Consider the following 144179-nt stretch of genomic DNA (forward strand, 5'->3'; position numbering starts at 1 on the left):
AGTACTCAACTAAATTATGATTACATCACATTTACCGGATTTTACAGGGAAAATGTTCCTTAAACTATGCACTCCCAAGTTTGCACCACGACCAAAGTATGATTGTTTAGAATGACTACTTTAACGTACTCTTTTATAACATATTTAAAGCAGTTAAAGTCAGCTGTTTACAAGTGAATGAAAACAAATAGTCATGGACTTGATTACAGCATATACAGTATATTCTCCTTACTGATATTCTCACCAATTTAAAGAGTTTGTGAGCTATCTTTTGATTTCTCCTGCACTGCTCTCTACTGCCTACTCTCTCTAACTACATGCAGGATTATGGATGGTATGCTCTTGAAGTATTGCAAAAATACTCCTACCTCTACCAGTATGTGAAAAAGAGGTGCAGCAAAACTGTGTTTAAATATAAGCCAAAGTTGTTAATATTTGGTTAATGCTATTCATGCACATTTTCAAAATATACAGTTAGCTATGCACATGAGTAAAACATGAAAGGGAATTTACACTGCATAAGATATAAAAAGTATAAAGTTTTCTTCAGCTATAAATCCCATTTCAGAACAGCTGCTCAAAAGCTCTTTGATGACAAGTATGCTTCCTCCACTTTTAAAAAGTGAAAGAACTGCAGCAGATTTAGATTTTCACAGCATGAAAAACAAAACTGAGGACTTTAAGCTTCTAATGAAGAGTGCAATGGCTGATTGAACAAGAAGGAGAAGGACAAAGAGTGTTTTGCTCTCACACAGGTGCTCAGCACAGCATCAGGCACACTGGGTATATACTCTTTTGCACATACTTCTCTTTGCTGATCATATTTTAAGCAACTGCAAAAACGAAAGACGGCAAACATTTCATTAAATATATGAAGATATGTGATAAGATTCATGAAATAGCAGACTATAATGTTCATAAGGCTGAACATGATTGAGCAAAATGTTACTGATGCAACAGTGAAGATAACTCTGAGGAAAAATGAAAATCAAATCATAAAGCCACCTCTGGTGATAAATTAAAGCAGTGTAACAGCGGTCATCATGCTCATCACACGTGCCAGAATTTGCACCTCAGCAGGTGTAATACTTTAACCTGGAGAAAGGAGAAAGCAAAGTGTTCACAAAGACCAAAACATTTTTATTTTGGGATTCATTTCTGTGCATATTGCTCCTCTACTGCACTTACCTGTTGGCAGCATCGAGCAGATGAAAGGCAAAGGTGAACACAGTCTCATTTTGAGTCTCTGATGAAATGGGGGTGCAGAGAGTTTAGCACTGGACCACTTGACCTATGATGTCAAATTGAACCGAATCCACCTCCATGGACATTTTATAATCTCAAAAAGCATCACCCCATTGTCTTAACTCTTTATTAGGTTTGGAAAGTTCACATTTAGAGAGTGTCCACCAGCTATACTTAATGTTGACCATTTATTTTATATGTTGATGGTTCTCTACAGTTCCATCAATTTGTCCCATATTTGTGGGAACCAGGAGACTTGTAACTAACCAGTCTTTCAACAGTTTTAAAACTCTGCAGAGACCTTGGCAGAATATTCATATGATAGCTGTAAAACATCTCCCAGGCTTCCTAGAAATGCCACATGTACATTACGCTGATGATACAATTTGCAGAAACTCCAATTTTAGCATCAATTAAATAAATCCTGTCCTCATTCAAATTGTGATAATTGCAGCATTAATTCTTTACCAACACAGCTATATACACACACAGTTTCTAAGCTCTTTAGTATAGCTCTCTAATAGCATTAATAGATCTACGTCATTAATCTGCTTCCAGAAAAGGAAGAGCAACTCAGAAACACTCTCTGAGCGGCAGGATTGAAAATAACCATTCACCCAAATAATTACAACATGGCAGTATGTCTTTATTTATAAAGTATAATCCTTCCTTCTTCTCCTCTGAGCATGTAAATAAGATGAAACAGGCAATGTATGGTATTACCCAGCCACCTCTGTTTAGCCTGTCTGCTCTATCTGTCTGCCAGTAATGAGCTTGGCCTTTTACCCCTGGATTAAAGGGCTTGTGTGGGCGGCAGGTGAGTTCTGAATGCAAGGTTAACCACCAGCTGCAGAGGAGAAATCCATCATTTGGGCACTTTTATTTTATTTTTTATAAATCCCCTTTTTTTTTTTTATTCCAGATTGTATTTTTTTCTTATCCAGAATTATGAGACAAAGACAAGAACCTGATCATCAGAAGAATATTAACTTTGTTGCTGCAGTAAACGTGGTTAAAGTCTTTTTAAGTCGGTGCAGGACAAGCAGGGGTTCAGCACTTAATTATAGAGTTGTAAAGGTCGTGACATTATTGTCAAATATAGCTCCATCTTATTAAGTCTGGCAGTCGGCCATGGCCTGATAACAACCTTTATGTCTGAGGAAGAGAGGGAACTAGCAGAGCACTGGGAGGTCATGTGTGTCTTTACTCTTCAGTCTTTTCTACCGTCTTTTCTGTTTGACCTACATGTAGCTCTGTATTATTGTCTTGTTTTACATTTGTTTAATGGCATTATGATTTTATGAGCTAGGAATTTCTAATCTCATCTAACCTTTTCTTGTCTCATTCTCATGTGCTTTTGAGGTGAATAAATATGACTGGTGGATTAGATTGACAGGCAGTGGTGGAAGAAGTATCCTCTGTTGAAGTGAATTTGAAACCTCAAATTTAATATGGAGTAGAAGTGTAAAGAAACATACTAAAACAAGTCAATAATACAACTGTAATAAAATAAAGTACAAACACCTCAGAATTACACTAAATTACTGCACTTGAGTAAATGCACTTCCACAGAGGCTGTTACAACACCGAAATAGTAAAACACCTGCCAATAACACAACTCACTTCATCGTGAGACTTTATTGTGATTAGAATTCATGTACATGTTATGTATTTATTGCGCATGCAAATTAGTAGAGTGCTATACATGCCATGAACATTGTGTAAGACCAACAGGATAATGACCAGCGGGTGGAACATGAGCTCTGTTCCAGGACTCCTAGTAGGGGTGATGTTCACTTCCTGAACTGGGGGAGAGGGGAGGGGATCTTGATGTCCTGACCCTTTTCCAGCCTCTTCTCACATTCAATTAGGTAGTTCACACCATCGACCACTAATTGTACCAGCTCGACCTGTGGATGCAGCATGGACAGAGTTATTACAGGCTTCAACATTGAGACAAATATCTATATGTGACTCTGATGCTCGACTTCTGTTAATTATCTAACACTGTGGTTCACCATCATGAAGAATCAGCAGGATTTTATTTTATTTAGTAAGAGCTCCAGCTGATTTCAGTGATTAGTTCTTCTCACTTATTTAATCTAAATGACAAACGGCAAATGCCACTTTTTTCGATGACCTTTAAAGTTAAGTAGTTTTTTTTTTTTACAGTGTTATACTTCTTGAAATAACTTTACTTATTCATGCACTTCTGAGCTTTAACTCATGTATTCAGGTAATGCAACACTTCCAAACCCAGCAGGCATCTGATCAGCTGTGATTACAGTATATATACATATAATGGCTCCTCCTGGCAAGAGGCACTGGCAAATTGAATTTACAACAGTGGATTTTTGCCTTCCAAGATTAGTCTTTCAGACCTGGCTTCCTCCGAGGCTAGACACAAATCCTGCCGCCTTTGGCGTGACTGGTACAAACTGTAGCCACAACCTTACACATCAATAACCTTTCACAGCATTTGACTGGTGTGTTTGTACACAGCCTAGGAACGTTCTGCTTGACAGGTTCAGCTCAGGAAACAGCAATCTATTAACCTCCACTGGCACATCCCTGGTTGGATTACAGATTAAAGAACAGCAGGGGTTTATTCACAGCCACACCTGTTGTGGTGGGATTTAAGGCCGGTGATGGGGGGTGGGTCAGACTGGGTTGTCTGTGTCCGATTATTTGAACTCTTTGCCAGTTGATTCGATGAAGGAGCCTACGCCATTCCAGGAAAAAACATGCGTAGAACAACTCAGGCTTGTGACATTGCGGACTGTGACAGTAACTTCAGTCGTCGCTACATACTGTGCCATGTTCACTGTAATAAAATCAAGTGTGTGATGGCACAAAACTGCAAGGATAGTCTTAGAAGTATTAGACAGACGTGAGGACTGCTACAGCAAAAGGCTTTTTGATGCTTTTTGATAACCTGTGCTTCAACATATTTCTGTATCATGATGAATATAATTTAAGAAATTTAGAAAGTAATTGTATTACAATGAGTTGTGGGTGATTAAATCAGAAAATGTCTACAACCTAAGTGGACCTCTTGCTCTGCTAAGCTTCAGAAAGTCAGCTCGAGGCCCCTTATGGACTGGATGAATTGTGTGTTAGGACAGGCCTCAGCACACACCAACTTTCCACTTACAAGTCTGCAAGAGCGGTGAAGTCTGGACACTGGCTTTAGTCTGCACAGTCACGTCACACATAATTGGAGTTCAGAATTTTGGTGGGAAAAATTAGTTCACAGTGGAGCCACTTCAAGCTAATAGCATTTAAGTCTGCTGTAACATTTGCAACCTCCATTTGCACCTGTGAGAACTCATTCTCAGTTTTGAAAAACATCTTTATGTATAATTGTAGTGTGCAGTGCTTATGTAGTGGTACTGTTGTTGATATTTTGCAGTTGCCGTGGTGGTTTTGTGTGCTCCTTCGCAACAATCAAATGCTCGTCCTATTGATTTACTCTTGCGCCGGAGTGGTGTGGATGTCTGCTCTCCTTTGACTCTGTCTCTCTTTTCCTGCTGTTCATTTGGACCTTGGCTGTTGTCCTCATTCTCTATGTATTTACCTCTGACTTGCCCAGACGGTCCAGGTTAGAGACGTCAACGGTGTCTCCGGTAGCAGCCGTGTCCACACCTCCTGTGCCTCTCTTCTGTAGTCTCAGATTATCCAGGATCTTTTTGAAGCGAGGGTCCTGGATTATGAACAAAGCACAAGTCTCTAAATATTTTCAGAACTGACAACAATAATAAATGTGAGAATGTGTGTTTCAGTGTGTGGGTGTGTGAGTATAATTCCTGCATTACCCTGCTGAGTAGGGGCAGACGAATGTGCACCCCGGCCCTGAGCCCAGTGCCGAGGTTAGAGGGGCAGGTGAGGATGTAGCCCAGACGCTCATTCCACATGAACTCCCATCCTCTCTCCTGAATTAGATGTTCCACCTAGAAATTACAAGAAAGACTGTTATTTATTTTACTTTTTGAAATCCAAACATATTGGAACAAAAGCTAAATGTTTAGCATAAAAGACATAGTTTCATGATTTATGTCAGTTCTTTTGTTTTTATGGACCTGTTTTAATACAAACTCTTTAGCAATAATTTTGTAAAGTTTAAAGCTTGAATAAACATTTGAATTACATTTGAAGACATGGAGGCATACGTACCTGTTTAAGACCTCTGCAGAACCTTTCAAACACTCTCTTCATGTTTCCTCCTTTCTCCATGGATATGACCCTTGTGTGGTCCTCCTCATTGATCCAGATTAGGAAGTTCTTCTCATTGTTGTGCCTGAGTTAATCAGGAATTAAACCCCAGTTCAAAGCAGTTTTGGTATCCATGTCAACGCATTAGGTCAGTGGGCAGCAGGAGCTAAACTACTTTATCAAAAAGGAAATGATAGTGAAGTTATGGAGGTAAAAGATAAAGAAAGGTGTTAGAGAAGACATGTGAAAACCGTGAAAAGTAATCAATTAGTTTGGACATGGAGGAGCTGTGAGTAAAAGTTTGAAAATACTTTATGTTTATGTTAATACGTTTTAAGAGCAAAATGAATAGGAATAAAAACATTTTTTTAAAACACTGAATTCTTGTGAGTGCGTCTGAATCGGCTTTTGTGTGTTTTGATGATTTTAAGTCTAGCAGCAATGGGAACACAGTGCTTTCTACATAATCCATTCTTACATAATTTTACAGAAAAACTGTAATCTAAGTTGCCTGTATCACTTATTTCTCTCTCTATTTGTCTGTTTGGTGGTGATGCTTTATGGTGTCAAACAGTATTTTCAAATCCTTCCCCCAGACTGATAAATGTCATCAAATAAAACGCTGCTCATTTATACAAAGACTTTATGATGGTCACAAATTAGCAGGTGTCTTATTTGTGTTTGTAATATTGTCTTTCTTAACTAAAAATCAGATTGCCCTCAATAAAAAAAGCACAAGCGGATGTCTCAGGCATGTATAACAAGGTTTCTAGGGAAGTTATGCAGTGACTACAGACTATTTTGAAAGATCACTAAGCTACAAAAGCAACAGTATTTCTTCTAGACTGAGTTTCTCCTGTAGTTTTACCAGATCCCACGAGCATCAGGCCAATCTCTGGCCATCCCAGCTGACGTGAGCAGAGGTGACACAGGTTTATCAAACAGGAAGTGCTCCTGATTGGCCGGTGAAGGGACAGAGGAATCATGGGGGCATTAGACGGCGAAAGTAATCCGAAAAAAAAAAATTAACAAACCTTGTTTCTGGATGTGTGTGATTATGCACTCACATCAATAAGCTGTTGTTGATCTCTGTCAGTCATTTCGCCCAGGCTGTAGTATCGACCAACCAGGTCTCCCTTCAGGCCAGACAGAGCAGTCACAACCACACGCTCCACTTCACGGCGCTCAGAACGCGTGCACGCAGGGGGAAGACTCAGTCCACGGATGCTGCGACCAGTACGGACACGAGACGACAACACATAGCGCTCATCAAACATCCCTGAGGTGATCTGAGGAGGATAAATCACTGGGTTACTGTATGTAGAAGTGGAGACAGACTGTGTGAGAGCAAAGAAGTACAGCTGTAACCTTGGAGGCATCCAGGTCAGTGGGGTGCTTCATTGTGCGGGGGTCATAGCCGTTGTGTCTGTCCTTGATAACAGGGTCAAAGAGATCAGCAAACACCTGATGGGAAAAAAAATGAAGCTCTTACTTTTCAAAATGTTTTGGACTAAAGACACAAGAACTCAGCATGTATAATAACTCCAACCTCGTAGGTCTCTTCATCTCCAGCTACCATTCCCACAGTCTTGATGAAGGGGTGTCCAGGATTGTCCACCCCAGTCTGGATGCACTGGTCCAGGGTCCAGTTGTTGGATGTTGTCTTGTCCCTCAGGCGTGCATAAATGGTCGGGGTCAGGGCTACTGCCATGCAGTTGTTGTGCTTCCTCAGGTCAGGGAAATCAGCACTGAGGAAAGTTATGAAGAATTTAGTGTTTGGACAAATAAATCTTAATCTAGTCTGTAAACCTACCAAATATTTCTTTAAAAAAAAAAAAGAAGTTTAGTTTGGTTGAGAGGGGCTTGAGTAGTTTGGGGAGAAGCAAAAAAGTTGCAGTTTTCCAAATAATTATTGTACTTTTTTGTTTTAACCATTTAATTATTCAGTCTTTCACAACAATAGTTGCTATAACTCAAAGGTTTTGCCAAGACATAATGGAGCGACAGATGTAGGCCTTTCCGATGACAGAGACAGTCTAGTTGAAGTTCACTTGTGAAAACAACACACAAATATCTCTCACTTCACTTTGCAGGGCTCACAAACAACCCTCGTCTGTACTCTTACATGCATGTACCTGGGTGGATAGAGCCTCTTCTTGTCAGCAGCAGCAGTGCTGTCGCTGATGAGGTATCCAGATGCCAGAGTGCCAGCTCCTATGGCCAACATCACTGCAGTGTTACGGCCAGAAATCATGCGGGTGAAAGAGTTTGCCATGGTTACGTGGTCTGGATTATTATCTGGAAAAAGGGTAGAGGGGAAAGGTTACACTCCAAGAAATTCCAGCATGCAATTTATTTAACCAAAGAAGTAAAATTCCAGTCTGTCAGTGGCAAAACATAAAGATAACCTATGGAAATGTGATGCAATTTAAGTGTTAATATCCATACTGGTTGAAATATTAGTTGCTTATAGTCTCATTTGGGTGTTTGAAATGTCAGGCTGTGTCTTTGTGGCACCACTTTGTAGCACACTGAGCTGCTGGTTTTACCAAGTCTGAACTTTACAAGCATAAAGGTCACAACAAATGGCATTCTGTGTATATTGGCTGTATTTGTTGCTCTGCAACCAAGGGAAACACATTAACAAAAGAATTAAGTCTTGTATTTGAACATTTGTGCGGATACAGACTGATGCTAGGAATATTTTTCCCACCTTTTGTAACGCAGTTCAACAATCGTCTTAAATTGACACAAAAATTAAGACGTATTAACACACATTTTCACTGGCACACTCAGACAAAATTATGTAATTGGACTAAACTATGCCTAAGTAACAGATATGCCTGCATATATCATCTGTGTGATGAGATTATTCTTGGAGCAGTCAGAAGTTTACTGATTGGTCACCCTGAGAGATTCTGATCCTGATTGGATGCTGATAGATTTACTGCCATATTAATATAATGTGTGTATATGTAATCAAATATCAGTAATGACAATTAAATCAAGGAAATAAGGACAGTTTATATCAATTCTATTATGTCTGTTATTTTAGGATTAAAATATATGCTGCTGCAAATTCTGATTGCGCGCGCACACACACATACACACACACACACACACACACACACACACACACACACACACACACACACACACACACACACACACACACACACACACACACACACACACACACACACACAGTTTGGGTGGAGTTTCAGCTTATAGTTGGCACCAGCTCAGCACATCACATGATCCTTTCGAACATCCTGAAAATGAGTTTACACCACAAAAGTTGGAAGAGAACAAATGCTGTGAGCAGGTGGGAGGTAAGGATGAGCTAAACAAATCCTGGGAAGGATGAGAGAGAGAAGTAAGCTAAGTGAGGGAAATTCGTTTTGTTTTCCCTTGTTAGGATCATATTAAGGTCAGAGGAAGGAGATGAAGGGTAAAAGGACACTTCAAAGGGAGTGGAAAATGTAGGATTAGGGTTTCCGATCAGAGACTAGAAGACTAAATTAAGAAAACAAAGTAGAAACGGGAGGCACCTGTACCCCTTGACCCTTCTTGAAATGCAGAAAGACATGTAGTGTGTTTTGTTGTTTTCAATGAAGTTATTTGTAGGGATTTTCAAATTGAATGATGCCAATGTGGAACGGCCAGACGACCACATTATGAGACACTGCTGAAGGTTTGATAAAGAGTAACAGCACTGACAGATGGTTGGTACCTGTGAATAGCAGGCAGCTTACTGTAAGAGGCCCTAATGCAAACGGCTGCTGTGTAGGCTATAAAGTGTGCTGTAAATATTCCTGTAAGGACAAAGCAAAAGACTCAGACAACTGTGAAGAAGATTGGAGTCTTGTTTTGTCTATACAAGGCTGTGAAAAAAAAAAGCTTAGATTATTCGAAAGTATAAAACATATTTGAATCCTAATTAGCTCTTTATGCATACTCACGGCAATATAAGCTAATTATATGTTTATTTTTAAAGAGGAAACCTGATGCCCGTACTTGGAACAAAAACATTTAAGGGGCAATATTTGAAAGAAGTCAGTATACACGTGTTGTAACAGCTGCTGAACTTCTCTAATGGAAGCATGCACGCATAAGCAGGCAGGAAACAGAGATGAGGAAAAAAGATGCAAAAGCGAAGGATGGGAAGTTGAGAGGGAGAGTCCATCACTCACCGTTGGATAGCTGAAGAGTGGAGGCAGCGGAGGGCCGGAGCGTTTCCTTGCAGCTCAGTCCAGAGAGGCTCAATCTGCAAAGTGAGAGCAGACTGAAGAACAAGGATTGGATCAGAGAGAGCGACAAGGCTACTGGCCCAGGATTAGCCTCTCACTGAACAGACAGAAAATCCTCTTTCTTCTGTCAGTCATCATGTCTGCCTACCTCTTCACACATGCACGCACGCTCATGGGTGCTTTCACACGCACAAACATACAAACTATTAGCTTTTGTCATTTTACTTTGTGTACTCTTTACAACAGAACAGAAGGAATTCATAATTTGGATACAAACCGATGCAAAAAAAAAAGCAATGTCAGTCATGACCACATGGTGGCAGCATGGCCACAGTGCCGGTCTTGGTAGACAACAGAGTGGAAACCTTTTTGTCAGAACTCCTCTGTAGTGAGTAATGAAACATGGCTGATGATGGGTGGGAAATCAGGAGGATAAAACAAAGTCTTTTTGAGTGTTCCAAATGGCGTACTTCTGCACAAGCACTCACTATTATAAGTGCATAAGTGCTTTCACACTGTCAAGTGCAGAAACATGCAGTGGACTGCAAACCTGGATGATGCATTCAAAACGGTCCAAAAAAGAAGTGAGAGATACTGGACACTTTCCAACCTAAACGGTTGCCATCTTGGCTACGTAGAGAAAAGGTGGGACCACTGACATAACCCATTTTTAAAGTAAGGTGTCAGATAAAGGTAGCAGCTATTGCATAACACCACTCAAAATGGTTTATTTTTCACTACTGCTGCTGGACAGAAGCCACCAGTGTGTTTATTGTGTCACGAAAACATGTTAATTCCTGGGTAAAATAATGAATTGTCAATATTTTGGCGGGTAATGTATTCACATGCTGAACTCATTTGAAATATCACTACCCTGTTAAAATTCAAGTACTACACAAGTAATAGTCCTAACATGTAAAAGCACTATTTGTTAGTATACTGAGGGAAGTATTTCATTTTGAAAACAGCAAATGTGTTTAATAAATCTTTTTGGTGTGTAGCATATTATAAAATGAACATCTTTATATTCTTGGCTTTGGGCTCCTGATTTGACCATCTCTCTTGATGCTCTTGGGAACAAACACAAACTACCTCCATGTGCACTTGAAGGTGGCATCGTCACTGGTTGAACAACTGTTAAATGAGTGAAACAATCTGTGTTGTCTTTACAGAGCAAAGTAAACATTGTAAATAACTACATGTTTTGTTTACAGCTCAGGATGCCTTTGCTCAAAAGTTAATTTTGCGGTTTGATTTTGTATTTTTTTCCTTTGAGTTCCAGTTTTCGGTCCGCTTTTATTTTGACGCTCTTATTTTGAAAAGCACTAACTTGTTTTCCTGTCACGGGAAACGGAAGGAAGGAGAATGTGTGTTTAGCAGTAAATTGGCGGCAGAAATAGTATGTCGTCCAAAATGTCATGAAAATGTAATAATATGGTCTCCTATTGACCATCCTCACCAGGATGAACTTTGTATTCTTTATTTTCTTCACTTGGGAAACCTCGAAACCTAAAGGATCATTGATAAATATCACTGATAGATAGCAATATGTTTATATTATGGATGTTAGGCTACATACCTATAATCCCCCCCCCCCCACCCCCCAAAAGAAGTCTGTGGTTACATCCATACCTAATTTCATTAGTAATAAGATGAAATACTCTTAAACAGCAGCAGCCATGCAGCCTGAAGAATAGCCTTAATATATGTAAGAATTAAAAACTGTTATTTCAGTTGCTTTGTACTTTGCAATATAAGAAAAGAGTATTAACCTGTACATATATAGAATCAACATCAAATTTAAGGTCCATACAATGCAAATATTCTAAGTTGTTTTCAGAGGTAACAAAGCTGACAGTGAGAGCAGGAATGAGTCACCTGCTATAAAATGTGGGTCAAATGTAAATCAACAAATTCTAAATTACTTATTTATTCATCACTTTAGGACCAGAGAGATGTTTAAAATGCATAAATTAAAATCTTGTTTCAATGTCCAGCTTGCGTATGTGTGTACATGTCAATGATATATGTTCAAGGGGAGTTCTAGATTGAATTAAGTTGCACTTGGATGATACTCTTGTAAACATATGCACAGTTTTACTGCTTATGTGTGGCCTGATGTGGGTTGTTTCTTTTGGCTTGATAACCAAAACACGCTGTGGTAAGTCTTTGTTTGTCTCCCAGAGTGTTACAGAGTTTGGCCCCAATATCCTAGGGCAAATTTGTTGATGCAAGAAGGATAATGTGGAGAAAATTACATGGGGCTTGAATAAAGGGCAGCTGTTGCTAGGGGACACCGATTAGGAATCATTACGGTGCATCACTGAAATGATTGCCGAGTCAAATAAAATATACAAACACATAAGGCATGTTGAATTTATTTCCCCTGCACCCACAAGTGAAAAATGCAAACAAATAAATAAACACACAAACAAATACACAAAACTAATATCAAAATACGAACATAGCATCCTGCACACCCAAACTTGTATTTAAAACAGACTCAGAGTTACAAACGCAGTGCAAAGGACACGTTTTCCCGAAAGCAACATCTGGAAACATTTCCTCTAATCAATCTGCAAAAGGGTTTTTAGTTTATGCGGAAAAGTTCCAACACTGCTACTGCATGACGATGGGCGGTTTTTGCAGATGACATAGCCTAGACTCTAGCCAGATATGATCGACTTTGTGAGGTACACCAAGAGACAAACGTGCCAGATTTGATATTGTTTTCATACTATTTTCCTGACAGCTACAGAGATGATGTTAATATATAGAAGCAAAGGAAGAAGGTACAGGGAGCGTCCAGTCAGACATGCACAACGTGCAGCTCTTGTGTGCATGCAGGACAACTATATTCATCATATCATCAATATGGAAAACTAAGTCAGATTATTCAAATGCTACATTTTTTTTTTTTTAAGAGTAAAGTTGAACAGAGTTCTTTCTATACAAGAGCCTGGGATGCAAAACTAGAATTCAACATGGAAGCTAAAGACAAAAATGATAATAACAACAACAACAACAACAACAACAACAACAATAAAATCAATATTCACAGCATAACAATTCAAAGTATTTCTTCATCAGTCATATGATATGTGTAAAGTCACTATATACAAAAATAACATGAATACAGTATCTGATGAAATAAATAGCATGGTAACTAATGGTCATACTGTCAATCAAGCAAAGCTACATCTCAGAGTGCAAAAACTGTATCAGTCTAACATGTAGTGAGGTCCCAGTTACACACAGAAACCTGACAACACACGTTAGTACAGCTGACAGTTTATAGAAGCAAAAAAAACAACAACAACTGCACACAGATGCTGCCAAAGCTTTGGGCTACCAGAGGTTATAACGATGTTTAAACAGTAGAGGGAGATATTTACTGACGATCAGATGCTGCAATGACTTCACTGTGTTTTCACTAACATGCTACTGTTTAGTCTACATGACCTATTTTCTCTAAAAATAAGAAGGAGTGAAACTGCAGTTCATTTTGAAAAGAATATCTTAAGATCTCTATTTAGGATTTATATAAAACTTTATGCTTGCAAATTGTCAATTGTGGGGAAATTGACCTACACTCGTGGAAGGCACTCATACAAATTTATAATCTTGTATCATTCATGTGGACATTTTTCTTTAAAAAAGCTTTCCGATCTCGGGGAGAGTCTTTAGCCAAAGACTGACTAAAGACAAATAAAGTATGAATTGTGTCACCCAGGGGAAAATCTGATTTAATCAAAATATATCACATTTTGTGTTTCATTTTGGTGTATTTCTACATTATATTTGAAGGCTTAAATGCATTTAGCCATACCCAGCCCACTGAGGATGCATAGTGGCTTAGAAAGTCACTCTGCTAGGAGTGAGGCATGCTAAGCTGAGTGTCAGGGGTCAGGTTGAAGGCCATTTAGACGTTTACATCCCAAGCTGAAATCATGCAAGTTTTATGCAGTGACCATCATGACAGAAAGCATTTTGGGGCTCTTGCTCCAGGACATTGGCACGGAAATGCACAGGCAACAGAACACGGACAACAGCACGGAGACACAAGCTCAAACATCTGTCTGTGACACTATCTGTATATGCTACATCTCTGTTATATCCACTGTATTTCATCCACTTCTTCCATGCTCTCACCCTTCCCTGCACTCTCAGCTGTCTGAGGAAGTGTGATGTCAGGTGCATCACACTTTAGACTGAGGAATAAGAACACACGGCGACATGTAATTTCCTCCAAACCCTCATGCGATGCAACCAACTTGATTTGGTCTCGTTCTACTTGAAGACAAACAATCAAACACCTCAAATTCTTGTCTTCATTTTACGCTGCCGCTGTCTCGTAAAACTCAAGCTTGTTCAACTGCCCTCATACTCTCACTTCATTTTCATTTCCATGTCGCTCTGAAAACTTTTCTCCCAACTCTCTCTTGATTGATGAGATTATGTGGGCGTGTCACCCTTGCGGGAGGGGGATCCAGGTTTGGCAGACTCCCACAGGCCATAAGCAGCTATAAATCAGGCAGGCAGCCTGGGCTCGATCTTCAGCGAGAGATCGTAGAGTGTGTCCTCATCCATAATCAGAGTCTTATCCAGAAGGTACTGGGTCACCTAAACAGGGGAGAGATAAAGCAAGTTTCACACCGGCAACCTGTGTTAACAGTTAAGGCTTCATTTAGTTATTTGACAGTAGAAAATAAACCAAAATGATTTCACAACTGAGCCTTTTATTAAACGTTGTGCTTCATCAAAACCTCTCTACACTTTCCTCTGACTGGTCCAGCTCAAAGCTGCTTGGGCTAAACTGAAGGTGGATGTTTGCGAGGTAAGTGTATACTATAGCAGAAATAGAACATTTATTTATGGCCGTCTGAGAACCTATCACAAATATACATTTTCAAAAGACTAACACATGCAAATTATAAATAAATACTCAATAACCTCTCACAACAGCAGCCAAGACCAGCACTTCCAAGAAAGATCTTATTTTTCAAAATATTTTTATGAACTCACTTCTACAAACCAGCTTCTAAGTTTGTTGTTTATTATTTTATATCATAATTTGTTAAGTTTTATCTCAGGTTTTATGTTTTTGTTCTTCTGTTTCTGTTGTGTAAGAACAAAAGTCTTGTGTGGTAAAGAAAGTTTGTTATACGTTTTTGAATTATTCTTTCAAGCTGCTCTTGACAGATAAAATGGCATTGGTATTCGAAAAGAAAAGAAAAGTACCTTGGCTTGATGCTCTATTCTGTACGGTGTCTGCTGGAACTGTCGGATCTCTCTGATGATGTGGGATATCTGAAGAAAATGTGGAATTTAACTTGATAATTATAGTACAGTGTTCAAATGATGATGATTTACATCCAATTTGTGCATTTTATAAGTATATCTGTGCCTACCATCCTCATTTTGGAGAAGTTAACGAGACCCTCCTCTGTAAAATTTGGTGTTCCCTCCTCAATAAAAGCCAAGTCTGTTAGATACATTCCCAGGTATGGCACACACGGAGGGTTGCAGCTGAAGGAAGAGTGTGATTAGAAATTGTTTCAAAGTAAACACGAATTTGAAATTTCTTATTTTTGTGATTTGAAAACAAATGCAAAGTCTCACTTTTTCAGTGTCTCCCTCAGATTTTTGAATCTTCCCTCGGAGGACACGGTCTTCTGCAGTTTGTCCATCAGGGCTTTAGTCTGATCAAGACCACAAACACATATCTTCAGTCATTTAAAAAGGTTAATGTAAACAACACAGGACAAACAAGCAATTTACATTAACCTCTGATCCATTTAATCTTAATGGAAGATGAACCAAATAGATGACAAAATCAAATTTGCTCTGGCCAGAAGAGCACGGCTTGGCAGACAGACATACTGTCTGGTGATGAGATGATTATGGCTTTAATGGATGTAGTGCTCATGAGAATTAAGCAAAGAGCACATACTAAGCAACATTGTCTTTTCTCTGAACTCTCTAATAGCATCAATTCTATCAGACTCAGCAGAGAATTTCAGAGACTGAGGGTTTTTAACTGTATCTGCATCTTACTGACAACTTGTTGTGCTTTCCACACATGCATATCAGGTTTAATTTGCAGACAGGATTGATGGAGAATTATTTTACCTGTTTGCTGACTTTAGCCCAGGTCTTCTTCAAACGGTAGATGGCACTGCGATTGAGTGCGGACGTGATCTCCAGCACTCCGTTGTAGTTGTTAAGGCAGCGACAGATGTCCGCCACAGCGACCCACTTCTCAATGGAGCTGGCCCTCGAGCCCACATCGGTATGGGTCATAATCTGCGATGCCACCAGGTTACTCATCTTCAAAAGGACAAGAAAAGAGGATGTAGAAGGACGCGCACCGGATATTCACAGAGGATTCAGGAAAAAAGAGTGCTTAAAGGAAGTTACATCATTGAAGTGTTGACTAGTTTTCATGATGTAGGGCGTCCTTTCTGTCTTATCGACCTTCATCCAGCCCTGGCCCAGGAACTCTCTTAGAGAAGGAGGACGGAGACATATGATACATCCAAATGAGATCACACATCCTAAAGAGCAGCACAGCAGTCTCAAAGATATAAATTAGATTAGTTTAAGCCTGTGATTTAATAACGGGTTCATAAGGATTCCTTGCACTAGTACAGCTCCATGAGCAAAGAAAGCAATGTCTCACAAACGCTAGACAGAAATAAGGAACTAAAGTAGCTGGAAATGTTAGATGCAAGTATTGTATTTCTATTGAAATTAATGAATAAACATTGATTAATGTTTAAGAAACTACAAAACAATAGTTCCTCTGGTTTCAATTCTATAAAAACTAGCTGTATTTCCTGATTGTTTCAGACTAAAGAAAAAAAAATTTCATTATTTGTTATTAGTCACAGATTTATGGTCACAGTTGATACGTAATGGCTTGGATAAATATGTCATTATATAGAGGAAATACAAACACATTTAAACCTAAAAGAAAGCTATCATATACAGTTTAATTACTTAAAATTGAATGACTAAATACAGATGATCTAAAATGTATTTGCAGGTGTTACAGATGTGTAATAAAGCAAATGGTAGAGAGAGACGATTACTGCAGCACGATACCACATAGTGGTGTCAATAACATATATTTGAATATAAATTCAATATTAAGTCAAATTCGAGTCTAAAGAATTTTGTTTGTTTGTTTTGTTTTCTTTGTTGTCTTCTAAAAGCCTGTCGAGTGTCCATAAAGTCGATTTTTGTTTTGTTTGGCCTGATAGAAATCACAGTGTGAGAGATAAATGGGAGGACTGACTCATAAGGAATGCTCCTGAAGACAATGTGATCCAGCAAAGTGATTTGCTCAGCCAGCTCCATCGCTGAGAGAGACTCAAAACACTCTGCCTTCGGACAGTCCGCCTAAACACACATGGATACACATACAGAGCCAAAGAGAGTCATAAACAAACAAATGTTCAGCCCATAACACAAACACAAATAACAAGTACGATGTAGATATAAATATCAAATAAAGAGACTGGCTGTGATGATTATGGTTTATGACAGTTGACAGTCCCCTGGAGACGGTCACAGTCAGGAGAGGGCGTATTTACCCCGTCTGCCTGCAGGATAGGACAGCGTGTCCTGATCGAGGCTATTCACATTTTACAAAGGAAATACGTGTCTGTTTATGATTTCTAGAGATTATTAGGAAAAAATAATGAACCAGGGGGTCTGTGACTGACTGTTCTCATCTCTGGCAGCTGGTATAGGGGGGAAACCAACAAAGTATTTGGCAGAGGTGTGTATTAATGCGTACATACATCAAAGGGGCTAACTTCATAAAACAAAGTCATTTCATGGATAACCACATAAATACACTCATTTAAGTTAAATTCTGCATCACTTAGCGAGCCTGTATTAACGAGAGGCTTCCAGCTATAATGCAGGAGTTTTACATATAAATGATTGTCCAGTATACTCAAGCCCTTTGCCAAATGATCTCACACAGTGCTGATCTAACCTATCAACACCAGGTTTCACAGTATACTGAGTTTTTAAAGCTGGTGTGCTGGTCCGACATTCCCACAATGGCGGGATGAATACATACTGGACACACAAGAGACTTCTGCTGGCTGAGCCAGTGAACTACCGGTTTAGCACCTAGGCTAGCTTACATGGCAATAAAATAATTCAATATTGCACCTCTTCAGACTTTCCAAATGTTATCGGACTGAATAGATCAAATTCTGATAGTGAATCGAGTCATATATCAGGGTTTGTGACAAAGGCAGGAGACTACAGCGGAGCTTGTGATGTAAGAATGTTTGACAGTGTATTTTTTGTAATCACTCCCACTAGCAGAAGGGGGAGACAAAAGTCCTGCACTGCAGGTTTAAATCTGGCAGCAAAAGATATAATTTTTTTTTTTTTATACTAGAAATTACTGCTTACCTACTAGTAACTAGTTAAGTATAAAATCATAATGGGATTTACTCACTGACTCACTGAAAAGTTGTTTTTAAATGCTGCAAGTTTCTCACCATCTGTAAGATGTCTTCTATCCTCAGCTGGGCATCTTCCTGCTCATCCTGAGAAAGGGCACTATGAGACAGAGTAGAATTAAACAGTACAGAATGAAATACATTAAAGCATGATTTAACATAGTAAAATAATCAGGACCTTTTATGACAATTAAGTAAATCAATGCAACACAATTTGATGGCAGAAACTTAACTTGCTAAATTTTACATTTAAGTGCCTTATTATAATGTTGCATGTTTGTGTGAGTGCATGTTTTTGTGTGTATTTGTGTACCTTAGTATATTGGCAGTAGCTTTTCTCTCCTGAGGCAGAAGATCTGGATCTCTGAGCACCTCTTCCAGGAGACAGATCACTGACATCTTCAGCTCACCATTCATCTCAAAGTCCTGAACACAGATGAACTTCTACATTAGCAATTACCCTCAGAAACCCTGTGAAATGGATTCCCCTGCTCCCACCAAAATTCTCAACTCAACCACCCTAACATGAACCTCAACCTCATTCTGATCTAAATTATAAAACCAGGTCTTCACCAAAGAAGGGAAGTCTAACACAAATATCTTAAAAAATATCTCTCTCGCAAAGTCTAGAACTCAAAAATCTCAGAGATGGAAAAATCCTCTTTTAAAGAGTAATTGATTTGAACAGTGATATTGATATTTCTTGTGATAATTAATAGAAGATGTGAATGAATTGTACTGTTTACTGTGTTTTATTGGGATATTTGACATAACTTAATTAATGGTAATTATATATGTTTAAAAGTTTAAGCTGTCTTTTTGAGGAACTACGTAACACTGCGCATTGCCTGCAGGTTTATTAATTTTTTAGGCATAAATTAACTTGGATCTATCACATTTATTGGACTCTGAAGTTGAACTTCTGTGGTGGTCATTAAATTAAACCACATCGCAAAAGCTTTTATCCATCTACATCCCACAAGGAGTTATAATAAAGTAATAGTGTATTTAACAGTGAACATAACCAGTGCTACATACTGGAAAAATTGAAACTGAGAGCATGTTTATAGACAAAAGTAGATGGGAATCTCTGTTTAGTGCTGATACAGTAAATTAAATACCTGATAGATTAAAGTACTAAGTTAATGAAAATATCACACAAAAATCCAATATAAATATCTGCCGATATTGATTTGCCAGATTGTCTTAATGGTCTCATATACTCTGAGATATTAAATAAACAGATACCTCTGTGTAAACAGCACGGGAAAATATCTTTCATTTTTAAATGTCTATATAACATTATATCACCAAACTCCCCGAGATGAAGAAGGCTATAGTGTTACATACGAAACTGTAATTTTACGCCCTCAATCAATATCTTTCTCTACTTTCCCCACCTGATCAATCATCAGTCACTGCTGTATGAAGCCCACACCTCTTCCTGAACCTCCTCCTTCCAAACAGTCTCTCCTCTTTCTTTACCTCCCATCGTCTGTTTTGCTCCCACCCCAATTTAATATCTGTTCAAAGGTCAGTTTTAACAAGCTTTCTCTCTCTTTGGACTCCAAAAGATAAATGTGAGTGGGTGTATATGTGTGTGTACGCCTGTGTGTTCACAAGCTGACTGAAGCTAGCTTATCATCGCAGCATTTTGTATTATTGAAGAAAGATGCATAAAACAGATCGCTGCAGTTAGACTGGAAGGACCACTTTGCGGGTGTCAGGCAATTACCTTGATGTTCAACTCATTAGACACTGGCTGTTTAGCAGAAGAGTGGGCAGGTTGAGCTGGTTGTCCAGTTGAAACGGCAACTATACCCAGTGTGTGTGTTTGTGTGCATGTGGCTGTTTACATGATGAAGTGAGAGCAGCGGAGCAGAAAGAGAACGCATCAGTCACCTGCTTTAATGAGACCACAGGCTTGATCATCCCAGCAAAACAGAGGACGCCACACACACACACACACACACACACACACACACACACACACACACACACACACACACACACACACACACACACACACACACACACACACACACACACACACACACAGAGTGGTGGGTACAGACAGACCTGTGAGTGTCACACACACACACACACACACACACACACACACACACACCCCCCCCCCCACACACACACACACACACACACACACACACACACACACACACACACACACACACACACACACACACACACACACACACACACACACACACAGAGTGGTGGGTACAGACAGACCTGTGAGTGTCACATACACACACACACACACACACACACACACACACACACACACACACACACACACACACACACACACACACACACACACACACACACACACACACACACACACACACACACACACACACACACACACACACACACACACACACACACACACACACACACACACACACACACACACACACACAGAGTGGTGGGTACAGACAGACCTGTGAGTGTTTGGAAACCCAGTGGCGCAGCACGTTGAGAACTCTGTTAGTTGCAGCACGGCGGATGATGAACTCTTTATCACAGGTTCTTTCAGAGTTAGTAAACACTGGAGGGAAAATTTAAAATCAAAGCAAATTGAAATAGGTCCCTTCTAAGTCTTAATACATCAAAGCGTCGTGTCAGCAGGGAATCTTAAAGGCCATTAAACAAACTGATGTAATCATACAGACCTCACTGTCAAACATTTTCCAGTTCTTTTCCAGAACTTTTGCAGTGTGTGGATTATTCAGAGTAAACAGAACACCATTTATGTAAATAGATCTTACTGTTCAGTTTTTTAAAACTTTTGGTTACCAGAAATTTGAGCCGGGGTGGTGGCAGAAATGTCAGAAGTCTCAAATCAAATTTTTTTTTGTGCTTGTATTGTTAAACGAAGGATGGAACTAAGGAACTTAACTAAGACATGCGCTATAGCTTATCGCAACACAAAACAAACTATGAGCTGCATGTTATATCCTAATCTCCAAAGAAATACAAAGAAACAAATAAAGTAACAGAGTAAAAAAAAAAATCATGTATTTCCTTTTCATACCTTCTGTACCCAGCCTGTCGCCTATTAATATTACTGCTTTAGGGAAAAGATGTCAGATAGAAATATAGACTATAAGTATTACAAAGTGAAACAAAAAAAAAAATCATGTTATTGTATGACTTTATGACTGTAGTATGACTACTACAGTTTTAGTTTTCAGATTTTATTTGAGATTATTCATATTCTTCTTACACAACACAAAAGTTCTGCGGTATGTTTAGTCATTTTGAGTGCGTGGGTATGTGTGTGTGTGTGTGTGTGTGTGTGTGTGTGTGTGTGTGTGTGTGTGTGTGTGTGTGTGTGTGTGTGTGTGTGTGTGTGTGTGTGTGTGTGTGTGTGTGTGTGTGTGTGTGTGTGTGTGTGTGTACCTGGTGGTGTACCGTGTCCTGCTGCTGCTGTGGCGATAGCGAAGGCTGAGGCAGGAGAGACTGAGCAGCGTGAGTTCTCCCCTGACTGGACTGCGGACGCACAAACACATAATTTTATCATCAGTGGTGACAATTCTGTTATAGTTTTTGCCGCCGTGGTTGTCCAGGGGAGGGAGCCCCAGTGAATACAAATAAACTTTCATTTCATTCTAACATAATGAAACATGATTACAATCCAAATTTAAATAACACTGTCTAATATAAATTATTACCTTATAAAAATACCAAATTGATTTAAAATACTTTTTCATAGAAACCAACCTCTAAAAAATAAACATCTGGAGAGACTTAAAAATCCCCCACACGCACTCTCAATAACTCACAGGGCCCATTTGCGCTATCGTCTGGAGCTTGAGTTTTGTTCTGAGCTGCTGTAAAGATATCATCAGCCTCCAGGGTCGGGATCTTTGTCTGACTCTGAGGATCTGCAAAGTAACCTGTCAGTGGGCACAGCGCTGCCCACCACAGAGGCCTCTGGCTATGGCATTGTGGTGTAGTCGTGAGTCATAAACCTTGGCTTGATCATCCCAGCAAAACAGAGGACGCCCCACACACACACACACACACACACACACACACACACACACACACACACACACACACACACACACACACACACACACACACACACACACACACACACACACACACACACACACACACACACACACACACACACCCAGTGTTACCTCCAGCCTGTCTGTAGCGGAGGTGTCGAGGTGTGGAAGGAGAGCGGCATGGAGACATGTCACCTGCTTCACTGCTCTGTGGAGACTCTGGGATGATTTTCTCCAGTGACACTGACTCCAGCACAGCTAGACAGAAGAAGAGGTGAAGATTGATGATGATGATGATGATGATGATGATTATGGTGGTGGATATTAGTGTTGTTGTTCTACTGGACAAGAGAACTTGATTACACCATTAAACCAATGGATAAAATCAAGACTTTAGTTTGCTCCCTGTTGTGTATGTGTTAGTATGTGTAAAATCTTGAAGTACTGTGTGTACCTGCATGTGTTTGATATTTGATTCACTCTACAAACATCTACTCTGAATATATATGATTTCTTTGAATGAATAAATACATTTAACCTTTAGATGTGCACTCCAACACAAACACAAACACCTGGACAGGAATAATAACTCAAGTCTATCTCCATATATCCACAGGTATTACCAAAGTGTAAATAAATTAAGAGGAAAAAAACACAACATAAAGTGTCCATAGACTGTGAAAGTGTCTTAATAAGGTAATCGACCACTACAAGCCTTAAGAACAGCTCCACTGCTCCTTGACATGGATGGTCCAAGTCTATGTAACAGACAGTAGTTAACAAGGGCGGCACAGTGGTGCAATGATTAGTATTGTTGCCTTACAGTGAAAAGGTTCTGGGTTCGAATGCGGGCCTTTCTGTGTGGAGTTTGCATGTTCTCCCTGTACCTGCGTGGGTTCTCTCTGGGTACTCTGGCTTCCTCCCACCATCCGAAGAAAACATGCACCTCAGGTTAATTGGTGGTTCTACAAATTACCCTGAATGAGAGCGTGAATGCTGTTTGTTTCCGTCTGTCTATAAGTGTTGGCCCTGTGATAGATAAAGCGGGTGGATGGATGGAAGTAGTTAACAATAAGACATATTACTTAAAACATACAGTCGTGTACGCGTGTGTGAATGCTAATGAGAGTCTAACTGCAGCTTGTCCTTGGTGTGCTGCCTCAGATGCCCTGATGCTATCCTTCTCCAGTCGGAGAGGGCTTTTTAACACCGCTATTAGAAGATCTGAGCATGTGTGGTGGGAAGTCATCTTAGCTAACTCAAGCAAACAAATGCAAAGAGATAATGATGTCCCACCAGGTGCCTGTTCTGCTCTTACAGGGAACACTTCACACTGTCGTTTGATGAGTAACCTCCAGCTCATCACAAGAATTTCAGTACACCAATAAAACTCTATATGTAAAAGTTCAGCAGGTAAGAATATGACATACCTGAGAAACAAACAGAACACACTATCCAGCTGCACATGGTAAGATGGTATGCACAAAAGCAGTGCAGGTTTAAGTATGTTTGTTAGTTTACAACCTGAATTTGCAGGCAGATCTGTCACTAATTGAGAATTGTCTTAATGTCTGTTACAGCCTAGAAAATAATTACGTAATTTATTTGAACAGTAACTATGTTTTGATGTTTTTTCCACGGGCAGATAATACCTCCTAATTGTTCCGAACTGGCAGTATTTTATTAAAATAGGCAATAGGAGGAAACTCTCAATACTTTGGTCAAGTATTGTCAAGCATTGAAAGCTGTCACTGAAGCATTTGTAATGTGGATTAATACCCCAAAGACATCATTTTTTTCTGACCTTAAATTAAACATCTCACCTGTCAAATGTTTTATTCTCTGACCCAATAATTCCTGCTTTAAATGGATATTTTGCCACCTTTAAACTTAGTTTGTCTATTTACACCCAAAAAACAAGATAGGATGTCAGAACAGGTCAAAACACAAGGAAAAAGTGATACGGTCATAAGCAACAAACAGGCAGAAAAAAAAAGCCAAAAGGCAGATTGTGTGGCTTCACTCGAAGCCACACAATGAAGATGAAAGTTCATCCTAACAACATATTTCAGGATCAAAACATTTACATCCAGCATTTATGCGCTCATCTATGGAACTGAGAATAGTGATGAATTTCTGAATCTACCCTCTGTTTCTTGATGATTTTGTGGCTCCTGTCTTTAGACATTTGAAATTTGAGCTCTTTGGTATTTTTCATAACAACAAAGGGTTTTGAAGAATAGCATGTTAATATTTCTCAAAATAAGGTTTTGGAAAACTGTCATTGCATCAGCATTATTCATTTGAACAAAGCCCAGCCTGAGTGGTCTGTAAAGTTTAAATCTTTTAAAACCTATTTGTGTGGAAACTATAAGATACCTCTGCGGATGCTCCGTCGCAGTTTTCCACAGAAAGGGTCGATCTTGGGCACATCCTCCCCCTCTGCAGTCGGGGAGGGACTCTGGTCGGGGGACAAGGGAATGGGAGGAACTTGGTCCTGCGGTGACTTGGAGTTGTTGGGTGGGGGAGAGGTGGAGGAGGGAGGAGGAGGAGGAGAGGAAGTAGTTGGGGTCGGGGTCCGAGGTGTTGGAGTCTGGGGGGTGGATGTGGGGCTACTAGCAGCCGACTGGGAAGTGTTGTGGTTGACACTGGAGTTGGACAAAGGACTGGTGAGGTCGAGTCCCCCAACCTTGGCAGTGATGGGGGAGTGGAGGGAAAGCTTTCGAGTTCGGACCGGGGAGGAGGTGTGGGACGGGATAGACAGAGGAGGAGGAGAGGAGAACTTTCGGCAGAGGCGAGGAGATTTGTCATTTATATGCTCACCACCTCTATTATTTTGATTGGTGGCAAAAAACAACTCCAAGGACCTGAAACGGAAACAAGCAATATGTTAGCAAAATAATAGGATATTGAAAAAGCAATGAAAAAAAAAAGAGTTCAGGGAAAAGGAGAAAAAGATTAAAAAGAAACATGAAACTACAGCAGCTCAAAATAAGACCTCGTTTACCTCTATACATCAAACTGTAAAAAGTTCATGGGTGCAAATGGGTTTTTGTCTGCTTTCCTGTATTGGAAATAAAAGTCTGGTTTAGGGTCAGAATATAATAACGTTGTTTGTACTCATAATTCGTAAAGAAGAAAAGAGTGGCTTGGGAAAGAAATTAAGACTTTACGGAGCACTGGGAGAGCTTGAGACATTCAGTGCTAAGTATTTAGCTATTGTATTTATCCAGAGTGACTTATAATGAGTAGGCACATACAGTGCAGTCAGAAGGTATTTAAACACTGACACAGTTTTCATTGCGTTCTGTCTGTACTCCAGCACACTGAGCTCGATGCAAAACAATATCTTTGGAGTTACCCTGGTGACCATCAGCTTTAATTTTAGGATGCTTACATCCATATCAGATGAATGGTGTAGGAATTTTAAGCTTTTGTAGACTGTACATTGTTTCCCAGTTTCAATCAATGGGGAATATAGTAGCTGGAAACATTGAAATAAAGTTAATGCTGCTCTAACCATAGTGGATGCACAGAGAATAATTTTCAAACTATGTAACTGTGATGGCTTTATGGCCTGGATTCTTAGTGTTTGGTTCAGTCTCACCACTCAGAGAGATTCAGACAGCTGTCTTCAATTAAGAAGATCTGATAGATCTCGTGTGTGCTACTTGACCCCCATCCTGACCTTCACCCTGACCTTCACCCTGACCCTGACTCTGACTAAACAAAAACTAACTCAACTAGCCAGTGAACAAACAGTAAAATGTAAGTGTTTAAGAGCTTGCTATTTCCCTCCTTGGTGACCAAAACACAGCTAAGAAGAGAGTAAATATTTTTCTCATCATCAAGTAAAGAAACTGTTCAGCAAATGTGGATTTGTTAAAGGTGAAAGTTATGAACTGTGACTTTAGTCCCTGATCATGTGCCTTAAACAAAAACATCAAAGTCAACGAATATGCTTCCGTATATGTATAATAGAAACAGAAAACATTTGTCTTTTATTATATAGATAACATTTGCAAGATTTAAATGCCTTATTCCCCAGGCAATGAAAGTGTAAAAGCTTTGATCAACAATAATTTTAGTTATCAATTTCGCAATAACATTAGAGAGCAGTGTGTACAGAGCTACATCAAGGGAGGAGTAATCATGCATAGACAAACACAGCCATCATTTATTCACACGAGTCTCTTATTCAGCAGGAAATAGAAGAACAAATTGCATCCCAGATAGAAAGAGGAGGGAGGGAAATGAAATGAAATGATAGGGGAGGGAAAGCTACATGAAAAGCATAGAAAAGGAATGCTTAAGAACTTCGAAATTAGCAGCAGGAAAAGAGGATGCAAGCAGCAGGAGATGCTTCAGAGAAGATTTAAAACTGACTGAGTAGGGATCAATAGGGTAACATCTCGAGGAAGTGATGCCACAGTGACAAAACATGCTACAGATCAGCTACAGATTTAAGCCCCATTTCTGTCTACGTGTTCTCAGTCTAAAGTGTTTCAGACTGGTGGAATTATAAACTCTGTGAGGTATTCATATAAAGACCTATGCTGGCAGTAAAGAGGGAAAGTCATGCATCAGTTCAGTATCAGAACAAGACCAGAGGAGAAGAACAGGCAAGAAGAGAAAGATGGAGGCAGTGAAAAGAGAGCAGAGAGAGAAGAGTCAGTTACTTGGACTGATCCATGGCTATCTTCTTGATCTTCAGACTGTAGTCAGGACAGACGGATGAGATGGACAGACGGTCAAATGAGTGGTACTGCGCCCTGTAGTCGGAGGGGATATGAAGAGACAAGGGAGATGGATGACACAAAAAAATGATTAAATGGATGAGTGTGATGGTTGGATCGTGGCATGACAGTGAAAGGTGCCAGAGACAGAAGGTGGTTTGACAGGAGATGATGGAAGCATGATAAATGAATCTCTTGGAAGAGGAAAGGTGTGTTTGAGGAAAGGTATTTCACTGTATGAGAAATGCAGCATATGTTCAGACTCCCAGATGTCGACATGTGACAACATGGGAGAATAATCCTGTGCCCAAAACAGGCAGAGAGAGATGAGCTTCTGTTTGTCTGCCTCTGTTTATGCATGTACCGTATGTATCAGTAACAACAGCATGCAGAGAGCCAGCGGCAAAACTAAAATAGTACCTCTTCAATCTAGGAAAATAGAAAGACCAAGGGGCATTTGAGCCAATCGAAAGGGGACTAAAAGGGACATTTTGGTTCTAGATTATTCGAGTATGACACAGTGGAACGGTGTTTGACGAGAAATGCTCACTGAAAAACATGGAAAATGAATAACTGCAAGATAGAATATGAAAGCTATATACCGCCCCTTCTCCACTGCCACTATTGCTCTACTCAACTTTACTCTACTTACTTTTGGTACCCGGTACTATCCAGAATTGTGTTTTCCACTGCAGATAGTACCTTTAGTAATGATAGTCACCTTTTAGTATCAGCTCACCTTGTAACCTCAAAAGAGATGATACGAAAAATAGCATCAGGTACTAGCCTCAACTTTTGCCCAGTGGAAAACCAAAAAAGGTAAATAAAGTTGAGCCAAGCCAGTACCAGCAGTGGAAAAGGGGCTTTAAACAAAAACACAAAAGAGACAAGAAATCGAACCAAAGGTTAAAACAAGACTGTTTTCTTACTATTGTTTTGAGATAAATGTAAATTTTGATGATCTTAGTTTAGCATGTTAGTATGCTAATTAACACTAAAGAAAAACTGCAGCTGAGGTTGATGGAATGTTATTATGCAAATATCTGGAGTAAAAACTGAGGATGGTTGAGATATCCCCAAAGTCATGTCACTAGCATGCCTAAGAAGTAACTGAATGATAAATAAACCACAGTAAACTATGTCCTCTCTACAATCGCCCCTTTTTAAAAAAAAAAATCATAAAAAGTTAAGGGAACGTTTCGGGAAAGGGGCTCGCTCCACCTCCCCCCCCCCTCTCTGCCCTTCCTGCAGACCTCTGGTTCCTGGATGCCTCTGCCCTGTTCTCTTCCAGTGAAGGCAGCCACAAGTCGGGGTGAGTTAGCCTTTACATACAAACTTGCCCTTGGGCAGAGGAAAAGCCAGTCGTTTGCCAGTTGAAAAGCCAAAGTTAAGTAAAGCAGTGGAAGGAACAGAAATGCACAATTCTGGTGCAGTCAGGGACCTAATAATAGAGAGAGAGCATAAGAAGAGTAGTGAGAGTGAGAGTAAGAGAGAAGAGGGAAAAAAACACCTCATCCGACACACAGTATATTCCTATGACTGTGCCAAAAAGTTTGTTGAAGCATCTGTTCTGTTAGCCTCCAAACACAGGCTGGTATGTGTTTAACCTTGTGGACAGAGGTGGAAGTCCAAAACACTAAACCACATCTGACTACATAATTCACAGTATTAAAATAAAAGAGGGACAGGTAAACGCCAATGTAACACCACTATAGATCATTGTGCTTATATGTGCACAAGCACTAAGAAGCACAAATATAGACAGACACACTATTACTTGTGTGGTAGCAAGAAGTGTGTACACAATGTGATTTGTGTTTGTGAATGCACGTTTGCATGTACAAATGGTAGGACCTGATAGGTATGGAGGAGAAGGGCTTCTTGTAGATGTCGGCCAGTTTGTCCATGACCACCGTCGCCGTGGTGAAGATCCTGTATGTGTGCAGGAAGGTGTTGAGGAAGTCAATGGAGAGGAAGCGCAGGTCGGTCAGCCTCTCCAGCAGCCGCTCCACGCTGGCGTAACGGATCTGAGGGACCTTGCAGGAGTTGAGGGTCTTGCTGAAGCAAATGTCAACATCATCTTTATGGAGACGCACATCGGATCTGATGGATACACACGTACACATGTACACACACACACGCACACGCACACACACACGCACACACACGCACACACACACACGCGCGCACACACACACACACACAACCAAGCACGGGTGACTGCTGGGGTGCTTAGCAAGGGAAAGGTTATGAAAGTAGCTACGCCAAGTAGGTGAATACAAAAACTCACTATTTCAAAGGAGGCTAAAAAATAAGGGAGTACCTTAAAGCATATATCAGCAACGGCATGAATACAAATTAAAAAAAACAAAACATAATACATAACAGTTTACAATAAACACAACACAACTGTAATATCAATTTTCACCCAGGTACGTATAAACGTATGTTTTGCAACACGTGCAGGTAATGAAGAGATGGATGTTCCTCTTCACATACAAAAGAATACTTACTTGATCATGTGAGGCACAGTGACTTTAGAGTTTTCCTCAAACACACTGGTCATCAAGCCATTACAACGGATATTATCTATGCACTGCAGAGACACAAAGAACAGAGACAAATAATAAAAGAAGTAGAAGAGTGAGATCACGAGTCAGAAAAAGGGATAATATTTGCAAATTATTTTCATGTTTCTTTAAGCTACAATATTCAAAGTAGATAGTTGGTAAAGTTTCTAATTTTACAAAACATATCAATGAAAATATTTCCCAGATTTACACTGACATAATTTGTTTATTGCTTTGCTCCCTTTGGATTCAAAAGTCTACTTGATCAGGAACTGTAGCCATTTAAATCTGTCAGTGACACGAGTTAATCCAGTGTGACATGCTTGTATGGTGTTACTCTGTTTGTGAAGTACTGAGGCAGTGAGCTGAACTCGGCCCAGGGGAAACTGCAACACAGACTGTGTTTACTTATCACTAAGCCTTCTCAATGCCCAGCGGAGACACGCTCTCGCTATTTGGAGGTTCTTGTTATTCTGTGTTTGTCTGGAGGTGTATCTGTGTGATTTGTGTATCACCTGGCTAATATCACTGGTCCATGCAGCCTTCTCCTGCCGCGATGGCGCCAGTAAAACCACAGTAAATGAAGGCAAGTCCGATGGCTCCACCACAAGCTTAAAGTCCAGTTGACCAAACACCTGACCGCCAGCCTTAGCTGTATGGTAGGGGAAAAAAATTGTTTTATACAGCACAACAGACCACTTAATGATGATTACAGTAAGAATAAATTGCTTGTGCACACACACGCCAGATTGTATACGCACACAGACGCACAGAGGGTTAATTAGGCAGACCTGCTATCTCCCCTCCATGCACCCCTGAGGCTTAAGTGTGAAAATGAAGGCAAGTGTGCACATGCATGTGATAGCCTCAGCACTTCTATGTGTGTGTGTTTCATCAGTCTATCTAATTACCTCATGAATCCTCATGAAAAAAAAATAATGGACCTGTGATGTTAAACGATCAAAGCCTGCCATTTAAAGGGGTGAGCATCTGATATTTAAAGGGACGTAATTTCTGGACACTTATCATCTGACACCTAATTAACCTCCATGAGTGCTGAAGGGTCCAAATGAGCCAATAAGAGCTGTCCATGTGTCGACAACACGGACACACTACTTCAAAGACGCATTAAACTTACACTCTTCGTCATTGGCATCTGTTTCTTCTATAAGTGTGCAGTCAATTAGGGACAACACTCCACCTTGCTGCGAGAGTTTAAGAGAAATTTTGCAAAAACATTTATTGGCATTTTGGGAAAAAAGGTGCTATCAATCTACATAATAAATTGCGTCACTAATGTGTAGTTACACTTCACAGGAATCAGTTTTCTTACTTTAAGAAGGTGTAGTTTCCCCCCAGAGCTGCGTGTGCAGACAAGGAAGTGTTTGGTGAAGAGAAAACACTGCCTCTCTCCTTCCTTCTTCAGAGACAGAGACCCCAGACGGACCTTACTTAGCTTCCCTCGCTCCACTGATGGCAGCTGGATCAGAGAGCCTATGGAGCAGTAGAGGAGCAGGATTACATTACAGTTCATTAAACTGACACTGAGTTGAGGGCTGTTTATCAAGCATGTGCAGGGGCGTATATATGTGTGCGTAATGTAACTTTACACACATGTCTTTGGTGTGTGCGCCTAGCAGAGCAATGCAGTAGAGGAAATCATTAAAATGGACAGGTTTGGTTGCAAAATTCTCTCTTCTTTATAGATTAGAAAACAGACAGGAACCTGTTAGAAGTCAGGCACTGTCAAAACATGGTGTTCATCCTCATCTTCTGACCTGTGACTCAGCTACAGCAGGAAAATCACAGTCTGCTCTCCTGTGCAATTGTAAGTCAACTTACCAAACCGCTTACCATGAGTGGAAAAATGTTTCTGATTTTAGTGATTTTTATAAATCAGATTAATATGAAACAGCAGAAAGCTGAAATTTACTACTAAGGTTATTGCACTGTAGTAATTAGAGTACTCCTTGATGAACACATGGTGCAGTTATCCATCACTATATTTCTTAAGAATACAAAATTTAGGTTTTGTAAGATTTTAACCTTTTTGGAATTACTAATTGAGCTCGAGGATGATGAATACAATTTCATTTATGCAGTGCATCTAAAATGAAAGTGATCAAAAAGGACTTTGTCTGTTCGATTAGGCAGATTGTTTTGTTCTTGCACCTGACTTCGCACTAAGATTGAAGCACACACCTGTAATCACAGGCAATCTTTTTAATCTACACATCGAAAGAGGAGAACTTCTAGTGGTGTTGGAAGAGTTAGACTTTTATGTAAACAGCAAAATGTAGGTGAAATGTGATTAAACTGAAAAAGTGTATGCTGTGAAGTACTTAGGAACTACACCACAAGGACTTTTTGTTATTAAATCAGTTATACATTTTTTAGGGTAGCTGATACTAACAGAAAATAATGTATCACTGCCCTTACAAAAAATCAAGAGTTTCCCAGTTTTTCTACGAGACACATGTGATCACACGTACGACACATGTTTACCACATGTTGCAACATATGATAACATGGGGAAAATGTGCAGAAAAGTTTTTATGTGACAATCTACATGGGCTTCATTAAACCATTACAATGTTCCAAAATCAGGTTTCCCATATGCTCAATCACATGTCAGTGTATGTGCTCGCATGTGATCACGAGTTTTTGCTCATGTGAAATTCACATGTTTTTTCTGTAAGGGTGAGCAACAAGTTTGTAGAGCTACATTTTAACTGGGCAAACTGACAGAGAGAAAAATCTTTCAGCTGTAGAAAGTATCTCATGACAGAGCTCCACCAAGGTAGGCCGGAGGGTCTTACTGCTGAGCAGACCTCCAGAGACTTCGTTGTTGTTGAGCTTCACTGTGAACTGATGTAGACTCACCCTGCCTGACGAAGGTCTGGCTGGTGTCCAGCAGGATGTCGCAGCCCTCCACTATCATCCTCTCTATGGCCAGGTTCTTACGGATGTTTTCTGTGTCACTCACTTCATCGTGCATTACTCTGGGCCACACACACACGAACACACAAGGTTAGTTCAGTATTCATTATCAAGATGTATCATAAAAGTTGACAATTCTGACTCATACCTGGATAATTCCTCTAATTTGGATTTGGCAAATTCAAGACTCTTGCGTTCCACGTGTTCATGAGGTGTGTGGGCCAATAATTCATGCAAGGTAATAATGTAACGAGGAATCTTGTCAGAGAAAAGAGAAAAAAAAAAGATTTATTAAATGAAGATTACATGGCACTCAAAGATGGCAGCAAGAATTGGCATAAAACCATGGACTGCAATCGGGTTATGGTATGTTCTGGTGTGTGTGATCTACCTGGAACATGGGATATGTGAGGAAGGTCTCGAGCATCCTTCCCTCACAGGCAGCGTTAGACTCGTACTGTTTCAGCAGCTTGTCAAAGTCTCTGTTCTGCTTACAGTTGGCCAACACCTGCAGGCTGTACTGATGGTTACGCACAAACTCCTGGTAGATGTTCAGCATGGGCAGCAGGATGTCAAATAGGTCGGCTGGAAACAAAAACACACCCATGCATACACAGTATGTCAGTCACATGAGGGGAAAATTCCAGGATGCACTTCTGTCACCAGCAGCTGGTTTCAGTAATAAATCATGTTGCTAGTAGCGACCAGTACTGACACATCTCCGTGGCTACAGTATCACTGAAGTTGATTTGATGTATGGCCATGCAAATATTGACAAGCATCTTTTATCTACTCTCCAAATGCCCTTGCTGAAATATAATCTGTTGCTACGTTGTTGTTGTTTTTTTTGTTTGTTTTTTTAAAGCTGCTTTGTGATTGGTTGTTTGTAATTTAGAGGAATTTTGTTGTTTTGTGATTAATTTAATGCTAACCAAACTAGCATGCTAACGTGCCTCTAATACAACACCCTCAGTCATTTTTAACTTACTGTTGGGCTCTTTTTACTTTTACACTCTGTGTGTATGTTTAATAGATGAATTACTGTTACATACCTCCTAAAGAGAGGTTGATTCATTTTTGTAATCACTTGATCATGGCTTCTTTGTCCAAAACTGTTTTCACAGTTTGACAGTCATCATTAGCTGTCTTCAACTTCGAATGGAAGTGTGCTTAGCTCATTGTGTAGTCAAACTACAAGAGCGGAGGTAGCGGAGGGGATATGGCTGATGTAAGTGTTTGACATTGACACCTAAAAAATACATTCAGAGAACACTGTTCTGTTCTGGGAGTGACTGCATCCCAGTGTCTTTATTGACCATAGAGATTATTTCTTGGACCACAAGCAGTTGATTTCTTAAAAATGTCTGAATGAATGAAGTCACCCTCATTTAAACATGTGAATGGCATTTCTGAAATTTGATCCATCAACTCAAAAGACTGGAAAAAAGATCAGGCCATAAAAAAGCAAAATCACAGCTTCCACAGAAAATCTGGTGCCAAACAAATGCCTGCATCCTTTTTGTGAACAGTCTTTGCAGATTGAAAGTGTATTGTGTTGGAAGTTCAATATTTCAATAACAGTATAAATAAGAATACAAAGACTGAGCTCTGCAATACCACCGAAATTGGTTTAATATAAAGCATACTGTTGATCAGACATTTACATGAAGCGTCAGCCTGAAGGAAAGAGTCCGATAAGGGGACATGTTTAATCAGCAGAGCCTTTTCTTTCCGAATTTGTCACAAGTAATTTGCTGCCATGTCTTTGAGCAGTCTGTCTCCTAGGTGATGCTTATCTGCTGAGGGGGCTTTTGTTTTAGGAGGTGAAATGGTGGGATGCCTTCTGGTCTGGGTGGTCATTGTCTGTCAAGACAATAAGTGTGCTCGTTGCAGAATGAGATAGAGGAACTGTGTGTGTGTGTGTGTGTGTGTGTGTGTGTGTGTGTGTGTGTGTGTGTGTGTGTGTGTGTGTGTGTGTGTGTGTGTGTGTGTGTGTGTGTGTGTGTGTGTGTGTGTGTGTGTGTGTGTGTGTGTGTGTGTGTGTGTGTGTGTGTGTGTGTGAATAGATCAGTAAGACGTCAGGACTGACGTTTGAATGAGACAAACTGGATGCGCAGAACCACTGAAAGCCTGACCTTGATGTAGCTGAGTGGTTGCAGAGACTGTGAACACTGAGATTGTATTTGTGGTTTGTGCACTGTGTAAGGCCAAATAACAGCTTACCCAGCACCAGAGTTGGCCAGTTGGCTATCCGTGCCTTCAAGCCTTGATGGAAAATCTCATGTAGGAACATGATGGTCTCACTGAAGACACAATGTAAACACAGTGTGAAAAAAAATAAATCCAAAATAAGGTTTTATTGTTTCTGTTTAATTTTCAGTATCTGTCTTGATGTGCCTCCTGCATAATTCTGATATCCATTTAAAATCATATAAGGACTGAACATGTTGATTGATCACACACAAGTACTGGACATTTGCACATATACACACCTGTTGAGGAAGATGCTGCTGACGTCGTCGTGGCTGATGGGGGGTTTCTTGGAGCTGGCAGCCATCCTCAGAGGTCTGAGGAAACAGTTGACCAGGATGTAGAGCTGGTGGACATACCTGTCATCACAAATAGAAAAACACTTACATTACTCAGATTAACACATGTTTGAGCAATTATGTTCCATGAAGACAATTTTAACATTAATATCATAATATTATAGGGTATTGTTTGTGTACTAATGCACTATATTCTGTCTTGCAGCTAGATGATACATTTCCCTGAAGGCTTTTATTTTTTATAGCAAATGGTGTACCATTGGTGTATGAATGTGAATGTATAAATGTATTCCTGATGGCGAGCACCTTGCATGGCAGCTCAGCCCCATTAGTGTGTACATGTGTGTGTGAATGGGTGAATGGAAAACAGTGTAATGTAAAAGTGCTTTGAGACTGCTAAAGTGATAAAGCGCGATACAAGTGCAGACCATTTCCCATTTAATGTATTTGCATATACACATACAAGATATATGTTGAACATCTTTTAAATGTCATTTAAAAGTAAATTTTGTTGAATCAAAAATAAAGGCTGTGACCCTGTGTAGAAGCCTTTATGATGCCTGCAGGGCAGAAAAAAAAACAACGTTTAGATATAGCTCAGATGCAGGAGCGGGTTATCTACTAATTATAAAGTTTGCAGTTCAGTTCCTGGGTCCTCCTGGCCATATGTTAATGTGTCCTTGGGAACTACAATGAACCTGAAGTTGTCCCCGATGGCAGGCGAGCACCTTGCGTGGCAGTGCTGTCATCATTGGTGAGTGTGTGTGTGTGTGTGTGTGTGTGTGTGTGTGTGTGTGTGTGTGTGTGTGTGTGTGTGTGTGTGTGTGTGTGTGTGTGTGTGTGTGTGTGTGTGTGTGTGTGTGTGTGTGTGTGTGTGTGTGCGTGCGTGTGTGTGAATGGGAGGGAAATTGTAAAGCGCTTTGACACCATCAACGGTACAATAGGTATATAAGAGCAGACTATTTAAATTTTTACTAGACGTGCTTGCTTTTGTAAAATGCACCTCTGGTCTTAACCTTAAATTTCTCTTGTGTTATAAGTATAGAAGTATTTACTATCTTCCAGCTCATGTTTATTTATCAGAGCTTTGATTTGTTTTATTCTGCTAATCACTGTCTGTTGATCTGACTGTGATTCATTTCAGTTTAATTAAATCCAATAAAAACTAAACTGAATGTACAGAGTTAACAAATTAAGGTATCTCATCACAATGATTCAAAAATCTTTCTCCATAACACAGTATTTGCAAAACTGGAATACTCTCACAGAATTAGAGATATTATTTTTAGTACTTTTGTCCCAAAGGTATAACACAAATGTTTGAATAATCTTCATCATCATCATCATCATCATCATCATCATCATCATCATCATCATCATCATCATCATCATCATCATATCAGCCACCCCTGCTGTACAGTGTTTACAGTCTAACACACCATAAAGACCATCCCTCCCTGAGCCGCAGTCGACACAGTATAAGTGAGATAACATCGAGTGCTGCAAAGCTTGACAATAGTGACAAGTCTTCAACAGTGTGGGCTGCTACTCTAGGCGTAATGTATTTACATACTCGGTCTCTGCTTCCACCATATTGAAGACGATCTGGTTCCTCTTCCTCATACTCTCAGCGTGAGGAGAGCAGATGTAGTCCTGAACAATGATCTTCCACTTCCTCCGACAGAGCCAGCCCCGCATGAAACTCTGCACCTGCAGACACAGAGTGGGAATAGTACAACAGATACAAACAACAGAGCTTAGACAGGAATGCATGGAGCACACATATGTGTACATGTTAGAAATAAAAACTTGAAACTGCTTCATCCGAACAAATTGATTTCTTTACCTTTTTGATCTTTTTAATATCCGGGTCTTCATTTTCATGGTAGACGTGATAAGGTCGCATTCTCTCCTTGGTTTTGTTCAGAGCTACAATCTTTTAAGAGAAATTCAGCCACAAACAATACAAACAGAAACCGTGATTCAGAGGTAAAGTACAGTTCAGTTCAAATGTGGGGGCAATAAATTAGCTTTAAAACTTTATGACTTTATAAGCACTCATTTTAAATGTACATGTATACCTTCTTTCTGGACTAGGATGATTTAATTCATGAAGATATTATATTCCTCTTGGGACGACCAGTCATTTGTTTGAATGTTTATATGTGGCTGTCCTTCAGTGTGTGCTCAGTGAGTTGTTGTGAGATAGACATCAGACTTCCTCATCTTTGACAATCTGGTGCCTTCATTGAGAAAGACAGACTGGCAGGGAGGAGTGAGCGCGGCTCTAAGCTGGTGACAGTAAGCAAATTAAGACTTACATGTACTCGTATGCACGGTATGCACCTGTAGAGCATTGTTGGCCACAGAAAGTATAATCTTTCCATGGAAACTATAATATCAAAACACAATATAATCTGTTACATTATGTCAGTTTTTGTCTCGTTTTGACAGCCATGAAATGCAGACAGCAGAGGCAGACAGGCCAATGTGTGACATTTACATGCTTCAGGTAAGAAAATCCTAAAGTTATGGTTATCTTCCAGGTTTGAAAGCTGAGGAAAGGGAATAAACTGGGCATGTGCCAAACTAAAAATGTTATTAAGTTGTAAAAAAAAATACATTTTCACATTGAAAATGTAATAATAGAGAGGACGGCTTTTTAAAGAGTGAAGACCAACTTCAAACATAGGTAGTGAGAGGTTTTTCTTTATCTGAGCAGATATAAACTCAGCAGAGGTTAAGATTAGATCTGTATCACTTTCCCATATTTGCTTTTACCTCCAGGCCGCTTCATAACACCAGTTTATCACAGATGGAGACAAGCATGACAGATGAAACCAAAGCCCTTTTCAGCCACACACCTTCATCTTCATTTTTTTCTTCACTAGCGCTATCATGCAAATGGCAGCAGAGAGGAGCCAGTCTGCCAACTGTTGACAGTTACAGTGGCTAGTTGGTTTAATTATTCATAAACACGGAGCAGCACACACACAAACAAACAAACATGAGTATTTTTTAATGAGATGGATCACAAACTGCACACTGGCTCTCAAAGTCTCATGAGCCATTAAACAGGCAGATGTTTCCTAATATAAAATGCCTTTTTTTTTGCATTTTCATTATATGCCGGCCAAACTGTATCCTGCCAACGAGATAAAAATCCCAGCATGAAGAGGAGAGAAGTATCCACCACACTTGTTGCTGAGGGAGAATTACAACTAAAATCAGCATCACAGGCTAATCCATTAAACAGATTGCCGTTTCCTCCCGAAGACAGAAATAGCAAATGCAGGCAAAGTGTTTATACAAACGATTATTGACACAAATGAGCAGAGACAGAATTGGAAATGACAGTGGATGTGTGATTTATGGAGACATTAACAGCTGGCCCAATGAGCAAATTGCATCCCCTGGGGGCCAACTGCTGCACGGACCAGAATTCAATTTCAATCGTGCACCTGTACATTAAGAATAACTCTGCAGTGCCTTCTGGTCATCTCTCTGGCACATAGCAGAACATGAACACACGAATCACTTTGTTATCTGACACAAGATAGGTCTGACCAATCACAGCAGTTAAAGCAACAAAGCAATTCCATCTAAACAAACAATGGTAATCATCTCTTTTACAGGTTCATAACTACTGAATAGCGTCCTAATATTGTGGTGGTGGCGGGGCGTGGTTTGGCTCAGCTGCAGGAGGGACTGATTGGGGGAGTGATTCAGGGAACTGTGCCTGGAAGAGGCTTAATTGGCAATCACTGGCATCAGGTAATCACTGATTTGGTCTCTCTCCACATAAAAGGACTAGCAGGTCACCAGGCGGGTTCACACTCCTGAGGACACGGAGCAGCAGGCTGGCTGTGGACAGGACGTGTAGCGTACGCTCTAATGCTCGGCAGGAGAGCACAAGTAAAGGAGAACATTATTTATGTGGAATAAATATGGTTACAAATTGTACTGGTCTTGTTGTTGTTCATCCGGACCGGAAGAACCCGCACTGATGGCAACATGTCTGTCACAATTGTATTTTCCAATAAAGAATGTCATTTGGTCCAGCTGACAATTTCTCCAAATAAAAAACTCAGATGAACTGATAACAGTCACCAAAAGAGCATTTTTGCTCCGTCAGCTCAACATAATATAAAATAATTATAATATAAAAATTTGGCAAGCAGACAAGTCAGTGTACTTGGAGAGCGTTTAAAAAAAAAGTATGATCAATGAATGCGTGAGTTTAAATTAAGATTTTCTTTCTATTTCAGTCCTATCTCTTTATAAGTAGTACTTCAGTAATAATAATAATAATAATAATAATAATAATAATAATAATAGTAATTCAGACAACATTTACAAAATAACCAGAAAAAAATGAATAGATTAAAAACCGATAAAAGGACATTTTAATAAGACTAGCGGTTCTTCTGGTTTAATACCACACCTGCATATACTTACATACACATTACATACACATACATATAAAAACTTAGGACAGGGTTATATATTGAAATCAATGTCCTGATACAATATTAGTTCCAATATAGCCACATATAATGGCAAATAAATGCAACATAAACAAAGTTATGTTTTAACTGTATTTTAATGTTATATATTTTGAGAGACAAACTATTAAAATGCGTCGAAAGATCCATTTATAGTCTGCCATTTACTTTCTATTAATCATCAGTACAAGAGAATCTTGTGAATGGATATCACAATGTGATCATATCAGCACACTAAATATCACTGATTTGTGGTTCAGACCGGTTTTTTTTAAGTGATGCTAGGGGCTAAAGTACTGAAAGCCCACTTATTGCTTACTTCAGGAGAAATTAGAAGTATTGATCTAATCACCATGATCTGATAATTACCTGCTGTTATGTGTGTGAATTGTAATTAGTTCTAATTAACAATGTTGTAGAGGTTAGTTGTGTTTTCTGTGTGAGTGTGCACACCTGATTTATCACGCAGTGATGGCAGAACACAAATGTGTCGCATTCGATAAGCGTAATGGTTGGTCAGCTGTTTGTAAAGAAGCTGATGGACTGTCCTTACTGAACGGTGGGCTTCTCCTCCTACGCTCAGAGGTGACAGAGCGCCGTTCACACCCACTCCTTCGCTGCCATAAACACAGCCATGAGAAATCACACGCACAAAGCACACTCTTAGGTATACGGGTATATATAGGTACATATACTGTACGCAGCTTCTTGGATCACTCTTCATATGATTCATGGCAGGAGAGTAAACACAGGGCTGGCTGAGTGGGTGGATGAGTAGGTGAGTGAGTGAGTGAGTGAGTGAGTGAGTGAGTGAGTGAGTGAGTGAGTGAGTGAGTGAGTGAGTGAGTGAGTGAGTGAGTGAGTGAGTGAGTGAGTGAGTTACTTTTTTAGGATTCTCTGCACCAGAGATCATGATGTGTTATGTCTGTTATAACCAAATGATTTGAGGTTTTAAGGACACCCTGTGTCCCTGTGTTAATTGTTCAGTTTTACGAAATATGAGTCACACAAATATACCAGTATCTATCTCTTTTCTCTTCCTGTACAAATTCACAATATTTCTGACTCATCTTGAACTTGAGGGTACATACGTATTCATCCAATCAAATATAATTTGTGGTGACTCACCTTGCCCATCACATGAAGCCACACTGGGTGGTTAGCTCACCGGTCGTAGTACCGTATGACCTCTGTTTGGATGTCTGCTGCCAAAACTCTTTGTTTACATTTCCAAACAAACATAATTATGCTCCAATTTGTTGATGTCTCCCATTTCCCATTTACTGGTTCACAGTCCGCGTCCTTTTTATGCAGGCATTGTAATTGGTCATAAATGGTTTGAAAATCAGGTGTGATGTAAAGATAATCTAACTTTTGAGGTCAATGTGTGTTTGTGTGGACGGTGTGTGTGTGTGTGTGTGTGTGTGTGTGTGTGTGTGTGTGTGTGTGTGTGTGTGTGTGTGTGTGTGTGTGTGTGTGTGTGTGTGTGTGTGTGTGTGTGTGTGTGTGTGTGTTTAAGTGTGTACATGTGGACGATGTACCTCTGATTTGAGCCTCTCAATTTCCGTGTCTTGATCCTCCAGCTGAGTGCGCAGCTGATTGGCAGCCACCTTTTCAGTCTCCACAATCTGTACAAGGTGGATGTATTTCTGCATCAGCACCTCTCGTTCGATGATGATGTCAGAGTAACTGAAAAGTTCACAAATATATACAGGGATATACAAAGAAGTACAAAACCTCAGTAAGAACAGTTAAATGACCAGTGTGTAATATAAAAGTGTTATTGACCCGTCAGTCCACTAGACGATACTGTGTCAGTGTCATGTTTGGCCGCAATGACCATAGGTTGAGGAAGGGGGTCATGTGACAAAGGTCATGTGATAGAGGTCATTTGACAAGGAACAGAAGTGCTTAATTCCATGTAGGGAGGTAGAGTTGGGGGTGTTGGACTGGATCAAACCCAGGACCTTCACCCAGATTTTGGGTCCATGGGAAAACAATGTGGATTTCTTGAAGTACCAAACTATAACCAAGTTGTTTTTTGTGCCTAACGCTAACCATGGTTTTGTTTTCCTAAACCTATCCATGTAGATGTTATACCTGAGGCAAAACAAACAACACTGACACAGTACGCTGTAGTGGACTGACAGGTGTATTGCCCACTTAGGTGTGATACTGGGTTGAAATGAGACACTAAAAATACTGCATCATTTCATAAAGATGAGCTCAACAAGTAGAATTTGGAAAGCCACCGTAACAGTAAATCATTTGTGATTCATCTTGAAAAGACCAGTATGGGTAGTTAATTTTAATCTTCTCTTTTGTTAATGTTCTGTCACAATAAATCAAACTGTGTTCCTGCAATTTGATGTGATACAGTGTTTGCTTTTCCATGCAAAGGTATAGGGAAGCCCATATATCCTTGCATTACTATTATACCCACTGGAAATACCATTTACATAATGTTGTGTGAATACCTGGCCTGCTGGATGGCCTCCAGCCATTCATCGCACTCACTCTCTTCCTCTGTTCGCAGCTCCAGTGGTTTCTGTCCATCGTGACCAAACACAACGAGGAAGTAGTGCTGAGGAGAGAGTGAGAGAGAAAGAGAGAAAACCGTTTATATTTGTGACCCTGACACCAAACACATCTTCATCACCACTCCTCAGTGGTGCCAACAGGTTTATTTTACAGCGAGAGATGTACTGGTTGACACCGCTTATCAGATATGGTGCGGACATATGGGAAACACTGCTCTCAACAACATTTCCTTTTCACACTCTTTTCTTGCCCAGATCTTTCCTATATGAAGTTCCACACTCCTTACATGAAGCAGGCAGAGTGCAAGGAAGAGGACGAGAGAGGGAGGGTGGCTTGAGACACATGACAGTTATTTGTTCACTGAAATAAAACATCAAGTTTTGTCTGTGGATCCTCCTCTTCACCAGCCTATTATCATCACCATCAATTGCCCCTCTCCCTGTCTCTCGTTTTCTGTCTCTCTCTCTCTCTTATCATTCTGATGAATTTCCGCGTGTATCAGCCTTTAAAATGCTTCCCCACACATGCCAACACATGCAAGTGCGACACACACCTACAGTAGAACGCACGCACACACTGGCTATTATGTGAAATGATAGAGGCTTTTATTCAAATGGTCATGTCCTGGGGCTCTGGGTTACCAGAAGAGCTGCTATTCTTAGTCAAGGAAAAGAGAGAAGACTGAGTCCTGCACGGGTTTTTCTCTCTCTGCTCCTCTTCTCTTCATCCAACCATCTCTTTCCTCCTACCTCTCTCTTTGCACTTCACCTATCATCCCACTCCGCCTCTTCTGCCCCGCTCAACCAGCATCCTCACTTCTCTTGTTGTCAAAACCCACTCCTCCTCCTCCTCCTTTTTCTCTTCCTCCTTCTCCTCCTCCTCCTCCTCCTCCTCCTCCTCCTCCTCCTCCTCCTCCTCTCCTTCTCCTCCTCCTCCACATCCCCTCATACTTTCATCTCTTTCAGTCTCTCTCTATAAGGATTCAGTGAACCAGTCCAGAGGAGAGACGTTTGCCCTGCAGGAGGATGGACGGGCTTTGGCCCCTGCAGTGGGGATGGGCTGGAGACTGTGGACAGATTATTGGAACACACACACACACACACACACACACACACACACACACACACACACACACACACACACACACACACGCACACACACATGCACACACACACTTTTATCTCCATCTCCATCCTCCCATCCCTCCTTTTTTAGTATCTGTCATTTCAATTCACTGCATGGTTGTGTTTTATTATATCAACAATAATCTGTGCTCTAACAGTCTTTGACAGAGAAAGACAGAGAGACAAAGAGCGACAGAGAGGCAGAGAGAGAGAGAGAGAGAGAGAGAGAGAGAGAGAGAGAGAGAGAGAGAGAGAGAGAGAGAGAGAGAGAGAGCAGAGGGAGCTGTTACATAATATTTCTTAACCGAGTACATATTTCTAAATTGTGTCACAACCTAACAAGATAATATTTCCATGGCAACGCAATATCTGACACTTCCACCGTGTTTTGCACTTCCATTTTATGCTTGTTTTTTATGCTGCCTCTTTTCATTTAGTGCCTTTATTGATTCATCCTGCAATTTTAGACATGAGAAAAAAGGGAAGGGAAACAGTTTTAGTAACGCAGATTTTAGAGCTTGAGAGATGGAAACTCTGTATGTTATCTGCATGTCTAGGATAAAAGGTTTATTTATGTTAACATGCACTGTAAGTGTCAGTCGAACATGTACGTATATGTCTTGCATTATCAAAGTGAATGCACACATCATGTTTCTACATCATGTTGGTATTGATTTTCCTAGATGCTTTGATCACACAGGCATCCCTGTCACAAAGCTTACATATACCGCGATACTAATGGCAGTCAACATAAGACTTCCCACTCAAGTGAAAGTACAACACAAGTCAAAAACTTAAGTAAGAGTCTTGCATTAAAACGGTCACTTCAATAGATGTATTATGAGTAAAATGTACTTAAATATCAACAGTAAAAGTACTCAATGTGAAGCCAAAATACACCATAAGTAGCAATACTCAGCTGAAGGACTTCCTGATGTTCTGGACCAATAGTGGCACTACAGAGCAACTGTTTACAAGTGGGTTCCTGTTTTGCTTGAGTCATTCATGCACACATGGATGCACATGCAAGGACATGATTGGATGGGTGATTGGAAGAAGAGTTGCAAAGGGAATGATGAAGAATGCAGGCGAGCAAACAATAATCGTAAACAGCACAACTTACTGCACAATGTAAATCATTTAAAACTATCATATTCACTGATGTTTATACGGAAGGAAGTACAGTGAGTGTGTTTGTTTGGCTTCAAGGATTCACACTGTGATTGGTAAGAATCATCAAATGGAAACATTCAACATTCCCGTGTTTGCAAGAAAACTTGACAAGATACCTTTAAGCACATCACTGAATTAGATATTAAATCTTATTCAATGCTGTTTATATTGATGTCATTGTTATTGATAGCATTTCTCTTTCAGGGTTACGTTATATAATGTAAATGTTGCATGCTCTTTGAAAGTGAATACCAGTTTATATCTGCAGCTTAACGTGTTAAAGTTGTCAGTGTATGTGTTTAAGTAACTAATAATTAGTTTCACATATATTTCTGCAACCTACTTTCTTATTTATATTCTACTATTCTACAACAGTAATCCAGTTGCCCACAGGCAATCATTAAAATGTAATGTTATCACATCCTTTAGAGGAGATTCTGCATCACGCTGGACGCCCAAAACATTTTAAGAATTAAACTGTAACACTGTACTGTTTGCTCATTAGTTAAAGATGAGTTTTGGTCCATGGTGGAGGACTTAGCCGCTCCTGTGGAGGCTGTAAACAGTGAGAGCTCAACACATCTCCTGAATGCTACTGTGACTTTCTCTGAGCTCTTCCATGCAGCTGCCCAACTCTACAGTACCATGCAGGACTACCAGCTCACTCTCTCTGCAAATCGACCCAAATGTACCCTCCTTGCCTCAGGGCCTTCACTGAACTGTAAGAAATTTAATTTAGACAAATAAAGACAGAGAGGGAAAGCAAAAGAAACAAAAAGACAATGACTCCTTTCAGCTCTCTCACTCTTCAGGTCCCCAACAAGCAATTTACCTCTCACCTGAAACTTTTCTGATGCCTAATCTGAGAAACAGCTGCTACAGAAAATGAAACTGTGACAACATGACAAAAAGGACTGTTATACCACCACGAAGCAAGGGACAATGAAGGGCGGCAAATTTTATTATTCAGAAGCAATTTGGAATCGGTCATTTAAAACTGCCTGCTGCGAGAACAGGGGTGAGACGCTCTCTGAACAACTTTTCACTGTCCAAAAAAACCTGAATGTTGAAAATGAAACCCTCGGGTACATTGTGGTGCTGTGGCGAAATATTTTTTTCCCTTTATGAAAGATTAAAGACTCAAAGATGAAACTGGACTTGGTGGTAATAGATTCATCAGGCCAAAGATGGCTGGGGGATCCAGAAATACTGATCTGTTATGAATATTTAAAAGCAGAGATGACAGAATCACTGTTGGGACGATTATGGACTGGAATAGCCACTAATGATGCAACAGTCCCGTCTGCTTTGGTATCTGCACTGATGAGAGCCCAAATTGTGTTGTACACTACAGATGGACCTTGTTGTTTTCCTCGACTCACTGCCTTTCGAAGCGACTTGCCCTTTACTGCTTTAGTGTATTTGACTCAAATGGGCAGAGAGAGGCATGAATGATTAAGGTGTCAAAGGTTTGATCCCCTCTGGGGCTAAATGTGTACACACTCACAGTACTGAAAGGCTGGTTAAATGACACTGCACAGTCACAGAGAGCACTCACATGTCTAGTTTTGGCTTCTTAAATACAAATAGAGTGTGTACATGTTTTAAACTACTGAATGCATACTTTAGTTATGGATTTTTGTAGGAATTATTCTTGCCGTTGAACATAGCCATTTGTTTCTATTTCCACACAGTGACCTGTCTCTTCAAGAGCTTCCACACCCAGAAAGGTGTTTTTGTTTACTTTGGCTGACTAGGCCTCTAGTTAGAAGGATGCTGGATGGACATATGCTCAATTACCTGCTACCATTTGACTAATGAGGAATAGTTCAGTAAAGTACAACAAAAGCAAGGAAAGCAACAAAAGAAATCCCTTTTGTATGTTTGAATGAGTTTACATTCTTAAAAGTTTTGTTTTGTTTGTTGATCAAGTTGAAGTGTAGATTGATTTAAGAAGTCAGCACTCCAGTACAGCAGCAGTACATGTCGTGATGACTTTGATGGAGTCCTTCTATAGTGTGCGTTCACTGCTTGGCCAATAAAGCTGATTGACAGTAGAAAAGGTTTCAGATGTGGTATTGTTGCAAAAAAAAAAAAAGTTACAAATTCTAAAACATGGATGCTTCATATCTTGACAATCAGCACAGTTTCATAAACACCCAAGATTAGTGTTACCAATTCAGTATCCCACCAAATGTGAAATATGACTACAATCTCCCCCTTGTTCCTGAACATTTTGATGTCACTGAACTTGATCTTTGTCCCTTTGGATATAACATGTCATCACTTCACCATTTTATCCAGTTAGACATTTGGGTGAAATTTTGTCAAATATGTTTTGTGAGGTCATAGTTTGACTTTTGGACACCAAAATGGAATCATCTCGGGATCCAAATGCACATTTGTGTCACATTTAAAGATATTCCTAGGGAACGTTTCCGAGATATCTCATTCACAATGGAGGTCGCACGTAAGGGTACGGTGAACTTAACGTTTGACCACCAAAACTGTGTGTGGAGGCATAAAAATGCGTCATGACTTTTGTAAGCTTCAATTGTGTGCTATTTTACCACCGTATTTGAACGAGTGGAAACCAATAGTTCAGCAGAATACCAAAAATAGTCAAATGTCTAAAACGTGGTGGTATGTTGTGCAAATGGTTAACAGTGATTTATGGACTAAATTATACAAAGCATGGTAATTTATGGTGTATATATAAGCAGAAAAATAAGGTCAAAACCCCCAAAATGTTTTAACAGTGCAAATTAGATTTAAAAAAAAAAAAATTTAATATCAAGACTTACTTTGAAGTTGTATTGTGTCACTTTCTACTACAATTAACTGCATGTAAAAGTCCTTACTGACTTGCAAAAGTTGTGTTAGCGGAGCTAGTATCCAGGATGGTCACAAACATAACCAGCACACAAGTCTCATAGATGTGGTGTCTGACTGTGGTTGTGGGTTTCACAAGAATATCAAAGCCAAACCACTATGGTTGGCCAAACTACATTTTAAAGCAGGCATTTAGTTAGAAAAGACACTGCCACCATTGAGTGAAAAATACTGCAAGCAAGTGTGCAACAGAACAAGCATAAACTGTACACTGCACATAGGCACATGAAAGTGAAAGTTAGTCGACTCCACAGCATCAATGAATCTGATGGAAGTGAAAGGGCACTGAGAAAAATATAATATATAATCAGTGTGTTTTTAGATAATATATGTCATGTTTCAGAGGTCTTTTTTCATATGTGCTTATTAGAAATTAGAAAGGAAAAATCATTCAAAACCATTTCTTACACAATCTGTGATGTGTCTCCGCCTTTGCACTGCAGCAGTGAACTAGGGACCATTCAGTGATCCTGAGTCCCACAGGGTCATAATTACCGTTACAGAGAAATACAACAGAGAGCACACCAGACTTGTGTGTAGGAAACTGATGTAATCTATAAACTGGAACCTGTATGTGTACTATATGTGGGTGTATGCATTTCCATTGAAACATTATAGGAAAAGGGAAAATGAATGAGAAAAGAAGCTCATGTTGTGATCTTGAGTGATCATCAAAACAGAGATAATCTCAAACCACCTGTTGTTAGCAGTTCTCATGGGAAACACAATGTCTCAAACATAACAGCAAGACATTATTGGCTTCATATTCACAACCAATATTAATTATTCAGGTTTGAAAAGACCATACATAGGAAATGAGAATGCAAAGGAGCAAAAACCTTAAAAGAGTAATTAAAGGTGCATTATGTTCCAACAGTGTCATTGTTAATAATGTGTCCTTCAAAATACTGCAGTTTATTCATAATTTCCATATAAATCCATAAAATAATAGCTCATTATAAGGGTTAAATCAGTTACAATAAACAACAGAAGTCATTTGAGAGAATAAGCTTTGGAGATTTAAATAGTAGAGAGGGGTGTGGGTTCACTTTCTCCACCCACCAATCTTCTGGATCAGACTCACAATCTGCCTCTCTCCTCTTTATATTTCTCTCAATTCTCAGCTTCTGTCATGCTCCCACAGGGGCAATAATGGTTCTTTTTGTGCTGAATGTACCTTCATAAAGTGCTCCAAGGACAGGAGCAAAAAAAACCTAAAACAAATCTCTATTGTCATGAAAACCTTGTACACTCATTGATACAGGTTTTGCCCTAATTACTGTAATTTTACAGTAGTCTGTTGTACGTGGCCAAGTGTAATCTATCATACTTGCCATAATAAATAATGTAGTAGATAGAAAATAAGCATCTTCTGCCTTAAAGGAATAATTGGTAATTTTATTCTAAGGTCCTCATGTGCTTTCTTGCCAAGATAAGATCAATGTGAAGTTGATCAGGCTCCAGCCAGCAGCCTTAGTTCAGCATAAAGACTACGAGCTCACCTGGTTCTGTCCATAACTAACAAAATCCACCTACGAGCACCTCTAAAGATCACTAATAAATGTATTACATCCTGATTGTTTTATACCAAAAGCCAAGATGTAAAGAAAAAGGGCCATTTTTGTTTTTAGGCGCCTTCCTGGAACATCCTCTGGTTGCTAAGCAATGTCATGGTGATGAAATAAGGAAGTCACTGCAGCCAACAGAGACCATATTATTATTATAATCCTTGTCTTGTAGAGTAAGACAGGAAAATCAAAACCACTCTGGAGCCAGCAGCTGGTTAGCCAAGCTACAATAAAAACTGCTTAGCTCACAAGAATCCAGGAAGTCACTAACTGACCAGAAAATAGTCCAGCTAATAAACCGCATAAACCAACTAATTTACTTTTTACACTTTGGCTACAATGACTAAACAATTATGATATAATGTGTTCATTAGCGAACTTTAGAGGGGCTGGTCGGAGGATTTTGTTATCTTTGGGCAGAGTCAGGGTAACTGTTTCCTCGAGTTTCCGGCTTCCTGTTTAACAATGTTATCAATCTTCTTATAACTCCTAACAAGAACGGCCATATGCATATTTCTATCACTTTAAAGGTCCCATATTGTATAAATTCACATTTCCATCATGTTTTTGATTATAAACCAGGCACAGGTGCTACATAAATACTGTGAAAGTGTCAAAACGTTCAGTCCATGGAGGAATGCACACAGCCTGTATTCAGCAACTGTGCTGTTTGGACTTTGGTAAGTTTATGATGTCACAAACTCCTAATCAATGCCCTCAGCATGTCCCACTGTCCAACCATTTATGAGAGAGAAAACACAGGACAGTCAGTCTGTTGCAGAGTTAGTAAGCTACAAGTCCAAACAAAACCTGTGGTTGGTCTGTTCATATGTCAGTTAGAAAAGAGTCAGCCAGTCAGAGGAGAGGGTAATAATGATAATGGATAAAGGATAATAATACACTTTAAAGGCACAGACACAAAACAATAGGCCAGTGACAAGCGTCAAAGAGGAGATGTAAAACTATATAATATTTGGTACTTAAGTCCAAAAATATCTTTGTATGGATATGAAGACTGCAAAAAAAAAAACCACAAGAAAATATGGGAAAATATGGGGCCTTTATAATGTTTTATTTTTTTTTACCTTTGTTTAAAGACAAATACATATATTACCTAACATGACAAAAAAAACATATGTAAAACTAAAAGTTTCTGTTTTGATATTTTCTCACTTGGGTTTAAATTTCTCTCTTTGAATTTGACTTTCCTTATAATACCCAGTCTATAATTTCAGAAAGATTTACCTCATTTAAAAACACAAGAACACATTTTTCTATTTCCTGCAGATTTGTCATTGTGAAGTGATATTAACATTAACCATTGACATTAATCCAACAGCAGCAGCAGCAGCAGCAATACTTTACGTAACCACTGAATTTGATAATGATGTACCAGCTAATGTGACAATCACTGAATCAACATCCTGCTGTTTTTTCATTCCCCTACATGCTGTTCACTTCCTCCAAAGTTTTCAGAATAAAGTAGGCCTACGGGGACGTCTCGCTTTCTCTGTCACTAACACATGAAATAGCCACACAACCAGTACACACACACACACACACACACACACACACACACACACACACACACACACACACACACACACACACACACACACACACACACACACACACACACACACACACACACACACACACACCCCAATCCGTTGTATCTAATAACTGTTGCTCCTGCCTCAGAACACTGTGATCAGGGATTACCTGTCTGTTTATCTGCAATATCACGGAGATTAAACAGATTGCTCCCCTCCTCCAATTTACTTTCACTGATGTACTCCTACTGCACATTAATCAGAAACACACATATATATACAGCATACATGTCGTTATCAGCAGGCTTTTGCTCCCATCTTACACATTTGTTGCTTCATAGTTGCTCTGTCTCTCCATTGCCAGGAGGACTTGTTGGGAAATTTCCTGCTGCCTTAAAGCAATAGACAGTAAATCAGATCATTTCTTCTACATTTCCCACAGTGCAATAGCAGAGGTGACTGTACGCACCATAAATCTGTTCTACTATATTCTTGAGAATTGCTTTGTGTCTAACCTGATCCTGTAAAAAAAAACAGCCCTCATAAACACTGACAACAACAAACACACAAGAAACAACTTTAACAATTGTATGACATCATGCTAAAGTTTACATTATACACTCATGAGATGTGTGTGTGTGTGTGTGTGTGTGTGTGTGTGTGTGTGTGTGTGTGTGTGTGTGTGTGTGTGTGTGTGTGTGTGTGTGTGTGTGTGTGTGTGTGTGTGTGTGTGTGTGTGTGTGTGTGTGTGTGCGTGTGTGTGTGTGTGTGTGTCCTTTTCTTTTTGCCACTGCTCCATGTCAGCACCTGTAGCTTGTGACAGAAGGGACATGTATAATAGATGGGAGTAGCTACAGCAATAACAATAACACCACCGATGAGTACACAGGCTCAATGCCCCAAGAGCTTCCATCACCCAGGGGTCCCCCACAGAGAGCCCAACACCAGCTCAGGAGAAGAAGAGAAGAGAAATATTGGTTCAGAAATACAAATATTATAACCCCGAGATGTTTGCTTTATGCATTATTCGCTACTCCGCCTCACCTGTTGCAGCGTAGAGACTAACAGGTTTTATCAGCAGTTGTAATGTAGCACTGCCAGGCTGATCAATATGGTGCAACTATTATGTTACAGTTTTGTAGAAAAACAATCAGCACATTTAAATCATTTCAATGTTACTATTCAGTGTTATTAGCAATAACTTTTATGACTGCCCTGTTCTCTCAATAAGCACTCCGATAACCACCACGACCAAATGTGAAGATTTCAAGGCGGGGCATAGCATGTTTATTTGCAGAGCACCTTTCAACAACAACGCAAGGATTTAAGGTTCCCATAAAGCTTGAGAGAAGAGTGCCTCATTGTAAATCAAATAAAGCATTCTTAAAACCTGTTAAATTAACACCAAATATAATGTTGTGAAGCTCAAACCTGCATTTACTGTCTCCTTAGGGGCAGCACCAGGTTAATATCACAAAAATATGTATTCCAGTCGCTTCAAAGGCACAGCTTAAATGATATGGGGGAAACACGTCATTTTCTTGAGGGTTAATTGGTGAGACAGATACCACGCTGGTGTATTAACATAGCCTGGCATAAAGACAGGAAGTAGAGGAAGAAGCTCAGCTAGTTCTCTTCAAAGTTCAAATGTTTTTCTGAGAGTAGTTGTACTGCAACCTCATGATGACAAGTTGTCACTGGAGAATCACTGAAGCTGTCATTGCAAAGAGATAGTTGAAGCATGCAGCCTACCTCACCCTATTTTTGCAGTCGGACAGAGCCAGACTAACCTTTCCCCCAGCCTCCAGTCTTTATGCTAAGCTAAGTCCCTAATGGCTGTAGTCCCGTATTTGTCAGACTTACATCATCATGCTTGCAGTCTTCTCATCTAACTCTCTGAAAGGAAGCAAATACTTCCACAAATCCTGTCTCTATTTCTTCAAAGGAGCATTTTTTTTAGTTCATGAACATTTGACCGTTTGGAGACAACATTTTTCATTCGACAGAGGGTAAGCTAAGAGATATATACTGTACATGAACATGGTGTTGTGCCAGGAATGTTTTCTTGAAAGTGAAATCCCACTGCATTATTATCCATCCTTTGATAACTGCAGTATTCAAACACAAGAGAAATTTTAAGACAAATGCTGGCTTTACATTCTGACACTGATGAGGTCCAAAATGGCTCCAATATTTGGCAAAAAAATAAAATAAACTTAAGAGGAAAATGAAAAGCAGCCTGCGGGGAAAAGCAGATGAGACGCCGGTGATACAGGAAGAATTGGTTCCAATTAGTGAAAGGGCCATTTAGAGCTATAGAGGTTTCTAATGAGAACTAACTATACACACAGACATGTGCATATAGACATACAGTGGTGTGAAAAAGTGTTTGCCCCCTTCCTGATTTCCAATTTTTTTGCATGTCTGTCACACTTAAATGTTTCAGATCATCAAACAAATTTAAATATTAGTCAAAGATAACACAAGTAAACACAAAATGCAGTTTTTAAATGAAGGTTTTTGTTATTAAGGGAGAAAAAACAATCCAAACCCACATGGCCCTGTGTGAAAAAGTGTTTGCCTGCTCCTGTTAAAACATAACTTAACTATGGTTTATCACACCAGAGTTCAATTTCTCTCGCCACACCCAGGCCTGATTACTGACACACCTCTTCTCAATCAAGAAATCACTTCAATAGGACCTGCCTGACAAAGTGAAGTAGACCAAAAGATAGACATCATGCCAAGATCCAAAGAAATTCAGGAACAAATGAGAAAGAAAGTAATTGAGATCTATCAGTCTGGAAAAGGTTATAAAGCCATTTCTAAAGTTTTGGGACTCCAGCGAACCACAGTGAGAGCCATTATCCACAAATGGAGAAAACACGGAACAGCGGTGAACCTTCCCAGAAGTGGCCGGCTGACCAAAATTACCCCAAGAGCGCAGCGACGACTCATCCGAGAGGTCACAAAAGACCCCACAACAACATCCAAAGAACTGCAGGCCTCACTTGCCTCAGTTAAGGTCAGTGTTCATGACTCCACCATAAGAAAGAGACTGGGCAGAAATGGCTGCATGGCAGAGTTCCAAGACGAAAACCACCGCTGAGCAAAAAGAACATTAAGGCTCGTCTCATTTTTGCCAGAAAACATCTCAATGATCCCCAAGACTTTTGGGAAAATACTCTGTGGACTGACGAGACAAAAGTTGAACTTTTTGGAAGGTGTGTGTCCCATTACATCTGGTGTAAAAGTAACACCGCATTTCAGAACAAGAACATCATAGCAACAGTAAAATATGGTGGTGGTAGTTTGATGGTCTGGGGCTGTTTTGCTGCTTCAGGACCTGGAAGACTCACTGTGATAAATGGAACCATGAATTCTACTGTCTACCAAAAAATCCTGAAGGAGAATGTCCGGCCATCTGTTCGTGACCTCAAGCTGAAGCCAACTTGGGTTCTGCAGCAGAACAATGATCCAAAACACACCAGCAAGTCCACCTCTGAATGGCTGAAGAAAAACAAAATGAAGACTTTGGAGTGGCCTAGTCAAAGTCCTGACCTGAATCCTATTGAGACGCTGTGGCATGACCTTAAAAAGGCGGTTGGTGCTGGAAAACCCTCCAATGTGGCTGAATTACAACAACTCTGCAAAGATGAGTCGGCCAAAATTCCTCCACAGCTGTAAAAGACTCATTGCAAGTTATCGCAAACGCTTGATTGCAGTTGTTGCTGCTAAGGGTGGCCCAACCAGTTATTAAGTTTAGGGGGCAAACACTTTTTCACACAGGGCCATGTGGGTTTGGATTTTTTTTCACCCTTAATAATAAAAACCTTCATTTAAAAACTGCATTTTGTGTTTACTTGTGTTATCTTTGACTAATATTTACATTTGTTTGATGATCTGAAACATTTAAGTGACAAACATGCAAAAAAATAAGAAATCAGGAAGGGGGCAAACACTTTTTCACACCACTGTACATGCACATGCGCATCAGGAAGTTTGCACTGACACTCCACTTTTTCTAGCATCAAGTCTAATGAGGAAGGAAATGGTTGAGAGGAAGCCTTCTGTGCCTATAGCGCCACAGAAACACACTTTATTCAAACAAATCAGACACAATTCTATTAAACGGTGGTATCTCCACCTCACGTGAAGTCTGTGAAGAAATATGCAGATGGGAGGCTAAATCTATAAGTAACAGACAATTCATCCAATTAAAAACACCCTTGATAATAAAACAGTTAACATGAAACGTGGACGTAAAAAGCATTAATGTCTCAGGAATACTCCAAAATATGTCTTCTTTCTCACACTAACACTAAAGTGTCTACATGGACAGTAGCTCTCTATACAAAATACAATATATCAGAAAACAACTCAGCATTACATTTTTATATATGATTTCTCTTTAATACATGAGAATGGCTGGTTTTGATCAGTTGGCTGTTGGAGACTGTCCCAAGTATACATCTCATCTTGTGTTTTTTTTCAAAACCACAAAAATAAGTGCAAAATGTAGTTTTTTTTAAAGCCAGGAGGGTGGCTGGAACTATGACACAGACGGTAAATGTGAGCCTTTCCAAAAGTAACCACAAAATTTTTTTTTAAAAATCATCACTGTTCACAGTTGTAAAACTGGAAAAAAAAAAAGAAAAGGATTTTAGCATGCTGTTGTTGTATTTTGTTAATTTTCTCAGATTTTAATGCTTTTCATCTCAGTGTTACTCAGACTGGACATTTGGTCCATTACCAGTCCATTAACTTGACATGGTCATGTCAAAAAATTTCTATTTACCCTTTAATTTTAGTAGGAAATGAGAACAAAACAAAAATCTGACCTCTGGACAGGCTCGCTATAAAGTCCTGATAAAAAAGAGACTTTTTAAAAAAAAATCTTATTTTGCTGATGACAGTTTTTTTTTTTTTTTTTTAAGAAACTCCTTTAATGTGCAACTTTCCAATTTTTAACATCTATTGCAGCACTGATTTCATCCATTCATCTCTATAATTTGTCTGGATTCTGGCTCTTGCACAATTGAATGATGCTGCTTATAAAGCCCTTCAAAGCCATTAATTGGCTCGTTTTGTTTCTTCAACTTTCGCTCAGTGGAGTTTGACACACGAGTTGCAATCTGGAAACAAACTACACTGTCTGTAACGGTCAGCTGGTTCTGGTTCATGGCCTCTAATGAACGGTGCTTCTCTCTGGGATCAATAACCAACCAGACACTTGATGATGATTGGCCTTTCATAACCACACATCTGTTCACATCAGTGATGCCTGACCACAGTCGCTGTGGAAACCATTCAGACTGGTGTGAATGCTCTCAGATTATTTGAAGGGGTTTGTGTATACCTGAGAGTACAACAGAGAGGGAGAGGGAGCCAGTAGCTGCGTGTTATTTGTGTGGTTTCACTGTGGCTTGCTGTGGGGGTGTGATACTGCAGGTTGTTGGCAGACTCACTCTAGCGCACATACAAACAGCGAAGAGAAAGAGCACCTGATGGATATATGGAAGGCCTTCTCTCACTTTCTCCTACCAATCCCTCACAAAAGAAATAAAACTCAGGCTATCTGAAACTCTCTTTGGCTTGATCCTCCAAAACACACGAGCACAAACAACGGCCTCATGATCTAGACAAACTGTCATCACTATTATGTTTATTCCTCCTGTGTGCATGGCTATGTTAAACAGCTACACACCAGAACACAAGGTTTCAGCCGAGGGCGGATTGAAAATAACCCTAATTAAACATCACAGCTGTAGAGTGAGGGTGAGACAGATGAGGGGAGAGCGTGAGACAGCCTGGACAAGTGTGTAAAAACACAGAGGATAAAATGAGACATCATAATTGCCAGGCTTTGTAACATCATAAGAGACAGGTTTTATGCATACATTGGTGCCAATTTTAGCGATTGGAACCACATGAAATGTTGCCCTCCCCAAAAAAGGGATTTGTAGTCTTGTCATCATCAGTGGTAACAAATCCATTACAGACATGATCTTGCTTGAGACTTTGAACCACACTCTGCCATCCCCTGTCTTTGTAAAAGCCTTTCATCTATTTGCATACATCTGGAATGAATTGTCATTACATATACAGTCCATTTAAAGAGACACTCACCTACTGTACGCGCAGCTGGAAGCGTGTGAACATGAATATTTGCTGAGTGTTGATAATTGGTTGCTATTTTTTTTTTAACCCTCCTCACCTTTCACGTGATTAATTCTGCATTCACTTACTGTCTCCTTGATACTTTCTGAAACTGTAAAAATGCAATGCACTCCAGTGTGTCCTTCCATCTACATTTTCATGGGCATGATGCCTGAGCACACACATGCACACGGTCCCCGAGGCCAGCTGAAAACTGAGATCAGAAACAGAAATGATTCTGTTTTCTCCATGATTACCCTCCTGAAGGCTACACTTTTTTTTCCACTATAACAAAAACTGATTCTTTGATTGATATAACTCTAATACTGATGATTTACCTGAGACCAATACATGTGCGTTTCATTTTTTCTCAATGAAATGCATGTGGAAATGGTCATTGAAATGTTTCCTAGCAACATGGTCTATCTAACTTGTTGGAGCAACAATACTGAGGCCACTTCTAGCAGCACAGTCACTCCAGATTTGCCAAAAATACTTCCCTGCGTATCACTGCGTTACAGTCGTGAAGACGTAATCCTGCTCAGCCCTGCGGGAGTCAGCGTTGGGACTGTTATTACAAATCCAGGTAGAATAACACAAATCATTTAAACCAACAGAGCTTTATCTTAAATTGTAGTTCAGTTGTAGTTTATTTGCTCTGTCATTTATCTGTGATTGAGAACAGGTCTAGTTAAACTGAAACTTGCAGGGGTTTAAAATCCAGCCGCTCAACTAGATCCGATTTCTGTGTCTGCACCATCCAACGACGCTTGTCAGCAGATATCAACATCATGCAGCACACTGGGAGCTGACTGGGAGTAGGTGTGTCTGAGAGCTTCCCAGCATGCATTTGAGATGAGGAATTATCAATTAATCTGTGTTGTTGCTGATGTCGCTGTGTTCTGCACTCTTTTTACTGTTGTTTACATTTCTACATTGCTGTACAATTAATCAATATACATGATTGATTACACTACAAGTTCTACTGTGTACACAATTATTGATATTGTCAACTTGGACACAAATCTTATATATTAAGCCAACATTACAAATCAATATAATTCCTCCAGTGAATCACATAACTCACGATCTGCAAACTTACATTAGTTCATATTTGTGATAGTTGACTATTACCAGAATTTAGCATATTGTAATAGTTGAGAAACGTTTGCCTCTATTTCCTTTCAACTTAGTGAAGCATCATTTGCCAGATAGGCTATACAGTGTTAGGATAGAGTATAGTTACAGGAAGTCCTTAGTGCAGGCATCAATTAGACAAATAACTATTATTTTGTCAGATCGTCAGTCACCATGTTTCTGGCATAACTTTTTTTTTAACACTTTCTGTTGTAATGACCTAGTTATATAACTTTGCCAATATAGATTTCCCTTGATCAGAGCAAGCCCATGGTTAAAGGATTTTAAATTTTAGAAATTAGTACATTGTCTTCATATCCAACTTTACGAACATAAACTTCAGTTAAAACAAGTCTGCAGCAGGTTTAAGTTACATCTCCAAGTTTGTGTGATTTCTACAGGACACAGCATCAATTTTCAAACTAAACAGGTGCAATATAAAGGGCAGCTTCTGGTATGATCGTGTGGCTTTGACCTTGACGACACAAACCTGTCTAAAATACAAAACCGCAACAGAGCTAATGACAGCAACAGCCCCAAGGTTTCTATAGACATTAAATACGCGGGGATGAAACGTGTTGAAGAAGGAACACGACATGCAGAACATTTCCATTTGATGTCATGGTACAGCCATAAAAATGGCATGAATATTTCTTTAGCTGAGAGGATTATAGATTTATTGAGGTGGTGGATCAAAATACATGTAAGTGCATCCAAGAGTAAGATAAAAAAAATTCTTGACTTCACAGCATTCATGGGGTTAAATACAATAACCTGTTGCTGCATTGTTTTATTTGCCTCACTGGCAGAATTTTTATGATTTTAATATTACGCTATAAAGTTGTTTGTTGTTTGACCAATAAACATAAAGATGTTTAGAATAACTTAGGTTTATGATTAAACTGACAGACTACTGGTTCCCTCTCAAGTTTTGTGGCTGCAGCCTCAAAATGTTATGAGGTCAGAGAGAAAGCTGCTGCAAATAGAGAAAACGAGAAATAAAATGTTTCAGTGATCAACAATGCCGTTTTTTTTGTTTTGTTTTTTAAGTTGGAATAAGACGGTGTGGTGAAGCTTTCTCTCCTATTAGCCTGCTTCCATTTGCACATCCTTGGGGGTTGGTCACCTGCTCTCGGAAACTGCACTTGGAGCTCTCGACTCTGCAGGGCATTTTGAAACTGTAGAGAACAGAGAGGACGGGCTGCAGCTGCAAATTAAGTGTGATGCTGCATGAGCTGCTTCCTCTTTGTTGCATGACTGTCCATTTGAGAGTCAGGAAACAATTTCATATTGGAATTTTCCTGATCATAAAAAGGTGTAATGATGGAGCAATAATCAATAAAGATCTCTTTGTAAACCACAGGCTATTTGATAAACACAACCTTACAGAATTTTTACTCTCAATAGTTATCTTTCATATACTTTCAGTGACTGCACACATTTATGTTAGTAATAGTGGAGATAGGCACATTTTAGAAAGTGCGGGTGATATGAGACGTAGGAATTTGTCCTTTCACAGCAGGGTTCGGTGATTTGACGCCCCCTGCTTTCGTTAAATCGCTCACCTGTTTCTCCAGCGCTTCCTTCCCAGTGGTGGACATCTTGGGCGCCGGTGCGCGCTCGCAGGTGCATCCTTCCAACAGGTAAATCCCAGCAGGTCGCGCGCTCTGCTCGTTCTCGAAGTAGAACAGTATATTCTGGTAGAGGGCGAAGAACTTCTCGTGCCATCGGCTGTTCTCCGCCGTCTTCTTGCACAGGTAGCCGCGCTTGGTCCCCTCTTTACGCGCGACCACCGACAGAAACAGCGCGTGCCCTTCGTTGTAGCGGACGCTCTTCTGCATTTTGTCGTACGGTTTTTGGGGAGAGAAGAAAGTGGGACAACCAGAGCTATTACCGCGAGCCCATGTTCGCCGTGGGTTGTGTGTAAACTTTCCCACCGAGAGACGCACGGCTCAGCGGCGCCTTTGCGCACGGAAAAGTTGCCCCGTTGACGGAAGCGCTAATGCAAAGGAACTCATAGTAAAGATGTCAGAGTCCCACATACACTAGAATAAATCCATGCATCGCTTCTATAAATAAACAACTAAAAAGCAGCAGAAAGCGAGAGGCGTGTCGTTCACAGAGGGGAGAACCCTCAAGTGGACAGACAGTGAAAGAATCACAGACCCGATGCGCTGTAATCGGCTTTGACAGTGGTTAACTCTCTCTCTCGCACACGAGCACTCCCTCCCACTAGGTCTCTCTCTCTTACTCTCTCTCCAGTGATGCGCGCTGATCTTGGAGTTGGCGGAATTAAAGGCGGAGCGTGAGTTGGTTGTGTTTGGGAGTGAGCGTGAGTGAGGGAGCTAGAGATGTAGTCTAATGCAGATTTTCTCCGTGGCAAATTTGTTTCTGCATTATTAATGGTACTGGATCAAAGAGCACGCATTAAGGCTGCCATTAATGGATAAAGAAAACAGATATACCAATACAAAAGGCAACTCAGCTCTGACAAAACTAGGTGGGAGTAAAAAGTTGAATGTCTCTTTTTTTTATCAAAATCTGTTTCCCTTCACACTTTCTGAACAAGAAAATTATTGTGGTAAAGGGAACCGATTATATATCCAAATAAGTTTTAAGATTTAAGAGAGTACTACTGCAAATGTAAAAAAAAAAAAAGTTGTATGTAGCCTTTTGAGGCTCCAGGTGGGGCTGCAGTCTGATAAACTGCCTAAAGTGGGGCAATTTAAGTCACCATTGATTGGGCCCATTCAAAGTGATGCAAATGCAAAAGTGCCTTTATGTGCAAAACCACTAAGGACCACTAGGGGATGACCTCAAAAGGCCTCTAGCCCAACAGACTGAATTAAAAATGCATCAAATTCGTTCAAGAAATATAGTCAATCATTTTTGTCAATAAAGTCATTATGGTGTCATTTGCTAAATTCCCTCCTTCTAATCAGTGTTCTGGTGGTCCTTCTAAAAATAATTTCATATATTTCTTCCCCAAAGAAAGTTGTGTTTTGGAGGCGTGCCTGTTTTGATTGACATCTCCAGGGCTGCAATCAGGTTTCCTGTATAGGTGGGTGGGGCACAGTGTCCTCAGATCTACCCTTCCCTCCTCCCCGGCTTGTCCAAATATGGTCACTTCTGGCTCTAAATAAACAAGATGGCCAGAATACCGGACTGGACAGCAGTTCACAAACCAGTCTGTGACGTCACGGTGTGTCGCCACTTGGTTGGGGTTGAAGACAGCAAGTTTGAAATTAAAGAACTCTGGCAGTGTGAAGTTATAAAGAACTATCTTTATCTGAGCTCAGTAGCCCACTCCTCATCTGTTCTTGAAGGTCGACAGTCAAGGCTATATTACAAACCACTATTACAATACATACAGTACCTGAATGTCTAAACGAATTTTGGTCAAGCTGCATTGTTGGCTTTGTAGGCACAATAGATTGACAAGGAAACAGAGTGCATGGAATAAAAAAAATGTTTTGCTTTGTTGATTTTTATCTTTTGTCCGTGATGACTCTGATAATGTTAAAATAGTGCAATCAGTGGAGCACCCTTTGAAGTTCGAAGAGTAGCAAGTGCGCCAGGTTTTACTTTTTTCTTTATTTAATCAACAAACACACGCTCACCACATACAGTGTGGAGGGTAAAATCTTGATCAGTTGGTACTAATTTATGTTCTGACAATTAGGTTACAGTACAGTTGATGGTGAGAACCTGAGATCATTAAAGTCCTTTTCACACACCAATGCAAACACACAAAAAGTGCAGCATCAACCAACTCCTGTTAAACACATTTGCACTTTATGTGAGCATCTATGTTCCTCACCGAGCATGCTCAGTCATGGGTAGCAGGGCTATTCTCCTCATTTGTGTGGTCTGATGGTGGTGATTACTGTTGCAGTGATGTCAGGAGTTTGACTGCAGCCACTCCAGGAGACACGATCTGTCCGAGATGCTCCACAGATCTGAGAGAAGTTTCTTGATTTTCCTAAAGAGAAGGAGACAAAAACACCTCGATGTAAAACATAATACTTTTTGTGAAAGTACCGTGTGTCCTCAGATAACCCCTTACACGTTGAGCCGAAACACACAGTACTTTTACAATAGCTGCATGAGAATACAATAAAAATTAATGTTCTTAACCTCTGACCAGCAGCTCAGCTCCTCTGTGTACGATTATTGTGTACTGCATGGCTTCGCTCCAACAAAGGACAAACATTTCATATAGGGGGGATTCCACTGACAGAGAGGTATGGCTCGCTCTGCGTGTGTGTGAGCGCTGACAGATATTTCATATGGTGAGGATTACTTTGGAAGAGGATAAGCAGCACTCAGCTACCAGCAGGCGGTGGGTTACAGAGCGAGGAGATGCCATGTTACAAATTTACTGAGAAACAAGAAATGCAAAATATGATGACGTTTTGACAGCAGAAGACTAAGAATTAGCTGTATTTCCAAGTCTTAACTCAATTGTAGGCCGAACATTTCCGCGTGTGTGGTTCATCCTAATAGAAAACCTTCCTGCATCAGCATTAACAAAACATATACTGTATTTTCCCCTCCTCCCCCTGTTAGTGTGTACATGTGTAATTCTTGGAAAAATAAATGCACCCAAATGAAAGTAAGTATTTGACTTGGACAGAATCACAACAAAATTGTGACAAAGGCTATTAAAACATCTTAATAATTGGGTTTTAATCATCAATTTCTGAAAATTACTACTATTTATAAATCCCTTAAATTAATAACCAGATTAGGAACATTCATTTACAATCAGAACTTTAAACACGATAGATAGAAAATGATAGAAGCCCCTTTTTGTTTATTTTGATACAAATGTGCATCATAAATACTACTGAGTCAAAGTCGATACTAGCAACATCTTTTACATTTCTTAGTCTGGTTTTACAGTTCAAAGTAGCAATGGCTGAATCCATTTGAAAAGTCATGGAAGCCTTTAAAACCATCTGAGCTGAAGTTGACACCACAGTGTATTTTTTTTTAAAATAAACTGAAATCTGAACCTCTGAATCACAGAGGATTTGTTGCAGCGCTTTAAGAACCAGAAATCTTCCTACCATAAACTGCTTGTAGGAGTCTCCCTCCCTCGCTGTGAAAGTCTTGGATGTCATCAGGTGGCAAAGTGTGAGCTGCTCAATTAATCTGCATCGCATCTGATTTTCCAGTATCTTGCTACATTTTCTGGTTCAGACGTCTTAGCCCAAGTATGAAATCAAGTTCATTTGAGTGTTAAAGCTTAAATAAACACTCAGTTTAGTGTCGGGGGAGTTCTTTCAAGTTTTATTATTTGGCGACACACATTTAACTGATTTTTCAGCTCTCCGACTTTATTTCTGCTTAGTAATATTCAGAAAATGCTCTGAAAACACTGCAGTGGGATATTTTGTGATTTATGGGAGGATGAGAAAGTCAGTACTCCACTTCAATAATGTTGGGGAACATGTGAGAAACAGAAAAAGAAATGGCAGCAGATACAGCGATCTCCTGACTTTTCGTGCTTAATATGGGCCAAGCTCCAAAAACACTGAATCCTACACTTCCCATAATGCAATTTGACAGTCTGGCTTGAGCCCTGCGTGAAAAATCCAGCCCACTCGCCCAGCGGCACTGCAGGGGTGCCAACGTTAGGCTCTCTGCAAAGAATTCAAACCAGGCTCAACTTTTCATCAACATCAGCTGCTAAAACACTGCCGACACAGTGACATCCATGATAGATTACCTCGTGACATGAAAAGGCATATTTCTACGGTTTACATCCCGATCAATGTGACCAAGAAGAGTTTCCAGATTTGTTAAATCCTGTATCAGAATATTAGAGGGTTTTGGTGTCTGATAAGCTTTCACATTTGTGGATCTGTTACTGGGCTTTCCAGATGTTGTTGTCTCACTGGAACCAAAAACAAGACAACCCCACTAATTCAATACTCCAGTTAGTAAAGAAGGTTGTCTGCCATATGTTTTTAGTCTTTAAGCCCAAGTTGAGATACCCAACACAAAGTTTTTTTTCCCCCCCAGACTATAAAAAGCTTCTCCAGAGTCACAGTCTGTGAATAGGTACATACACTATATATTAAGTTATGTCACCATGACTAGTAAAGTGATCTTGATGTGTAAAATAAGTGGAACTCCCTTTTATGACATGGTCAGGGTGAAGATGTGTGTCTATGCTACCTCCTGGCATTGACCATGCTCTCCAGCTCTCGGGCTTTCCGTGCAGCAGTGTGTAGTATAAGATCTGGGATGTCAGCCAGCCGGGCGACATTCAGGCCGTAGCTCCGTCCTGCAGCTCCTTCAGTTAACTGGTAGAGGAAGGTGATGAACTCTGGCTGAACCTCTTCACCTGTTAGCATACATAAATATATAAATTAAAATGCCAACAGAGTGCCAAGTGGGAAAAAAAAAAAAAATTAGCTAAGTAAGAATTTTAATCTAAGGCGACAGTGAAACCTAAAATTTGAACCAAAATTATTAGGCATAAATGCATACGTACCATCTGTATCAGTGGAGATATCAGGTTCATTAAGCAGGAAAGCCATGTGGTAGTTCGACACGTGGTCAGGATACATCCGCTCCAGCTCACACAGAGGAGGGTAGTGGGTGACAAACAGGGTTAAGGCTTTCACCTAAGAAAGGGGATGAGAGTGATGTGCTTAAACCCTGACAAATCTGGTGAACAGTGTCTCTGAAAGTTGTTTGGTATTTTAAATCTGGTTTAAAAATGTTAAGGATGAGAATGCTGTTGTAAATACAATCTGTTCATTGTGTCCACATTAGGGAGAAAAATATTCAGCCGAGGAGCAGAAAAACGGTATCGCTGCAGGCAGGAGTGTCATCATTGAGTTCGCTGCTCTGTACCAGCCCGTCAGAGAAGCTTGTCAACTTTCGACAGTCGTGGAAGACGTCCTCCTGGTATTTTTTTTTATTTTTTTTTAGCATTTTGTCTTTATTAGATAGGACCAGAAAAGATAGAAAGAAAATGTGGCACAAGCAGCAAAGGTCCAGTCAGAAATCAAACCAGGGAGTCACTGCAGACTGCTTTTGGATGTCGTATGAAACCTGACCACTCAGCTATTACGTTGCCCCAAGGCCAACACAGAGACAGACAGAAACAAAGGCCATTCACGGTCTCATTCACACCGAAGGACAATTTTTTTCAGAATCATCAATTAACCAGACACACGTCTTTTGGACAGTGACAGGAAGCCCGAGTACCCGGAGAGAACCCACGCAGGCACAGGGAGAACATGCAAGCTGCACATAGACAGGTTCAAACCCAGACGCTTCTTGCTGTGAGGCGACAGTGCTAACCACTGCACTGCCAACATTAACAGGTCTTTAAATATAAAGGACATTTTATAACCCTGTATGCTGCACGTAATTGTATCTTTACGCTCAGTGCAGCTATATGATCCATGTGCCAAGTAAACATTGGGAACGTACCAAATGCTTTTCCTTCTCTCTTGACATCTATGAATATTTATCCAGTCACTTTCAATTTGTTTACTATGCTTAACTTCTCATCAGACAAAATAGGACAAAAGAAAAACTGGAAGAAAAGGACAAAGAGTGATAAAGTAGTAAATACAGTATACCAAATGGTAGGTAACATAACAAATGTTGTATTATGTAATGCTGACTCTGTTACCACAACTAAGAAAAAGTGATAGCTGAGAAACAAAGAACAGAACATCGATATAAACTGTGCTTTGGCCCAGTGTTACTTAACTCCCTCTGTACCCTGCAGTGTGCTAAGTCAATACACAAAAACATGCTTTGAAAATATGACTACCGGTATAAACAAAAATATACAAACTATTGTGTCAATTTTTCCCCCATCAGTCTTTTTACTTGTTTTGTTTACTCTTTGTCTTAAGGCTTTCTGCAGTCAATCACCTGTGAGACCACAATGTGACAAGGTCTGTAAAGACCGAACTCAGCTTTTCAGGGTCTGGAGAGAGACTGAACACAGCGAAGGAACTTGACATCATCCTGCTATTCTTTAATCTCGGTCAGGCCTCGCGGCCACCCGAAGGCTTCATTATTGAAGGTTAAGACATGAAAATCACAAAAAGCAAGTGGTGCACTCAGCCTCTCTGTCAAATACATGCAAAAACAGTTTACCTCTTAGTGCTGCTCTTTCAAGACAGCTGCGGAGAGCTACTCACTAAAGCAAATGCATTTCCTTTCCCTGCTTACTTTAACAAACCAATCATGTAAATGGAGAAGGGAGTGCAAAAATACTGAGACCACAATGTGACAAACTGGTCGAACTCAATTACTGCAGGATTAAAAATCTCCCAAAATGCTTGTAGTCATAATAATTAAGTCCAATGATGACAGTAATGCAAATAAATCATGTATGAGCTCTCAGTGAGGAGCGAGCCTGAGTCTTACATCATCACAGCAGACAGGTGGCTGCAGGACTCCCGGCTGGCTCCGAGACCGGCCTGCGAACCGCTCGGTCTAAGAAAGGTCAGGCGTCACTAGTAATACTTTTGTCTGAATGGAGACGTGCAGGGTCACTCCAACATGTTTCAAACAAAGACACACAGACCTGAACCCACTGAGACGCATGAAAAAAAACTGTGATCACACACACACACACACACACACACACACACACACACACACACACACACACACACACACACACACACACACACACACACACACACACACACACACACACACACACACACACACAAATTACTATTCCTGTCCAACGAGGGCAATATATCGATGATACATTAATATCTGAAATACAGCAAAGCGATGTAACTTTATGAATTTATGCAACTGTTCTAGCTGTTTTATTATTTGCCTTTAGCAAGTGAGTCATTAAATTAACATTACTGAGGATTATCCAAAATATCACTGTGTAAATATTTTGTAAATGCACCAATAGTAATCCCTACGATATTGTTGCAATTTCAATATCGACATATTTGTTTAAAAGCATCACGATATTTCTTGCATATCGCCCAGCTCTGTATCCACCTGCACTGAAAGGTAAAAACAAACTGAGCATGACAAAAAGGCTGCAGAGCGAATAATGATTCGATTAGGTGCAAATGGCAGCTCATTACCAGACCACCGCAGGGTGCACTGTGAGCTTTGCTGTACAGAACAACAATCTGATGACATTAGTGTTGAAATGATTAGTCAATTAATCAATTAGCTAATAACCAAGATTCATCAAGGGAGAGTTTCAATGATCGAATAATAGTGTAAGTTATTATCAAGTAAAAATCCAAACAATTACCTGCTCAGGTATATAGCTAAATACATCTGTATTTATAAAGTTGGTTTGCCTGAATAAGCAGTTAAAAGTCACTCCTTGATGTTCTGGAAACTGAAACTCAGCATTTCTTATTGCCTTTGACCTTCCCTGAACTAAATTTATCATTTGATTTAACAATAGCTAAGCCTGATCGTTTTTGTACTTCTTGGTGGCAGTAGAACAAGCTGAAAAAAACTGATGCAAAATCACCTTTTAAAGTTGTTGAGGTGAACGTGTTAGCATACAGTTGCTTATTTACACATCAAGCAGATACAACCCAATTATCACCCTGGTCTTACATCTGTTTTGAACCCCACCAACTCTTGAATGATAAATTTGGCTCATTAGCAGCTAAATGCTCCACTCTGTTCACCAGCTAGCTGCTAACTGTGTCTGCTGTTTGATGCTGGATATACATTTTTGAGCTTTTTTGTCACGTCTGCTTACAGCCTCAGTGCTGATGACAGCACTGGAAATAAATCAAAAGAGTAAATTAGCAGGCCTAAAAAACAAAACAAAGAGATGAAAGACAATAAATCCTGTGTCAAAATTTAGGGATTTGTATTTCTCTGCCAGTTTGTGCAACACCTCAGCACTTCATCCATTGTTAATTTAAAAAATGTTGACAAGCGCAGATTAAAAATTAAATTAAGTGATAAGAAACACCACTGAGGATCCCAACAAGTTCTCCAACTCCATGCAACTCTATAGGTTGTTTGTTCCTACCCACAAATAGGATCCACTAAATTGTTTTCTAAATTAGAGCCCCTGGTTAGGTTTAAGACTGCCCTAAAGTTATGCAACCTTTGTCGTCATGGCAACAGTAAATGCAGTTTTGCAAATATGCAAGCAAACAGCAGTCACCTAAGTACTCTAAACCTGTCGCTTCCTTACAAGAAGAAAATCACATTGTAGACGTCATCTGAGCTGCGTCACTTCTTCGGGACACCAGGTTGAAATCATTTACACGACCACTAGAGGTCGCTTAACTTTAAAACGGAACTGTGGGTCGTTGTGCCTGTGGGGGGGCATATCTCTGATTTTGCGATAGACACAGGAAAAACACATCCATAAATATCCACTACTTTTGTAAATTAAAATCTGCTGTGTGTTTATAAACAGATAGAGGAATGTTTCGAGCGGTCAAACATGAGGTGTCCCCTTGTCCACCTCCTCTCCTACTATAACATGTCTCTGAGTCTGAGCTCCAAATTGGTGTGTGACTCTGTACACCTGTAGAGCCTCACCACTCCTGCCAGCTGTTTTATAATGATATGGTGTCAAAGACGAGAGCATGTGCACTCCACTCAGTAATCTGATCCTGAGAAAAAGGCTAGGGGTGTCAACACCACTATTGCTGTCTCTGTCTTGTTACTCCTTTTCATCCAATTAGACACAAATCCAATTCTAACTCATCACCCTTTGTGTTCTCACCTCACAACTACAAGACTCTCACTGAGGTGCTTTGTGTGTGGATTACAACATGTGTGTGCGAGTCTGTGTTATTCTCTCATCGCCTTAAATTATTTGAGCCACAGGCAGTGAAAGGTATGTAGGTGGTGAACTTTCCTTGAAGTCAGTGATTTTCAAACTGTGGCTCGTGTATCACTGATGGCACGCAAGGATTCACCTGGTGGTACGCAAGGATTCACCCGGTTGGTACGCAACAGCCCTGCTGAAGTGCCTGACAATTTCACTCCAACTGGCCCGAGACCAACAAATTGTCATTTCATTTGATTTGATCACAGACCACAGTTATTATATGTACACATCACATTACAATGATGTTAAAAGTAGTTATTAAGCATTTAAACACTTTCAAAATAATGCCCGAGCTTAAGCCTTGTAGGGTGACGTCACGTCAGCATAGCGCGAACGTTTGCATGTTTCAGTCATATTTGGACTCCTCAATCGTTAATTTTAGCAAGCCGAATGAGAGAAATTCTAAATAGGCTTAAAGGGCTTTGATTTTGCAACAGTGGCCTTATGTTCTTGTCATTAAGACTTTCTATTTATCTGGTTCTTACACTTGTTCAGTAACACCAGCCACACAGTCCTCACTGTAAGTAGGTGAGTTTTAAAAAGAAGTCATGTAAGCTGTGTTCCTGTACATGCCCACATTCAGAGAATGTCTTTTTAAAGCAGAACAGACTCCGACGTACCAGCATCAACAGAGTCATAAACCTGTTGATAAGCAGTTAATAAATTGATTGACAGACAGAAAATTAATTGCAAACAATCCTGATTATCTATTAACTCTTACTTAAATTACTGTTGCTCTTCAGATTTATATCCTGAGATCCTGTTCTGGAGTCTTAACCCACATGCTGGGATGTGCTCCTCTAAACAACAAAGAAACAAGAAACAAAGAAATCTAGGAAGTAATGCAATCACAGTGAGCTGAGAGAGAAACAGACCAGCATCTTATCTACGTGTATGAGTAGAGTGCAGGCACAGAGCAGTGCAGAGTGCTGTGGAGCACATGTGGGTCTTTGTAGGAGCTTTGTGCATCAGCATGAGCACATCAGACCATTTACGCCCACATGGAGCGAGACATTGCACTGAAAATCTACCCATTAGTGTGCAGCCAAAAGTGAGCTTTTGTGAGTTCTAGTTCTCCTGTGAGTCCAAGTGTAAAGCTGAGCCTGATTCCCTCTGCTATTACAGTGTAGAATTACAATGTTAGAGCAGTCACAAGCCCGCCTGAGTAATAGTACGAGTAGAGAGCGATGTGAAGCTTAGTGTGAAGCTAATGGCAGGACCTGCTGTAAGTGTGAATAAAAGTGAGAGTCCCAGGAAGCCTGAGAGGAAATAAGAGCTAAAGAACAAGACAACACAAAGTACTTCACACACTACAGCCAGAAAGGAGTTAAATTACATAAACATGTACTGAACCAACCTCATGCCACAAAACCCTGAAACTCCTAGCAGAGGCAACTTCTAGTTTTAGTGATCCTCTCTCCTCTGACTCCCTGTTTCTTTTTCTCCTTCTGCGTCAAGGCTGTCTCCATTATTGAGTGGTGTTATGAAACCCATCTACATTCTTAACTACCTCTCAGGTGAGTGTTGGGGACAGGAAAAGGTGTGTTACTATAACAACCGAGTCAAAGGAGGAGTAGTCTGACTTTTGACGTACACAGTTGAGTCTGGTGAGGAGGAGGGAGAATGGCGAACAAGGAGGAGGTAGAGGAGTGAAAGACTCTGCATGTCTGCCTGTACTGAAGAGGCCTTTCACTGTAAAGCATAACTTCTTTTGTGCCCTTTTGTTTGGCTTTCCTGTAATAGCAGGCTTTTCTAACAAATCAATGCAGTTATACAACAGGTAGTCAGAGAGCTTCCTCCTCCTGCCAAGAGCAGCTCCATGCTGCATTAGCTGCTACTTACACATTTTCATACTACGTTTTCCAGCAGAATTACATAACCCGGAGATTCTGTCCAAAGTTTCATGTGGAACTGGCAAAACATGAAAACTGAGTTTTTCAAAGATAAATGTTTATTCACCTATATTTGAGAAGGGTTAATTCAAGGCAATTTGGAGCATTTGGACTAAGGTCTTGGAAAACTGAAAATATAATCCAATACCAAAATATCAGCTCTCATAAATTAGATCCAGCTTTTAAGCTTTGATTACCCACGTGGCAGCACTAGAGTAAAACTCCAGAAACCTGTCAATGATATCCGTCTCTATGGACTGAAGGGGGACCTGTGCATGGAGGCCCAAATTCAGAATCTGTGGTTTGTGTAGTCCAGTAAGTGTAAGCTAAACATCTGGTGTTGTGCAACACACATATAACAGCCCCAAAAGCGCCTCAAGTATGAGAATAAGTATGTGTTTCCTGAGGTCAATATACACCATCTGAGTTGATAAATCATTTCTCCCCATAGATTGGTATTAGTGCCCTCCAGGCTGCACAGACACATACCGACTAACTGTTAAGAAAACAGGAGCTCTGTACCGCTCATGTTGTAATTGTGTTAGTTTCTTGTTGTTTCCTCCCTCAGAGAGAGTTTTTGGTGCCGTTTGTTTGCTCCTTTTTCTGTTTGCAGCAACCTCCTGGCCTGAAAAATGAAGCCAATGCACAAATGCCAAAAACTGCAGTTACTTTAATGGCCACCTGAGGCCAGTTCCAAAAGTGAGTCAATTCCCATAGACTCCCATGTTAAAAGGCTAAACTTTACAGCAGAAATAAACATGTTCACAGCCAGGCTCAAAAACAGACTCTATAGTTGGTGTAACTAAAAAAGTTGTAATAACTCACTCGTTTAAACTGTATAAAGCTTTAAAGTTAAGCATAATTAAGGGCGATGCTGCTTTGAATGAAAGGTGGGTGCCATCACATTTGGCGAGCTGCCTGCAGATTTCAACCACAGACTGTCAACCAGAGCCATACAGTCAGAGACTCAGCAATCAGGCATCATTCGTCCCACCTCAGTTCCACTCATGCACCACCTTTTTGCCCATTTTTGGATTAGTTAGACGAAGTCAGACACTGCCAAGATGGCAAAGAACTCAGTTCTAAAACTGCTCTTCAGGAAATCTATGAGTGACACCACGGAGGCTACGTCCATTTTTTACAAACAGTCTGTGGTTTGTCAGCAGGATTACAGAAAAAGCATAAGCCCGATTTGGCCTACTAAATCCTGTACATCATAAGATCCAGTAAAGGGTGGTAAAGTTCAATCATGAGTTCAATCAAAGGCCAACCTGGAAATATGATGACTTTGTATCACTATACAAATTCATGTTAACCAGGAATCCTTTCGGACACAAATGTCCTTGCTCAAAGTTAATACAGCAAGCCATTGTTATGCAGCACCGGAGGTGCACTGGGAAAGAAATTCAGCCAACCTTTGACAACATTCTCGGGAAAACCCACAAGCAACGCTCAGTTGGTCCCGGCTTTTCCATGACCCATGACCCATGACCTGTTTTGACAATTCAGACAAATGAGTTGCAAGCAAAACAGTTGACATGATATCAAATATCAGAGGTGCAACTCCAAACCCAAATGTAAAGATACTGTTTGATAGGTTAATCAGAAAAACAGTAACAAGAACAAAGGAAGCCTAATTTCTTATATAGTGAGAAATATTCTGAATGGAAACAGCTGAGAAAATTAAAAGCTGTTTGTCCTAACTGAAGTCACAACCTCAAGCAGGCAACCCATGTCAAACAGCAATTATGAATTTCCTCTGCTTAGAGTATTAATCAATTCATTCACCACAAATGGGTAAATACAAATATTACAGGTTTTGCACAGGGAAACAATGATTTTCAAGTGTGGCATTGATGACATCCCCCCTTTTCATTCTGTTCTGCCAAAATGTGATACACACCACACACACCACACACCACACACACTAATACGGATTCAATGTAGTCCGAGCTAAAATGCCCCCCATATCTCCAGCTTCATCTCCTGTTGTCTAAAACTGGACCTTTCCGTACACATTATTTTCATGAATGCTGACAAGAAGGAGCAGGAAACATGTTGTTAAGAAATTGTGATAGCGCATTTAGACCCATGATTTCTTGTAACGTAGACATTGGACAGCCTGTCACCACATTGTTTATATGGGTGTTTCATTCAGGGTAGAATGAGGCCTGCTGCAGGACAACATACTATTTATCTAGGTGTCACTCTATTTTCTCTCCTTTTCCTTTGCATCCTGCTCTCTATCTAGATATTAACATTATAGATCTACCCTCTCCACAATTCTGCTCGGGTTTCAAGAGCTGCTCTGCTGCTGAGATCTCTCTGGTGGCTCGTCTCACTGCAAAACAAACGACCGCGGAAGTCTGCAGAGCCCACGAGTACATGCATGGATGCAAAAACACACACCTCTTTATGGAAGGCTATTACCTTGATGATTAAGTGGGCTGGTGTCAAGATCCCACAATGCTTGTGCATTTATGAACAAGAGGAATTGGTGTGTGTGTTAGACAGTACCCATACTTTTACTTGCCCCACATGTCCTATCGGTGCTTTCCTTCTCATTTCTCAAATCTTTTTCTTTCTCTCATTAATATTCAAATCTGTCTTATTCTCATTAGTTCACAGTTTCCATCCACAAACACACACTTACATACATCTCTGATGAAGTATTCCAGGGTGGCATAGGCAATGGCGATCCCATCATGGGTGCTTGTGCCCCGTCCCAGTTCATCAAGGATGACCAACGAGCGTTCTGTCACTCGGGAAATGATCTCCGACGCCTCTGTCAGCTCTTCCATGAACGTACTGCGACCTTTGTAGATGTTGTCTGAAGCCCCCATCCTGATAACCAATCAGAGAAAGAAAAAAGAGAGGTCAGAGGTCAATGGTAAGTCGGAGACAGTTCTGTTGAGATCAGACTAACAATATTTTAGTCTTTGGAGATGCTCACTGTGTCAGTTCAGGTAATCAGAGGGTCATAAACTCCTGCTGTGAGACCTGGCAGACGACATGTTGGTAGTGCCAGGGACTCATTTGACTGTTGACAGCACCAAAATCAACCTTAAGCCTTTCATCGTTACTCTGCAATAACAGTGCAATCTCCGTTTTTCCTCTGCCTTTAGGGATAGCAACTATGTGGTGACATCACACCCACTGTGTGATTAATTTGGCACAATATATTGTTCTGACTCGAGGACGACTAACAGATGGATATAGGTTCATTAAAATTAAATAAAACACTGTTTGTCTCTTACATACAGTGGTGTGAAAAAGTGTTTGCCCCCTTCCTGATTTCCAATTTTTTGCATGTCTGTCACACTTAAATGTTTCAGATCATCAAACAAATTTAAATATTAGTCAAAGATAACAAGTAAACACAAAATGCCGTTTTTAAATGAAGGTTTTTATTATTAAGGGGGAAAAAAAATCCAAACCCACATGGCCCTGTGTGAAAAAGTGTTTGCCTGCTCCTGTTAAAACATAACTTAACTGTGGTTTATCACACCTGAGTTCAATTTCTCTAGCCACACCCAGGCCTGATTACTGACACACCTCTTCTCAATCAAGAAATCACTTAAATAGGACCTGCCTTACAAAGTGAAGTAGACCAAAAGATCCTCAAAAGCTAGACATTATGCCAAGATCCAAAGAAATTCAGGAACAAATGAGAAAGAAAGTAATTGAGATCTATCAGTCTGGAAAAGGTTATAAAGCCATTTCTAAAGTTTTGGGACTCCAGCGAACCACAGTGAGAACCATTATCCACAAATGGAGAAAACATGGAACAGTGGTGAACCTTCCCAGGAGTGGCCGGCTGACCAAAATTACCCCAAGAGCGCAGCGACGACTCATCCGAGAGGTCACAAAAGACCCCACAACAACATCCAAAGAACTGCAGGCCTCACTTGCCTCAGTTAAGGTCAGTGTTCATGACTCCACCATAAGAAAGAGACTGGGCAAAAATGGCCTGCATGGCAGAGTTCCAAGACAAAAACCACCGCTGAGCAAAAAGAACATTAAGGCTCATCAGTACAGTACATTTATTGTGTCGGACCAATATACGTTTAATGTTTGGGTAATCTGCATTTGTCAGCATACAATCCCATAAAAAAAAATACAATATCTCAGGTTCTTATCAATTCCTCATCTGCATTTCAGTCAGGACACTATCAGATTTAACCATTTGTTAAACTAAGGCATTCATTTTGTTTAGCAGTGACTCTGCACAAGTGATGCTCTGCAACAATCTGAGCAAGCATGACACCGAATATTCCTGAGATCAGTAAACCCTCAGTAGAGCCTAAGGGGCCACAACATTTGAATGAATGCACACAATATGAACAGAGGAAAAATTTGTGTGATGTGGGGGGGGGATTGGCAGCGGGTCCGTAGCGGGTCGTTGTAGAGCGATGTGGAGGCTGGGGATGGACTGGAGTCTGAATGATTGGACAGGAAAGGGGCTCGTGACTGACTCCATGCCTGCCTGAACTATGGCAACACTCCGTTATTGTATTTCTGAGTTCATTTATCATGAAAAAATTACATATTCACTCTGGTTCTTGGTACAATTATTGTGAATGTTCAACAAAAACTTCTTTTAGATTTCAAAAAACATTTTCATAAACACACACTGAATGCAGAGTGACTCATTCACATGTGAAAGCAAGTTGTAAGCAATAAGATTCATTTCAATACTGCTATGTAAGCTATGTAGCCTGCTTAAACATATTTTCATGTCAAGGAACAAAAAACATTTCATACTAAAGCGCTTATTTGTAAAGAAATATAAGAAACAAAATAAAACATGGTGGCATAATTGTTCATTGGACTATAACAATTCATCTGTTTTAAAAAAAAAAAATTAAAAAAAATATGGAGCCGCGGAGATGATCCACAAACTGCTGTTGTTCTTCCAGAAATCCCAGAACCACCCACAAACAGACAAACAAAGACAATGCCATTTTACTCCGAGTGAACCTGCTCCTACACAGTCTTCTTCCAGGAGAAAGTTATGCACCAAAAAAAGAAAAAGAGAGTGACAGTGAAAAGGAGGAGTGTGAAGAAAGAGAGTGACAGTGAAAAGGAGGAGTGTGAAGAAAGACAGCAACAGCCAGAGGTTCCTTTTGTTTTAAAGCTGAACAGAAGATAAAGAGCGTGGCTGATGGTGTAAAGGATTTAAACGGATCCTTTAATCTCATTTTAACCACTCTGTATGTGCCTTACACATATTACACTCGACTCAAGATTTCTCGCTGTAGACAATAAATGTATTTTCTGGCATCATTTCAGGTTAAATGAGTTTAACATCCAGCAATTTGTGAAATTTCCCCTAGTTATATTTTGTAATTATTAAAATTCACAATTTGTCAGCCTAAAGCATTACAGATAGGGAGAGCAGCTAATTATAAACATTCAACAATCCTCACATTTCCTAACAGGCAGGGAAACATTCTGTTATTTATTCTTACGCCTTCTAACTCCAGTTGTTTCATGTTTTAAAACAAAAACACACTGAACGGGCGGTCTACACTGTATGGCCAAAAGTATTTTGACATTTAAACTTTACACTGCTTCATTACCGACCATCACTTTCCAAAGTCATATATATGGTATGAGATTTACGCACAATTCAGAAACCTGACTGCAGCGGGTTGCTCCCACTCAGCATCAGAAGCATTAAGTGAGGTCAGTCATTGATCCTGGGTGGTTTGATTTGGCGTACAGCTCAAATCCCAGTTCTTTCAAAAGGTGTTGTTTAGGGGGTTGAGGCTTTATGCAGGTTGTGAAGTTCTTTAAACTCATGCACAGGGGCACAGTCATGTTGAAACAGGAGACAGCATTCCACAACCCAAATTAGACATGCACTAATGTTTAAAACAATTGACCTAATTGCATTGAAAGAATTAAATAATGTAAGATAGATGAGTATATGAATCAGAGTATCCACAAACTGTTGGCCAAACATTGAATACAATCATCATCATGCTAGAAGCGCTCACACAAGTGATTTAAGAGGATTTTTGGCATGTACCAATTTTATTTTTTTACACTTCATTGTCCACCATAATAATTTTCTGGGAAATATGACCAAAATTCATGAATGGTGCAAACCTTTCAATGAGTCCTGATTTGGCGTAAACTAAACAAAATAATCATTATCATTGCTTCCCTATTAACTGAGAGGCTTTTTTTTTTTTATTGACTCACACTAACAGCTCAGTGGGTTCATACAGATCTAATGTAAATGGTAAATGGGCAGCTTTACAATATCACCTCTCTTCCACCCATTACAAGGCTATGGTCTGCCTGTTGGGAGCAACTTGGGGTTCAATGTTTTGCCCATGGGCAGTTTGTCATGTGGAGGAGGAGCCGGGGATCAAATCACCAACCCTGCAATTAGTGCACCTGACACGCAGCTGCCCCCAAAAAAAAAAAACTGACTATAGACTGTAATAACACTCCAATATCAGTGAATGTCACATCCCAACGTTGGCACAATCACAGGGAAACAGGAAGCCTAGTAAGGCCATCTTAAATGTGTTCGTTATGATAATGAAGTTTCACGCACGCACACCTTCTCATTAACAGGTGACCAGTAAGAAAGATTTAAGATAAGACTACAGAGACCTACACATTACATTCATTTAGTAGACGGTCTAAAATGCAGGTAATCAATATATTGACAAACTCATTCAAGTAAAATTACGGTTAATGACGTTACAGGAATTTAAGACTAGTGACAGAAAATCAAAAAACAGGATCGCTCGAGTCAATAGATATTTACAGATTAGTGATATAATGACAACATGTTGAAATCTTCACCAGCCTCAAAGCCAGTTTTAGAGCTCCTCCAATGCTCCGATACAGACTGACAGACAGCATTGACTCATCTGATACAAACTCGACTCCAGCTGGATCACAGATGCCACATCGCTCTGCCAATCAGCGTTTCTCGCCTCTAAATCTGTCTTTTCCTGTCCTGACTAACCTTCAGCATGGAACCTATGAATGAACCACTAAGCCTCTAACACAAGCGTTACCATGGTTACACCACATGCCATACAGGAGAGAGGTGTGGCAGACATGCTGCTGCATTACATTAGCCAATTTATAGTGTGCGCCTGCATGTATGCCTAAAACTCAGGGGAAATTACAACAGATCTATACTGCACAGCAGAGAGGATGGACAGAATCAGATTAAAAGGAACAGGGCTGATCACACTCTCTAACTGTCCACTGATGAGGGGACGTACAGCGGAAACACAGCCACACTCCACCAGCTGGGTGTCCTGCTGGCCTCAATGAGTCCCTCCTTCCAGCCAAACACACTGATCCTGAAAATAGACTCCGTTTCTAATCACCTAACATCTCTCAGAAAAACATGTTTAGACACATTTAAAGTGTTTATCTGACACTTATAGAGCCTTCTTTGCTTTCACATTACTTTGGGATTTTGTCATTATATCACCATATTTGTGAGAAACAGATACTGAGGAGACGTGGATAAATTTAGTCTCTCTGAAGACAGCTGACATTCTAAAAAGGTCCAAGAAAAAGCTAAATCTTTACACAGTGCGTATCACCAATCTATGACGTTCTCCCTTTTCAGCATTATTAGACTTCATTGTATCTGAGTGGGATATATTGAGTGAACCACATTTTAAATCCACTGGGAAAAACTAAGACCACTGTGTGATAAACGTAGGCCCAAATAAGGAGAGAAACATTACCTGTTTTTGTTGTTGTTTTCTAACACGGGTACATAATTTCATGTTGGATTTCTTCTACTTTTAGATGTCTTTTTCCTTCTGTTTTGGACAGTAAATTTGTAAGATTAGTGTGCAACAGGATAGGTACACATGGAGTCATAACCAGGTACTTAGGTGCTTGGCTGCAGCCATCGAGAAGAGGAGAATAGAAGTGAGAGCAGGGAAGAGTGGGAACAGTAAGGCAGCTATTAGTTTTGTTAGAGAGGGAGAGGAAAGCAGGGGAGTGAAGGGCCCAGATAGGCAAGCTGTTAGTGTGTTAAACAAAAGGTAAGGACTGGGAAATGCGGGTAGATCTGGGTGGAAAACTTAAGATTCCAGGAGAAATAAGTTGTACCAGCCAGAGGCCAGATATTGTGTTGTGGTTAGTTAGCCAGCGAATAGTGTAGTTCATGGGGCTGACAGTGCCATGGGAAGATAATATTAATGAGGCTTATGAAAGGAACAGAAAAGAAGACTCAGAACTAGCAGCTGAGGGGTGGGGTGTAAGGGTGCGTCCAGTAGAGGTAGGTTGTCAAAGGTTCATTGTGTGGTCAACAGCAGCTCTATTGCGGAAGTTTGGAATCTGTGGACGGAACCTGCAGCAGGCAGTGAGGGAGATGGCGGAAGCAGCTGAACAGGGCAGTCTTTGGATTTGACAGAAAAGGAATAGCATTGGTGGTCGTGCATAGCAGGTATGATCTTGTGGCTTTGAGCAAGGATAGCGGTTCCAAAGTATCCAGGCACAAGTCATACTGGGTTAGATGTTAAACAGGTAGAGCAGGAGTGGGTGTGAGTATTGAAGGGAGTAGTCCTGGGAAGCCGGGCCTAACTTGACGAAACACCGGTGAAGGGAGGTGTCACTTAATAACCCCAGTAAGATACTGCACACTCTCACCGTGTTGTTGAGGTTACAGGTGGTTTCTACTTTTGTTTTGGGCATAGCATGCATAGTGTTAGTTAGTGAGTCGTTTGGCAGATATTGAGTCAGTTGTCCCTTGCGGTGGTACTTCGCATTAATTTGTCACTCTGTGTACGGTAAAACAAATTTTACGTGGATGTCAGAAGACTGACAGCAACTTTGTGGAAGCCAAAGGAGATATATAACAAAGATTATAATTTTTTTTTTAAATAAAGCTAAGCAACACATCTATTTATACAGATAGAAGAGGATCAATGTAAGCACCTTAACACTTTGCCTGTGTCAATTAGGATGTCAATTACCTTGAGTTCTCCCCAGATTTGTCCTAGCAGCTTGAATCATAGATTTCTGCAGAGTTTAATCCTGTCCGATATAAACTTCCAGGTCCTGCAGCACAGAAAAGGCCCAACAGCTCTGAATACAACCTACAATATGGTACAGGCACTCTGACACTACAGCACTATACAAAGTTACAGGAACGAATGAGTCGATGTAGCATACAGCATTTCTCCACATGCTCAACATGTGTACAACACCCACCTAGTTGTTAATGTTACACAGAGATCGGTTGGCAGCAAAATACTCAGTGCCGTTTGAAGTTTTCGGAGGATATCAGCCACATTTCTGGAACTAAAAAAAAAAAAAGGAAAAAAATTTGCAGAAAAGCTGCATTTTCTGATGGGAGGGGAGGCTGTGAGAGACTTTAGTAAAACATAGTATAATCACTGCTAGGAGTGCATGGTCGATTAAAGGTACTTTCAAAACAGTTTTACATTCAGATTCCTCTTGCTGTTTCCATAACAACCATGAAGGGATGGAAGAATATGCTCTATTACCTTCAGGACTTAATACCGAAAAGAAAGCACGCTCAGCAGCAGCATACGTGCGCACACACAGACGCCAGGAAACACACACACACATACACACACATACAGACTGCTGGCGCACTATGCTACAGTCTGTAGAAGAGCAAACGCGTTTAGAATTATGCTCAAATTACAATATGGCATATTTGTAAAAACGCTGTGGCACAGTGGAGTGGGCAGCAAAGTAAAACCAAGACTCTGTGAGGCAGCAAACCAATCTGCAGATTATTTTCTTTATCCTCATTGATAATCAATCATCTGGATCAGTTCAGACAGGATATCCTATTAGACACCTACGCGCCATCTCATTACCCACAACCCACAAAGTCTGCTTATTCCACTCAAGTAAAACTCACCAGCTCTCACTCATAAACACATAACATCTCTCACACACACACAAGATGAAGCGATTCCCACTGGGCGTATATTATGCTTTCACAGCGGTGGGGATTGATTGAGTGTTTATTATCAAGACACATTCTCCTCAGGATCTTACGCTCTGTGATAGAGAGAGGTCGAGCCGTCCAATTAGAAACAGATAGGACGATAGAGGTAACGGAGAGGAGGGGAGGACAGCAGATACGGTGTGGGTGCGTTCCCCCCCCCCCCCCCGTGAACGTTAATTAGCTCTGAAATGCATCGTTTCTGGGAGAAAGAGAGAATATTAACCTCCAACCTTGATCAAAGACCTGACTAAACAACAAAGGGACACACGGGCAAACACGTGCACAATTCTGAGTTGTTTTACTTCTGAAGACCTTCGATGACTGAAGTACAACTAACTACTATAACCTAAAGCTCACACTAATCAAAAATGTAACTCAAACCTATGACTTTTTTTTGTCTTTTACTAGTTATTCCATCCAGATTTAAAAACAAGTAAATCTGTTGGGGCTTTAAGGTGCTGACCATGAACCACAATGTCCGGAACAGCTCTCTCCCCTCATTTCCTATCATTTCTACCATCATCTATCCAAATCGAAGGCTTAAAAGGCCCTTCCATTAAAAAAAAAAAAAAAGAAAAAGATTATCACATTAGTTGTCATTTCCTGCTGGGAGAAGACTTTGATTACCTTATTTTACAAAAGAAAATCTCCGTTTTGTAATGAGCAGCACTGTGTGAGATGAGAAAGTTGAAGCAATAACTCACTAATGAGCATCTGATTGTGTCGTTCAGGTTTGGAAAAAATTTTAATATAGTGTTTTGCTGATTGCATTTGAAAAATCAGATTTCCCAAACTTAAATGTTATTATTCAATGTTTAAAAAAATGTTTGTGATACATTCTTTAAAAGGCACTCATATTGTAAGCTTATTTATATTTATAAATCCAATTAATGTGACAAATTGAACTGGGAAGTTTTGTTTTTGAACAGCCCATGATTGTTACTTAGCAATGGACACGTATTTGTATTTACTTCAGATCTTCATCTTTTCTGTTTTGAGTTCATAGAATGACAAAATACACGCTCTGTATTATAAATCTTAAGCTTAATGATCACTTGTTTCTGTTGACTCTGTCCAAACCAACCTGTCATTCCAACAACCCTAAACCCAAAAACTAAGACTAAACTGGACACTTACAGATGTGAGCAGCATCCAACATCACGTCATTACTCTAATATGAGGTCTAAAACCCGCAAATGTTTGTCTCAAGAACACACGCACACACAGACAAACACACTCGTGGTGTGCTGACAAGCCTCTGGCTCCCGCTTGGTTAATACATGAGAACATGCTTAAACCCACAAAAAAGACAATTACACACATCTGCAAGCCATTAGGCCTAATCACACAGGCAGAATGACTGAGACCGTACAATGTACTGGCCTGCGTGCCACACTAATATGTAGTCAGCACTGGAAACTACATGCAGAGCTGAACGCTGCTCTCATCATAATGAGAACAATTATCAGCAGGAACAAAAGATCTTGTTGTCTGAGGGTTTCTACAATACAGAGAGCTGTACCGTATCGAACCGTGATGGAACAATGGCGACAACCTACTCTAACAACTCTTGCTATTTTTTTTGTTTTAACCCTCCTTACACAACTCCTCCTGTGCGGTGAGTAACAAAATGGGATTACAGGGGATTAGTCCGAGTGTCGGTCCTAAAAATAAACTTGACTGTGTCACAGTGGAGGTGAATGAGGTGTTTTGGGAGGGAGTCCGATTTCTTTTTTTTTATTATCAGGTTTTCTCCGCTGTAGACTCACCAGTGACTTTATGTTTAATTGCACTAATGAGTAATCCAGAGGTGAAAGTGTGCTCGCTCACTGTTGCCATGGTCACTGTCATGGTCTTCCTGTTCGACAGAGAAAAAGTCACTCATGTATCTTTTCTTCAGTGTTTGTGTGTCTGTCATCAATAGAAAAGAAACACTGTATCTTGCAACTGCATTGTTGTGTCACTTTAACATACTGGATGAATTATACTGTAATAAACTGTTAATTTAAATTAATGAACCTGTTTTTAAGTGTTGTGTCTTTTATAGATGTCTCCTTTTTAAAATGTCCTGCAGCAAAACAAACATCTACATGTCACTGAGACACAGTTACAATCAAGCTGTGCTCATTTCCCTTCACAGCTGCATCAAATGACTGCTTTTATTATCTCCTGCTTCTCCGACAGCCACACTTTTTGATGGAGCACATTCATAGATTGACGTCGCATAAATTACAACTACAATTATCGCAGTTATATACCTTCACCAACTAGTCAATTGTCAGTTTACATCTGTCCACACTCCAATGACATATATGAAATGCAGACTTTGAGGGAATTCATTTCTCAGCTGTAGTTGGATTCAAAACTCAAATATGGAAGTTGCTACGATGCTTCACACATTGTATTATATAATAAGACCAGGTTCATGGTGAATATCAAAGATTATTGTCACCTATTCAGTATCTGACCAAATGTGAAATGTGGTCACAATCTCTCTCTCTGTGTTCCTGAAATACGGAGCTGAATTAAAGCCATAAAACGTTTTTTTGCAAAACATTTTGATGTCACAGTGAGTTTGACCTTTTGAATAGATATGTATTCATGTTAAATTTTGTTATTATTAGTGTGACTTTGAACTTTGGCTACCAGATTTTGATCAGTTCATTCTTGTCCAGTACACCATCTGGTCTAATGAACAACCTGACAACATAATGCCTCCAACCACTGCTGGCACAGAGGGATAAAAAAAACATTTTCATACATCTTCAGAAGAAAGCAGTCCAAATAAGACTGACTGAGTGTGTTCTGTGGATTAGTAATTAAAGTATGAATAAAAAAGACTAACAGTTTGAAATGTTTTACACCCCACCCCCTTTTTCAACTGTTTTCACCTTCATAGGTTTAGAGTAGAGTCAGAAATCTTTGAGGCATGTACAGTCTTTTAACACCCCCCTCTCCCCCCCAAAAAAATGTATCTGTATAGCTAAACATTACTATGTAAGAAAATATTTTCTTCAATTGGGGTGAACTGACCCTTTTAAGCGGTTTTCTTTTTTAATATTTATTAACAGGTTTTGCAGATTGTGCACCTTTTAAATGTTTTTTTTTTAAAATAGCTCAGTCTCAACATGTTTTAAGGTTCAAACAAAAAAACACATCAATAATGGTGATTTTCAAATAGTGCATTCATTTAAATGATCACTAATAATAAATTACTGTTTTATAATTCACTTCCAAAATCTTTAGTATGTAGTTATGATGAGTTTCCACCAAGACATTCGATGCAGTGTTGTCGTTTCCGTTTCTCTCTGCTGATTAACTGAGTCTATTCACAGCTGTCAAACATGTAACAAATGCAGAAGTATATTTTGTATGTGCCTGTGTCCCTACCTGGTGTAAACGGCGTCCAGTATGCTCAGACAGGCCTCGGAGGCCGGGACGTAGGAGCCCATCTGAGCCATAACACAGATGAGGGCAACCTGGCGGATGTAGGAGCTCTTACCCCCCATATTAGGCCCAGTGATGATCATAGTTCTCCTGCCATCACGCTAAATGAAGGGAGAGGAGAGAAGAGGGGATGATAATAACTGTGACATAGACAGAAGGCAAACGAGGAGAGACAGGGTAAGATATTTGCATGCTGTCCTGCACAGCTGAAGAGGTGGGTGGACTGAAAGCTTGGCTTCTCTTCCTATTGGCTTGTGCTTCTGTTGCAATATTAACCTACACCCACTCCACCACTGAGCGAAGAAGCGTGTGTGCGTGCGTGCGTGTATGTGTGTGTACCTGTAGTTCAGTGTGGTTAGGCACATACTGGTTGTGCTCTCCCATCAGTAAGTCTATAGCAGGATGTCTGCCGTCCCTGATCATAATCTGGTGCTGATCTTCACACATCTTTGGCCTGAAAACGGAGAAGACAGTCGGTTAGGAGCGCACGCGCACACACAAAAATTACATCATTTTAGAAACTGCCACTGGGTACCCTGAAACTGAATCTCACAATAACAGCTAATTCTTTTTTTCCTTTTTTGCTTTATTTACTGTCTAAATATCAGAGTTTGACCGTCACAGAATTTTTAAAGAGGATAAGAATAATTGAGAATGCAAATAAACTATATTCACACATAAGTATTAACATAAACAAACATGTCATTAAAAACAAACATTTTCAAATAAAGATGTGTCTAGGTTAAGATATTTCACATAATAAACAAACCTCCAAAATCTAATATGGCACTAAAAGTACATGTAACAATTCTGAACATCTACCAATTTAAATAAATCAATCAATTTATGTCAAACAATATATATAATAATCTTGCTAATTAATCATTCATTGCTGCAGCTCTGTAATTTCTTCTGTAATTCCTGCCAGCATACAGTTGTGAAAGATAAAAAAAATAAAGCTGATATACCTGCACAACACAGCAAGGAAAATCTATAACAACTTTTCCAAACATTTTCTCAACAATAATATCAAAAGGTGAAATACTCTTTCATGGAAAAAGTAAGTACACCCTTGGCCTCAGAAGGTAGTATTGCCCCGTTAAGCAAAATATCTTTTGATAGGTATTTTGAAGAATTGTTCACGAGTCTTTGACTTAGGCTTCCTTACATTTTTGATTCAAAATTACTTCACTTGAAATATATCATAAGATGTTTGAAGGTTTTCTTGTATGTATTTCCAATTCTTGATTTCCAATCTGGGTTTTGACTTGGTCGTTCCATAATCCTCCATCTCTCCTTTTGGAGCAGTAAATTTGGTAAATTTGTTGATGTGCTTAGGATCATTATCCTGCCGAAAGGTTTGCTGCAGGTTCAACTTTCGGACAGATGGCCTCACATTATCTTCAAGCACTCTTACACTGTGTGCACAATTATTAGGCAAGTTGTATTTTTGAGGATTAATTTTATTATTGAACAACTACTGCTCTCGGTCAATCCAAAATGTTAATAAACCTCAAACCTGAATATTTAAGAAAGTAAAAAGTGAGGTTTTGGCTTTCTTAGAATATCTATGCGTGCACAATTATTGGGCAACTATTTGTGTGCAGAATTATTATGCAACTAAATGAAAAACAGAAAATTTCCCATCTCACTATTTTCATCTGTTTAAGTGAGAATAATAAACAACTCAAAATTTACAAAAAAAACATTTCTGAAATAAAAAAAAATAAAAACATCTGTGACCAATATAGCCACCCTTCTCTTCAATAACAGTAATAAGCCTTCCATTCATGGATTCTGGCAGTTTCTTGATCTGTTGACGATCAACTTTTTGTGCAGCAGCAACCACAGCCTCCCAGACACTGTTCAGAGAGGTGGACTGTTTTCCTTCACCGTAAATCTCCCGTTTAAGAAGGGCCCACAAGTTCTCAATAGGGTTTAGGTCGGGTGAGGAAGGGGGCCATGTCATTATTCTTTCATCTTTAAGGCCTTTACTGGCTAGCCACGCAGTGGAGTACTTCAATGCAAGCGAGGAAGCGTTGTCCTGCATAAAAATCATGGTCTTCTTGAAAGATGCAACATTTTCCAAGTAGAGCTCTGTGCCCGTTACTGATCCGGCCACGGGCCCGTCCATCTGGTCCGTCAAGAGTCACTCTCATCTCATCAGTCCAGAAACCTTTGAAAAATCTGTCTTCAGATATTTCTTGGCCCGGTCTTGACGTTTCAACTTATGTGTCTTGCTCAGTGGTGGTCGGGTTTCAGCCTTCCTTACCTCGGCCATGTCTCTGATCACTGAACACCTTGTACTTCTGGGCACTCCAGGTAGGTTGCAGTTCTGGATTATGACAGCACTGGAGGATAATAACTTCCTGGTAGCTTCACGTTTCATTCTTCTCAAATCTTTGGCAATTAATTTGCATCTTTTTTTCTCAACACGTTTCTTGCGACCCTGTTGACTGTTTGCAACAAAACGTTTGATGGTTCTGTGATCACGCCCCAATATCGTAGCAATTTCAAGAGTGCTGCATCCCTCTGAAAGACTTTTTACAATTCTAATTTTATGGATTGATACTTGATCAAGGGCATTGTTATTATTTACATGCGAGTGATCACATTTTATTATTTACTTAAATTATGTTTATCAAATTTTGTATGTATAATTTAGGTACATTTGTATGTAATTTGTTTGTGTACATTAACTTTATTAATTGGCACTGTTTAATGATGGATGAAACGTTTTCTTTTCTAAATATAAAAAAAAAGTTTCCACTTTTTTAACTTTTTACATGACCGCATCTGAGTTAACCCAACACTGGCAAATAGCAAACAGGCCTGTATCAGCCATGCTCTACTAAAATATACTTAACACACACACACACACACACACACACACACACACACACACACACACACACACACACACACACACACACACACACACACATCCTTAAAAAGCATTTAAAAAAAGATGAAGAGTTAAAATAAAAACAGAAGTAACGTTACATAAAATATACAAATACTGCAATGCTGCGATGTGGACTGAAGAAAAGTTGAAACCCTGAAATGTGTCGAAATAGGCCGCTTAAAAGTGTGTGTGTGTGTGTGTGGGAGAGAGGTTGGTGTTCTGGCAGAGCACACTGCTGAGCCCGGTGCACACACCCACATACAGCCTGTCTGAGACTATAGGACACGACACAGGACACCCCCCACACACACACGAACACACACAATCCCACACGTAAAAACACACACACGCATACACGCGCGCGCGCGCACGCACGCACGCACACACACACACACACACACACACACACAGTACTCAGACAAATACATCAATATTTATAGTCATCATGAGAGTACATCACCTGCAATAGTCCCCTTGTTTAGCCACCTCAGCCAATGAGAAGAGGCAGTCCATGGTTGCTAGGTGACTAATAGCCCTTTTCATGGTGTGGTAGCGCTCCCCAAACTGACTACAGAGAAGTAGAGAGAGGAAAGAGATTTTGAAGTGTATATTAAGGTGAGTGCATACAGAGTTGTGAGTAGACAGCACTGACGGTGTACTTGACTAAAACAGATTAATTCTGGCAGGCTGAGAGCAGTGGAGGCATACCTCTGAACTACAGACTGACATGTTTTTAGCAGTTTTACTCTTGGGTTTGTGATCAGGTGTGTGTGTGTGTGTGTGTGTGTGTGTGTGTGTGTGTGTGTGTGTGTGTGTGTGTGTGTGTGTGTGTGTGTGTGTGTGTGTGTGTGTGTGTGTGTGTGTGTGTGTGTGTGTGTGTGTGTGGGCGCGCGCGCTTGCGTGCGTCATACTCCAGAAAATTGGTCCACTCCCTCTGGCAGTCCAGCAGCAGCTGCTCTCGAAGCTGCAGCAGCTTCTTGTAGCGGTCGACGAGGAACGGAGAGTGATATCTGGTGACTGCCTTGGTGCTGCAGAGGAGAAGGGGAAGAGAAGTGTAGAGCTAAGAATGGATTCAAGTAAAGAATGAAAATTACAAGGTGCTTATATATACTAAATAACATGTCAACTCAATAGTAATTGCCTTACACCAACCCTTTTGTCTTCTGTCTCCTTAAAATAGTCGCCTGTTTCCTTCAGTACATCTTGTCAATCATAACCACATTAACATTAGAGCAACATTTTGAAATAAATATAATTTTGGGTAGCATAGTGTTTGCTTTTCTTATCCCGTTAAAGCAGAACTTGGTTTATTGTCTATATTTGTACTAGTGTTAATACATTTCAAAGGATGTTCTGTGTGTCTAAAGTGTGATCTTTGCTTGTTCCTGTATGCCACAGAGCTCCAAAATTGTCCAAAAACTAATAAAGACATCACTATCCAAACCGGTTTCACTGGGTGATACGTTTCTTCAGCAATCACTTTCTCACTTCAACACTTTCACTTTACAGAAACCACTTTCCAGAGACCGTGAAAGGATTTGCTGTTATTAAGTCTGTTTCTACATAAACCAGAGTGCCTGAATCCTCTGTCTCCCTGTGCAATGATGCAGCTTGGACAACAATGTCCTATGGTGCAAAAGCTAAATCAGGCTATAGATACACAGACAATACCTCTTAGGTATATATACCTACAGGACCACTTTAGCTTTGGTCTTTTCATGAGAGTTGTTGAGAATAAGAAAAATGTAGAAAAATTCCAGGCTTATCCTTTAATTACTTGTCTCACAACTCCTCAGATTTTTTTTCTAACAAACCCCTCCAACGATTCATTATTTAAAGTTTTTGGAGGACAGAAGGAAGTTCAGCGAGTAGGGGTGGTGGACAGCAACTATTGTGTTGTTCCTGTTCCAGTCAGCCAACCAGACAGAAATATTTATTTTCTGTGGCTGCAATATTGTCCACATATTGATATTATTGACAGTTACCAACATTTTTCTCCAGTGTTACAGATATTGCATAAAATGTCACGGTCCATCTCTTACCTCTGAAATGTGCAGTTGAATCTTGAATGACAGTGTGTGTGTGTGTGTGCGCGCGTGCGTGTTGCAACTATGCGTAAGCTGACCTGCTGATTTTGACCCAGTCAGGTGGAACAGTGGATGACAGGGAGTTCTTCACCTCAATCAGAAACTGAGGGCAGGAGGAAGAGGAGGAGCGAGACTTTGATAAATAAGACCAAAGCAGACAATCTTAAAATACTGTGTCACTCTTGATTAAAACTGGCGCGCGCGCGCACGCACACACACACACACACACACACACACATCACTGTTGGCGAGACTTCCACCCAAAAGGCCATCAATCTCCTCCCACCTTTCTTTCACTCTGCTGCGAACACACACACAGACGGTACCTCCTGTCCAGAGACAGTCGTGTAGTCAAGTGCGCGGGCCTTCAGCGTCAGTCGGATGTCTTTGCGGTGGTCTTGAATCTCACTGAGGACAGTCTGGATCTGCTCCCTTCTTTCCTGCAGCACCGGGAAGCCGGACAGATCTGAGAAGAGCTCCAACTTATTCCCAGCCCTGCACAAACACGCAGTCCAAATGTAACAGCTGCTGGTGACACACCGCACCACAAAGCCAAAGCCAAAATACAGGAGATTATCTGAGAGATGACCCTGCTGGTTAGCCTGACCCTTCAGGAGTGAAAACTGGAGGAAAGAATCATTGATGTGTCACGAGAACATCCTTCGCTCTGATAGTCCAGGCCAGTTGCTGATCATACATTATGTGGAGTGACAGCAGGCCTCTAACATCACCCTCTGGGCCATATTCTTGAATTTCTGAATCCCAGTTTTGTTGTACTGCAGTGTGTTTTCCTGAATTCCCTATTAAGCATTTTAATAGCAAACATAAGATGTATTTCTGGATTCATCACCATGCACCAATGTTTACCGGTTGAACTGAATGAAATTTGCAATTTAATCGTATGAGATCCATTGTAGAAGAGTTGAGGAGACACAGACAATTCTGTCAACAGGTGTACAAACTTGAAATATGAAATATATTTAACAGATTGGGGTAATCATTCACAAATGGCCCCTGGTATCCCTCAAATCTATGTCCATGTAAACACTATGCAAAAATTAAATAACATGCAGTTTTGAAAGATTTCAGCTCTCCAAATAGCAGGATTTGTTTCTTTTTCTGGTTTATTTCAGAAAATATGTGTGCTTTAAACTGTTGGTGGCTTCAGGATCACAGAAAATTTCAGTTTTTCCTGGGGTTTGATGGATAATCTAACCAGTTAATAAAAACAAAAAATTAATAAATTTACCCAGAATGGAAGTAATCCTTAGCTGCTGCCCTTCGTATCTAAAAGCCTACAGTGAGTGTATGTAACAAAGCAATGTATATGAAAAAATATTGACTGATATTCTTTTATGCTGAACAATAAAAAAAAAAAAAAATCTTAAGAAAGATCAAATTCTAAGTTCTGACTTGTTCAGCCCTGTACTGTCTTTGCTTGTCCTTTAGGTGCTTTTGTTTAACCGCTGCTAGTGCAAAACCCCTCGGTTCTTCCTCTTTCACCTCTGAATACATCCCTTTAGTGCTGCTGGATACTTACTTGGCGGCCTTTTCATTGAGCACCTTGAGGAAGCTGTGGGCTGGAACCAGCAGGTCGGGAGTGTCCAGCAGGAGGCTGTGGAGCAGCGCTGAGCTGATCTGTGACTGGACGGCTGGGAGCAAGGTCTGCAGCTCCAGCCCCAGGCGAGAGAGACTGCTGCTAATGAGGTAAAACTCCTGCGTCGAGGACTGCAACCCACAAATAGATATGCATAATGTTTGATAAAGCATAAATGGTTGAGCAATCGGTGCTTCTTACATAGTGTATATCAAAGGTAACGACAGCTGTAATTAATGTTGTGGTCATTCATAAACCAGAAATAAGAAATACTATCTTCAAACCCTGACAAAAAGCTTCTCTGTATTTCTGTGTGCGCCTGTGTGTGTTTGTGTGCCTGTTGTGTAACTAGGGGGATTCTGTGAGCCAGCGAGATTACATCACTAAATCTCATCTGCGCTGGATGTGGCAGCCAAGCTAAAAGAGCGACCATCTTTTACAGCCAACCACTCTGAGAAACACCACTCATTAGCAGCAGCACCATCTGCAAGTCTTCATATGACAGCAAAAAAATAAAACACCACCCCCACCCACATCCCCCCAAAAAACACCACGGTAAAATATCCTGTATTATACATTAATATTACTGTATTATGTGAAAAATAAATGTTATCATAACACGGAGAGGATTTCTTCAGGTGGTGTCCTTAAAGAGCACCAGGACAAGTTTAAATGCAGCATCACTGTCCAACACAATTATGAGGCAGCCATTAATGTATCTTGACAGGTCCAAACAATTCACTAAACGAAAAACAAAGCTGTCTATATTGTAGTGTTTTGGGATTGGCGATGGGGTTTTCCCAAAATGCTCCAAGTTAATGTGTTAATGTTTTTATTTCTCTGCCCTAAACACCACAGATGTCATGTGACAAGCAGTGTTAGTGGTTTTTACAATAATTCTACTGTGTTTCTATAGTTCTACCCTCTATGTAATGACAGAAAGCATTCGGCACCATGAGTGAAGTGAGGTGGGCGTTATTGTAACACCCCTATTGTGTGTGTGTTTGGAGGCTGTGTGAAATGTTAATGGCATGTTCTGCAGTCAAATAAAAAGCAGCCCCCTGGAGTTTTGCAGTGTGTAGGACACAGGATCTGCACTGAACTGGAGTTCATCTCTCTGCCTGATCTTAACCATTGACAGTTCATGACCTATTACAATATTCTAATGCCATAGACTGTATATAAAAGTGTTATGTAGCTTCTGGGTCTGAAAAATTAGGGCAATGTGGAAATGCCTCAGTCTGCAATACCGCAAAGTACTACTAGAGGCTGGCTCCAAGAAGCCTCTGGCCCCACAGACCATAGCTTTTGCCAGCATAACAGACCTCATAACCCCTTCTCTTAGTCAATACATTTTTTTCCATGAGTTATGTCTACTTTGCTATTGAAAGTAAGCCCTTCCTATTCATTTTCTTGCGGTCAACCTCAAAATGATCCTACCGTAACTAGAAAACAAGCCTAAAAAGGATGTGTTTTTGGGGGCGTAACTGTTTGATTGACAGACCGATGCTTCCGTCAGGTTACTGCTATCGGTGGGCGGGACGTAACATCGTCAGGTTTCCAATCAGATCGAGTCAGATTCAACACTCACTCCCACCCAGGTCGTCCAACTATGATCACTACCGGCTCCAAACAGCTTGGGACTGCAAGATGGCGCCGGCCATAATCTGAACTCGGGAAGGGCACCGTTCACAAACCAATGGGTGACGTCACTGTTGTTTGCCGCTTGTCTATAAATAACATGCAGCAGGTCCTGCTGTATGTTTCCTCAAGATCATTGCTGCGGCTTTTAAAATAAAACAGGTGATCATTTCTGGTGAGTCAATGATTAAGCATTGACATCAATGTGCTGCATGGAAACACCTCTGATGGGGTGTTATATTGTAGATTACATTGGCTTCATATTGCCATTACTAATGTTACTATATAGTACCAAGTCATGACCCACAGGTTAATGAGGGTCACACTGACAGTGGTTTATGGTATTAATCACATGCTGCAGTTTTAATGTTCCCTCATGTCTGCAGCCCCAGTGTTGCTCTTCTATGAAGCCAAACAGACAGCACGCCCTCCCTCCCATTATGTCAATGGAGCCATAGAGACACAGGCCATTACACACAGGCCCATTTATCTACAGATGGGCAAAATTACAATTTAGGGCCCTTAATGTGTGTGTGTGTGTGTGTGTGTGTGTGTGTGTGTGTGTGTGTGTGTGTGTGTGTGTGTGTGTGTGTGTGTGTGTGTGTGTGTGTGTGTGTGTGTGTGTGTGTGTGTGTGTGTGTGTGTGTGTGTGTGTGTGTGTGTGTGTGTGTGTGAGACATTTGATCATTTTCTTTGAACAATAGATGAAGGAGTCAGGAAGTTGAACATGAAACAAGACATCAAGCTCAGATCAGAGCGACCCTCTCATCTCTGTACAATACACACACACACACACACACACACACACACACACACACACACACACACACACACACACACACACACACACACACAAATGGAATAAAGCCTTCTGACATTTCATAGATGGGTCCGATGGGAAATGAGACTGTGTCAGACAATCAGGTAAGTGCCACAGAGATGACTGCTCCCTGTTGTTAATCAAGAAGCAAGCCATAAAGAGAGAGAGAGAAAATTGTCTTGGCTCTCATTTTTATGCAAACCGACAAGAAAAATAAATTCTGCTTTTCACCTCCTGTGTCAGATATTTGCAGCTAAGACTATTTTGTCTAGCAGTTTTTAAGTGTGTAATTACACCCACAGATCCAAGTGATAATTGCAAAATAGTGAGTCAAATGTTAGATGTGACAGGAGTGATTAACAGTTCTACAAAAATAAGACCAAAACTGTGAAAAAATATAATACACGTTATCCTGGGGAATGTGTGTGTGTGTGTGTGTGTGTGTGTGTGTGTGTGTGTGTGTGTGTGTGTGTGTGTGTGTGTGTGTGTGTGTGTGTGTGTGTGTGTGTGTGTGTGTGTGTGTGTGTGTGTGTGTGTGTGTGTGTGTGTGTGTGTGTGTGTGTGTGTTACCTTTTTGTGGTATATGCTGCAGATGCCTCTCTCCAGGTCGGGCAGATGTGACAGCAGGGATCTGACAGAGTTTAAAGTGAGAGAGTGCGACTCCAGGATTTCCTGAACAGCATCCTGCCTCTCTGAGATTGACCTGTGGGTTTGAGGAAGTACAGAAAACAACAACAAAAAAACAACATGTGTACAAAAATTAGGAAAGAAATCAAAATGTTCAGTCCTTCTTATCAGCAAAAGACAGTTATTTGGAGAGCTGAATAAGTCTTGATTGAGATGTACAGTTTTACACGAAAGTGATTGGAAGTTACAATAAATAAGTGCCCCTGATGCTTCATATATCTAGTGACGCTCTGTGTGCATCTATTGAAGAAGTGATTGGGTCCGGTGCTGTGAAGAAGCATTCAAACTCTTCCTGATTAAACTAAACTATAACCTCTTCAAACCAAATTTGAACACAAAGGCAGCCTGAGTACACAAACAATACAAGTTCTAAATGAAAATTATTTACTGAAGCAAAACGGCTGTCCAATACCTAAATCACCAATGTGAAAGAATCACTTCCCCTTCAAACATAACGAGTTTTGCCGACTTTAGCAGCTGAAATTGCATTCAAACACTCCAACTAAAGATCAGTGTGATGTTGCTGTGGTGATATTTTAGTCCACTCTTCTTTGAAGAGCAGCTTTGGAGCACAAACTGCTCTTCTCAGGTTTAACCACAACATCTCAAAGGGGTTAAACCCAGACTTTGACTAGGTCAAACATTGATTTTATTCCTTGAGACATTCAAAGATGGACCTACTCTTTTGTTTGGGATCACTGTCTTGCTGTAAACTCACAGACTGATGACCTGATGCTGTCCGTCAGGATTTTCTGTCTGTGCAGAATTCATGTTTCCCTCAGTTATGACGAGACTGCCTGAAGCAGCAAAGCACCTCCACAATATCTCACCTTCCGCCTCGATGCAGGTGTAGTTCTTTTTGTGGAAGTATGTCTTTGGTTTACGTTAGATGTAACGAGACCTCTGTCTTCCAAACAGTTCCAACTTTCCGCTCTCCGGTCTATTGAACATTCTCCCAAAAACATTGGAGGGTCATCAAGGTGTGTTGTTGAAAAATGTAGACGAACCTTTATGTTGTTCGGGGTCAGCAGGGGTTTTAGCCTCGCTGCTCTCCCATGAATATTATTTTTGCTCTTTCAGACAGTGGAGACATGAACACTGACCTCTACTGAGGTGAGAGAGGCCTGCAGTTCTTTGGATGTTTTCTTTGGATCTTTTGTTGTGACTTTCTGGATGATTCGTTGCCGTGCTCTTGGAGGAATTTTGGAAGATCAGCAGCTTCTGGGAAGGTTCACTACTGTGAACACTGCAGCGTCCCAGAGCCTCGGAAACACCTTTATAACCCTTCGCAGTCTAATTTATCTCCTTTATCACCTTCTCTCTCTCATCTCTTATGGAAATTATTTTGCTTTTATGGAGGTTTTTACCGGTGAGACGTTTTCAACAACATGTTTATGAAAATGGTCTATTTAAGGGATGGTGTGATGATCGGGCTTGAGTGTGTTTAGTCCAGCTGCAACGAGTTATCAATGCAGTTTGGGAGCTTTTTGGATTTAGAATCTAAGGGGGTGAACACTTTTCCACACAGGCACAGCTGCACTTAACGTTTTTGCATGAATACCTATAATTATCATTTAAAACCTGTATTTTGTGTTCACTCAGGTTCCCTTTGTTTAATGTCAAATTTTCTTTTGAAGATGTAACAGTTTGTTTTGAGATACATACAATAGAAGAACTCAGCAGGGGGTTGTATACCTTTTCACAGCACTATCTACAGTGCATCCAGAAAGTATTCACAGCGCTTCACTTTTTCCACATTTTGTTATGTTAAAGCCTTATTCCAAAATGGATTAAATTCATGTTTTTCCTCAAAATTCTACACACAATACCCCATAATGATAACATGAAAAAAGGTTGTTTAAAAGTTTTGCAAATCTATTAAAAATAAAAACAGAAAAAAAAATCACGTAGATAAGTATTCACCGCCTTTGCCATGATACTTAAAATTGAGCTCAGGTGCATCCTGTTTCCACTGATCATCCTTGAGATGTTTCTGCAACTTGATTGGAGTCCACCTGTGGTAAATTCAGTTGATTGGACATGATTTGGAAAGGCACACACAGTAAGGTCCCACAGTTGACAGTGCATGTCAGAGCACAAACCAAGCCATGAATCCAAGGAATTGTCTGTAGACCTCCGAGACGTATCGAGGCACAGATCTGGGGAAGGGTACAGAAACATTTCTGCAGCATTGAAGGTCCCAATGAGCACAGTGGCCTCCATCATCCATAAATGGAAGAAGTTTGGAACCACCAGGACTCTTCCTAGAGTCGGCCGCCCGGCCAAACTGAGCGATCGGGGGAGAAGAGCCTTAGTCAGGGAGGTGACCAAGAACCCGATGGTCACTCTGACAGAGCTCCAGCGTTGCTCTGTGAAGAGAGGAGAACCTTCCAGAAGGACAACCATCTCTGCAGCACTCCACCAAGCAGGCCTGTATGGTAGAGTGGCCAGACGGAAGCCACTCCTCAGTAAAAGACACATGACAGCCCACCTGGAGTTTACCAAAAGGCACCTGAAGGACTCTCAGACCATGAGAAACAAAATTCTCTGGTCTGATGAAACAAAGATTGAACTCTTTGGCCTGAATGCCAAGCGTCATGTTTGGAGGAAACCAGGCACCGCTCATCACCTGGCCAATACCATCCCTACTGTGAAGCATGGTGGTGGCAGCATCATGCTGTGGGGATGTTTTTCAGCGGCAGGAACTGGGAGACTACTCAGGATCAAGGGAAAGATGAATGCAGCAATGTACAGAGACATCCTTGATGAAAACCTGCTCCAGAGCACTCTGGACCTCAGACTGGGGCGAAGGTTCATCTTCCAACAGGACAACGACCCAAAGCACACAGCCAAGATAACAAAGGAGTAGCTTTGGACAACTCTGTGAATGTCTTTGAGAGGCCCAGCCAGAGCCCAGACTTGAACCCAATTGAACATCTCTGGAGAGATCTGAAAATGTCTGTGCACCGACGCTCTCCATCCAACCTGATGGAGCTTGAGAGGTCCTGCAAAGAAGAATGGCAGAAACTGCCCAAAAATAGGTGTGCCAAGCTCATAGCATCATACTCAAAAAGACTTGAGGCTGTAATTGCTGCCAAAGGTGCTTCAACAAAGTATTGTGGCAAAGGCTGTGAATACTTATGTACGAGTTATATTTTCGTTCTTATTTTTAATAGATTTGCAAAAAACTTTATCATTATGGGGTATTGTGTGTATAATTTTGAGGAAAAAAATGAATTTAATCCATTTTGGAATAAGGCTGTAACATAACAAAATGTGGAAAAACTGAAGCGCTGTGAATACTTTCCGGATGCACTGTATCTACAGCAGGTTCAGTTACTTCATGATCTGTGGATCTGTAGACGGAATAGATACTGACAGTATCTCGGATATGTTAATTGAGTTGAAACATTTTTACAGTACATTTTATAGGCCAGGAAAAATGTTGAAGGTATTAGTTTAAGATGATGATATAAACTGTTTGAAAAAAGGTTGATAGCCCTTAAACAGCTGATTGGGAATATAAAGTACAGATAACCTCCTGATTAAGTCTCCCATTAAAGACATTGACTACAAAACTCCTCTGTGAGCATAAACATCCAGATAAAAATGGACTGAAACACTTTATCAAGACAAGTTTGGTGATGTAATCTATAACACATCAGACAAAAGGTATATATTGTGTGTCCATGTGCCTGACTGTCCGGGTCATGTGCTGCTTTCCTGTGTCTTGGTATTAATGTACCCGTGTGTAATCTGGGTCTTAATTCATGTTGAAATTCTGTAGAGGAGCGATCTGTATAACCTGAGAGCAAAGCAGTGCTCAATCCACAGCTCTAATCCCTGCACAATGGGAGAGGGAGGGCCACACACACACATGCACACAAAAAATACTCACACACTCAGTCAATACATGGATAATGAAATTACACTGCAGAGGACTGGAATAGTACGTTAATATTAAAACTGAGAGGTTGTTTGGAGCAGAAGTGCCATGTGACAGTGTTTGTATGTAACAAATTCTAAGTGTATTTTCACCCTGCAGTGTTTGTGAAAAGAGAAACAGCTGCTCTGCTGCGTTGAATGATGTTGGAGAACTTCATCCAAAAAAGAAAATGGCAAGTGGAAATGAATTTTTATAACATTATCGTTATTATTATTATTTTTATTATTACTACTATGACAGTGACTCCTAAATTGTATTCATGCAGGTCACAAAGAAAACACTAATCCACTACATTGTCGTGCACAATTGCAGTGACTATAGTCATTAAAACACCACTTAATTACAAGACTATTCAAATAATAGTGTGCCTGCTTTTTGTTTTCATTATTTCTGGTCCTGACGTTTTGTTTAACGATTCATATCAAATAATAACATTGCAATCAAGTAAGTGCACAGAAGCAAGGTGCTGTTATTGTGGCCAATTTTGTCCAAAGTTAGGCCTCTGAGACGGCGCTTTACCTCAAACTGTGTAAATCCGACAAGTCAAGAATGACAAATCAGAGACTGTCTGGTTAGTTTGAAATAAATCTGAAGAGCAACTTAATTTTGCAGCAATGCAATCAATATTAAATAAAACAAATGGCTTCAGCTAATATCTCTAATCTAAATATTGACAAAAGTAAATTTTTGTGGGGTGATACAGAGCACTGGAGTTGTCACCTTCATGTCATATCGTATTTTTCTTACATACAGATATTTCAGACTTAAAGCTAGATCATTTAAACGTGCCTGAAAATCTCACAGCGGCCAGTGTCTGATGCTCAGGGAAATTAAACACAAATGCAATCGCACAACCATCCGATAAATATGAATGCTTGCAAATGATAAACATTGGAATCTTTCCCACCTCAACCCGTCATCCCACATGACTTGAAAGTGGCATAAGTGTGAAGTGCCCTCACCCTGCTTCTGTGATGCAGAGAGCCTCTCAAAGCAGATAAATTAATATTCAGATAAAATGTGTTACACTGTGAAAATAAACCACAAGAACTGAGAAAGAAACTGAATCGGAGCAGATCGGCACCGGCCGTCGTGCTTCATCAGAGGTCAGAGGGTGTCCTATACTCACTGCGGGTCTGTGAGGGGCTGGCTCACCCACTTCCTCATCAGTCTCCTTCCAAACGGGGTGCGAGTGTGGTCCAACACCCACAGCAGACTTCCCTTCACACTACCATCTGTCTGTGATGGAAAGAACACACACGCATAAAACACAGCTTACATGTACATTAGTGAGTGCCAAATGATTTGAAGAAAAAGCTATTAGAGGGGAATAAATATAAAAGGTGAAGAGATGATGGGAGCCACAAGCAGCGATGTAAAGAGGCTTGAACTGAGCTCCATGTGTGACACGTGACACACAGCAGCAGTCACCCACACAAGCCTGGACTGAACTCTGAAAATATTATTGACTGGAGAAATGACAACTTTAACTTCTCCATTAAACTCGGTTCAATGTGTAACTACAACTGTAAGCTAATATCTTTATCTGCAGCATGTAGACCTTGCGCACACAATGGAAATGCATCGATGAAGTGTGTAAACCAGACATCATCTTCACCCTCTGTTATGCTTTGATCGGTGGCTGCCGGCTGAGATGTGCATTCACCTGATTGTTGAGGATTTCCAGGTTCCTGAGAGTGGCGGCGCTGAGCATCATCCCCTCCAACTCACAGGAGAGACGCCGGAATGAGCTGCACAGAGAACAAAATCCTACTAAGATTCAGCTGAGTGATTATATGTTCAATGCATCTTCTGGGAAGAAGTTTGCAAATTTGATAACTTGTGTGATGAAAATGTAATGAGATGAATCAGTAATTTTCAGCTCAAAGCAATTCTATGACAGAAAATCATTCTTCCCTCCTGGCTTGTATTTGTGGAAAGTTGTAAAATACACTGTGGTTCATTCCTGTAACGAGTAAAATCCTTTCTAGTGCCGGGATTAGGGCTGCAATGAACTATTATTTTCAGTATTGATTAATCTATTGACTGTCTTGTTTGAGTTGTCTATGAAATGTCAAAGAATGAAAAGATAAGAAACTGCCCAAGATAACTTCCCTGATTCCAAGATAACATCTCAAAATTTATTTTTTTGTTAAAAAAAAAGTCTAAAAATCTGAAAGATTTAGTTTACAGTGATGTGTTACAAAGAAAAGCAACAAAGCCTTTCATTTGAAAAATTGGAACCGAAGAGCCCTTACAGAAAAAAAAGCACATGATCCCAATGTGATCACATGTAGAAGACATGTTTACCACATGTTGCAACATATGATAACATTGGGAAAATATGCAGCAAAGTTTTCGCATTGGAATCTATATAGGCTTCCCTCCTAACAATGAAACAATGAAAATGCTCCAAGGCCTCATGTTAAAATGGGCAAAATATATGTTTCACACGTTCACAATCACATGTCTGGGGTCACATGTGATCACGTGTTTATGCACGTGAAATTCATGTGTTTTTTTCTGTAAGAGAATGCTTACCATTATTTGATTATTTTTACTTGAAAATAAATTATTGATAAATTATCAAAATATATTAACTAATCATTTCAGGTCTACCCAGGATTTCAACAACAGGTAGGATTATGCTTGCAGGCTACGTTGCTGTGTGTGTGTGTGTGTGTGTGTGTGTGTGTGTGTGTGTGTGTGTGTGTGTGTGTGTGTGTGTGTGTGTGTGTGTGTGTGTGTGTGTGTGTGTGTGTGTGTGTGTGTGTGTGTGTGTGTGTGTGTGTGTGTGTGTGTGTGTGTGTGTGTGTGTGTGTGTGTGTGTGTGTGTATGCGTGCGTGTGTGTATATCTGTTTTGATGTACCTCTCGCTCCTAAGCACTCTCTCTAAGCTGAATTCTTGGAGGTACCGGATGAGCGGCCCCAGACAGCAGATCACCGGGCTCTCTAAGGATGCTACACTCGACAGCGAGCGAGAGCCTAGAGGACACGGACACAAAATATGTCATATTATTGGGATTAAAACACAGCGGTGAGTCACAGGCCTCCTCCCTCGGACTCATCCAGTGTTTTCACCGCAGCATGACTGTCTTAGTTGTCTCAATGACAGGATATGACTAATGAAGCGGAACAGTAAAAGGTTGAGATGTAAAAAGGCAGAAACAAACACACCTTTCTCCTGGGTGTGGCAGTAAAACTCTGTGACTGTGTTCATTGCAGAGGTGAACTCAAACTGAGCGCTGTCCCTCTTTTCAACTCTCACTCGGTCATCAGCCTGAGCACTGGAGGGGAACAATAACAACAAAGTTTATTTATTCATCATGACAGCACAGATCCACAAGGTCAGGGACGGTCACGAGTGTACAGACACAAACATGAAGGAAATACATCTGATATTTGATCATCTTCTTTGCAGTGAGAACAATTAGACACAGCAGCACTTCGTGTTCCAGCCGTCCTTCTGTTCAAGTAGACTCTATAGACGCAAACCTCAGTCACACACACACACACACACACACACACGCACACATCAACCCTGCATCTCCCAGGCGCTCCATCGTATCTCCCTATTGCTACATCCACTCTCTCGGCATTGCTGCTTTCAAGGACTCTTTTGCTTTGTCTGCTCGGTTGTTGCCAGGGCAACCAAGGCAAACACGTGGCTCCGGACGCATTGCTGGAGCATTTTCTTTTTTTCCGTTTGCTAATGCCCATACACACACACACACACACACACACACACACACACACAATAATCATAAAATTTCACTGTAGCCAGACTCGGAGAAAAGATTGTATAAAGTGATCAATAGACGTTATATTGTGCTCACACTTGGACCATTAATCATTTACCCAGTCAATTCAGCCGTATTACAAAGTTTAAAAGAACAGCAAGAATTGCAGGTATTGATCCAGGGACGGGGGTGCATGTAGCATTTGTGCAAAACCCTGACAGGACGCAGCACCATGAAGCCGGGTTTATGAAAGTGCAAACAGTTCACCAGAGGTTTGGGTTTCTGATCATAACTCTCGTCTCAGTTCTAGTGCCATCTAGACTGCAAGTGGTTTGGGTTGGGTCTGATTTGAGATCTCCTGTTTTTAAGCTCATAGCGTTGGACTTTTTTTTTTTATTTAAACAAGACCAAGAGTCTAGTGGCTAGCGGCTCTGTCAAGCTGTACTCGCATACAACAGTGCTTCGAGCTACACACTAACATCACCATACTAACATGTAAGCAATGACAATCCAAATATGTTAATGATCAGCAACTATAATATTTAAAATGCTCATCATATTAGTTAGCAGTACAGCTGAGGCCTAAACCGGGTCAACAGGGTCACAAATCCAAGTAATGAACAAATTGTGGGTTCATAACCTCTTCTTTTTACAACCATAAATGTCTGTTCAAGACTCCAACACGATTGAGGGATTCCTCAAAGCCACAACTATCAAGCTCATGGTGGAACCAGATGCAAAAGCAATCTCCCCAGTTTTTGAGACCAAAGCAATGAACTGACCCACACTGCCGTTCATAGAGCCACGAGCAGCGCCAAAACTCCACTGTGTCTTTCCAAAGGCAGTTTCCTCATTACTCTGGACAACAGATTAAAGTCGTCGATGAGTATCTGCTGCTGCTGCAGGGTGAATTCAAAGTCACAACTGTAACATACACAAATTACGTCCTTTGGTGTGTGTGTGTGTGTGTGTGTGTGTGTGTGTGTGTGTGTGTGTGTGTGTGTGTGTGTGTGTGTGTGTGTGTGTGTGTGTGTGTGTGTGTGTGTGTGTGTGTGTGTGTTTATTGTGAAACAGGACTTCTGTCTTCGACTGAAACATTTATGTTGGCAGCACCAGCCAGAGAGCTTTTCAGTCGCTCTAATCACCCTCACTGCTCTGATCCTGGCTCATGAGTCCAGGATGAGTAAATACTGCACCTTGCTACAACCGAGCTCACGGGGACTCTTTACCAGCCGCTCCATGGAAAACAAATCCCGTTGCCAGGGGTCCGATCTCGCCAGCCAACCCCAGAGACATGCACACTGTCAAGCAGCCTGAATAACCTCCGGTTTAAATGTTCACCTGGGTGCGCCATGTTGTAGCAATTTGTTAATGGGTTGGAGAGACATTCCAGTGATGCTAACAAGTGTCAGTGCCGATATCCATCAAAACATCTAATCCTGAATCAATTATCTATTGTTCTTCTGAGTCTGATTAATAATAATAATTGAGGAAAAAAAGCAACAAATATATCGTGAGACGTCACCAGTATTAGTGATGTGTAATGGGCTCAGAGTAGCTCAGTGTTGTCTGTGAATATAAATGGGATACATGTGTCTGTCTGGGCTGAACAGACAGAGCTGCCCTGTATTTGTATGATACGAGCGGCAAATTGAGGAGTCTTGTCTCCGATGAGAACAACACTGGAGAGCAGTGCTGTTCAAACACAATAATTGCACTGGCCTTTACAGGCCTGTCTCCGCTATAATCACTCAACATGGACATCTGCAAAAAGGATGCGGAGGCAGAAAAAAAGAAAAAGAGAGGAATGAATTCAAATGAAGTACATTTTAAGGAATGAAACTCAAACTGAGGTAAAAATGATAAAGGAAGGAAAATAGCCAAAAAACTGTGAATAATGAGAAATGTGCGCCGTCAGAGAGTCGCAGACAAGAAGCAGAAAGTAGCAGTCATTTCTCCCATTTATCCAAGCATCCCCTTCTAATCCAATCCACTCCACTCCCTCCCACTCTCTCATTTCATTTTCACAGCATAATGCAATCATAGGCAGCCTCCAGAGGATCCCATCCCCACTGGTGTGAACATGCTGGCTCCACACTGCCAGCAAAGACGAGCTGAATGGTGGTGCGATGGGAAGGAACAGGTTCGTGGAACACATCAGTTCGATGTCACTGTCAGCCGACGAATGAAAGACAAACTTCATCAGTCTTTATCATCTTGTGGTTCTCGCAACAGACTTCAAGCATCAGAGACTCAGGAGAAGCTTGTTAGCCCAACATAAAACTTGATGACATCCTGCTGTACCTGATGAGTTGATCATTGGGAGGATTTTTGCTTTAAGCAAAGGTTTCAGATCTCTTTTAAAACAGTTGTCATGAACTGACTGATTAAAAGTGGTTTTGCTTGATGCAATAATTTATTCTGTTAATACTAGCCATTTAAAGATCCCCTGCACTTTCAATTCACAAAATCCAGTCTTACTCTGCATAAACATGTGTTCCAAAGTTTATATGAAGCGAACATGAGCCTTCACCTGTCTTCAGTTTTCAAGGTAGAGTCCTTTTAGCATGAAATCATCTCTTTGTGCTTTTCGGGTTTTTCTTATTCAGCTGCAGGAATTAATTACTACACAAAATGGAAATTGTATTGACCGCATAACAGGCAGAAAACTATATGTCAAGGGGTTAAAAAAAAAAAGGTGTAACTTTCTACATTCAGATGAAGTTTTGAATGTATTCTTGCAAAGCACAAAGACCATGGATTTTATCCCCAATTACTTTCATTAATAGCACATTGAAACAGGATATTTTGAAGGCCAGTGTCAACAGGAAGACAATCAGCAGCAATGACAAACTGCTCCACTGTTCACAGGGAGAACGTATCCTTTAAACACAGTTACTTCATTCAAAAGAACATTTGAAATTTCACACCTCTACTTGTATTGTAGTATTTTTACATGATGGTGCTGACTAAATTAATCTGAACACTTTTTCATAATTTGTCTGGTAAGAGCATCGACTAAATGTTATTCTGTGAACTGTTTACTATGTAAACAGTAACTCTTCTAGAGGAGGGCTCCAATAACCAATTAATTCCATTATTGATTAATCTGTTGATTATTTTTTTTCTTGGTAAATCGATTATCTTAAAAATGACAGAAAATGGTGAAAAATGTAGACCAGTGTTTCCTAAATTCCAAGGTGCAGCCTAAAATGTCTTGTTTTGTCACGACCAGCAATCCACAACTAAAAGATGTTTGGTTTATTATCATGGACAACTGAAGTAACCAGAAAATATTCACATTTAAGAAGCTTAAATCTGAGAATTTAAACTTTTTATCAATAAAGAATTACCCCCAAAATGAATCACCAACTATTCTGATCATGAATTAATTATTTTGTCAATCAACTAATCGATTAATCAACTAATTGTTGCAGCTCTGTTATAAACTTTGTAAAACTACGATACACTTTACCTTGTACTTTACTTTATACCCACATCCACAGACTGCAACATCTGATTTCCAGCAGCAGGAAGCTAGACGCTGCCTTGGAGTCAAATTCAAATATCTACACAATAGAGCCACCCGGCAACTTTCATTAACTTCAACTGGTATTCAACATTTACATCTACATTTGTCCCACAAATTAACTATTAAACCATTGAACAAATATGTGTAAAATGAGTATTAAAAAAGCATCAGTCCAGGGAAAAACGCTACCCATGAACTTTTAAGATAAATAAATATTGTTTGCACCCTGTTTGTCCTGCGGTGAAACCCAGGGTGCTGACGAACGTTATCATATAACCGCTCTATGTGCCCACAATGATTTCTTCATACAGACGGAAAGCGAGACAAAAAAGCTGCCTGCCTGCGGAAATCTAAACACACTCCCTCAGAATGAAATAGCCTAAACTCACAAACACACACTTTTGTAAACACACAGACAACCTCAGTACTCCACTAGGAATATAGTGTTGTGCAGTAAATACGTATATACTGCCCTCTAGTGCCCTGACCTGGCATTAGTGATGCTCTGCAGGAGTCTGTGGCTTTGTTCGGTGAGGTCAGATGGCACCAGGATCTCCACGGGGTTGATCTTTAGGACACGGCCCTCCAGCTCAGAGCGAGATGGACCATCAGGGAAATAATCCAATAACACGTCTCCTGTGCTGGGCTGAACCGCCTACACACAAAAACAAATGCAAAAAAATAATGCACACAATGAAGAAATAAAGAAAACATGCATATCAACGTTTCGTTTTTCTTGTGGTGTTTGACTACCTGGAATGAGTTTTAGATGTTTCTATAAAATAATGCCCTCGCATTGCTGATTTATTTAAAATGGCTTTTTACATTTCATGTTAAGATTCTTTTCTTACAAATCATATTATTTCTAAGAACAGTACAGCTTGTTCTCAAAGCTCGCTGTGTTGTACAGTAGAGGCTCCATAAAAAGATAATTTCAATCAAAAGAAAAGGTGGGAATGCATGTTAAAATTCAATAAAGTAAATTAATGGCAAAATAAATGTGTTTTTTTTCCTTTACAACTCTTCTGTGAACAACATTCAATTGTGTTGAATCACTCCTGCATCACTTTATTCTCAATATCAGGGCTGGGGGACATAAATATAATCTTCTATCATGATTTAACGATACACTAGACTTTCTGGAAACTAAATTAAGAAATTATTTATGGATGAAATAACCAGATGGGAATATCTGTTTCTTTATCTAATCCATTATTATTATTGCACCTCATCAACAACAGAGTTCAAATAAACTGGTAATTAACAATACATTATTTCAAAATACACAATAGCAAGGATGAAACAACGCAGAACCTTAATGTGAATTATAAAAAACGAGCTGAGGGGTATATTCTCTTGTACCTGCAAATAAAGTGTAATAATCGTGTGGTTAAAAACTACTGGGGAGTAAATTGCCTGAATGCATCTCCAGGTTTTTGGAATGAGTGCTCATCAGACTCACCACCAGCCCCACAGTGAGCTGCTTCTTCACTTTATCCCAGCTCTCACTGACACACAGGAGAAAGCTGTCGGGAGGGTCCGACACCACATCACCATATCCCTCCTCCACCTCCCCGAGTCTGCAGACGGGGTTTACATCTCGGACAACGGTCAAGGACACAGCTTTAAAAATATAGAGACATCAAAAACAATTGCAAGGACACACACACCTTCCCTGCCCGTAAGGATACCCTCTCCCACCAGAGTGGACTTGGTGTAAAGGGCGCTGAGCTGACGTGTGAACAGAGCGTTCCTATTGGCCCCTGAGGCCTTGATCGCAGACGTCTCTGTCTGCTTAACCACACCAACCTAAAAATCAAAGACAATAATGGAGAGTTAGAAAAAGTACGAGCCTAAACAGCTTGGATTTGTAAACAAGAACAATATGAAAAATAATATTTGATACCTTGTGACCGTGAGACACCAAACGTCTGACATGAACAAAGAGGCGGTGTGTGGGGATGCTGCACGTCATGAAGTTATGATCCAGATGACACACGATATTCAGCTCTTTTGCAGCAATCTGTTCTCTCACACACACACACACACACACACATTAACACACACTTTTAAACTGTCTATTGCTACACATTTCAGTGTTTTAACTTTTCTTCAATCCACATCCACTACAGGTGGTTTTTGCAGTATTTGTACATTTTATGTAACCGTACTTCTGTTTTTGTTTTAACTCTTGTGCCTTTTGTTCTTTTTTTTTAAGGAGCGCAGGCATATACTGTGTGTGTGTTTGGTGTATTTTAGTAGAGCATGACTGATACATCTGCAGGCCTGTTAGCTATTTGCCAATGTTGGCTTAACTCAGATGTAGTCATGTGAAAAGTTAGCTGGAAATTGTAAACTTTTTTTGACATATTTGAAAAAGAAAACTTTTGATCCTTCATGAAATAGTGCCATTTAATAAAAGTGATGTACAACAAACAACCGATAAAGTCACACGTAAAAAGTATGCTTTCTAAAAATGTTGCTCTGCTCAAAAGTAGTTCATATGACTTGTAGATTTAGAATTAGATGAAAATGTTCTTTAACAATCAATGAAACACAGTTTGATTAGAAAGTGAAGACATCCATAAGGATGAAGAAACCGCTAAATACAGCCATCGACAACAAGTACGACATGTCTCTCAAGCTGAAACACATTCCATACAGTTTAGATTAAAACTATACTTCATGCATCGTCAACTCTTTTTACTTCTCACCTCTGCATCTTCTCCAAAGAACCTGTACTTGTAACCACACTCCACAGCCAGCAAGGCATCCTTATGCTGCTGTTTCAGCTGGATGACCTGCTGCTCCAGAGGAGTGTATACGCTCTTTGAGCGTCTGGAGGAGGTGCAAGAGTCTGACAGAGGACTCGGCTCAGCAGCCCTTCCTGCTCCTCCTCCTCCGCCTGACTTGGCAAACTGAGACAAGAGGAGCCCCTGCAAAAAAAAAAAAAAACATTTTTTTTGCTACCTGCAACAGTTTCCTCAGACAGTAGTCCCTCTTTGACTTTTCAGCAATAACAGTTCCTCAATCAGTTTTTCTATTTTCCACTCAAATGTAAGTTTTTTTTAATGATAACATTGACAATATAGCCAATATCCAAAATGACATTTGAGAGATTTGAGGGGAAAATTCAATAACGACATGATGGCCAACAGTCACACATAAACAACATATTTACAGGAATGTGACAACAATGTGACCACACAAGCTTGTTTTTAAATTGCCTCAAAGATATTTTTGGCATTTCTATACGGGAACTTCCTGTTACTTATCAGCAAATACGCATATAGTGTGCAGTGGGATCCAAAAGTCTGAGACTACATTGAGGTTCTGTCCTATTTTAATGTAAACCTGGAAATAATACTACCGTTTTGAGAACTTGGAAAGATTTAAAAACACAAAAAGTTATGACATTAAAAGTAAAGAAATATTTCAGATTCTTTGTTTTTCAGCAATCAAATTGAAGCAGATTAGAGGTACTGATCATGTTAACTCCTTTGTACAAACAGGTCAGATTTCCTTGAGTTGCATCCTTCAAGCGAAGCAGTGTTCAGATGACACTCAGATGGGTTTGGTCAACTCATCAGAGGCTTGTTCAGGTAAATCATTCCACAGCCATTGTTCACCTGTTAAAAATATGACTGTGCCTCAAGTTTCCAGCAGAACGCTGTTTAACAAGTAGTATTGTGATCGTGGGGAACATGGCATCAGAACCAAGTGAAAGTTTCAGGAATCAGATTGTTATTTTTAAGCAGAGTGGGACTTTCTCAACATCGAATCATGGCTTGACTGAAGGTTTCCACGGGGGCAGTGTGTGGAGCTCTAAAACAACTGGATCAGTTATTTTCAAAGCACTATCAGGTAGAACAAAAGTTGAAATTCTTAGGCTGTTATCTTTTGTGATGAACAAATTTGTATTAGATTTAAAACTAATTTAAAATGGAGGTATCTTCACTTGTGGTCTCAGACTTTTGAACACCATTATACATTAATGCAATAAGTTAATATTAGCAGATATAGTGGCCCAGTTGATTAATCAGCCTAACTCTACTCTAGTCTTGAATACTTGCCATTTAAAAATGTTGTGAATAGTAGTTGACATTCAATTATAATTATACAATCATTATATACTTTTGTTGAGGTCATGGACACTTGAACAAAACAAACGCTTACCATCATGGGGGCTTAAACCCTCATCCTTTGGCTAACCTGCTGCCCTGAACACGTTCTAGTGACGATGATGTCATGTCGTCTACATTTTTATGGCCCACCTGTTTTGTAGCAACCAGTCCTGAACCCTCCTTTTCTTTGACCTCCTCCTCTTCATCCTCACACTCCTCCTCTGCCTGTTGCAGTCTGTTTGTGGGTCTGTGTTGGTCTGAGACACCGCAGGGAGGCCAAACGTTCCTTTCTTGGCCGCAGATTTTACTGCTAGCACCATCTGTTTCTTCCTGTGTGTGACTGTGGCTGACACTGGGCTCAGCTACACAGATGAAGCTTTTCAGCTTCTCCAAGGTGGAGGAACAAAGGCTTCCTGCTCCTCGGCTCGATGTTAGCTTTGTCTCTGAAGAGAGAAGACAAACAACATGTCGCATCAGTCAAAACAAGAGCCCGACAGATCTATCAGCTGGAAATTATCTATCACGTATGGGCATATATGTTGGCCGATATGAAAACTTTTTTTTACACAACATAATGCAGAAAAAGCTGCCAGGGGGGAATTAGATCATGTTTTATTTGGGGTATCTTTTTAATAATTATCCATAATTATCAAATTTCCAGTGAATTTTACCGTTTCAGTGCATCGATGTCAGTGTGGACAATAAACTGTAAAACATTCTGCCTCCATTACGTCTTTGTCACAGGTGTCAAAACTCAAAATGACCACATTTGAGGGACAATTACAAAAATGTGTTTATATATACTGTATAAACAGAATATAAAAATATCGTCTGATATATCAATATCAGATGTCTTTTACTCCCTAATATCGGTGTTGTCCCTAAAAATGAGTGGGGCTCTAATTTAAAGCATTTATGTAAATCAGTGTAGGACACTTAGTCCTTGAAACAAATTCATCAGTCAGTGTCTCATCTGGGAGAAAATGTGCCTTCATCAAGGATACTGACATGAGTACAACCATACTGAGAATTTGTATAGTGACGGTTTGTATAATCACCCACATCGTGGTATTTGCGGCTTCATGCGAGTGTAACAAAAAACACTATCACAAGTACAGTTTAAAAAACCCACATTCTTCATGCTATGAAGAAATACCAAGCCTCTGGTAAGCAGTCATGTGCTCAAGACTTTCCAAACACAAGGAATTTGACTCAAATCCAGTTGCAAAGACCATTTCCACAAAGTCCTCTCATGTGCAGCCACGAGGCGTGTGTGTACGAGTGTGTCCAGGCTGTTCATCTAATCAGTTTGGAAAGTTCTCTAATTCTATTAGTTTTTAAGATTTTGGTCATACCTTTAGGTTTTAGAGCCGTAGAAACATCAACCCTCAAAAAAATCATAATGTCACGCACTGCACACTTTGGTCAACTCTAACTATCTCCACCCTGCTCCGCTGAAGGCCGACCGGTGAATGGGGACTTGTTCTGCTAGAAAGTACAAGACGCCTGTTTGCCAAAAAAACTTATCACATAAATTCAGATAATTCAGATCAGTTTAAGATGTTTAATTGGTCCAATTTTGTTCACAGGTTAAGTGTCACCAGAAGTAATTACAACTGAAGAAGTAGTAATTGAATTCAAATTTCTGCTGCTGTTAGAACTTTTACTGTCAATACCTTTAATCTGCCGTCACAGTCCAAACTATCCATGTTAGTCTGAGATATGATTATAATGCTGACTTTCAATGTCAGAGGTTTTACTCTTAAGTGAGCGCATCTTAAAGCAACTGGCGACATACTACCGTGAGTGAATCTTAAGACAGCAATACAATATGAGTTTGAAAGCGAGTCAATCAGCCCAAGGCACCAACAACAGCGCCTGGCAGCAGATTTTCAGCAAGTTCTTAGGAACTAAAAAGGAAACCAAACTTCAAGAGAAAGAAGCCCGACTGAAAGAAAAGGAAGCTCTACTCGAACAGGTCAAGGAGCTAAAGGCTCAGCTGCAAAAAGCAGAGGAAAATAGTGTCTCTCAGGAGCAGAGCCTCACAGAGCTCTCCAACAACCTGAAGTCAGAAGCACAAGAAAACTAAGAACTCTAGAACCACATTGAATATTAGACCGTCATGGAGCTCCACAAAGCAAAGGTCTGGGCAAAGGAGCAGAGCGATCTGTTTGGCAAAGAGAGAGCCAAGTGTTTCGACGAGCAGAAACTGAGGATCAGTGATGAGTGTATGTGTGTATGTTACAGTTACAAGTTTTTTTTTTAAGCACCTTTTAACGCATTTTATACAGGAACAGCTTTTTGTCAGTTTGGAAAAGCTATCCCATAATTTGGTGCCCTATATCATATCTGCAGGTGAAAAATTTAATAGGATGAAGATCTGAGAATTGACGTATAGAGTAAGAATGAACCTGTGAATTTACTTTAATGTAAGTCGTGAACTGTTCAGTGATATTTCTTTCTTTCTGAATAAGAGGAAAAAAGTAACTAGAATAAAGACCATTGAGAAATGAGAAATCTCCTAAAACGTGACAGAATTTACCCTCATTGTTCATCAAATCAAGAGAGCTGGACAGACTTTCATCAAAATCTTTGATGCTACAATCAAGTGAGCCAAAGACAACACTTGAGCCATCGTGACATATTCCTCAGTGGTGTTTAGAGGCTTTGGGTGGCATTGTTTGACCTTCAAGGCCTACTAGGCCCAAAGTTCAGCAGGATAGAGCCAGAAAGCTCCAGAGGATCCCAATAATGTCCACAATTTAGCAGTAAATAGTTGGTGAGACTCTTCTTACTTCAATCAGCAACAGTTTTTGAGTATTAGACAGGATTCCTCAGATTATTGTTAGATAGAAAACCAGCCATAGGCAGGCATGCAGCTCCACAGGCAGCTCCTCGTGAATTAAGGATGCGGTGAATCAGAACACAGATTATCTTTAGAGCAACTATAGGTACTAGATGTAATTTTATATAATCCTCCATCTCCAGAGCATCAAATATCAGAGTCCTGTCTCCATGCAGTCTGCTCCTCTGACAGCTTGATGGGTTTCCTGTGTAAAAGGCCAACTCAGCTGCTCACTTCAGTTTGAGCTCAAAGCCATGAGGATCGCACTGCAAACATCACTTGAGTTTGAAAAAATAAACAATGTAACTGTATGTACAACAGTCCCAGCGAGGTGCGTGTCTGTATGTGATTGACTGTGGGCACACGTGTCTCTAAGGTTTATCAGGTAAAAACCTCTGGACTCATTGTTTAACTAAGTTTTAAGCAAACCAAACTGTCATCCTGTGCCTCCCTGCACATGCCGTCTGGAGAAATGTATTAGGAGGTGCACATACTCACCTTTAGTGCTTTGACAGGACGCGGGCTCACACTCCAGATCCCCCAGCTGCTGGTCTTTGACAGAAAATTTAGCTCGTTTGGTTGCCAATCCAAAATCATCATCATCGGAGGACAGTTTCTGCTGCACGACACATGAAAGCGTGGGGTTCAGTAATTACCACTGGCATTAAGTGAAGCATACCTGATGTTGGGGGGGATTTCTTTTTTTACATTAAAGCACACTTTACCTTGCCTCTTGAGAGCTGGCGCTCACCAGGGTTTTGGTTAATCCCACGCTGCGTGTTGTCGGACAAACTGCTGCTGCTGCTCAGTCCTCCGAAGTACCTGCTGATGGAGGTCTGAGTGGTGCACGACTTTTTCACAGCCTTTGGCATGTTTCAATTGTTGCCTCACGATGGATCCATCATGAATAAACGCATAGAAAAACGTGCACATAGGAATAGTAGTACAGGGCTTTAGCGCCAGCTGTCTCCGGCTTTTCAAAACATAGCGGCGCATGTGCTGAGATCACGCAGGCGCGTAAATGACGTAGTTGGTGTCAAGTGAACATAATAAACCAGACGGATTCCTGTTTCATCTTCCAAAATGAAACCACTGATCTTGACGACGTCTCGACCTTTAGTTTAGTTTTGGAAATCTAATCATATTTTAATGTAAGATCTTTTAGTTTCTCTTGCACTGGAATAACTTGTTCTTCCTGTTTCGGGGACTGCATTTATCTAGGTAATCTACTGTAAATTAAAACTGTACCTCCAAAGCATGAAATAAAAGTATTGTTAACCATAACACTATCTAGTAGTCATTCTCAAATGCAGGGCTTGAACGTTTTTGTTTTTTTTCTCCTAATCTTTAAATCTCTTAGCTACGTCACATCTTTACGCTTTTATTTTGAAACTGTTTTTCCGGTGTCAATAAACTTTTACGATTTACAAACAACATGGCAGAACAACTAAGGTCTTTGACCAATATCTGAAGAGTTGTGAATTAAGAATTGTGTTTATTTAATTATATCAAAACAAATTAAGCCTATCGAATATGAATACAAATATTAAATAAAAACATAGTTATCTTCATTTTGGAAATATGGCCCAATTCATGTCACACATTAAATTCATACTGTTACAGTTTAAATAAATCCATTATAAAATCTGTTTGGCAGTTACACATTAAACTGCGCTTCACAACCAGCTGTTTCAGAGCTGCATCTCTGGTTGTAACAATGTGCACCACCTTGTTCAACATTAATTAAACAAAAAAGACATTGAACTTAGTAATCCTTGTGATGTCATAGTTAATGTGCTAATGACATGTTTATTCTGTAATGACGCTTTTTTTAATGTTAGTTCTTATAATTACATTTTGTATTCCATGTTGATTTTAATGCTGGCATGGATCTGCATTGTAGTTGTTGAGTTTCCTGTTTGATTTTTACATGATTAACCTCTTGTGTCCGTTTTATTTTTTCTTCCTACCCTTGTTTGTTTTTTTCCCACTAGTTTTTGAGCTCACCTGTGTCCTGTTCTGTCTCATTAGCCCATCAGTCACCCCCGAAAAAGCTCTGAAGGACTTTTAATTGGAAATAAATACAGGATGTTGCGACATTTGCCAACTGCTGATGACTTCATAAGTCAATCATAAGACATTGGGACATGCACTGTATTTACTTCACCATTCATTCACTAATAGACATTTATAAAAAGCTGATCCTACTGATCAACCCAGACACACCAGTAGTGTCAGCACAAAGAAGTTCCTCATGTTGCCTAATCCTTCCTGTTTTCATCTTTGTCTCATCATCAGCTTTAAACTGGTTGATTCAGATTGACCGTTGTTGCAACTCTGCATCAGTGTCATGAAAAGTGATGTTGAGACAAAATGCTCCAATATAGAAAAAAAGGCCTGAAATAAAGTGCCCTTTGGAAACCTACCGGAATAAAACAAATTAGGCTTTGAAAAAAGACTTAAAAAAAAAAAAAAAATGTATTATGGAAAAAAAAAACAATGAAGTTCTATACAACTCTTATTTTGAAAACAAAACCACCTCAACTAATTTCTTTTATTTACTATTTATTATTACACATGTTTAAAATAAAATCAGTTTATATCCTAATAACCTCACAGGCTATCTAGTTGCATTCGTCCGTGTCTTCATTTCCCAACACAGTTAGTTAGCATGGCTGTCTCGGGAATAATGAGGTCCCTTTAGGGATAGTGTTATTGAGGTCAGTTGGGGGGAAGCTTTGTCAAGACATGCAAATTTTCAAGTTTCAAAAGCAGACAGAGAAGCTGAGCTGCAAAGGGAAGGCTTTGCTCCAGCTCCCTCTCTCACAAGGCTGATTAACAATCGAAGTTCATGATGCAGTTTTATGGAGCTCTGGTCCTGTTTATGACTCTGTCCACAGGTAAGATCATCTTTCTGTGTGCCTTTAATGATCGCTGTAACTTCAAGAAACTTAGCAATGTTTAAAGGTTGTCATAGAAGCTGGAAAGGAGGTGAAAAACAGTTTGGGAACTATTATTGCATAGCCAGCTGGTTAGGAAACAGCTTCCAATATACTGTTTTTGTTTAATCCTTCAAACTTTAAAGTGTAAAGGCAAATGTTTCTGGTTTAAAAAATTTAAAAAAAAAAAGGGGGGTGGGGGGGTTGAGAATGGAAACTGCGATCCTGGTTGATCTCAATGTGGCAAACATGAAGCCAAGAAAATGAATAAGCGTGTTTCAGCTCAGTAGTAGGATCTGATTAGTATGTGCTTTCAGTTTTTACTGAACAGGTAAAATATATCAGACACACAGACAGTGGCGGAGTCTTTTGCATGTAAGAGATAGATAGATACAGTAGTTACTTTATTAATCCCACAAGGGGGAATTTTTTTCACTACAGCAGCATTATAGGTACAGGAAAGCAATAAAATAACAGTAAAAAATATAAAATATATAAGGGCTGAGAGTCTTTTACACATAAGGGCTGAGAGTCTTTTGCATGTCAGGGCTGAGAGTCATTTGCATGTAAGGGCTGAGAGTCTTTTGCATGTCAGGGCTGAGAGTCATTTGCATGTCAGGGCTGAGAGTCATTTGCATGTAAGATAGATAGATAGATCTGAAGGTGCTTCTTAATCAGAAGAAAGCAGCCTTCAGGTCTGGGGACAGAGAGGAGCTCAGGAGAGTGCAGCGCCACCTGAAGGAGAAGATGAGGGAGTGCAAGGACTCCTACAGGAGGAAGCTGGAGGCCAAACTCCAGCAGAACAACGTGAGGGAGGTGTGGACCGGTATGAAGGAGATTACTGGGTTCAAGGGGAGAGAGAGACAACCAGGGGGCTCCCTGGAGAGGTCCAATGAGCTAAACTGTTTCTTCTACAGGTTTAGTTCACCACCCTCATCTGTCTCCTCCACACTTTACACCTCCCAAACACCTTTGCTGCCTCCCCCCCTCCCCTCTCTGCCCCCCCTGGTGAGCTGCATAGAGCCCTCAATCTCAAACGGCATCAGCCCCATGGTCCTGAAGACCTGCGCCGTCCAGCTGGCTGAGGTCCTACAACACCTCTTCAACCTGAGCCTGAAGCAGGAGGAGGTCCCAGTGCTGTGGAAGACGTCCTGCCTGGTTCCAGTCCACAAGAAGACGACTCCATCCGGCCTCAACGACTACCGACCGGTTGCCCTCACATCTCATGTGATGAAGGTGCTGGAGAGGCTGGTCTTGGCCCACCTCAGGCCGCTGGTGAAATCTTCTCTGGACCCTCTGTAATTTTCGTACCAGCCTCGTGTGGGAGTGGACGACGCCATCATCTACCTGCTGCAACGAGCTCAGTCTCACCTGGATGGAACCGGTGACTCTGTGAGAATCACTTTCTTTGATTTCTCCAGTGCATTCAACACCATCCAACCACTGCTGCTGAGTGAGAAGCTGCGGGTGGTGGGGGTGGATGCGCCCACCGTCTCCTGGATCAATGACTACCTGACAGGCAGACCACAGTTTGTCCGTCTGGGCAGTGTGCTGTCTGATACGGTGGTCAGTGGTACTGGAGCTCCACAGGGAACTGTTCTGTCCCCCTTCCTGTTCACCTTATACACCACTGACTTCCAGTACAACTCAGAGTCCTGACATCTGCAGAAGTTCTCTGATGACTCTGCAGTGGTGGGATGTATAAGGGACGGACGGGAGGATGAGTACAGGGCAGTAGTGGAGGACTTTGTGGAGTGGGTGGGAAGGAATCACCTGCTCCTGAACGTGGCCAAGACCAGAGAGATGGTGGTCGACTTCAGGAGGAAGGCGACGGCTCCACAACCGCTGAGAGTTCTGGGAGAGGAGGTGGACATGGTTGAGGAGTACAAGTACCTGGGTGTCTCCATGACAACAGACTGAACTGGAAGACCAACATCAATGCTGTCTACAAGAAGGTGATGAGTCGACTCTTTTTCTTGAGGAAACTTCGATCCTTCAATGTGTGCAGCGAGATGTTGGAGATGTTCTACCAGTCTGTTGTGGCCAGTGCTTTGTACTTCGCTGGGGTCTGCTGGGGGAGCAGCATTGGAGCCGGTGACACCAACAGACTTAACAAACTGGTTAAGAAGGCCGGCTCCATCATCGGCTGCAAACTGGACAGTCTGGAAAAGGTGGTGGAGAGGAGGACACTGAACAAACTATTGTCCATCTTGGATAATCCTGTCCACCCTCTCAACCACCTGCTGCAGGGACAGCGGAGCACTTTCTCCAAAAGACTCCTTCAGCTCCGCTGTCACAAGGACAGATACAGGAGATCATTCCTGCCGACCGCAATAAGACTTTACAATAACTCACCTCTGGCAAAATCCATCACAGTACAATAACACTGTTGTCTGTGTTTCTTGGTTGTTTGTATATAATATATATATATATATACTGTACTGTATATACTGTATATGCTGTGCATTTTATATTTTTTTACTGCTATTTTATTGCTTTTTATTATTCTATTATTATCTTATTGCTTCCTGTATGCTGCTGTAGTGAAAAAAAATTCCCCTTAGGGATTAATAAAGTAACTACCTACCTACCTACCTAGATACAGCAGTTACTTTATTAATCCCACAAGGGGAAATTTTTTTTCGCTACAGCAGCATTATAGGTACAGGAAAGCAATAAAATAACAGTAAAAAATATTAAATATAAAATATATAAGGGCTGAGAGTCTTTTGCATGTAAGGGCTGAAACCCTAGCAATCCAGAAATTTCATAACATACAGGTGGAGAGATGCAAAGTTACAGCCAAGCTTGAAGTTCATGTGTCAGGTATTAAAGCAGCCTGAGTCATTCAATTATACAAACATGGATTAACAAATTAAAAATGACCATTAACCATCTGATAGTTATGGGTGCGTTCATGAATTCAGTCTAAAACGGTCAAAGCATCATCTGAGCTGTCGGTCAGAAACTCAGTTTCAGTTTCATATCACTCAAGACTAGGGGCGGATCAACCATTCAGTGATGTGGGGGGCCGCAGGGAAACTACTGCACAGTAAAAACACTGTCAAAGTTTAAATTAATGCTGGTGCAGTTTGCAACTTAGAATATTAATCTATATACACTATATGATGTGGCATTTTTCTTTCTTTTAAAAAAACAAAAAGAACCAATCGGAGTATCATCAGAGTATTAGATCAATAATCAGTAAGAGCAGCAGTATCACTAAAATCTTAACAATATCCATCCCTTTTCCTCACTTACTGTACTATTGTATACAGGAAACTTAAGAAGCAATTTAAATTATTTTAGCCAAAAAAGTAATGATAAAAAAAAAAATCCTTGAATCTTGTCATATCTTTATTTTTGTACCAAATTATGGAGAGCAGTATCAAAAAGAGTATGGATAAGTATCGGTATCAGTATTTCACCAACCACCCGCCCCCAGGCGTGCGCTGCTACCCTCCACCATTAGTAAATTCTCAACCTATGAGAAACACTGCATATATTAATAAATACGGGTTTATGTAAAATAACTAAGACACCAGATGGTTTTCTCGTTCAAATTGGCATAGTTTTACTCTCATTTCAGGATGTGAATTACTGTAAACTGCAGTGATCCATTTCTTACAAACACCCACAATGTAACACAGTGTAAAAAGGCTTTGGCCTGTTTGTGCCTGCCACGTCTTGAGCTCTTGTGCTTTGTGTCTCTGTAAAGCATGCGGATTAAGATGCTTCACGTGCACAGCTGCCGAACCCAAATCCTGCACAGACACCAAATCTTGTCCAGTCATCTTCAACCGATGCTACTCTCTCAAAGTAGACGGTGAGTTTTTGTCACAAGTTTCTGTTGTTGAGAATGAAGTTTGCTGTACTGAATGCCAGGTGGACATTACCACGTTATTATCTTACAGGTTTCGACATTGTCACGAAGGGCTGCCAAAACAGCATAGCGTGTGTGGGTGCTGTGACCTGCTGTGAGGGGAACTTGTGTAACAGTGCTGTACCAGCTGGTCCCGGTGTCATCCTGCTGCTGGTGTCTTCTGCCATCATCACACTGTTTCTCTGAGGCTCGGGATACTTTTTGTTTCTGTGCTTCACTTTTTTTTTTCCTAACTCAATATGTACAAGTGAAGAAGAAATAAACATGTCACACTCGAGCAGCGAATTAACGGTGTTTCCCGTGTTCACTGCAACTACACTGAACGGGTCATTTGTTCAAAGAAACCACAGTTGGGCATTACCTTTAATGTATTATGCTGTTTACAGGAAATAATAGATTTGTTTTTATGAATCCCTAATAAGGAAGCAGGGTGGGGAAAAACAGGACAAAAAGCATGAACCATGAGAAAATTATTAAATTATACAGTTAACTGTTCAACCTGGGGATGTACATGGTAGACCAAGTAATATAACTGGACTGATGCTGCATGTCATAGGCAGTAACTGAGTTGGGAAGGGTACTTTATTAAGGTAAAATGCAACAGATTAGTATTTACCCTATTAAAAACATAACAAGTAATATAACTACTTTAATTACTTCATCAAACTAATGCAACTCATTAATTTGACAACTTTTCTAAAATTATGTTTTCAACTGGGCAATAAAGCTGAAAAGTCCTTAAAAAAAAAAAATACATGTAAACTGGGCAGTGTAAACCTCAGTACACAACACTCCTGTCAAACTTAAATTCAAAGTTTTTAATGAAAAGAATATATTTAGATGTAACCTCTTTGTAATTTGCCACGATTTTGAGTAATAACTGTAAATCAATTGCAGATTTTTTTTTCTCAGTAACTAACTGATTGTAATTATTTTTATTTTGTAATTAAAAAACATAACTCCGGTACATGTCAGCTGGCTGACTCACTGCGCTTCTGTTTGATATTATCATACGTTACCAGCTGCTGTTTTGAGTAAAGAATCTGCAAGTTGTTTCTTCTGTTGCAGAATGAAAATCCCGTTTACTGTTTCCACGGAATAAATGTTCCGTTTTCAGCGACAAATCAACACACAATGTCCATCACGATATTCAAACTTTAGCGCCAAAACTGTAAAAAACAACAAACACCTTTCCTCGTCCGGGGTAAGACATCTGACGTCACCAGTGACCTTCCTGAGAATGGGGCGGGTACGTTTCCTGAAAGCCAAAGTTCCCGGATGTGCCGGTCTGCTCTACACCTGAGTTTTACATCTACCACAGCGACACCAAGTGTACACACGGTGAATGACAATTAAACTGTGGTTAATCTAGAAGCGTTTCTGGCTCCTTAAACATGAAAAGTAATTTTATACATTTTTAAAACGGGTACGAGAATTTTTCTTCTCATAATTTGGTATAATTTTTTGAGACTCTTATCATATAACCATATTACAACCGACAGAGCACGCTGGTGATGAAACAGAAAATCAAATAAACACATCAGGCCTCTGTCACAGGAAACATTTTGATGTGTCAGGTGTAATTGATAAACATGTCAATGGCAGAATTCCAATCAAGTGTTTCAGATTCAGGGTGATATTGTGTATCGTCACACAGTTACACAGCTATAGGTTGAAGTAATAGACATAGACATTATTATTTAGAGAAGAAAAAAATATTTTGTCATCCCAGCAGGCTTATTACTGTGAGCCTGCAGGTTAAGTTGCTGCTGGTTAAGTTTACGTTCCTTTTCTCATTAAAGAATTGCCATTACTGTGTACATGGTCCAAGAGTTCCATTTAGTCGCTGTCTGGATCCTTCAGTCATATTACACGATCTTCATTAGTAGGTGGTGTTTAGTTGTAATGGAAAAGTTCAAGTTTCTGTTTACTCTTATTATGACTTAGAAAATTACCCAAATGGACAACACCGAGAGGCAGATAAAGAATTTCAAAAGGGTAAAGTTTACTTATATAAAAGAAGCTTACACTGCTTTACAGACAAACAAAAGCATCAGGCAAAAATGGGGTCCAGATAGACAGGCCGAGGTCAAAAACAGGTCAGAAGAGGCAAGACCATCTGAAAAAGAAGCAGACATGAAAAGCTAATGTAAATACTTTACCTTGAATAGGTAGCACTTTAGTACCACTTAAAATGGCACTTAGTGATAGCACTTTGAAGTTTGGCCATCTTGAAGAAAATTGTACTTTCTTAATTGTTGTCGTTCTGAATTTGTACCCTCATGGTTGAAATGCACTTATTGTGAGTTGCTTTGGATAAAAGCATCAGCTAAATGAAATGTAATGTAAATACTGAGGGCCTGACGAGGACTAAGGTGAGGAATATCCGCTGATGTAACTGGGAAACCAGGGCAGGTGGGAGTCATCTGGTCTGAAACAACAACAAACAGGCAGATCAGAAAGAATGACTGACGGAGAAACACTGAGACACTTTTAAGTATTACACAGGTTACATCTATTTTGTCTTCCAGTTTTACCACAAGGTCAACAAACTAAAATCGCCGCAGAAATAATGGAAACATGTTAAACATGTTGCCTTAACTTTCATCAACATGCATTACATTTTTGCATATATTTTCTGATGGAAATCTTCCAGCAATAATATTTGGTGCTTGTTTTGTCACTTGCAGTCTGGTTTCACTTTTAGATTACTTCAATACCAATATGCAATTGAATTTACAGTAAAATCACAGTGAGAATTTGGCTTCTCACATATTATTTCTTTGTGTGTCAGGAGGAAACTATCGTTTTTCTCTGAACTGGCGGATTTGAGATTAACTCCCTTGCAGTGTCTTGATAAAATCAACACAATCACAACTTTTTTTTAAGAACACATTTTGTTTGTCCAGTTTGTTGTCAAACTGCACATTTTTGCATATTGAGTTGACCAGACTTTAAAATTCTTTATTATATTCATTCACAATTGAATTAATTGGAAATGTATAAACTGAAATCTATCCAGGAAAGCTCATAAACTTTAAGAAAATGTTTAGAAAATAAAGAAACTTAATGAACTTGAAGAAATAAGTTTTAGTTGCAAATAAAGTCCTCTGAAGTGAGCAATACTGTTAAAACATTTAGATAATGATTTGTGTAACACGAAAGACATTTTATGGACCCATAAAACATTACATTTCATTTTTAGCTGACGCTTTCATCCAAAGCGACTTACAATAAGTGCATTCACAACCATGAGCATACAAACCCAGGACAACGAAACAAAACAATCACAATATAAATTGTAGTGCCTGTATTCATTTACAAACCTTGGATAAACCGGATATCTCTGGTTAGTTCACTTCATGTGCGTCACACATTGTGGGAGGCAGAGGGAGTGGGGCTTTCTGTGGAAATGAAAGTTTTTAAAGAAAGGTGAACAATAAAAGCAAAGCTTTATTTCCTTTGTTCAGTTCTCATCTCACCTCGTCCGTGTTTCTTCCTGACACCATGAAGCTTTATGGAGCTCTGATCTTGATGTTGACTGTGTCCACAGGTAAGAGCAGCTTATTATTCATCTGACTCATCTGGACATAATGTAAAAGTGGTCAAAGAAGTATGCACATCTTTTATTTATGTAGAAGTACAGCAATTCAAAAATACTTTTGGTTCCTCTGACTAACACATTTAAATATGATATCAACAGATTATTAATCTCACATGATTATTGTAGTTGTTTTGTGTTGGAAAAAAGATCAACTAAGTTTTTTATGTTTTGCTCTTGTTGAAAGTTCTCTGAAAATCAAAAGGAGGAACTGAAAGTGGTCTTAGACACTAAAGTGGCAATGAAAGATAAAATATGTGCATCGTTTAAATTTATCACACAAACAAAGTTCTCTCTAGGATGATAATATTCAGGTTTTTTAGGAAAGTCTATTTAGACAGAGCACATTGTTTAGGACTTGAAAAGTTGGAAAATATCTGTTTCTTTCCAGATTAAATTCTAATTCATTTTTAAAGCTTTTGTTGGACATTGTAACACAAATTTATTCAGAGGTCATTGTGAAAAGCGACGAAAGTAGTGTTGTCCAAAAGAGCTCTTCACTCACTCTGAAGTTTAATATTTTATTTGATCAGGTTTTTAGAGAGAGGGCAGCTCGTTCAATTTCTCTCTTCTGAGCTTCGATTGCAGAATGTGTCACTGCACACTGTGGTGAGGGGCCTCTTCCTGTACCAACACCACTTCCAGATGTCAGTGAAGATTAAAAAAGATATCTGTGAAACTGATGGTGCTTTTTTCTAAATATGTGTAAACTGATGAGAATAATAATAATAATAATAACTTTATTTATATAGCACCTTTAAAAACAGAGTTTACAAAGTGCTCTACAGAGAAGCAAAGCATAGTCATACATAACGTCAATACCGGTAAACATTTAAGAAAACAGGAGGCAAAAAAGACCATACCATTAAGGTAATGAATACAAGAAAACTAAAAAAATAACCAAAACGAGCAAATGGAATAGAAAACAAACAAATAAATGAATGAATAAAATAAACAGGGGAACAAAAGAACTGCATAAAAGGACATAAAAGGACGACATTACTTAAAAGCAATTCTATAAAAATGGGTTTCAAGAAGTGATTTAAAAGAAGTTAATGATTCTGCAAGCCTTACCTGCTCAGGTAGGTCGTTCCAAAGTCGAGGGGCCCTAATGGCAAAAGCACGGTCACCTTTTGATTTAAACCTCGACTTTGGAACGGCCAGAAGGGCCCCACTGGAGGATCTAAGGCTGCAAGTTGGCTCATATGGGGCTAACATTTCAATAATGTAGCTCGGGGCCAGACCCAGGCGGGCCATAAAAATGATCAACAAAATCTTAAAATCAATTCTAAAACCAACCGGGAGCCAGTGGAGAGAGGCCAGAACTGGAGTAATGTGATGTCGTCTGTTAAAACCAGTAAGAAGCCGAGCTGCTGCATTCTGGACTAGTTGGAGGCGGGAGATAGATTTTTGGTTTATGCCAGAAAGGAGGGAGTTGCAGTAATCGAGTCGAGAGAAAATGAGTGCATGAATTACTTTTTCCAGGTCAGAGTGTGACAGTATGGGTTTGATTCTGGAGATGGTGCATAATTGAAGGACGAATCTTAATCCATGTGTGACATCATCCTGTGTTTCTGAACAGTGAGTGGATTAACATGCTTCAGTTGTACCGCTGCCCGTCCTGGATCCTGCACAGGGACCACAACTTGTCCTAATACCTTCAACCGATGTTTTTCTTTGGATGTGGCCGGTAAGTTGTTCTTCCACACCACAAGTGTTTATAGCTGGGCATCAAACATGTTTTCAGCAGGTATATTACTGACCTGACGACCTGCTGTCTTTTTTTAATCTAAAGTTTTCCCATCATGTCTGCAGGTTCCGTGACTAAGGGCTGCATGCACAACATTGCATGTGTGGGCCCCATGACCTGTTGTGAAGGGAACTTGTGCAACACTGCTGTACCATCTGGTCCCAGTGTCATCCTCCTGCTGGTCTCCTCAGCCATCATCACGCTCTTTCTCTAAAACCCTGGAACGATCACATCTTAAAAATGCTTTACTTTTCTTGACATAATTTGTGCAACCCACAAAGAATAAAGCATTTTTCAACATGTAAAAGCTGTCAACGACTCCAAATTGATACCTTTTCAATAAAATCAATCATTTCTAAACCATTGAATTTTTTTTATTCTGTTGCATTTCACATCACTATTGAGCACAGCAAGAATAGTTTTGTAATGAAGCTTAATGTAAAGGATGAGTGACAAAACAAGACAAAGAACAAAAAATCATCAGTCAATTTTAGGATTGACTGAGACTTCCTGCCCTGCGTTTAATGCCCACCTTTGAAGGAGGAGAATAAACACAAAGCTTTATTTCCTTTGTTCAGTTCTCATCTCACCTCGTCTTTGTTTCTTCCTGACACCATGAAGCTTTATGGAGCTCTGATCTTGATGTTGACTGTGTCCACAGGTAAGAGCAGCTTATTATTCATCTGACTCATCTGGACATAATGTAAAAGTGGTCAAAGAAGTATGCACATCTTTTATTTATGTAGAAGTACAGCAATTCAAAAATACTTTTGGTTCCTCTGACTAACACATTTAAATATGATATCAACAGATTATTAATCTCACATGATTATTGTAGTTGTTTTGTGTTGGAAAAAAGATCAACTAAGTTTTTTATGTTTTGCTCTTGTTGAAAGTTCTCTGAAAATCAAAAGGAGGAACTGAAAGTGGTCTTAGACACTAAAGTGGCAATGAAAGATAAAATATGTGCATCGTTTAAATTTATCACACAAACAAAGTTCTCTCTAGGATGATAATATTCAGGTTTTTTTAGGAAAGTCTATTTAGACAGAGCACATTGTTTAGGACTTGAAAAGTTGGAAAATATCTGTTTCTTTCCAGATTAAATTCTAATTCATTTTTAAAGCTTTTGTTGGACATTGTAACACAAATTTATTCAAAGGTCATTGTGAAAAGCGACGAAGGTAGTGTTGTCCAAAAGAGCTCTTCACTCACTCTGAAGTTTAATATTTTATTTGATCAGGTTTTTATAGAGAGGGCAGCTCGTTCAATTTCTCTCTTCTGAGCTTCGATTGCAGAATGTGTCACTGCACACTGTGGTGAGGGACCTCTTCCTGTACCAACACCACTTCCGGATGTCAGTGAAGATTAAAAAAAGATATCTGTGAAAGTGATGGTGCTTTTTTCCAAAAAGTTTTAAATTGATGAGAATCTTAATCCATGTGTGACATCATTATTATGTCTGCATAGTGTGTGGATTAAGATGCTACACTTGTCGGCTTTCTGGTCCTAAACACTGCACACAGATCACAACTTGTCCTGCTCTCTCGGACCGATATTTTGCCATCAGTAAGTGGGGTACGTTGTTCCTCCACACCACAAGTGTTTTTAGCATATTTTCAGACGGTATGTTACTGAACTGAAATCCTGGCGTCATTTTGTTCCAGGTTACATGAGTAAGGGCTGCATGCACAACATTGGATGTTTGAGCTCCAAGACCTGTTGTAAAGGGAACTTGTGCAACACTGCTGTACCATCTGGTCCCAGTGTCATCCTCCTGCTGGTCTCCTCAGCCATCATCACGCTCTTTCTCTGAAACCCTGGAACGATCACATCTTAAAAATGCTTTACTTTTCTTGACATAATTTGTGCAACCCACAAAGAATAAAGCATTTTTCAACATGTAAAAGCTGTCAACGACTCCAAATTGATACCTTTTCAATAAAACCACAATCATGTATCAACCATTGAATTGTTTGGCTTAATTTAATAAGGTTATGCAGTTCACATCACTATAAATTACAGCAAAAATTGTTTTGTAATGAGCACTATTTAGAAACAGTGACAGGATAGAGAGAACAAGAAATCATCAGTACATTTTAGGGTTTGCTGATTTTAGACTTACTTTGGCTGCTTTGTAAGCACCACACCTGCTCAAGTGAAAAGCTGGTCTGCAAACTTTCTCACCGCTTAAGACACAAATAAAATTCAGAAAAGAGTTTGTGCACTCTGTATCAGAGACAAACCTGCTCTAACTACTTATTAGGGCCCGAGAACCGATGGTGCAAAAGCCCTATTGTTCTTCAAGGAATTCTTATTCCGCGTTATTATTATTCTCCGTAAACAACTGCATTTTTGGAGGCTTTATCATATTCAAAAACTCATGAAAGTTGGTGCATGTGTCTCTCCCGGCAAAGATTTTCGTATTTTAGTTGAGCCGCGAGTGAGCGTGGCCAAGTGGCCAGCTAGCGCCCCCTAAACAGATGCCCGAGCGGCTATATTTACCTACATGCACGAAATTCGGTGGACATGTGTATCATACCGAGATGTACAAAAAAGTTCCTAGGCACCATTACGTCAACTCAACAGGAAGTCTGCCATTTTGAATTTAGTCACCAGTTTAGGCGATTCACACATGTTGTATTTTAACAAGCTCCTCCGACAGATTTTGTCAGACCGACTTGAAATTTAGTCTGTGCACTCTTAACATGTTTGGAATTAAAAGTTTTGAAAAGTCGATTGGTGTGCCCCTGACGGGGCGGCCAAAAAGTGACCCAAAAATGACTTTTGGGTCACTTTTTGCTATAGTATGACTTTTTTTTTTCATAATTTGGACGACATGCTGTAGTATGATTTAAAAAAAAAAAAAAGAAGTTGTGACAAAGGGGGAGCTCAAACTCCAAACATTCTTGCTGAGAGGCAGCAGCGCTAACCACTGCACCATCTATCTTCCTATCTTCCTTCGGTCCAAACTACCACAAACTTTATCCCCCAAAATCCCATAAATACATTTTAATGTTATAGTTTGACTTTTTTTTTCCACATTTCAGACAACATGCTATAGTATGACACAGTGGTGCAGTGGTTAGAGAAATTGCAGCAGTGAGAAATAACTGGGTTCAATCCCCACTTGAGGCATGCATGTCAGTTCAGAAAAAGGTCATACTCCAAAAAGTCATACTATAGTATGTCATCCAAAAAAAGTAATTATTGTATTTAATATAAAGTATATAGCATAGGGCGACGTGGCTAAGTTTGATGTTTTGCCGTGACACAGGAAGTTGATGTTTAAGGTCAAACGATGCTTCAAACCTCACGAAACTTTGCACATGCGTCAGGCACCAACTTTCATGAGTTTTTGAAGATGTTAAAGCCACCAAAAAAAGGCAAATTTTTTTTTAAGAAGAATAAGGAACGAGATCGCGAAAAAAATTAAAACTGCAAGCAGAAATATGCGGACCCTCGCACGCTGCAGCACGCCCCAGCGGGTCGGGGCCGCCGGCTCCCAGACGTGCAGCAGCGTGCGAGGGCCCGCATATCGATGCTTGCAGTTTTAATTTCTTTATGCACTTGGACCTTTCCAAAATAATCTATTATCTTTTGTTAATGGCAGAATTCGGCTACAATTTCTTTGTGCGTGTCTGTGTTGGTGGGGGGCGGCTGTGACATACACATGGCACACTGAAAATACAACAGTTTCTTAGGTGAACAAATTGAAGAAAATCTACACCCTAACGCAAAGGAATGGCAGCTTCCATTGGGTAAAATCTGATATTGTCCAAACTCAGCCCAGTTTGTTTAAATGCTCCGAAACACACCTTGTTACTGAATAATCCGAGTGGAATCAGGAAGTCACACAAGCTTTTCACACAAAAACAAACATGCTGTATGTATAAAGAAAACAACCATATAATTCAAATGTTTTGGTCGTTCTTCCTAGTTTAACAAATGCATTCACAGCATTATAAAACAAGATGTTCACATTCCAACACAAACAAGTTTCCCTCTATTATTTCAAACTCTGTTGTGTTACACTGGAACTATCTAAATGCACTTCATAAAAAAAAAAAAAAATAACTCTTACAGTAAAATACCAGCCAATTCATTTATTCAGTTTCAACCAAAAAAAAACTTTTCAGATCCCTTATGCTATCCATCTGTTTATATCTCACATTTTATAATCAAGTATTTTGAACTTATTTTGTAATAATTTAAGAGTTTTACAGTAGATGAGTCATGTTATTCCAAATGATTGTACATTTATTTTGTTTTAGAAATGTTGCTGAAATTACCAGCAAAAGCCACTCTGTATAAGAGTTGAACTTTTCTGACTTTGGCGTCCTCTGATGGTGGGATCAAGACTGCAAGAAAGAAACAGACTACCAGGAGGATTGTTTCATCGAAAAAATAAAGTCATTTGAAAAATGCTCTAATCCCATGACAAATCTACAGACAGTAACAGTGCTGTTTTATATAGTATAATTAGTGTGAAGCAAGGTATTTACATGACTAAACCAGTAGTGTCCTTTATTCTCATGCTAGCGATCAGGGTGCATGTCACTGTCACATGTCACATCAAGCATGTCACTGTGCAGAAGTCTCATAACTACTGGTTGTCTGTGCTGACTGAGGCCGGCATACTTAAGTTTAGCAAATAAGGCAAATAAAGTCACAAGGCAGACACGGACGGCACATTAAAATATGGCATCTTTCAGAAAAATGCCGGTTTTACAAGGCAAACCAGCACGAGTAGAATAATTCACTTTCTGTAGATCAAAAGCATAATTTTCGTTGAATGTACCCTGAGCAGTGAACTTGTGCAGATGAAAAAAGCAGCAGATTTTGGCACTGAAATGACAGAATGGCACTACAGTTCATGGAAATGTTGAAATAAAAATATTTGCAGTTTGATGATCATGACACGTACCCCATTACTTACATCCAGAAATCACATTCAAAAGGTTAATAAATATTAAGAGCAACTGACTAAAAAAAAAAAAGAGCTCATGTAGGTGTCAGTGCAATGTTGATGTACGTTAGTTTAAAACAGGTAGCTGAAAATGTGACGTACAGTAAAGTTAGACGCCCTCTGAGCGGCGGTACATATGTCTGACTCAGAGTGCAGAATTATTGTCCAACCTACAAGAAAGACACGTATCAGTTACTTTATGGCACAGTTATCTTATCTACCCAGATGTAAAATTCATACGCAGGGGGAACACAGTTAAGTTTGACCCCAAAGTCAACACTCTTCAAGATGTGGGACTCTGGTTTTGAGGAACATTTAAAGTATTAAATGGCCTTTCGGTGGAAGATGGCGGCGATGATACAATCTATTGGCTGTGGAAGGCACATGAGGATGAGGATCAGCTTCGGGATGCAAAAAAAAAGAGAATCAGAAGTGAATTCTAATTCTTTGGGAGGACGGTTAAAGTTAAAATAAGATAGCAGGTCGGCGGAGACATGAGGTTAATCTTCACCAAAATCACGCTGCTTTAGAAGCAAATCCCTAGTGGTAATTTCCCTTTACAAACATCCCCTGCTTATTTCTTGGCATGTGTGCTCAAGAGAATGTACATGTGCATATACTGTAGTATGTGTGTGCATGAGTTTATGCGCTTGTAACTCTTTGATGCCTTCAGTGAACCCATGTAAAGAAAGCGATCTCATCCAGGTCCACGGGGTAGTCAGTGAGGTACATGGGGCCTTTATCGAAATGCTCCCCCTTGTAGCTCCTCCATCGTCCTGCCGGCAGGTAAATGTCCCGCTCTTGCTTTCCGGGCTCCAACACCGGAGCCACCATCAGGTCGTCCCGATCAGGAACTGGGAGTCAATCTTGTAGGCTGCCTCGTCGTCGTTGGCGATCCACCAGAGTGGCCTAATGATTGGGTCTCCCGTATCAAGAACCTCACCTGCCAGTTCAAGGACCCTCGGGGCCACCAGAGTTTCGTGGAGCTCTGTGAACTTCTGTGCTATCTGTATCACCTGCAAGTGAGCGTACAAAGACAGTGTTAGCATCACTGTGGAGCAGCCAGCAGCAGGTGGAGCCTGATGCCTGGTTAATTAAGTCAAGAGAGTTTCCATTTGACTTTTGGCAATAAAACCTGTTAAAGGTAAGGGTGTGCGTATAAATTAAAAAGTGCCTGAAAGGGGCATTTGATTAATGGTCAGTTTCTGCATCTTTTTAGAAGAAATTCTTTATGGACAAAAACAGCAAAATGATTATTTTTGCCTGAAGTTTCAGAGAAGTTTAGCCCCGAGCAGTGTCTGCTGTCTCCCTCACCAACGAAAAGACCTTGCATGTTTTCTGACAGGCAAAATCACAACTAAAAAAAAATTAATTACAATTGCTTGTAAAGCTTAAATGCAGTCGGGACCTTCTGCTGCAAAGGGTCTCTCAATCAAAACAATAACTAAAGACAGAGTTTGATGATGTTGTAAAATAGCCTGGGATCATGGGAGTTGTCTTCATTGTTAGAATTTTTGTTTATCTTTAGCAGTGAGCGATGGCTTTTCTGTCCTCCTCTCAGTCTCCTGCATTCTCCTATTTTATGTGTTTGTGATTAAAATTACAAAGTCCTCTGGGTTTGAAAATTATTGGAAATATTTGGGATAATGTAAGTACAAATATACAAAAATATAAAACAGTCATATTTTAGTGCAAATTTGTACTTTCTTTATGTAGGAAGAGGTGAAAATAATAATACATGCTGAATATCTGCTGCATTATAGACTATGGTCATTGTGTCATCTTATTTCTGTACACTATGAAAGTCAACCAAATTTATGTTTCCTACCCTCAATTATACCTAAAACCACTTTATGTTGTGTTTTTGAAACTTTGAAGTTTAACTTTGGCACCCTCCACTGGTAATATCAGGAGACAATAAAAATGGAAGCAACACCTGAATTCTTCTACAAGCGAAAACGTATCCCTCTATCATTATATAAAAATGCAATTACGCTTTTCACCTTTCTACTTTTAATGTTATATCTATTTCCTTCTTTTTACTTATTTTTGTATGACACTTTTGTGGTATTCAGTTGCATTTGTCATATATGTCCCGTGTACATAATGTCAGTTTCCATGGTACTACTCGGAATTTGTTTTATTATTATTATTATTATTTTTGAGTCTGGCTTGTGTTTCTTTAGGAGGCAAAAAAAACAACAACAACAACAACAACAACAACAACCAGAGCTGGACAAGAAAAGATGTGCCCCTGTTTTGCACACCAATTGCGAAGACGCTATTATCACATCAAATGTGGTCCCCTTTAAATCACTGAATTTAAGCACAGGGAATAACAGAACCGTTATATCCTGTAACATACATTTACTTCCTCTGATTAAAAAAAAAAAAAAAAAGAAGAAGACATATCCACTGTTTTTACTTGGCTCACCTCGTTGTCGTAGGACCATGGTGGTATAGAGAACTGCATGGCAGGCATAAACGCAGACAGCTCCAACCATCTGATGTACAGCTCTCTATCTGGCAGACCCGTTTTCCCATCCAAGTCACCTAAAATACAACACACACACACACACACACACACACACACGTGAGACTGTAGACTCCAACCTTATCCAAGATAAATACGTTGTCTAACAAGAGCAAACTCTAAAACTCTCTGTAGACACGCACGCCTGTGCGTTACGGTGCACCATACCTGTGGTGCGGTTGGGGTAAGCGTTCCCTCCTATCATATCGGGTAAGACGAACTGGTAGCCGAGGATGCCGATGGTCAAAACAGTGGGGATGATGGACTTGAGGCCGAGCTCGTAGCCCCACACCGAGTCTCTGTCGATGATCCTGAAGAAGCAGGAGATGTTCTGACTCTGGTAACCCACCCTGAGCTCGGCGCGCTCGCTGAACGGTATGGCCATCTCCGCGTAGCGGCGGGTGAAGGTGGAGGGGTCAGACAGCGGGAGCAAGGTGCTGAACTGGCGGGGCAGGTAGCTCGTCTCTCCCGCGTCGAACTTGAAGGAGGTCACGTCGTAGCGGGTTTTCAGCATGCGCAGATGCGAGGAGTACCACTCTCGGGCTTCTGGGTTGGTGAAGTCCAAGATTCCTCCGATCCCGTTCCACCAGCGGACCAGAGCGGGCAGCTCGCCGCTCGGCTCCCGGACGAACAGCCCCTTCTCCACGGCGACGCCGAAATTAATGGAGTCGTAGTTGATGAACGGATGCGTCCAGAGCGTCACTTGAAAGCCGTCCTCTCGGAGTTTGTCAAACATGCCGCTGGCATTGGGGAACTTCTGCGGGTCGAAGTCAAACTCTCCGTAGTCAGCGGTGTAGCGGTCGTCCAGCTCCAGGTGGGAGCACGTGAAGCCGTGCCGAGTGATGTTGGAGGCGTAGTGCAGCAGCTTCTCCTGAGTGACAGCTGTTTTGTGGAGAGCCCACGTGGACCACACCGGCTGTTTGAACACTTCAGGAGACGGGACTTTAATGGGCTTTGGGAAATACCTACGCACCTGTTCAAAACACGTATAGAAAACAGAAAGTTTACAGATGTACACGCAGAGTTTCTACTTTTGTTTTATCCGACTTTGCGGATGATTGATTTGGTTTAAAAGGGGATAGTTTGACATGTTGGGGAAAACAGGCTTATTCACTTTCTGACAGCAAACATGTAGCTTAGCATTGCGACTTGAAACGGCAAGGGAGCAGCAAGCCTGACTCGGGAGGATGTGACCTTTCCATGCCAGGATGTGGTCCAGCACATAACCGCATAAACCCACAACCTGATGTTTTTACACTTTGTATTTTTGCACAGATGACCCAAACAGGATGTCACGTGCCAATTTAGTGAAATGTACATTTGCTGTTGGGTGGGTTTTCTGACTTCTGGACAAAGCCAGGCAAACGGTGACTCCTGCTTCCAGCCTTCACGCTACCCTAACAGGTTATTTACCCACACACGTGAGAGCGGTATCGGTCTTCTTATGTAGCTCCTGCAAGAAGGCAATAAAGAATATTTTCCCCCAACATCAAACTTTTCTTTTAAATGAGCAGTGTGTAGGATTTAGTGGCATTAGTGGTGACGTTGTAGACCGCAAGGAACTGAACACTCCTTCCCTCACCTTCCCTTTCCACATGTGCAGGAGAAACTATGGAGGCCTTCAGGCCCTCACTTGAGTCAGTGTTTGGTTTTGTCTGTTCTTTGGTAGGTATGAAGCGCTCACTCTAAGGTAAAGAAAACTTCAGGCAATTATACGCTGATGAAAATATAATGAACAAGATTATATTCCTTTTCTCACAACAGATCACATATAAAGCCTACACACTGAACCTTTAAGCACTTCTGTACAGAGGATGAGAAGATTTCTGGCAGTGATGTGGAATCATAACAAATCTGATTAGTTGTGCATTTATCCGATGTTGTTACGCTACACTGTACTTTCAGGGCAGTGAAGCTGGTTTAGAGTGCGAGTACATGTACAACAGTTAACCTGAATGAGGCGAAAGCTCTCTGTGCAGTCATTTGTTGTGCATCCAAATTGAACTGCTGTTGTTTTTAAATGAAAAGTTTTTAATACGTTTTATTAAATATATATCTAGTTAAAATATAAATGAGGGTACCCAGCATGTCTCTCTCACCATGTATTTGTGAATAGAAGTAACATCTGACCCCACACACACTCTGTAGCTGAGTTCAGGAAAGGCCTGCTGTCCCTCTGGTGGTCTGAAGGGAGAGTCCTGGTACCGGGCCTGGAACCTCAGCGTCCTGTTCTTCTCTGACCAGCCCAAATGAAACGGCACCGAGTCGTTTATCTTGATTGCAGTGGCATTTGACGACAGCCAATACCGTTCTAGGATTCCCCCAAAAGCATTTCGATTGGAGTAGACATCGCTGGTAATGAAAGGCCTCGGTTCCTCCTCGCCTGGGATCCTGATAGGCCAGTACTGTGTTGCTGTCTCTGCCCCTCCATACCAATGAGAGTCATTATGGGCCATGGCATGCTCCACTGACTGCTTGTTTTGCAGCTCCTCCCAGCGAACACGGTAACACATCACCGTGTCCTTTGGTCGAACCGTCTGGATGAAGAAGTTGAGTTTGCCAGAGTCTGAATGAGTACAGCTCAGAATATTTCGCTCCTTTGAGCAGGAGTCGAGATCCAAAGTGCCAGACCTGGGACGGTGTATGAACAGAGGGACAGGAAACACCGTTTAATACAGCACCAACCGAGCTCATATTATCAACACTAAATCAGATTTCTCTGTTGCTGAAAACATATCAAGCTTTCTAAAATGAACAGAGAAGAATGCAATCACAACAAAGAGAATACTGTATGCTCTTCTTTGCAAGTGCTGGGACTGTAATATGTCTATTTCTGTCTATATGAGCTCTGCTGATAAAGGTCACACTAAATCAGTCTTCCCTGAGGGTGTAATCATGTGTCCGTCTCGCTTGGTTTTCCAATAAACAGCCACACATTGCAGCCTTTTAGTACAGCTCAGCATACGAAGAGGAACAACTGTGCTGAGGCCATTTATTGAAAGCCAAGATTGAATGGCTGTTAGTTTCACAAGGGAAGTGTTTATTTTCAGGGGTGTCTTAACTTTGATTACAGTATACAGAAGAAGTTCCTGTTTTTCTGGTCACTGTGTTTTGAGTGTTATGTAATGGCTGTAGCAACAGCAGGATTATTTTTGTATTAAACATTACACCTCCCTTACTTATTAATAGAGCTGAAACAATTAGCTAAATGAGCGCATATTGTCTTCCAACTTTTTGGAACTCAATCGATCATTTGAGTTACTTCTGTGTATCTGCTTAGTAAACGTAAGTATCTGTTTGATTTTACTGTAAAATGAACATCTTTGGGTTTTGGACCGTTGGTCTTATTTGTCTGACACTGTATGGACATAAGCAGATTGATCAGTAATGGAAAGATCCCTACACTGAACCCACCTGAAGGTCATGGTGAAGATGACAGCCCCGGCCTGGTTACGAATGATAAAACCGTCCTTGTTCAGATCCAACAGCTCAGTCTTCAGCAGCTGGGCTTTACGGAGAGACACCGAGTAGTAGCACCAGGCGACCACAGCGGCTAGGACCAGCAAACAGCCGAGCATACCTGCCATCACCAGTGGCCGGCCTTCATGAGCCAGTTTCTTCTTAAGCGGGGATCCGCCGGGTCCCCCAGCCGTCTGCTGCTCCCCGGGAGCCACCGGGACAATCTGATACATGCTGCAGACTCACAGTGAGACTTGTTGAGAAGCAGGTTCAGATGAGGAGTGCCAGGAACGGACAGCTGTTGCTAACTAGCTCTCAGTGCTTGAGAAGAAGGGATATATCAGTTCACTGGCAGCAGTGGAGGCGGAGGAAAGTCTGATGTCTACCTGCCACTCTTTAGCGGTGTCTCCATCTCTGAATGAGGGACGCTTTGTCCAAATCTGTGACATAGACAGACAGACATCAACATGCAGGTAACGTATGGATCAATGTGTAAAACCGCATGTCGAAAAGTGTTAAGAAAAGGAAAGAAGGCACTGCAGATATCATCAACACACTTCATACAGATTACCCTAAACATCCAGTAAGGATGGGGCACTACACAGATAAACTGTGTATATGTAAATGAACAAAATCATATATTGATAGACATCATCAGTATTTAACACACAAATCCACCCAGTCCATTGTAACCTCCATCAGACTGGGCAGAGGAACAACCCAGTCGTCACCACTGACGGTCTCCAATGTACTTACGAAACGCATGCAATCAAATTCCTGTGCACCGTTCGGTGTCAGACTCTCCGATAAAGTCACATATTACTGTACTGTGTGCTGCCAAGTGTTTCCTGCAGCATAGTTCAGCAGCATCCAGCAGAGAAAGATCACAGCAGCTATAATCTGGTAAATAGCAGGTAGCCAGCCTCTGTAGCCACACAGGCACCGATGGTAACAGAACCATGAAACCATAAAAACAGGCTATAATCAGGTAAAGTGCAGACACCATGTCAGCACGATTCAAGTATCTCTCAGCTGTAAGTAAATAATATTTAGGAGAAGCATCTCTCACATTGCTGTACTTCAACAAGCCTTAATTTTTTTTAGATACATCACAATCCAGTCATCCACGGCAGAACCTTATCTTAACCTCCCCACAGGTGTCATTACCCTGCAGCTCAACATTTTTTATTTTATTAAAGCAGGAAATTAAACCTAGCAAAGAGGAAATTAAACCTTGCAATGCATCACCTGCTAAAATTGGGTTTCTGTTCTAAACAGATGTTTCCCTCTTTATGTCAGCTTACTCTGTTAGAATACGATCCTTCATCTCCTCTGTACATACACTCACAGAAAAAAACTACACCATTAATATGATCATAATTATGTGTTTATTGTCTGAACTTCAATCTGCTTCTCAGTTGCCACCCTGCTTGGCATGAGTACAAGACATGCCTGCACGTTTTAGTCCAGACTGACGTTATTGTAATGCTCAGTGGTCATGGATCAATTGTAACTGAATTTAGTGGGTTAAAAAAAATAATCAATTGTCTCTTTGGCTCATGTAATTCTATGACACACTGTGTTGTGAGTGTTGTTGGTTGCAAAGTTCCAGGTATTATCACTCACTGCTTGTGAAGGAAGTTGTCATTAAATCGTTTATTTTTACAATCAGTACTGCATACACATAGGTTATTTTATTTATATATACAGTATACACTATTATTTAATAGATTCTCAGGGTACTTTGGCAGATAACATTGGATTCACTGTTCAATTAGGCTCCAAACTGGGCATAAATCATTTGAATTCTGCTGGTTTTGGGGACTAATGCATGCAATGCAAAGTGCTTACTGTTTTGACACGCAGCAACAAATATTCACGCTGGTCAACACATTCGTGAAGGCTGCAGGTTAAAAGCATGTTTTCTTACCGAACAGCGAGCTCATAAACACATGTTTCCTCCACAGTGTCTTGTGTTTACATAAACTAAATACGTTCATCAATACAAAACCGAAAACACATTGATCTGACTTTGCTGAAATGATCACAGTGGACACATACCGAAACATTTCCTGTTATCAATACCCAACAATCGACTCGACTGTTTACGCTGCACTGGGACAATACTGAGACTGTAACCGGCTGTAACCGGGGTTAAAGGGCGGCCATGTTCATAGTTAAAAGCTATGCTGGCCATGTCAATAACACACAAATAAGTTGTGCTCTTAACAACACGTTCAAATTGCCCTCTACGGTGTCGTGGCTGTAGTAAAGAGGGTTGACTTACCTCCGCATTCGGCTCTCTGGGGTCGGTGTGTACAGCTGTGAACGCAGGAGCGCACTGCGCAGCTGCAGGGCGGTTTGAAGTTCACGATCCCGCCCTACAGCGACCGAGCTCGAAGCGGATTCGTCCATCTGTCTGTCACTCATTTATGACGTATTGTAGTGCGTTTTTGGGAAATGTAGTGTGACAAGTAAGGTCTTCAGAAAATGTTACAGGAGATTTGAACTGTTTCCCGTCAACAAATAACATTGTTATATATCAATTGTCATTGTTATAACAATAATATGAATTGATTTTAACTATTGCCAACGTTATTTTTTTATGAACGTGAGTTAGTTTTTTTTAATCTACTACTGTTGCCTGTGGAAACGATTTAAATAACCTACAGTTATCTGAAACGCTGCTTAGGTTTTACTAACTTACAAGATGCAGTGCATATGTACGGTTTAGCTGCATTTTTACATGAACTATTTGTCTTTGGTCCTAAAGAGTGAACAGACGGTGCTGCTGATGTTTGTAAGTCACAACTAAACTAAGTCTGGACTGTTTACCAACATCCGCCGGTACAGGAGCAAAACACCGATTTGCGCAACTGCGAAAAAAAAAAAAAGGTGAGATCAGCCAGACCAAATAATAATAATGTTGTCACGCTTTCTACCACTGGGTGACAGCAGCACGCTATGAACAGGGGAGCTGAGGAACAGGTGACAGAGCAGTGGAAAGCCTTTTCCTTATGTGTCATCCTTAATAGTCTCTGGCCATGTAGATATTCTTGTTATTGTTGTTCCTTGTATCGTTAACGGGGTAGTTTTGACAGTACTGGCAGGAAAAAGTATTTTCGCTAATAGTTAACTTCATTACTGTTTTTTGGGGTTTTTTTTCATTCTCAACATTAACTTTGGTGGCACTAGTGGCTAAATTAACCGACTGCATTAATTAACTGCAGTTAGCAGCAGGAGGACAAGCAGCAACAGAAGTCAAGAGGAGAAAAATGATGTGAACTTCAGTATTATTACACCACTAGCAGAAAAGTTTGATTTCCAGCTGTCTCAGCTCCAAACCATTAGTGGTCCCAAAAGCCACAAGTTCACTGTGTCATTTGTTTTCTTTATATAACTGCAATTAATTTGCTTCTCCACAGGATGATACCACTAATGGGGGTCCTGCATTATTCCCTGTATTATTCCTCCATAGTCTTTATAACTAATTTATTAATATTGTTAGAATTACAAGTAGTCGTTTCAACAACTTTTCTTTTATCGACTGATTGTTTAGTTCGTATTTTAGCTGAAGTGCCTGATATTTACTGCTCTCAGTTGTGAGGAGATGCTGATTTTCTTCGTCTTATGTGGTAGTAACCGGAACATCTTTGAGTTTTTGACTGTTCATCTGACAGAGCAAACAATCTGAAGATTTCACCTGGGCTTTGGGAAATTGTGAAGGGCTTTGGTGACTATTTTCCTTGATTTGTAATTGATTAATAGCCCAAAATATGGTAGACATCTCTTAATATATTGTTGTGTTAACTGAAGTAACCACAAGACTGAATTTAACACTGTGGTATATTGTGGTCCAATGGTAAAAGTAGAAAAAGTAACAGTAAAAGTAGCTGTCAGAGCATCTGTAAAAGACGACTTTTGCAGTAACAGTAGCGGTGGTGTTTGTAGCACCAATAATATTCTGCAACTGTGTTTCAGATGCTGCACTGAAAGAGAAATCACAGGAGCCGAGGTGACTCATCCTGATGCAGGAAGTTCAGGATGCTGGTGATACTGGTGATGCTGGTATCCCTGCTCTGCTGTGTCCCTGCAGCCGAGGCCTGTCTGCAATGTGACCGCACCATCAAGCTGCTGCATGAGGACTTCATCCTGTCTGCTTCCAGCGTTAACGACCAGATAGAACTGAAAAAGATTCGTAAACAGGGTTATTTTACCTACGAAGAAACCAGCCTGAAACAAAAGGGGATCATTGGTGAGATCAAGCAAATCTATAGTTGGTCTTTTTCCCAATATTACATTTTTCTAAAATACTGTTAGGCCACTCACTGATGATTTTTATGATCTGGCAACTGAAGCTTTACACTATGGCTTCAATTTGTTTCGGATAAAAGTACACGTGGAACCCCTAAACTGCAGAGTGTGTCTGTTTTTCAGATCCCACCACTCTGTACAGAGCCAAGACTGAGTACCAGGCTGAAATTGCCCGCTTCTTGAAAAACCCACCCCGTGGTGAGGAACAAAAATATTGCTACTATTCATTTCAAATAAATAAAACAGTAGTTAGAAACATTGGAATAGAGATTGTGTCATTATTAGTTTCCTTGTATCACCACTGAATGTTTTTGCATATAATAATAAATTCAATGTCCAACCGATTTTATAACAAAACCTGCTCTTTTCTGAAAGGATCTATAACATTTCAAGGCATTCAGCTCATGGAGAAAGGCAGGAAGATCTTAGAGAAACACTTGAACGCCTTCATCCCTCATGGTAATTGGCATGAATAACAGTGAGTGTTCTGCACAGTATGAGGCAGAGCACTTTGTGTAAGACATCGCTGTGCACACCATGCATTAGTTTCACATCATTTCTCTGTCTCTCCCTCAGAATTGTGCCCCAACAAGTGCGGTAAGTTTGTTCTGCCTGTCCCCTCTGTCTGTATTGCTGTAAATCCTCGTACAAGCATGGTGCATACAAACAGTATTACATATATGTTTGTGTGTGTATGTGTGTGTGTGTGTGTGGTTTTCAGGGTTTCTAAAAAGAAGAGTAATGCATTGCGTCACTTGCCGCTACAGGAGCTACAGCTGTCCCTATCAGTCTGGCCGGGTGGACTGCGGTGGTATATTTGTATTCATTGGTTTGTGTGTGTGTGTATGTCGTTGGCGAGTGGATCGGCGGGTGGCTGGGTGGATGAGGTCGTACCTATGTGGTAGGAGAGCACCATTCCTCAGAGTACGTGGATACATATGGTCACGAGTGTGTGTGTGTGTGTGTGTGTGTGTGTGTGTGTGTGTGTGTGTGTGTGTGTGTGTGTGTGTGTGTGTGTGTGTGTGTGTGTGTGTGTGTGTGTGTGTGTGTGTGTGTGTGTGTGTGTGTGTGTGTGTGTGTGTGTGTGTGTGTGTGTGTGTGTGTGTGTTCTCAGGCGAGACGCTGCTGCTGTCTGTCCATGTGCAGGGCTAATGAAAAAAGATTATTCAAGTAATCCTGATGCAAACGAACGGAGGATCTCTGTCTCTCCCTCCTCTCCCCCTTTCTCCAGAGTACCCGGTGCAGGCGGAGGAGGGAGGCCAGGCCGTGCTCAACTGCTTTCTTCCTTGGCATATTCTGCTGTTGGGAACACCAGAGTACCACTACTCCTGGGCCCAGGGAGTAACAGGAACTGAAAAGGTCTCTCTGCTATTACTGACAAACAGAAGCATAAACAGCAACTTGGCACATTGAAACTACTTCAGGGAGAAACAACCCACTTTCTAAAGTCTTTGCATACTCCCCCACTTCCCATTGTTAGGTTATATTTAGCTGTCAGTATCACCATGAATACACATATTTGCTGTCTGCCAGTTTTTACAGTCACTAACTCACAACTATCACTTCCCAAATTATACATGCAGCTGGATGAAAGAAACTTCAAGACCTTGGTGGTGACAAAAGACTCATCTGTGGTGTTGAATCAGCTGCATGTGGATGAACAAGGAACATATCGCTGCTCTCTGCAAGACCGAGATGGAACAGTCTTTTATCGAGTCACTTTCCTACTCAATGGTAGAGAGTCCAGCACTCAGACATGTCATCACAATTCTTCATCACAGTTAATTCACTTCTGAGTTTTAGAAAAAAAAAAAAAAAAGTGCATTTGCCCGACTCTAATCAATATTTATCAGCTCCTGTTATGTATTCTGGTACGAGGGCTGTTAAAGTAGAGTTTTGGAAACACTGGAATATTGAAGGACATTTAAAAAGAGAAATACAGCCGTTCATTTGAAAAGAAATGAATTTACTGTGTTCAAAAGTACACTGAAAACATTTCATTTTTGTAAGGCTTTTTAATTAGTTACTGTTTGTGTGTTAGGGGTTTGTGCTGTGTCTGTGGGTTGGGTGCAGGGTGTGTCCTTTTTCTCTACTTTTGTTGCTGTGGGCTTCCTTGTATTTTATTTTGTGTATTCTTCTAGACATGTTCATTGTTGCTGTGTGGAGTTTCATAAAAACACATTGGGTTTACCGATACTGAAATGTGCTGTACAGTATATACTGTAAATGTAAGATAATCCCAAGCACAAAAACGTATTCTAAAAAGTGGTTTAATTCTCAGTTCCAGCTCTTAATGTTCCAACAATAGTGTATTCAATTAACAGATTTTGAATACATCCCCGAGAGAATCTCTGAAAACCGTGTGTCTGCCTCTTGTCTGTTCTTGTACACTAATATTAAAGCATCTTTTCTCCTCCTTCCTCGCAGTCACGCCTCTGCCTCGCCAAACTCCCTGGTTCTTCGCCACGCTCCCCACGCTCCCTCCCCTGCCTCGTGAGGACAACTACTTACCTTTTCAGTCTTCAGATGACCTGCTGGTGCCAGTCATCGCCATGGTTACTGCTCTGGGTCTGATAGCGAGCGCAGGCCTCACAGTTGTCCTGGGGTGAGATACAGCAGAGCGGGTGGAGGGGAGGAAGAGGTGACACAGAGCAGTCTGAGAGCATGGCACACTACTAAGTGATGCATGACAAAGGAACCGGCCATGTTGTTTTGGCGATTGAGATGGGATTTATTAGACTTAGATATATGTAATGTGAAGCAACAGTATGTAAATAAATATAATCATTGTTTACAGGGGAATCAGTTACAATAATAAGTTGTTTTCTCTGAAAACATCTTCTTCCAGGAAGTTACTTAAGCATAAAAAAATTTTGTGAGGTGTTAACTTAGATTTAAACACACGTGAGTCGAACAATGAGCATTATAAATTTTTTGTGTTTACTGTCTGTGCTATTTTTTGTAGAATGATGATGAATCAGCAGAGAGCAGCGAAGGAGCTGAAGAGGAGGAGGAGGAGGGAAGAACCATAGAAAGCACAGTGTGATTAACAGTAAATACATCTTCAGGACAGGAAGATTTTTTTTCTCACTTCAGGTTGTACATTTTGCTCTGTGGTCAAATAAATTTCCCATCATGAAGCGCCATTACGTGTTTAGAAATTACATGGAAGTGAGAATACATGTTGGCCGCATGCAAAAGAGACTCCAGGAGGCGAAACATTTCACAAGGGGTTTGTTTATCTTTGACAATGAAACAATCTCGAGGATTTACGGGATGAAGCACGGACAAAGATCTCACTCATAAAACAGAAAGTTTGTGGTGCAACAAAAACCGAATGTAAAAAAAAAAGCACTCCCACTTAAACACACGCAAAAAAAAAAAATCCCCCAAAAACCACTCAACTTTCCGTAATATTAAGCACCAACTCGCCAGAACACATCAGTGATCACGTCGGTGATCTGACCCCAGCAGGGACACGTTCCCTCTGAACGAAGGGATGCCGCTGTTACGTCGGCGTTTGTGAGAGGAATCGGGGATGAGGTAAATCTCCCGGATTACAGTGTTTTTCAGAGATTAATAGGCCGAACCATCCAATTAACCCTGGATAATCCCTCTGTGGAGAGGGAGGGGGTGGGGGGGGGTAAAAGCAAGCAGCAGATGTTTTCATCACAGGTTCTATTGATGTTTAGTTACTCATATATTCATTCAGAGAGTGAGTAATGCACGGTATTACATTTTTAGTGATGTTCCTTTTATTGGGAAGTAAAATTTGATTGCAACACCATCACCAGACTTTGTGTCTCTGTACATTGTGAAGACATAAGCAGCTGCTGATTTAAAAATAGTCACCTCTACGTACACATGTCCTGTCATGATCACCACCACCCTCTCATCGTCAACTCTACATGCCATTCATCAGAAGTCTTCTTTTGTCACATGATGTGTGTACTCAGCCTCAAGTCAAATGTCCTGTCATAGGACTTTAAAATGATCAACAACACATTAAAACCCATCTATCGGCATTATGTCAGAGCACATGACGCTCTGATTTTCAATCACAGGACAGATATTGAAACATTTGAAAAAAAAAATGAAGGCAAGTGATCGACACTGTGAGTCAGCACGACCAGGAAGTCACCTGTGAAATCATAAAACATTGCCCAGGTTTTTTAGGGGAATTTCTGACAAGCCTTTTGAATCAGGTTATTTTGATTTATGAGCTGTGACAAATGCATCGAAGGTTATAATGAGACAATGTGAGGGGGTGCGTGTGGAGGCTGATGTCTGCACGGATGGTGACAGGATGTATGTGCGGTGCCGTTTCCTGTCGAGCTCGCTGACATTGGGGCAAAAACTAAAAAGCATTCTTTAACACGCCCTCACACAGAGACGCTTACGTCACAATCTTCCAACAGTACAGACCTCAACACCTCACTGTGGGTTTATATGTGTGTGTTGAGACCCAAAGTGCAGGCTGGGGCAACACTTAAATGCATACTCAGCGGCTCTACTGACAGCCGTGATGAACTGTACGTGTGTGTGTGTGTGTGTGTGTGTGTGTGTGTGTGTGTGTGTGTGTGTGTGTGTGTGTGTGTGTGTGTGTGTGTGTGTGTGTGTGTGTGTGTGTGTGTGTGTGTGTGTGTGTGTGTGTGTGTGTGTGTGTGTGTGCTACTGTGGATTGAAATTGCAGTCTCAGCGGGGAGAGGGAATGTGAAAGTGGGAGTGCTGAAGGACCAGCAGGCAGCGGGGGAGAGGGGAAGTGGGAACATGAAGAAAGTGGAGTCAGAGGTTTGAGTGGGAGACTATTGTGGGTTGAGAGGAAACGAGGACAAGGACGTCTGATTACACCGTATGATATGAACTACCCCTCACTGATATGAAATATGTTTTACTGCGAGCGTCCTGTATTCTGGGGCGGAGGATCAGCAAACTTACTCTTCGTTAAAATCCCTCATGATTT

General features: G+C 40.4%; 6 protein-coding genes across 9 annotated transcripts; 2 read left to right on the top strand and 4 right to left on the bottom strand.

The window, feature by feature from the left end:
* Window positions 1–2909: 2909 nt before the first annotated feature.
* LOC138626220 (creatine kinase U-type, mitochondrial-like) lies at window positions 2910–9690 on the bottom strand. The gene is made up of 10 exons (XM_069707715.1): window positions 9651–9690; window positions 7593–7755; window positions 7007–7205; window positions 6826–6921; window positions 6525–6746; window positions 6326–6411; window positions 5419–5542; window positions 5061–5195; window positions 4823–4948; window positions 2910–3155 (listed from the first exon to the last, which is right to left on the bottom strand). Exons 2-10 carry the CDS (start codon window positions 7730–7732, stop codon window positions 3039–3041), a joined length of 1245 nt encoding a protein of 414 aa, XP_069563816.1. The 5' UTR covers window positions 7733–7755; window positions 9651–9690; the 3' UTR covers window positions 2910–3038.
* Window positions 9691–12069: 2379 nt separating this feature from the next.
* Window positions 12070–59899, bottom strand: rasgrf2b (Ras protein-specific guanine nucleotide-releasing factor 2b). Of its 3 annotated transcripts, XM_069707763.1 has the most exons (29): window positions 59252–59899; window positions 42017–42123; window positions 41081–41228; window positions 36881–36970; window positions 36608–36744; window positions 34978–35094; window positions 34709–34788; window positions 32877–33070; window positions 32634–32743; window positions 32429–32547; window positions 30879–31039; window positions 30684–30750; window positions 30061–30197; window positions 29489–29571; window positions 28830–29078; window positions 26919–27011; window positions 24619–25106; window positions 22372–22497; window positions 21623–21712; window positions 20662–20768; window positions 18510–18622; window positions 18236–18296; window positions 17008–17111; window positions 16128–16212; window positions 15840–16037; window positions 15330–15409; window positions 15119–15236; window positions 14949–15017; window positions 12070–14330 (listed from the first exon to the last, which is right to left on the bottom strand). In XM_069707763.1, the coding sequence occupies exons 1-29, from the start codon at window positions 59525–59527 to the stop codon at window positions 14238–14240; spliced, it is 3900 nt and encodes a 1299-aa protein (XP_069563864.1). In that variant the 5' UTR covers window positions 59528–59899; the 3' UTR covers window positions 12070–14237. The 3 variants fall into 3 exon arrangements, with proteins under 3 accessions (XP_069563864.1, XP_069563863.1, XP_069563862.1); XM_069707762.1 differs by lacking the exon at window positions 26919–27011 and having other exon boundaries at window positions 28830–29033; window positions 59252–59898; XM_069707761.1 differs by lacking the exon at window positions 26919–27011 and having other exon boundaries at window positions 59252–59898.
* A 1335-nt stretch (window positions 59900–61234) lies between these two features.
* On the bottom strand, window positions 61235–112753 carry msh3 (mutS homolog 3 (E. coli)). 2 transcript variants are annotated; one of them, XM_069707809.1, is made up of 24 exons: window positions 112494–112753; window positions 112267–112384; window positions 109074–109366; window positions 107514–107735; window positions 106706–106822; window positions 106491–106608; window positions 106262–106398; window positions 105288–105454; window positions 100705–100814; window positions 100398–100512; window positions 99194–99278; window positions 98657–98766; window positions 93465–93597; window positions 90377–90564; window positions 89163–89331; window positions 88875–88939; window positions 87661–87777; window positions 87210–87317; window positions 84184–84298; window positions 83788–83945; window positions 73073–73259; window positions 64192–64324; window positions 63873–64041; window positions 61235–61668 (listed from the first exon to the last, which is right to left on the bottom strand). In XM_069707809.1, exons 1-24 carry the CDS (start codon window positions 112638–112640, stop codon window positions 61587–61589), a joined length of 3363 nt encoding a protein of 1120 aa, XP_069563910.1. In that variant the 5' UTR covers window positions 112641–112753; the 3' UTR covers window positions 61235–61586. The 2 variants fall into 2 exon arrangements, with proteins under 2 accessions (XP_069563910.1, XP_069563911.1); XM_069707810.1 differs by lacking the exons at window positions 61235–61668; window positions 63873–64041 and having other exon boundaries at window positions 64196–64324; window positions 73069–73259.
* A 1782-nt stretch (window positions 112754–114535) lies between these two features.
* On the top strand, window positions 114536–118867 carry LOC138626251 (lymphocyte antigen 6S-like). Its single transcript, XM_069707766.1, has 3 exons — window positions 114536–114668; window positions 118426–118533; window positions 118622–118867. Exons 1-3 carry the CDS (start codon window positions 114620–114622, stop codon window positions 118774–118776), a joined length of 312 nt encoding a protein of 103 aa, XP_069563867.1. The 5' UTR covers window positions 114536–114619; the 3' UTR covers window positions 118777–118867.
* Window positions 118868–127830: 8963 nt separating this feature from the next.
* Window positions 127831–137261, bottom strand: LOC138626275 (myogenesis-regulating glycosidase-like). Its single transcript, XM_069707811.1, is given in 7 exon segments — window positions 127831–129746; window positions 129749–129926; window positions 131345–131463; window positions 131612–132416; window positions 133543–134074; window positions 134858–135342; window positions 137190–137261. Coding segments are annotated over 6 exon segments (2079 nt in total). The 5' UTR covers window positions 135136–135342; window positions 137190–137261; the 3' UTR covers window positions 127831–129579.
* Window positions 137262–138964: 1703 nt separating this feature from the next.
* Window positions 138965–142219, top strand: LOC138626211 (izumo sperm-egg fusion protein 1). The gene is made up of 9 exons (XM_069707707.1): window positions 138965–139157; window positions 139340–139414; window positions 139592–139675; window positions 139793–139813; window positions 139938–140027; window positions 140448–140575; window positions 140800–140950; window positions 141644–141821; window positions 142198–142219. Exons 1-9 carry the CDS (start codon window positions 138965–138967, stop codon window positions 142217–142219), a joined length of 942 nt encoding a protein of 313 aa, XP_069563808.1.
* The last annotated feature ends 1960 nt before the right edge of the window (window positions 142220–144179 follow it).

The sequence above is a fragment of the Brachyistius frenatus genome, unplaced genomic scaffold (assembly GCF_029030835.1).
Source record: "Brachyistius frenatus isolate BFR_SWC_R1_liver_20210118 unplaced genomic scaffold, ASM2903083v1 Contig_72, whole genome shotgun sequence".
Classification (NCBI taxonomy): Eukaryota; Metazoa; Chordata; class Actinopteri; family Embiotocidae; genus Brachyistius; species Brachyistius frenatus.

What these genes read in the sequence shown, in the direction of transcription:
- LOC138626251 (XM_069707766.1), top strand. Translation starts at nt 114,620, where the DNA reads ATGATGCAGTTTTATGGAGCTCTGGTCCTGTTTATGACTCTGTCCACA. An exon ending in GTTTATGACTCTGTCCACAG is followed by an intron (nt 114,669 to 118,425) that starts GTAAGATCATCT and finishes GTCTCTGTAAAG; the next exon opens with CATGCGGATTAAGATGCTTC. An exon ending in CTACTCTCTCAAAGTAGACG is followed by an intron (nt 118,534 to 118,621) that starts GTGAGTTTTTGT and finishes ATTATCTTACAG; the next exon opens with GTTTCGACATTGTCACGAAG.
- LOC138626211 (XM_069707707.1), top strand. Translation starts at nt 138,965, where the DNA reads ATGCTGGTATCCCTGCTCTGCTGTGTCCCTGCAGCCGAGGCCTGTCTG. An exon ending in ATTGTGCCCCAACAAGTGCG is followed by an intron (nt 139,814 to 139,937) that starts GTAAGTTTGTTC and finishes TGTGGTTTTCAG; the next exon opens with GGTTTCTAAAAAGAAGAGTA. An exon ending in GAGTAACAGGAACTGAAAAG is followed by an intron (nt 140,576 to 140,799) that starts GTCTCTCTGCTA and finishes TTATACATGCAG; the next exon opens with CTGGATGAAAGAAACTTCAA.
- rasgrf2b (XM_069707763.1), bottom strand. Translation starts at nt 59,527, where the DNA reads ATGCAGAAGAGCGTCCGCTACAACGAAGGGCACGCGCTGTTTCTGTCG. An exon ending in AGGACACGGTACACCACCAG is followed by an intron (nt 20,769 to 21,622) that starts GTACACACACAC and finishes TTTTCCCTCCAG; the next exon opens with TGTTTACTAACTCTGAAAGA. An exon ending in TTCAGGAGCATTCCTTATGA is followed by an intron (nt 16,213 to 17,007) that starts GTCAGTCCTCCC and finishes TCCTTCTCTAAG; the next exon opens with AGAGTTCCTGGGCCAGGGCT.
- msh3 (XM_069707809.1), bottom strand. Translation starts at nt 112,640, where the DNA reads ATGCCAAAGGCTGTGAAAAAGTCGTGCACCACTCAGACCTCCATCAGC. An exon ending in AAACAAGGGGACTATTGCAG is followed by an intron (nt 84,299 to 87,209) that starts GTGATGTACTCT and finishes CTCCGTTTTCAG; the next exon opens with GCCAAAGATGTGTGAAGATC. An exon ending in CTAACCACACTGAACTACAG is followed by an intron (nt 83,946 to 84,183) that starts GTACACACACAT and finishes CCCTTCATTTAG; the next exon opens with CGTGATGGCAGGAGAACTAT.
- LOC138626220 (XM_069707715.1), bottom strand. Translation starts at nt 7,732, where the DNA reads ATGGCAAACTCTTTCACCCGCATGATTTCTGGCCGTAACACTGCAGTG. An exon ending in AAGAGGCTCTATCCACCCAG is followed by an intron (nt 7,206 to 7,592) that starts GTACATGCATGT and finishes AACTTTCCTCAG; the next exon opens with TGCTGATTTCCCTGACCTGA. An exon ending in CTGACCTGGATGCCTCCAAG is followed by an intron (nt 6,747 to 6,825) that starts GTTACAGCTGTA and finishes TATCCTCCTCAG; the next exon opens with ATCACCTCAGGGATGTTTGA.